Source organism: Hyla sarda, unplaced genomic scaffold (assembly GCF_029499605.1).
Source record: "Hyla sarda isolate aHylSar1 unplaced genomic scaffold, aHylSar1.hap1 scaffold_786, whole genome shotgun sequence".
In the NCBI taxonomy this organism is placed as follows: Eukaryota; Metazoa; Chordata; class Amphibia; order Anura; family Hylidae; genus Hyla; species Hyla sarda.
The window spans coordinates 1-138144 of record NW_026610810.1 but is presented as its reverse complement, the minus strand read 5'-3'; the positions used below and the strand labels follow the sequence as shown (position 1 = coordinate 138144).

General features: G+C 46.1%; 59 non-coding genes and 1 pseudogene across 59 annotated transcripts; all 60 read left to right on the top strand.

Annotated features, from left to right (window-relative positions):
• Positions 1-310: 310 nt before the first annotated feature.
• Positions 311-501, top strand: LOC130346477 (U2 spliceosomal RNA). Its single transcript, XR_008884693.1, has one exon. It is a non-coding gene; the product is annotated as a U2 spliceosomal RNA (small nuclear RNA).
• Positions 502-2583: 2082 nt separating this feature from the next.
• On the top strand, positions 2584-2774 carry LOC130346476 (U2 spliceosomal RNA). The gene has a single exon (XR_008884692.1). It is a non-coding gene; the product is annotated as a U2 spliceosomal RNA (small nuclear RNA).
• A 2083-nt stretch (positions 2775-4857) lies between these two features.
• On the top strand, positions 4858-5048 carry LOC130346474 (U2 spliceosomal RNA). Its single transcript, XR_008884691.1, has one exon. It is a non-coding gene; the product is annotated as a U2 spliceosomal RNA (small nuclear RNA).
• Positions 5049-7139: 2091 nt separating this feature from the next.
• LOC130346473 (U2 spliceosomal RNA) lies at positions 7140-7330 on the top strand. Its single transcript, XR_008884690.1, has one exon. It is a non-coding gene; the product is annotated as a U2 spliceosomal RNA (small nuclear RNA).
• Positions 7331-9431: 2101 nt separating this feature from the next.
• Positions 9432-9622, top strand: LOC130346472 (U2 spliceosomal RNA). Its single transcript, XR_008884689.1, has one exon. It is a non-coding gene; the product is annotated as a U2 spliceosomal RNA (small nuclear RNA).
• A 2078-nt stretch (positions 9623-11700) lies between these two features.
• LOC130346470 (U2 spliceosomal RNA) lies at positions 11701-11891 on the top strand. The gene has a single exon (XR_008884687.1). It is a non-coding gene; the product is annotated as a U2 spliceosomal RNA (small nuclear RNA).
• A 2098-nt stretch (positions 11892-13989) lies between these two features.
• Positions 13990-14180, top strand: LOC130346469 (U2 spliceosomal RNA). The gene has a single exon (XR_008884686.1). It is a non-coding gene; the product is annotated as a U2 spliceosomal RNA (small nuclear RNA).
• A 2092-nt stretch (positions 14181-16272) lies between these two features.
• Positions 16273-16463, top strand: LOC130346468 (U2 spliceosomal RNA). Its single transcript, XR_008884685.1, has one exon. It is a non-coding gene; the product is annotated as a U2 spliceosomal RNA (small nuclear RNA).
• Positions 16464-20096: 3633 nt separating this feature from the next.
• On the top strand, positions 20097-20288 carry LOC130346421 (U2 spliceosomal RNA). The gene has a single exon (XR_008884644.1). It is a non-coding gene; the product is annotated as a U2 spliceosomal RNA (small nuclear RNA).
• Positions 20289-22369: 2081 nt separating this feature from the next.
• Positions 22370-22560, top strand: LOC130346467 (U2 spliceosomal RNA). The gene has a single exon (XR_008884684.1). It is a non-coding gene; the product is annotated as a U2 spliceosomal RNA (small nuclear RNA).
• Positions 22561-24633: 2073 nt separating this feature from the next.
• LOC130346466 (U2 spliceosomal RNA) lies at positions 24634-24824 on the top strand. The gene has a single exon (XR_008884683.1). It is a non-coding gene; the product is annotated as a U2 spliceosomal RNA (small nuclear RNA).
• Positions 24825-26905: 2081 nt separating this feature from the next.
• LOC130346415 (U2 spliceosomal RNA) lies at positions 26906-27096 on the top strand. The gene has a single exon (XR_008884639.1). It is a non-coding gene; the product is annotated as a U2 spliceosomal RNA (small nuclear RNA).
• A 2100-nt stretch (positions 27097-29196) lies between these two features.
• On the top strand, positions 29197-29387 carry LOC130346465 (U2 spliceosomal RNA). The gene has a single exon (XR_008884682.1). It is a non-coding gene; the product is annotated as a U2 spliceosomal RNA (small nuclear RNA).
• Positions 29388-31480: 2093 nt separating this feature from the next.
• Positions 31481-31640, top strand: LOC130346424 (U2 spliceosomal RNA; annotated as a pseudogene).
• A 692-nt stretch (positions 31641-32332) lies between these two features.
• Positions 32333-32524, top strand: LOC130346422 (U2 spliceosomal RNA). The gene has a single exon (XR_008884645.1). It is a non-coding gene; the product is annotated as a U2 spliceosomal RNA (small nuclear RNA).
• A 2083-nt stretch (positions 32525-34607) lies between these two features.
• Positions 34608-34798, top strand: LOC130346463 (U2 spliceosomal RNA). The gene has a single exon (XR_008884681.1). It is a non-coding gene; the product is annotated as a U2 spliceosomal RNA (small nuclear RNA).
• A 2084-nt stretch (positions 34799-36882) lies between these two features.
• LOC130346462 (U2 spliceosomal RNA) lies at positions 36883-37073 on the top strand. The gene has a single exon (XR_008884680.1). It is a non-coding gene; the product is annotated as a U2 spliceosomal RNA (small nuclear RNA).
• Positions 37074-39172: 2099 nt separating this feature from the next.
• On the top strand, positions 39173-39363 carry LOC130346461 (U2 spliceosomal RNA). The gene has a single exon (XR_008884679.1). It is a non-coding gene; the product is annotated as a U2 spliceosomal RNA (small nuclear RNA).
• Positions 39364-41465: 2102 nt separating this feature from the next.
• Positions 41466-41656, top strand: LOC130346460 (U2 spliceosomal RNA). Its single transcript, XR_008884678.1, has one exon. It is a non-coding gene; the product is annotated as a U2 spliceosomal RNA (small nuclear RNA).
• Positions 41657-43748: 2092 nt separating this feature from the next.
• On the top strand, positions 43749-43939 carry LOC130346458 (U2 spliceosomal RNA). The gene has a single exon (XR_008884676.1). It is a non-coding gene; the product is annotated as a U2 spliceosomal RNA (small nuclear RNA).
• Positions 43940-46031: 2092 nt separating this feature from the next.
• On the top strand, positions 46032-46222 carry LOC130346457 (U2 spliceosomal RNA). Its single transcript, XR_008884675.1, has one exon. It is a non-coding gene; the product is annotated as a U2 spliceosomal RNA (small nuclear RNA).
• Positions 46223-48315: 2093 nt separating this feature from the next.
• On the top strand, positions 48316-48506 carry LOC130346411 (U2 spliceosomal RNA). The gene has a single exon (XR_008884635.1). It is a non-coding gene; the product is annotated as a U2 spliceosomal RNA (small nuclear RNA).
• Positions 48507-50591: 2085 nt separating this feature from the next.
• On the top strand, positions 50592-50782 carry LOC130346456 (U2 spliceosomal RNA). The gene has a single exon (XR_008884674.1). It is a non-coding gene; the product is annotated as a U2 spliceosomal RNA (small nuclear RNA).
• Positions 50783-52864: 2082 nt separating this feature from the next.
• Positions 52865-53055, top strand: LOC130346455 (U2 spliceosomal RNA). Its single transcript, XR_008884673.1, has one exon. It is a non-coding gene; the product is annotated as a U2 spliceosomal RNA (small nuclear RNA).
• A 2085-nt stretch (positions 53056-55140) lies between these two features.
• LOC130346454 (U2 spliceosomal RNA) lies at positions 55141-55331 on the top strand. The gene has a single exon (XR_008884672.1). It is a non-coding gene; the product is annotated as a U2 spliceosomal RNA (small nuclear RNA).
• Positions 55332-57411: 2080 nt separating this feature from the next.
• Positions 57412-57602, top strand: LOC130346452 (U2 spliceosomal RNA). Its single transcript, XR_008884671.1, has one exon. It is a non-coding gene; the product is annotated as a U2 spliceosomal RNA (small nuclear RNA).
• A 2093-nt stretch (positions 57603-59695) lies between these two features.
• Positions 59696-59886, top strand: LOC130346451 (U2 spliceosomal RNA). The gene has a single exon (XR_008884670.1). It is a non-coding gene; the product is annotated as a U2 spliceosomal RNA (small nuclear RNA).
• Positions 59887-61967: 2081 nt separating this feature from the next.
• Positions 61968-62158, top strand: LOC130346417 (U2 spliceosomal RNA). The gene has a single exon (XR_008884641.1). It is a non-coding gene; the product is annotated as a U2 spliceosomal RNA (small nuclear RNA).
• Positions 62159-64243: 2085 nt separating this feature from the next.
• LOC130346450 (U2 spliceosomal RNA) lies at positions 64244-64434 on the top strand. Its single transcript, XR_008884669.1, has one exon. It is a non-coding gene; the product is annotated as a U2 spliceosomal RNA (small nuclear RNA).
• Positions 64435-68077: 3643 nt separating this feature from the next.
• Positions 68078-68264, top strand: LOC130346419 (U2 spliceosomal RNA). The gene has a single exon (XR_008884643.1). It is a non-coding gene; the product is annotated as a U2 spliceosomal RNA (small nuclear RNA).
• A 2099-nt stretch (positions 68265-70363) lies between these two features.
• Positions 70364-70554, top strand: LOC130346449 (U2 spliceosomal RNA). Its single transcript, XR_008884668.1, has one exon. It is a non-coding gene; the product is annotated as a U2 spliceosomal RNA (small nuclear RNA).
• Positions 70555-72636: 2082 nt separating this feature from the next.
• On the top strand, positions 72637-72827 carry LOC130346448 (U2 spliceosomal RNA). Its single transcript, XR_008884667.1, has one exon. It is a non-coding gene; the product is annotated as a U2 spliceosomal RNA (small nuclear RNA).
• A 2089-nt stretch (positions 72828-74916) lies between these two features.
• LOC130346446 (U2 spliceosomal RNA) lies at positions 74917-75107 on the top strand. Its single transcript, XR_008884665.1, has one exon. It is a non-coding gene; the product is annotated as a U2 spliceosomal RNA (small nuclear RNA).
• A 2082-nt stretch (positions 75108-77189) lies between these two features.
• On the top strand, positions 77190-77380 carry LOC130346445 (U2 spliceosomal RNA). Its single transcript, XR_008884664.1, has one exon. It is a non-coding gene; the product is annotated as a U2 spliceosomal RNA (small nuclear RNA).
• Positions 77381-79460: 2080 nt separating this feature from the next.
• LOC130346444 (U2 spliceosomal RNA) lies at positions 79461-79651 on the top strand. The gene has a single exon (XR_008884663.1). It is a non-coding gene; the product is annotated as a U2 spliceosomal RNA (small nuclear RNA).
• Positions 79652-81736: 2085 nt separating this feature from the next.
• On the top strand, positions 81737-81927 carry LOC130346443 (U2 spliceosomal RNA). The gene has a single exon (XR_008884662.1). It is a non-coding gene; the product is annotated as a U2 spliceosomal RNA (small nuclear RNA).
• Positions 81928-84013: 2086 nt separating this feature from the next.
• On the top strand, positions 84014-84204 carry LOC130346441 (U2 spliceosomal RNA). Its single transcript, XR_008884661.1, has one exon. It is a non-coding gene; the product is annotated as a U2 spliceosomal RNA (small nuclear RNA).
• Positions 84205-86276: 2072 nt separating this feature from the next.
• On the top strand, positions 86277-86467 carry LOC130346440 (U2 spliceosomal RNA). Its single transcript, XR_008884660.1, has one exon. It is a non-coding gene; the product is annotated as a U2 spliceosomal RNA (small nuclear RNA).
• A 2087-nt stretch (positions 86468-88554) lies between these two features.
• On the top strand, positions 88555-88745 carry LOC130346439 (U2 spliceosomal RNA). Its single transcript, XR_008884659.1, has one exon. It is a non-coding gene; the product is annotated as a U2 spliceosomal RNA (small nuclear RNA).
• A 2085-nt stretch (positions 88746-90830) lies between these two features.
• On the top strand, positions 90831-91021 carry LOC130346438 (U2 spliceosomal RNA). Its single transcript, XR_008884658.1, has one exon. It is a non-coding gene; the product is annotated as a U2 spliceosomal RNA (small nuclear RNA).
• A 2078-nt stretch (positions 91022-93099) lies between these two features.
• Positions 93100-93290, top strand: LOC130346437 (U2 spliceosomal RNA). Its single transcript, XR_008884657.1, has one exon. It is a non-coding gene; the product is annotated as a U2 spliceosomal RNA (small nuclear RNA).
• A 2049-nt stretch (positions 93291-95339) lies between these two features.
• LOC130346436 (U2 spliceosomal RNA) lies at positions 95340-95530 on the top strand. Its single transcript, XR_008884656.1, has one exon. It is a non-coding gene; the product is annotated as a U2 spliceosomal RNA (small nuclear RNA).
• Positions 95531-97606: 2076 nt separating this feature from the next.
• LOC130346434 (U2 spliceosomal RNA) lies at positions 97607-97797 on the top strand. Its single transcript, XR_008884654.1, has one exon. It is a non-coding gene; the product is annotated as a U2 spliceosomal RNA (small nuclear RNA).
• A 2076-nt stretch (positions 97798-99873) lies between these two features.
• LOC130346433 (U2 spliceosomal RNA) lies at positions 99874-100064 on the top strand. The gene has a single exon (XR_008884653.1). It is a non-coding gene; the product is annotated as a U2 spliceosomal RNA (small nuclear RNA).
• Positions 100065-102148: 2084 nt separating this feature from the next.
• LOC130346432 (U2 spliceosomal RNA) lies at positions 102149-102339 on the top strand. The gene has a single exon (XR_008884652.1). It is a non-coding gene; the product is annotated as a U2 spliceosomal RNA (small nuclear RNA).
• A 2083-nt stretch (positions 102340-104422) lies between these two features.
• On the top strand, positions 104423-104613 carry LOC130346430 (U2 spliceosomal RNA). The gene has a single exon (XR_008884651.1). It is a non-coding gene; the product is annotated as a U2 spliceosomal RNA (small nuclear RNA).
• Positions 104614-106703: 2090 nt separating this feature from the next.
• LOC130346429 (U2 spliceosomal RNA) lies at positions 106704-106894 on the top strand. Its single transcript, XR_008884650.1, has one exon. It is a non-coding gene; the product is annotated as a U2 spliceosomal RNA (small nuclear RNA).
• Positions 106895-108978: 2084 nt separating this feature from the next.
• Positions 108979-109169, top strand: LOC130346428 (U2 spliceosomal RNA). Its single transcript, XR_008884649.1, has one exon. It is a non-coding gene; the product is annotated as a U2 spliceosomal RNA (small nuclear RNA).
• Positions 109170-111251: 2082 nt separating this feature from the next.
• Positions 111252-111442, top strand: LOC130346427 (U2 spliceosomal RNA). Its single transcript, XR_008884648.1, has one exon. It is a non-coding gene; the product is annotated as a U2 spliceosomal RNA (small nuclear RNA).
• A 2095-nt stretch (positions 111443-113537) lies between these two features.
• On the top strand, positions 113538-113728 carry LOC130346426 (U2 spliceosomal RNA). The gene has a single exon (XR_008884647.1). It is a non-coding gene; the product is annotated as a U2 spliceosomal RNA (small nuclear RNA).
• A 2088-nt stretch (positions 113729-115816) lies between these two features.
• Positions 115817-116007, top strand: LOC130346400 (U2 spliceosomal RNA). The gene has a single exon (XR_008884625.1). It is a non-coding gene; the product is annotated as a U2 spliceosomal RNA (small nuclear RNA).
• A 2084-nt stretch (positions 116008-118091) lies between these two features.
• Positions 118092-118282, top strand: LOC130346418 (U2 spliceosomal RNA). Its single transcript, XR_008884642.1, has one exon. It is a non-coding gene; the product is annotated as a U2 spliceosomal RNA (small nuclear RNA).
• A 2092-nt stretch (positions 118283-120374) lies between these two features.
• Positions 120375-120565, top strand: LOC130346412 (U2 spliceosomal RNA). Its single transcript, XR_008884636.1, has one exon. It is a non-coding gene; the product is annotated as a U2 spliceosomal RNA (small nuclear RNA).
• A 2087-nt stretch (positions 120566-122652) lies between these two features.
• On the top strand, positions 122653-122843 carry LOC130346414 (U2 spliceosomal RNA). The gene has a single exon (XR_008884638.1). It is a non-coding gene; the product is annotated as a U2 spliceosomal RNA (small nuclear RNA).
• A 2085-nt stretch (positions 122844-124928) lies between these two features.
• Positions 124929-125119, top strand: LOC130346413 (U2 spliceosomal RNA). The gene has a single exon (XR_008884637.1). It is a non-coding gene; the product is annotated as a U2 spliceosomal RNA (small nuclear RNA).
• A 2084-nt stretch (positions 125120-127203) lies between these two features.
• Positions 127204-127394, top strand: LOC130346406 (U2 spliceosomal RNA). Its single transcript, XR_008884631.1, has one exon. It is a non-coding gene; the product is annotated as a U2 spliceosomal RNA (small nuclear RNA).
• Positions 127395-129482: 2088 nt separating this feature from the next.
• On the top strand, positions 129483-129673 carry LOC130346471 (U2 spliceosomal RNA). The gene has a single exon (XR_008884688.1). It is a non-coding gene; the product is annotated as a U2 spliceosomal RNA (small nuclear RNA).
• A 2089-nt stretch (positions 129674-131762) lies between these two features.
• On the top strand, positions 131763-131953 carry LOC130346459 (U2 spliceosomal RNA). The gene has a single exon (XR_008884677.1). It is a non-coding gene; the product is annotated as a U2 spliceosomal RNA (small nuclear RNA).
• Positions 131954-134041: 2088 nt separating this feature from the next.
• Positions 134042-134232, top strand: LOC130346447 (U2 spliceosomal RNA). Its single transcript, XR_008884666.1, has one exon. It is a non-coding gene; the product is annotated as a U2 spliceosomal RNA (small nuclear RNA).
• Positions 134233-136322: 2090 nt separating this feature from the next.
• On the top strand, positions 136323-136513 carry LOC130346435 (U2 spliceosomal RNA). The gene has a single exon (XR_008884655.1). It is a non-coding gene; the product is annotated as a U2 spliceosomal RNA (small nuclear RNA).
• Positions 136514-138144: the final 1631 nt, after the last annotated feature.

Below are 138144 nucleotides of genomic sequence, written 5' to 3'. Positions count from 1 at the left end.
GGTGTGTGCTTGTGTGTGTGTTTCCTATGCAGATCCTAAGCCCAGTGTCACATGCAAGTAGGAGGAGTAAGAAGGGTTCCTGGCAAATCCGGGTTATGGATTGCATTTAAAAAGGCCCCGTGGGAGTGCAATGGGCCCCTGTCTTGCTGCTTAGCAATAATGGTATGGGTTTAGGTTCTGCTGTGTGTACTGGTGGTTGACTGCCCCCCAGCCCAGAGTGTGCATGGAAAATTGTCTGGCAGCCTCCCTGACAGCAAGCAGTGATAGTGCCCATGAAGGGGACCTTGTTGGGCCCGCCCCTTTCACGGTTATCGCTTCTCGGCCTTTTGGCTAAGATCAAGTGTAGTATCTGTTCTTATCAGTTTAATATCTGATACGTCCCCTATCTGGGGACCATATATTAAATGGATTTTTGAGAACGGGGGCCGATTTCGAAGCTTGCTTCCGTCGCCCTATGCATTGACCCGATATGGCAGTATCTTCGGGTACAGTGCACCACCCCCTTACAGGGTTAAAAAGAAAGATTCCTACTTTCATTGCTACCTGCTTGCTGGCTAGCCAGCTAGCCAGCCCTGTGGGCCTTGCTGCTGCTGCTGCTGCAGCCAAAAAACAAAAGGTGGTGCTGCTGCTGCTTCTGCTTCTGCTTGTGTCTGGCCGCTGTTGGAGCGTCCAGGCACAGGACTTCTGCTGCTGCTGACTAAATGGCCTCCTTAATTGGATCATTTGAGTAGCCAGCACACCTGTGCAGGTAGGGCATGACATGATAGGCAGCTGCCTTGATAGCGGGTGGGTGCTGAATGTTCCTAATTGACAAAATAAGATTAATGCTTATGAAGAAATATAAAATCTCATCCCTTCCCCAATATCGCGCCACACCCCTACCCCTTAATTCCCTGGTTGAACTTGATGGACATATGTCTTTTTTCGACCGTACTAACTATGTAACTATGTAACATAACATGGGGGGGGGGGGTCTCCTGGCTGTTCACACAGGTGTGTCATTGCTGTACATTGACCATGCATTGCTTCTGTGGTATTGCAAAGGCAAAGACAAATGCTTCCAGCCATCCATTGCACTAATGGATTGGTCATCAGCTGGCTGTCTATGTCCCGCATCAATATAGACCAAAGTACAGAGGGTTAGGCTATGCTATTGTGCACCTACCTGATGCATCAGAAGGTGCGAGGCCCTTGCTAAATTCTGTGCACAGACTTTGAGATCTATGCTTTAGACTGTATCTAAACCTGCTCCAACATGGACTGACATTCTGGCCTACTTTCAGCCGATGCGACTTGTCTGTCGCTGAACAGTCGCTTTTTATGTATTCAGCACCTATGTATAATGTTGTAAAAATGCTCTAGAAGCTAAAGTCGCAGAAATGTCACACATATTTGGCCTGCAACTTTCTGTGCGACAAATTCAGACAGGAAAAATCAGTATAAATCCTTAGAAAATTATCCCCCAGTGTCTCCATCTGCTGGCGGTATTGAATAAGCATTGCTGCACTGATGGGGTATGCATTAGACGAAAAAAAAGAAGAAAAAGAAGAATAATACGCCCAGAAAAGAGGCGAAAAGGAGAAAAACGTAAAAAAACGTGAAAAAAAAGTAAGAGGAAGAGAAGGGAAAAAAAGGTGGAAATGGGTTTAAAAGTGATTTCGGCGGAGAAATATATATATATATATATATATATATATATATATATATATACGCGCACACACACACATATATATAAACGTATTCTCCGTTGAGATATTGCAGCCGCTGCTGTGTCCAGGCCCAGGAGCCTTAGCACTGTGCTGTGATGTCACTCAATACCACTGACATCACTAGGTGTAAACAACATCTCTCCTTTGCTGTGTATGTGACTATGGAGCTGTTTGGTGATGTCGTCTATTATGGCCTTCATAGAAGCAACAGGAGATTGTTGCATCCATCTAGAACCCTCAGAACTACAGTGCTATGATGTCACTCACTTCCACAGGCCTTGCAGAGTGTAAACAACAACAACCCAGCTTTGTTGTGTATGTAACCATAGGGATTTGTGATGTCACCTAGAACCTTCACAGCAGCGACAGCTTTATGAGGAGCATCAGCACTGCTCTGCCTGAGCAGAACCATCACCGCCATAGGTTGTCAAATAACCCGGGTTTAACCCACACAGGTAAGTCCAATGGGGTGCAGGCATGTCCTCTATGCTTACAGCTTCCCGTGGGTGTTGGTTTGATACCGTTTGGGGACAGCCAAGGAGGCATCTGCAGGCAACAAAGGTAGGTGTGTGCTTGTGTGTGTGTTTCCTATGCAGATCCTAAGCCCAGTGTCACATGCAAGTAGGAGGAGTAAGAAGGGTTCCTGGCAAATCCGGGTTATGGATTGCATTTAAAAAGGCCCCGTGGGAGTGCAATGGGCCCCTGTCTTGCTGCTTAGCAATAATGGTATGGGTTTAGGTTCTGCTGTGTGTACTGGTGGTTGACTGCCCCCCAGCCCAGAGTGTGCATGGAAAATTGTCTGGCAGCCTCCCTGACAGCAAGCAGTGATAGTGCCCATGAAGGGGACCTTGTTGGGCCCGCCCCTTTCACGGTTATCGCTTCTCGGCCTTTTGGCTAAGATCAAGTGTAGTATCTGTTCTTATCAGTTTAATATCTGATACGTCCCCTATCTGGGGACCATATATTAAATGGATTTTTGAGAACGGGGGCCGATTTCGAAGCTTGCTTCCGTCGCCCTATGCATTGACCCGATATGGCAGTATCTTCGGGTACAGTGCACCACCCCCTTACAGGGTTAAAAAGAAAGATTCCTACTTTCATTGCTACCTGCTTGCTGGCTAGCCAGCTAGCCAGCCCTGTGGGCCTTGCTGCTGCTGCTGCTGCAGCCAAAAAACAAAAGGTGGTGCTGCTGCTGCTTCTGCTTCTGCTTGTGTCTGGCCGCTGTTGGAGCGTCCAGGCACAGGACTTCTGCTGCTGCTGACTAAATGGCCTCCTTAATTGGATCATTTGAGTAGCCAGCACACCTGTGCAGGTAGGGCATGACATGATAGGCAGCTGCCTTGATAGCGGGTGGGTGCTGAATGTTCCTAATTGACAAAATAAGATTAATGCTTATGAAGAAATATAAAATCTCATCCCTTCCCCAATATCGCGCCACACCCCTACCCCTTAATTCCCTGGTTGAACTTGATGGACATATGTCTTTTTTCGACCGTACTAACTATGTAACTATGTAACATAACATGGGGGGGGGGGTCTCCTGGCTGTTCACACAGGTGTGTCATTGCTGTACATTGACCATGCATTGCTTCTGTGGTATTGCAAAGGCAAAGACAAATGCTTCCAGCCATCCATTGCACTAATGGATTGGTCATCAGCTGGCTGTCTATGTCCCGCATCAATATAGACCAAAGTACAGAGGGTTAGGCTATGCTATTGTGCACCTACCTGATGCATCAGAAGGTGCGAGGCCCTTGCTAAATTCTGTGCACAGACTTTGAGATCTATGCTTTAGACTGTATCTAAACCTGCTCCAACATGGACTGACATTCTGGCCTACTTTCAGCCGATGCGACTTGTCTGTCGCTGAACAGTCGCTTTTTATGTATTCAGCACCTATGTATAATGTTGTAAAAATGCTCTAGAAGCTAAAGTCACAGAAATGTCACACATATTTGGCCTGCAACTTTCTGTGCGACAAATTCAGACAGGAAAAATCAGTATAAATCCTTAGAAAATTATCCCCCAGTGTCTCCATCTGCTGGCGGTATTGAATAAGCATTGCTGCACTGATGGGGTATGCATTAGACGAAAAAAAAGAAGAAAAAGAAGAATAATACGCCCAGAAAAGAGGCGAAAAGGAGAAAAACGTAAAAAAACGTGAAAAAAAAGTAAGAGGAAGAGAAGGGAAAAAAAGGTGGAAATGGGTTTAAAAGTGATTTCGGCGGAGAAATATATATATATATATATATATATATATATATATATATATATACGCGCACACACACACATATATATAAACGTATTCTCCGTTGAGATATTGCAGCCGCTGCTGTGTCCAGGCCCAGGAGCCTTAGCACTGTGCTGTGATGTCACTCAATACCACTGACATCACTAGGTGTAAACAACATCTCTCCTTTGCTGTGTATGTGACTATGGAGCTGTTTGGTGATGTCGTCTATTATGGCCTTCATAGAAGCAACAGGAGATTGTTGCATCCATCTAGAACCCTCAGAACTACAGTGCTATGATGTCACTCACTTCCACAGGCCTTGCAGAGTGTAAACAACAACAACCCAGCTTTGTTGTGTATGTAACCATAGGGATTTGTGATGTCACCTAGAACCTTCACAGCAGCGACAGCTTTATGAGGAGCATCAGCACTGCTCTGCCTGAGCAGAACCATCACCGCCATAGGTTGTCAAATAACCCGGGTTTAACCCACACAGGTAAGTCCAATGGGGTGCAGGCATGTCCTCTATGCTTACAGCTTCCCGTGGGTGTTGGTTTGATACCGTTTGGGGACAGCCAAGGAGGCATCTGCAGGCAACAAAGGTAGGTGTGTGCTTGTGTGTGTGTTTCCTATGCAGATCCTAAGCCCAGTGTCACATGCAAGTAGGAGGAGTAAGAAGGGTTCCTGGCAAATCCGGGTTATGGATTGCATTTAAAAAGGCCCCGTGGGAGTGCAATGGGCCCCTGTCTTGCTGCTTAGCAATAATGGTATGGGTTTAGGTTCTGCTGTGTGTACTGGTGGTTGACTGCCCCCCAGCCCAGAGTGTGCATGGAAAATTGTCTGGCAGCCTCCCTGACAGCAAGCAGTGATAGTGCCCATGAAGGGGACCTTGTTGGGCCCGCCCCTTTCACGGTTATCGCTTCTCGGCCTTTTGGCTAAGATCAAGTGTAGTATCTGTTCTTATCAGTTTAATATCTGATACGTCCCCTATCTGGGGACCATATATTAAATGGATTTTTGAGAACGGGGGCCGATTTCGAAGCTTGCTTCCGTCGCCCTATGCATTGACCCGATATGGCAGTATCTTCGGGTACAGTGCACCACCCCCTTACAGGGTTAAAAAGAAAGATTCCTACTTTCATTGCTACCTGCTTGCTGGCTAGCCAGCTAGCCAGCCCTGTGGGCCTTGCTGCTGCTGCTGCTGCAGCCAAAAAACAAAAGGTGGTGCTGCTGCTGCTTCTGCTTCTGCTTGTGTCTGGCCGCTGTTGGAGCGTCCAGGCACAGGACTTCTGCTGCTGCTGACTAAATGGCCTCCTTAATTGGATCATTTGAGTAGCCAGCACACCTGTGCAGGTAGGGCATGACATGATAGGCAGCTGCCTTGATAGCGGGTGGGTGCTGAATGTTCCTAATTGACAAAATAAGATTAATGCTTATGAAGAAATATAAAATCTCATCCCTTCCCCAATATCGCGCCACACCCCTACCCCTTAATTCCCTGGTTGAACTTGATGGACATATGTCTTTTTTCGACCGTACTAACTATGTAACTATGTAACATAACATGGGGGGGGGGGGGGGTCTCCTGGCTGTTCACACAGGTGTGTCATTGCTGTACATTGACCATGCATTGCTTCTGTGGTATTGCAAAGGCAAAGACAAATGCTTCCAGCCATCCATTGCACTAATGGATTGGTCATCAGCTGGCTGTCTATGTCCCGCATCAATATAGACCAAAGTACAGAGGGTTAGGCTATGCTATTGTGCACCTACCTGATGCATCAGAAGGTGCGAGGCCCTTGCTAAATTCTGTGCACAGACTTTGAGATCTATGCTTTAGACTGTATCTAAACCTGCTCCAACATGGACTGACATTCTGGCCTACTTTCAGCCGATGCGACTTGTCTGTCGCTGAACAGTCGCTTTTTATGTATTCAGCACCTATGTATAATGTTGTAAAAATGCTCTAGAAGCTAAAGTCGCAGAAATGTCACACATATTTGGCCTGCAACTTTCTGTGCGACAAATTCAGACAGGAAAAATCAGTATAAATCCTTAGAAAATTATCCCCCAGTGTCTCCATCTGCTGGCGGTATTGAATAAGCATTGCTGCACTGATGGGGTATGCATTAGACGAAAAAAAAGAAGAAAAAGAAGAATAATACGCCCAGAAAAGAGGCGAAAAGGAGAAAAACGTAAAAAAACGTGAAAAAAAAGTAAGAGGAAGAGAAGGGAAAAAAAGGTGGAAATGGGTTTAAAAGTGATTTCGGCGGAGAAATATATATATATATATATATATATATATATATATATATATATATATACGCGCACACACACACATATATATAAACGTATTCTCCGTTGAGATATTGCAGCCGCTGCTGTGTCCAGGCCCAGGAGCCTTAGCACTGTGCTGTGATGTCACTCAATACCACTGACATCACTAGGTGTAAACAACATCTCTCCTTTGCTGTGTATGTGACTATGGAGCTGTTTGGTGATGTCGTCTATTATGGCCTTCATAGAAGCAACAGGAGATTGTTGCATCCATCTAGAACCCTCAGAACTACAGTGCTATGATGTCACTCACTTCCACAGGCCTTGCAGAGTGTAAACAACAACAACCCAGCTTTGTTGTGTATGTAACCATAGGGATTTGTGATGTCACCTAGAACCTTCACAGCAGCGACAGCTTTATGAGGAGCATCAGCACTGCTCTGCCTGAGCAGAACCATCACCGCCATAGGTTGTCAAATAACCCGGGTTTAACCCACACAGGTAAGTCCAATGGGGTGCAGGCATGTCCTCTATGCTTACAGCTTCCCGTGGGTGTTGGTTTGATACCGTTTGGGGACAGCCAAGGAGGCATCTGCAGGCAACAAAGGTAGGTGTGTGCTTGTGTGTGTGTTTCCTATGCAGATCCTAAGCCCAGTGTCACATGCAAGTAGGAGGAGTAAGAAGGGTTCCTGGCAAATCCGGGTTATGGATTGCATTTAAAAAGGCCCCGTGGGAGTGCAATGGGCCCCTGTCTTGCTGCTTAGCAATAATGGTATGGGTTTAGGTTCTGCTGTGTGTACTGGTGGTTGACTGCCCCCCAGCCCAGAGTGTGCATGGAAAATTGTCTGGCAGCCTCCCTGACAGCAAGCAGTGATAGTGCCCATGAAGGGGACCTTGTTGGGCCCGCCCCTTTCACGGTTATCGCTTCTCGGCCTTTTGGCTAAGATCAAGTGTAGTATCTGTTCTTATCAGTTTAATATCTGATACGTCCCCTATCTGGGGACCATATATTAAATGGATTTTTGAGAACGGGGGCCGATTTCGAAGCTTGCTTCCGTCGCCCTATGCATTGACCCGATATGGCAGTATCTTCGGGTACAGTGCACCACCCCCTTACAGGGTTAAAAAGAAAGATTCCTACTTTCATTGCTACCTGCTTGCTGGCTAGCCAGCTAGCCAGCCCTGTGGGCCTTGCTGCTGCTGCTGCTGCAGCCAAAAAACAAAAGGTGGTGCTGCTGCTGCTTCTGCTTCTGCTTGTGTCTGGCCGCTGTTGGAGCGTCCAGGCACAGGACTTCTGCTGCTGCTGACTAAATGGCCTCCTTAATTGGATCATTTGAGTAGCCAGCACACCTGTGCAGGTAGGGCATGACATGATAGGCAGCTGCCTTGATAGCGGGTGGGTGCTGAATGTTCCTAATTGACAAAATAAGATTAATGCTTATGAAGAAATATAAAATCTCATCCCTTCCCCAATATCGCGCCACACCCCTACCCCTTAATTCCCTGGTTGAACTTGATGGACATATGTCTTTTTTCGACCGTACTAACTATGTAACTATGTAACATAACATGGGGGGGGGGGGGAGGGGGGGGGTCTCCTGGCTGTTCACACAGGTGTGTCATTGCTGTACATTGACCATGCATTGCTTCTGTGGTATTGCAAAGGCAAAGACAAATGCTTCCAGCCATCCATTGCACTAATGGATTGGTCATCAGCTGGCTGTCTATGTCCCGCATCAATATAGACCAAAGTACAGAGGGTTAGGCTATGCTATTGTGCACCTACCTGATGCATCAGAAGGTGCGAGGCCCTTGCTAAATTCTGTGCACAGACTTTGAGATCTATGCTTTAGACTGTATCTAAACCTGCTCCAACATGGACTGACATTCTGGCCTACTTTCAGCCGATGCGACTTGTCTGTCGCTGAACAGTCGCTTTTTATGTATTCAGCACCTATGTATAATGTTGTAAAAATGCTCTAGAAGCTAAAGTCGCAGAAATGTCACACATATTTGGCCTGCAACTTTCTGTGCGACAAATTCAGACAGGAAAAATCAGTATAAATCCTTAGAAAATTATCCCCCAGTGTCTCCATCTGCTGGCGGTATTGAATAAGCATTGCTGCACTGATGGGGTATGCATTAGACGAAAAAAAAGAAGAAAAAGAAGAATAATACGCCCAGAAAAGAGGCGAAAAGGAGAAAAACGTAAAAAAACGTGAAAAAAAAGTAAGAGGAAGAGAAGGGAAAAAAAGGTGGAAATGGGTTTAAAAGTGATTTCGGCGGAGAAATATATATATATATATATATATATATATATATATATATATATATATATACGCGCACACACACACATATATATAAACGTATTCTCCGTTGAGATATTGCAGCCGCTGCTGTGTCCAGGCCCAGGAGCCTTAGCACTGTGCTGTGATGTCACTCAATACCACTGACATCACTAGGTGTAAACAACATCTCTCCTTTGCTGTGTATGTGACTATGGAGCTGTTTGGTGATGTCGTCTATTATGGCCTTCATAGAAGCAACAGGAGATTGTTGCATCCATCTAGAACCCTCAGAACTACAGTGCTATGATGTCACTCACTTCCACAGGCCTTGCAGAGTGTAAACAACAACAACCCAGCTTTGTTGTGTATGTAACCATAGGGATTTGTGATGTCACCTAGAACCTTCACAGCAGCGACAGCTTTATGAGGAGCATCAGCACTGCTCTGCCTGAGCAGAACCATCACCGCCATAGGTTGTCAAATAACCCGGGTTTAACCCACACAGGTAAGTCCAATGGGGTGCAGGCATGTCCTCTATGCTTACAGCTTCCCGTGGGTGTTGGTTTGATACCGTTTGGGGACAGCCAAGGAGGCATCTGCAGGCAACAAAGGTAGGTGTGTGCTTGTGTGTGTGTTTCCTATGCAGATCCTAAGCCCAGTGTCACATGCAAGTAGGAGGAGTAAGAAGGGTTCCTGGCAAATCCGGGTTATGGATTGCATTTAAAAAGGCCCCGTGGGAGTGCAATGGGCCCCTGTCTTGCTGCTTAGCAATAATGGTATGGGTTTAGGTTCTGCTGTGTGTACTGGTGGTTGACTGCCCCCCAGCCCAGAGTGTGCATGGAAAATTGTCTGGCAGCCTCCCTGACAGCAAGCAGTGATAGTGCCCATGAAGGGGACCTTGTTGGGCCCGCCCCTTTCACGGTTATCGCTTCTCGGCCTTTTGGCTAAGATCAAGTGTAGTATCTGTTCTTATCAGTTTAATATCTGATACGTCCCCTATCTGGGGACCATATATTAAATGGATTTTTGAGAACGGGGGCCGATTTCGAAGCTTGCTTCCGTCGCCCTATGCATTGACCCGATATGGCAGTATCTTCGGGTACAGTGCACCACCCCCTTACAGGGTTAAAAAGAAAGATTCCTACTTTCATTGCTACCTGCTTGCTGGCTAGCCAGCTAGCCAGCCCTGTGGGCCTTGCTGCTGCTGCTGCTGCAGCCAAAAAACAAAAGGTGGTGCTGCTGCTGCTTCTGCTTCTGCTTGTGTCTGGCCGCTGTTGGAGCGTCCAGGCACAGGACTTCTGCTGCTGCTGACTAAATGGCCTCCTTAATTGGATCATTTGAGTAGCCAGCACACCTGTGCAGGTAGGGCATGACATGATAGGCAGCTGCCTTGATAGCGGGTGGGTGCTGAATGTTCCTAATTGACAAAATAAGATTAATGCTTATGAAGAAATATAAAATCTCATCCCTTCCCCAATATCGCGCCACACCCCTACCCCTTAATTCCCTGGTTGAACTTGATGGACATATGTCTTTTTTCGACCGTACTAACTATGTAACTATGTAACATAACATGGGGGGGGGGGGGGTCTCCTGGCTGTTCACACAGGTGTGTCATTGCTGTACATTGACCATGCATTGCTTCTGTGGTATTGCAAAGGCAAATACAAATGCTTCCAGCCATCCATTGCACTAATGGATTGGTCATCAGCTGGCTGTCTATGTCCCGCATCAATATAGACCAAAGTACAGAGGGTTAGGCTATGCTATTGTGCACCTACCTGATGCATCAGAAGGTGCGAGGCCCTTGCTAAATTCTGTGCACAGACTTTGAGATCTATGCTTTAGACTGTATCTAAACCTGCTCCAACATGGACTGACATTCTGGCCTACTTTCAGCCGATGCGACTTGTCTGTCGCTGAACAGTCGCTTTTTATGTATTCAGCACCTATGTATAATGTTGTAAAAATGCTCTAGAAGCTAAAGTCGCAGAAATGTCACACATATTTGGCCTGCAACTTTCTGTGCGACAAATTCAGACAGGAAAAATCAGTATAAATCCTTAGAAAATTATCCCCCAGTGTCTCCATCTGCTGGCGGTATTGAATAAGCATTGCTGCACTGATGGGGTATGCATTAGACGAAAAAAAAGAAGAAAAAGAAGAATAATACGCCCAGAAAAGAGGCGAAAAGGAGAAAAACGTAAAAAAACGTGAAAAAAAAGTAAGAGGAAGAGAAGGGAAAAAAAGGTGGAAATGGGTTTAAAAGTGATTTCGGCGGAGAAATATATATATATATATATATATATATATATATATACGCGCACACACACACATATATATAAACGTATTCTCCGTTGAGATATTGCAGCCGCTGCTGTGTCCAGGCCCAGGAGCCTTAGCACTGTGCTGTGATGTCACTCAATACCACTGACATCACTAGGTGTAAACAACATCTCTCCTTTGCTGTGTATGTGACTATGGAGCTGTTTGGTGATGTCGTCTATTATGGCCTTCATAGAAGCAACAGGAGATTGTTGCATCCATCTAGAACCCTCAGAACTACAGTGCTATGATGTCACTCACTTCCACAGGCCTTGCAGAGTGTAAACAACAACAACCCAGCTTTGTTGTGTATGTAACCATAGGGATTTGTGATGTCACCTAGAACCTTCACAGCAGCGACAGCTTTATGAGGAGCATCAGCACTGCTCTGCCTGAGCAGAACCATCACCGCCATAGGTTGTCAAATAACCCGGGTTTAACCCACACAGGTAAGTCCAATGGGGTGCAGGCATGTCCTCTATGCTTACAGCTTCCCGTGGGTGTTGGTTTGATACCGTTTGGGGACAGCCAAGGAGGCATCTGCAGGCAACAAAGGTAGGTGTGTGCTTGTGTGTGTGTTTCCTATGCAGATCCTAAGCCCAGTGTCACATGCAAGTAGGAGGAGTAAGAAGGGTTCCTGGCAAATCCGGGTTATGGATTGCATTTAAAAAGGCCCCGTGGGAGTGCAATGGGCCCCTGTCTTGCTGCTTAGCAATAATGGTATGGGTTTAGGTTCTGCTGTGTGTACTGGTGGTTGACTGCCCCCCAGCCCAGAGTGTGCATGGAAAATTGTCTGGCAGCCTCCCTGACAGCAAGCAGTGATAGTGCCCATGAAGGGGACCTTGTTGGGCCCGCCCCTTTCACGGTTATCGCTTCTCGGCCTTTTGGCTAAGATCAAGTGTAGTATCTGTTCTTATCAGTTTAATATCTGATACGTCCCCTATCTGGGGACCATATATTAAATGGATTTTTGAGAACGGGGGCCGATTTCGAAGCTTGCTTCCGTCGCCCTATGCATTGACCCGATATGGCAGTATCTTCGGGTACAGTGCACCACCCCCTTACAGGGTTAAAAAGAAAGATTCCTACTTTCATTGCTACCTGCTTGCTGGCTAGCCAGCTAGCCAGCCCTGTGGGCCTTGCTGCTGCTGCTGCTGCAGCCAAAAAACAAAAGGTGGTGCTGCTGCTGCTTCTGCTTCTGCTTGTGTCTGGCCGCTGTTGGAGCGTCCAGGCACAGGACTTCTGCTGCTGCTGACTAAATGGCCTCCTTAATTGGATCATTTGAGTAGCCAGCACACCTGTGCAGGTAGGGCATGACATGATAGGCAGCTGCCTTGATAGCGGGTGGGTGCTGAATGTTCCTAATTGACAAAATAAGATTAATGCTTATGAAGAAATATAAAATCTCATCCCTTCCCCAATATCGCGCCACACCCCTACCCCTTAATTCCCTGGTTGAACTTGATGGACATATGTCTTTTTTCGACCGTACTAACTATGTAACTATGTAACATAACATGGGGGGGGGGGGGGAGGGGGGGGGTCTCCTGGCTGTTCACACAGGTGTGTCATTGCTGTACATTGACCATGCATTGCTTCTGTGGTATTGCAAAGGCAAAGACAAATGCTTCCAGCCATCCATTGCACTAATGGATTGGTCATCAGCTGGCTGTCTATGTCCCGCATCAATATAGACCAAAGTACAGAGGGTTAGGCTATGCTATTGTGCACCTACCTGATGCATCAGAAGGTGCGAGGCCCTTGCTAAATTCTGTGCACAGACTTTGAGATCTATGCTTTAGACTGTATCTAAACCTGCTCCAACATGGACTGACATTCTGGCCTACTTTCAGCCGATGCGACTTGTCTGTCGCTGAACAGTCGCTTTTTATGTATTCAGCACCTATGTATAATGTTGTAAAAATGCTCTAGAAGCTAAAGTCGCAGAAATGTCACACATATTTGGCCTGCAACTTTCTGTGCGACAAATTCAGACAGGAAAAATCAGTATAAATCCTTAGAAAATTATCCCCCAGTGTCTCCATCTGCTGGCGGTATTGAATAAGCATTGCTGCACTGATGGGGTATGCATTAGACGAAAAAAAAGAAGAAAAAGAAGAATAATACGCCCAGAAAAGAGGCGAAAAGGAGAAAAACGTAAAAAAACGTGAAAAAAAAGTAAGAGGAAGAGAAGGGAAAAAAAGGTGGAAATGGGTTTAAAAGTGATTTCGGCGGAGAAATATATATATATATATATATATATATATATATATATATATATATACGCGCACACACACACATATATATAAACGTATTCTCCGTTGAGATATTGCAGCCGCTGCTGTGTCCAGGCCCAGGAGCCTTAGCACTGTGCTGTGATGTCACTCAATACCACTGACATCACTAGGTGTAAACAACATCTCTCCTTTGCTGTGTATGTGACTATGGAGCTGTTTGGTGATGTCGTCTATTATGGCCTTCATAGAAGCAACAGGAGATTGTTGCATCCATCTAGAACCCTCAGAACTACAGTGCTATGATGTCACTCACTTCCACAGGCCTTGCAGAGTGTAAACAACAACAACCCAGCTTTGTTGTGTATGTAACCATAGGGATTTGTGATGTCACCTAGAACCTTCACAGCAGCGACAGCTTTATGAGGAGCATCAGCACTGCTCTGCCTGAGCAGAACCATCACCGCCATAGGTTGTCAAATAACCCGGGTTTAACCCACACAGGTAAGTCCAATGGGGTGCAGGCATGTCCTCTATGCTTACAGCTTCCTGTGGGTGTTGGTTTGATACCGTTTGGGGACAGCCAAGGAGGCATCTGCAGGCAACAAAGGTAGGTGTGTGCTTGTGTGTGTGTTTCCTATGCAGATCCTAAGCCCAGTGTCACATGCAAGTAGGAGGAGTAAGAAGGGTTCCTGGCAAATCCGGGTTATGGATTGCATTTAAAAAGGCCCCGTGGGAGTGCAATGGGCCCCTGTCTTGCTGCTTAGCAATAATGGTATGGGTTTAGGTTCTGCTGTGTGTACTGGTGGTTGACTGCCCCCCAGCCCAGAGTGTGCATGGAAAATTGTCTGGCAGCCTCCCTGACAGCAAGCAGTGATAGTGCCCATGAAGGGGACCTTGTTGGGCCCGCCCCTTTCACGGTTATCGCTTCTCGGCCTTTTGGCTAAGATCAAGTGTAGTATCTGTTCTTATCAGTTTAATATCTGATACGTCCCCTATCTGGGGACCATATATTAAATGGATTTTTGAGAACGGGGGCCGATTTCGAAGCTTGCTTCCGTCGCCCTATGCATTGACCCGATATGGCAGTATCTTCGGGTACAGTGCACCACCCCCTTACAGGGTTAAAAAGAAAGATTCCTACTTTCATTGCTACCTGCTTGCTGGCTAGCCAGCTAGCCAGCCCTGTGGGCCTTGCTGCTGCTGCTGCTGCAGCCAAAAAACAAAAGGTGGTGCTGCTGCTGCTTCTGCTTCTGCTTGTGTCTGGCCGCTGTTGGAGCGTCCAGGCACAGGACTTCTGCTGCTGCTGACTAAATGGCCTCCTTAATTGGATCATTTGAGTAGCCAGCACACCTGTGCAGGTAGGGCATGACATGATAGGCAGCTGCCTTGATAGCGGGTGGGTGCTGAATGTTCCTAATTGACAAAATAAGATTAATGCTTATGAAGAAATATAAAATCTCATCCCTTCCCCAATATCGCGCCACACCCCTACCCCTTAATTCCCTGGTTGAACTTGATGGACATATGTCTTTTTTCGACCGTACTAACTATGTAACTATGTAACATAACATGGGGGGGGGGGGAGGGGGGGGGTCTCCTGGCTGTTCACACAGGTGTGTCATTGCTGTACATTGACCATGCATTGCTTCTGTGGTATTGCAAAGGCAAAGACAAATGCTTCCAGCCATCCATTGCACTAATGGATTGGTCATCAGCTGGCTGTCTATGTCCCGCATCAATATAGACCAAAGTACAGAGGGTTAGGCTATGCTATTGTGCACCTACCTGATGCATCAGAAGGTGCGAGGCCCTTGCTAAATTCTGTGCACAGACTTTGAGATCTATGCTTTAGACTGTATCTAAACCTGCTCCAACATGGACTGACATTCTGGCCTACTTTCAGCCGATGCGACTTGTCTGTCGCTGAACAGTCGCTTTTTATGTATTCAGCACCTATGTATAATGTTGTAAAAATGCTCTAGAAGCTAAAGTCGCAGAAATGTCACACATATTTGGCCTGCAACTTTCTGTGCGACAAATTCAGACAGGAAAAATCAGTATAAATCCTTAGAAAATTATCCCCCAGTGTCTCCATCTGCTGGCGGTATTGAATAAGCATTGCTGCACTGATGGGGTATGCATTAGACGAAAAAAAAGAAGAAAAAGAAGAATAATACGCCCAGAAAAGAGGCGAAAAGGAGAAAAACGTAAAAAAACGTGAAAAAAAAGTAAGAGGAAGAGAAGGGAAAAAAAGGTGGAAATGGGTTTAAAAGTGATTTCGGCGGAGAAATATATATATATATATATATATATATATATATATATATATACGCGCACACACACACATATATATAAACGTATTCTCCGTTGAGATATTGCAGCCGCTGCTGTGTCCAGGCCCAGGAGCCTTAGCACTGTGCTGTGATGTCACTCAATACCACTGACATCACTAGGTGTAAACAACATCTCTCCTTTGCTGTGTATGTGACTATGGAGCTGTTTGGTGATGTCGTCTATTATGGCCTTCATAGAAGCAACAGGAGATTGTTGCATCCATCTAGAACCCTCAGAACTACAGTGCTATGATGTCACTCACTTCCACAGGCCTTGCAGAGTGTAAACAACAACAACCCAGCTTTGTTGTGTATGTAACCATAGGGATTTGTGATGTCACCTAGAACCTTCACAGCAGCGACAGCTTTATGAGGAGCATCAGCACTGCTCTGCCTGAGCAGAACCATCACCGCCATAGGTTGTCAAATAACCCGGGTTTAACCCACACAGGTAAGTCCAATGGGGTGCAGGCATGTCCTCTATGCTTACAGCTTCCTGTGGGTGTTGGTTTGATACCGTTTGGGGACAGCCAAGGAGGCATCTGCAGGCAACAAAGGTAGGTGTGTGCTTGTGTGTGTGTTTCCTATGCAGATCCTAAGCCCAGTGTCACATGCAAGTAGGAGGAGTAAGAAGGGTTCCTGGCAAATCCGGGTTATGGATTGCATTTAAAAAGGCCCCGTGGGAGTGCAATGGGCCCCTGTCTTGCTGCTTAGCAATAATGGTATGGGTTTAGGTTCTGCTGTGTGTACTGGTGGTTGACTGCCCCCCAGCCCAGAGTGTGCATGGAAAATTGTCTGGCAGCCTCCCTGACAGCAAGCAGTGATAGTGCCCATGAAGGGGACCTTGTTGGGCCCGCCCCTTTCACGGTTATCGCTTCTCGGCCTTTTGGCTAAGATCAAGTGTAGTATCTGTTCTTATCAGTTTAATATCTGATACGTCCCCTATCTGGGGACCATATATTAAATGGATTTTTGAGAACGGGGGCCGATTTCGAAGCTTGCTTCCGTCGCCCTATGCATTGACCCGATATGGCAGTATCTTCGGGTACAGTGCACCACCCCCTTACAGGGTTAAAAAGAAAGATTCCTACTTTCATTGCTACCTGCTTGCTGGCTAGCCAGCTAGCCAGCCCTGTGGGCCTTGCTGCTGCTGCTGCAGCCAAAAAACAAAAGGTGGTGCTGCTGCTGCTTCTGCTTCTGCTTGTGTCTGGCCGCTGTTAGAGCGTCCAGACACAGGACTTCTGCTGCTGCTGACTAAATGGCCTCCTTAATTGGATCATTTGAGTAGCCAGCACACCTGTGCAGGTAGGGCATGACATGATAGGCAGCTGCCTTGATAGCGGGTGGGTGCTGAATGTTCCTAATTGACAAAATAAGATTAATGCTTATGAAGAAATATAAAATCTCATCCCTTCCCCAATATCGCGCCACACCCCTACCCCTTAATTCCCTGGTTGAACTTGATGGACATATGTCTTTTTTCGACCGTACTAACTATGTAACTATGTAACATAACATGGGGGGGGGGTCTCCTGGCTGTTCACACAGGTGTGTCATTGCTGTACATTGACCATGCATTGCTTCTGTGGTATTGCAAAGGCAAAGACAAATGCTTCCAGCCATCCATTGCACTAATGGATTGGTCATCAGCTGGCTGTCTATGTCCCGCATCAATATAGACCAAAGTACAGAGGGTTAGGCTATGCTATTGTGCACCTACCTGATGCATCAGAAGGTGCGAGGCCCTTGCTAAATTCTGTGCACAGACTTTGAGATCTATGCTTTAGACTGTATCTAAACCTGCTCCAACATGGACTGACATTCTGGCCTACTTTCAGCCGATGCGACTTGTCTGTCGCTGAACAGTCGCTTTTTATGTATTCAGCACCTATGTATAATGTTGTAAAAATGCTCTAGAAGCTAAAGTCGCAGAAATGTCACACATATTTGGCCTGCAACTTTCTGTGCGACAAATTCAGACAGGAAAAATCAGTATAAATCCTTAGAAAATTATCCCCCAGTGTCTCCATCTGCTGGCGGTATTGAATAAGCATTGCTGCACTGATGGGGTATGCATTAGACGAAAAAAAAGAAGAAAAAGAAGAATAATACGCCCAGAAAAGAGGCGAAAAGGAGAAAAACGTAAAAAAACGTGAAAAAAAAGTAAGAGGAAGAGAAGGGAAAAAAAGGTGGAAATGGGTTTAAAAGTGATTTCGGCGGAGAAATATATATATATATATATATATATATATATATATATATATATATACGCGCACACACACACATATATATAAACGTATTCTCCGTTGAGATATTGCAGCCGCTGCTGTGTCCAGGCCCAGGAGCCTTAGCACTGTGCTGTGATGTCACTCAATACCACTGACATCACTAGGTGTAAACAACATCTCTCCTTTGCTGTGTATGTGACTATGGAGCTGTTTGGTGATGTCGTCTATTATGGCCTTCATAGAAGCAACAGGAGATTGTTGCATCCATCTAGAACCCTCAGAACTACAGTGCTATGATGTCACTCACTTCCACAGGCCTTGCAGAGTGTAAACAACAACAACCCAGCTTTGTTGTGTATGTAACCATAGGGATTTGTGATGTCACCTAGAACCTTCACAGCAGCGACAGCTTTATGAGGAGCATCAGCACTGCTCTGCCTGAGCAGAACCATCACCGCCATAGGTTGTCAAATAACCCGGGTTTAACCCACACAGGTAAGTCCAATGGGGTGCAGGCATGTCCTCTATGCTTACAGCTTCCCGTGGGTGTTGGTTTGATACCGTTTGGGGACAGCCAAGGAGGCATCTGCAGGCAACAAAGGTAGGTGTGTGCTTGTGTGTGTGTTTCCTATGCAGATCCTAAGCCCAGTGTCACATGCAAGTAGGAGGAGTAAGAAGGGTTCCTGGCAAATCCGGGTTATGGATTGCATTTAAAAAGGCCCCGTGGGAGTGCAATGGGCCCCTGTCTTGCTGCTTAGCAATAATGGTATGGGTTTAGGTTCTGCTGTGTGTACTGGTGGTTGACTGCCCCCCAGCCCAGAGTGTGCATGGAAAATTGTCTGGCAGCCTCCCTGACAGCAAGCAGTGATAGTGCCCATGAAGGGGACCTTGTTGGGCCCGCCCCTTTCACGGTTATCGCTTCTCGGCCTTTTGGCTAAGATCAAGTGTAGTTCTGCTCACTTGGTCTGGCCAGAGGGTGTCTGGGGTACCCGGCTCCTTTGCCTGGGGGGATCGTCCTTCTTAACGGAGGGACTTCACCCCCCTGCTGCTATCAGGGAGCCGGCTTAGTCCCCAGACAACGGGAGGCGATCCCCACCTACCTACTTCGGTGGGGGAGGTGTCTGGACATCATGGACATGGAGGAAGATTGCGGTTTTTCTTCGGAAGGCGTGCCGCCTTTTGCGAGACTTCGGAATGGAGTTCGTATTTCCCTGCTCGATGTCCGGAAGAAGGAAAGAGGCCTTGTCTTTGTCGTGGAAGAAGTGCTGTTTAAGTTGCTGGAAGTCAAGAGGGAGCAAATCCTATCCATGCTTGAGTTTCCCAGAAGTGGATACTACGACGTGGTGCTGGCTTCTGAAGAGGACTATGAGTCATTTTGGAACATATTGCAGCAAAAGAAGGTATGTCCGGTTTTGGAAGGGGTGGAGATAGTTCCACATTTCCCACGTAGAGAACGATTGGTGACTATAAGGATGTATAGCCCATATACTTCGGAGGAGGATATCGTTACCTTTTTGTCTCGATTCTGTGACAGTGTTCTGCCTAAAGGCAAGGTATTTAATCAATATGGACTATGGACCACCAAGTGGAGGTTCGATGTGAAATTTAAAATGGCAGATGGCAAGTTAGTGATCCCCCCAGGACGGTTTAAAATTGGTTCTGTGAACGGGGATCTGTATTTTTCTGGCATGCAAGATTTTTGCCGCAAATGTAAACAGTACGGTCACAGAAAGGAGGATTGCACGTTTTTGTGGTGTTTCAAGTGTCAAGAGGAGGGTCACGACGTGGAAAATTGTCAAAAGAAAAGGAAATGCCATCTGTGTGGTGAGGAGGGCCATCTGCTTGGCTCGTGTCCTAAGAAAAAGTCTGAGAAAAATTCAGAGAAAAAGGAAGCTGTAAAAAGAAGTAGAGAGGAACCAGCTGAAGTGAAAGAACCAGAAGTGGAGCAGGTTCCAACTAGAAGACCTACAGAGCAGAAGAAGAAGAGAGAGGAGGAAGTGTATGTGCCAGTGCAGTATTTTGGTGTGCTTGGTGGTTTGTTGGAAAATTTGTCGGAAGCAGAAAGAAAAACGTTTGACAAAGATATGATGGATCTAAAGATAGGCTTGAAGAACCGGGAGGAAGAAGCTCGGGATAAAGTCTATTTTTCTTTCAAGGCAGACATGAACCGTTTTGTTGAAACGTATAAAATTCCAGGCTGGTTAGCGTCTCAAGTTAAGAAAGATATAGCAAATGGCAATATCAGTCGAGGACTGATAGACTTTCTAATGGTGTTTGCATGGAGGAAGGGGATGACCTTCTAATTTGGTTTTGCTTAATTAGAAAGTAATGTTTGGTTTTGCTATTTTATGTTGTTTCTTATTTTGTTTTTAAATGTTCTATTTTGTTCCATTAGTGTTTAAGAAAAGAAATAAAAACATGTTACCTGATGATGAACACAAAATTGAGTTCCAAATAAGATCTTGGAACTCTGAGTGAGTTCTGAGGGCTAACTTAAAAAAAAAATCTGTTCTTATCAGTTTAATATCTGATACGTCCCCTATCTGGGGACCATATATTAAATGGATTTTTGAGAACGGGGGCCGATTTCGAAGCTTGCTTCCGTCGCCCTATGCATTGACCCGATATGGCAGTATCTTCGGGTACAGTGTACCACCCCCTTACAGGGTTAAAAAGAAAGATTCCTACTTTCATTGCTACCTGCTTGCTGGCTAGCCAGCTAGCCAGCCCTGTGGGCCTTGCTGCTGCTGCTGCTGCAGCCAAAAAACAAAAGGTGGTGCTGCTGCTGCTTCTGCTTCTGCTTGTGTCTGGCCGCTGTTGGAGCGTCCAGACACAGGACTTCTGCTGCTGCTGACTAAATGGCCTCCTTAATTGGATCATTTGAGTAGCCAGCACACCTGTGCAGGTAGGGCATGACATGATAGGCAGCTGCCTTGATAGCGGGTGGGTGCTGAATGTTCCTAATTGACAAAATAAGATTAATGCTTATGAAGAAATATAAAATCTCATCCCTTCCCCAATATCGCGCCACACCCCTACCCCTTAATTCCCTGGTTGAACTTGATGGACATATGTCTTTTTTCGACCGTACTAACTATGTAACTATGTAACATAACATGGGGGGGGGGGTCTCCTGGCTGTTCACACAGGTGTGTCATTGCTGTACATTGACCATGCATTGCTTCTGTGGTATTGCAAAGGCAAAGACAAATGCTTCCAGCCATCCATTGCACTAATGGATTGGTCATCAGCTGGCTGTCTATGTCCCGCATCAATATAGACCAAAGTACAGAGGGTTAGGCTATGCTATTGTGCACCTACCTGATGCATCAGAAGGTGCGAGGCCCTTGCTAAATTCTGTGCACAGACTTTGAGATCTATGCTTTAGACTGTATCTAAACCTGCTCCAACATGGACTGACATTCTGGCCTACTTTCAGCCGATGCGACTTGTCTGTCGCTGAACAGTCGCTTTTTATGTATTCAGCACCTATGTATAATGTTGTAAAAATGCTCTAGAAGCTAAAGTCGCAGAAATGTCACACATATTTGGCCTGCAACTTTCTGTGCGACAAATTCAGACAGGAAAAATCAGTATAAATCCTTAGAAAATTATCCCCCAGTGTCTCCATCTGCTGGCGGTATTGAATAAGCATTGCTGCACTGATGGGGTATGCATTAGACGAAAAAAAAGAAGAAAAAGAAGAATAATACGCCCAGAAAAGAGGCGAAAAGGAGAAAAACGTAAAAAAACGTGAAAAAAAAGTAAGAGGAAGAGAAGGGAAAAAAAGGTGGAAATGGGTTTAAAAGTGATTTCGGCGGAGAAATATATATATATATATATATATATATATATATATATATATACGCGCACACACACACATATATATAAACGTATTCTCCGTTGAGATATTGCAGCCGCTGCTGTGTCCAGGCCCAGGAGCCTTAGCACTGTGCTGTGATGTCACTCAATACCACTGACATCACTAGGTGTAAACAACATCTCTCCTTTGCTGTGTATGTGACTATGGAGCTGTTTGGTGATGTCGTCTATTATGGCCTTCATAGAAGCAACAGGAGATTGTTGCATCCATCTAGAACCCTCAGAACTACAGTGCTATGATGTCACTCACTTCCACAGGCCTTGCAGAGTGTAAACAACAACAACCCAGCTTTGTTGTGTATGTAACCATAGGGATTTGTGATGTCACCTAGAACCTTCACAGCAGCGACAGCTTTATGAGGAGCATCAGCACTGCTCTGCCTGAGCAGAACCATCACCGCCATAGGTTGTCAAATAACCCGGGTTTAACCCACACAGGTAAGTCCAATGGGGTGCAGGCATGTCCTCTATGCTTACAGCTTCCCGTGGGTGTTGGTTTGATACCGTTTGGGGACAGCCAAGGAGGCATCTGCAGGCAACAAAGGTAGGTGTGTGCTTGTGTGTGTGTTTCCTATGCAGATCCTAAGCCCAGTGTCACATGCAAGTAGGAGGAGTAAGAAGGGTTCCTGGCAAATCCGGGTTATGGATTGCATTTAAAAAGGCCCCGTGGGAGTGCAATGGGCCCCTGTCTTGCTGCTTAGCAATAATGGTATGGGTTTAGGTTCTGCTGTGTGTACTGGTGGTTGACTGCCCCCCAGCCCAGAGTGTGCATGGAAAATTGTCTGGCAGCCTCCCTGACAGCAAGCAGTGATAGTGCCCATGAAGGGGACCTTGTTGGGCCCGCCCCTTTCACGGTTATCGCTTCTCGGCCTTTTGGCTAAGATCAAGTGTAGTATCTGTTCTTATCAGTTTAATATCTGATACGTCCCCTATCTGGGGACCATATATTAAATGGATTTTTGAGAACGGGGGCCGATTTCGAAGCTTGCTTCCGTCGCCCTATGCATTGACCCGATATGGCAGTATCTTCGGGTACAGTGCACCACCCCCTTACAGGGTTAAAAAGAAAGATTCCTACTTTCATTGCTACCTTCTTGCTGGCTAGCCAGCTAGCCAGCCCTGTGGGCCTTGCTGCTGCTGCTGCTGCAGCCAAAAAACAAAAGGTGGTGCTGCTGCTGCTTCTGCTTCTGCTTGTGTCTGGCCGCTGTTGGAGCGTCCAGGCACAGGACTTCTGCTGCTGCTGACTAAATGGCCTCCTTAATTGGATCATTTGAGTAGCCAGCACACCTGTGCAGGTAGGGCATGACATGATAGGCAGCTGCCTTGATAGCGGGTGGGTGCTGAATGTTCCTAATTGACAAAATAAGATTAATGCTTATGAAGAAATATAAAATCTCATCCCTTCCCCAATATCGCGCCACACCCCTACCCCTTAATTCCCTGGTTGAACTTGATGGACATATGTCTTTTTTCGACCGTACTAACTATGTAACTATGTAACATAACATGGGGGGGGGTCTCCTGGCTGTTCACACAGGTGTGTCATTGCTGTACATTGACCATGCATTGCTTCTGTGGTATTGCAAAGGCAAAGACAAATGCTTCCAGCCATCCATTGCACTAATGGATTGGTCATCAGCTGGCTGTCTATGTCCCGCATCAATATAGACCAAAGTACAGAGGGTTAGGCTATGCTATTGTGCACCTACCTGATGCATCAGAAGGTGCGAGGCCCTTGCTAAATTCTGTGCACAGACTTTGAGATCTATGCTTTAGACTGTATCTAAACCTGCTCCAACATGGACTGACATTCTGGCCTACTTTCAGCCGATGCGACTTGTCTGTCGCTGAACAGTCGCTTTTTATGTATTCAGCACCTATGTATAATGTTGTAAAAATGCTCTAGAAGCTAAAGTCGCAGAAATGTCACACATATTTGGCCTGCAACTTTCTGTGCGACAAATTCAGACAGGAAAAATCAGTATAAATCCTTAGAAAATTATCCCCCAGTGTCTCCATCTGCTGGCGGTATTGAATAAGCATTGCTGCACTGATGGGGTATGCATTAGACGAAAAAAAAGAAGAAAAAGAAGAATAATACGCCCAGAAAAGAGGCGAAAAGGAGAAAAACGTAAAAAAACGTGAAAAAAAAGTAAGAGGAAGAGAAGGGAAAAAAAGGTGGAAATGGGTTTAAAAGTGATTTCGGCGGAGAAATATATATATATATATATATATATATATATATATACGCGCACACACACACATATATATAAACGTATTCTCCGTTGAGATATTGCAGCCGCTGCTGTGTCCAGGCCCAGGAGCCTTAGCACTGTGCTGTGATGTCACTCAATACCACTGACATCACTAGGTGTAAACAACATCTCTCCTTTGCTGTGTATGTGACTATGGAGCTGTTTGGTGATGTCGTCTATTATGGCCTTCATAGAAGCAACAGGAGATTGTTGCATCCATCTAGAACCCTCAGAACTACAGTGCTATGATGTCACTCACTTCCACAGGCCTTGCAGAGTGTAAACAACAACAACCCAGCTTTGTTGTGTATGTAACCATAGGGATTTGTGATGTCACCTAGAACCTTCACAGCAGCGACAGCTTTATGAGGAGCATCAGCACTGCTCTGCCTGAGCAGAACCATCACCGCCATAGGTTGTCAAATAACCCGGGTTTAACCCACACAGGTAAGTCCAATGGGGTGCAGGCATGTCCTCTATGCTTACAGCTTCCCGTGGGTGTTGGTTTGATACCGTTTGGGGACAGCCAAGGAGGCATCTGCAGGCAACAAAGGTAGGTGTGTGCTTGTGTGTGTGTTTCCTATGCAGATCCTAAGCCCAGTGTCACATGCAAGTAGGAGGAGTAAGAAGGGTTCCTGGCAAATCCGGGTTATGGATTGCATTTAAAAAGGCCCCGTGGGAGTGCAATGGGCCCCTGTCTTGCTGCTTAGCAATAATGGTATGGGTTTAGGTTCTGCTGTGTGTACTGGTGGTTGACTGCCCCCCAGCCCAGAGTGTGCATGGAAAATTGTCTGGCAGCCTCCCTGACAGCAAGCAGTGATAGTGCCCATGAAGGGGACCTTGTTGGGCCCGCCCCTTTCACGGTTATCGCTTCTCGGCCTTTTGGCTAAGATCAAGTGTAGTATCTGTTCTTATCAGTTTAATATCTGATACGTCCCCTATCTGGGGACCATATATTAAATGGATTTTTGAGAACGGGGGCCGATTTCGAAGCTTGCTTCCGTCGCCCTATGCATTGACCCGATATGGCAGTATCTTCGGGTACAGTGCACCACCCCCTTACAGGGTTAAAAAGAAAGATTCCTACTTTCATTGCTACCTGCTTGCTGGCTAGCCAGCTAGCCAGCCCTGTGGGCCTTGCTGCTGCTGCTGCTGCAGCCAAAAAACAAAAGGTGGTGCTGCTGCTGCTTCTGCTTCTGCTTGTGTCTGGCCGCTGTTGGAGCGTCCAGGCACAGGACTTCTGCTGCTGCTGACTAAATGGCCTCCTTAATTGGATCATTTGAGTAGCCAGCACACCTGTGCAGGTAGGGCATGACATGATAGGCAGCTGCCTTGATAGCGGGTGGGTGCTGAATGTTCCTAATTGACAAAATAAGATTAATGCTTATGAAGAAATATAAAATCTCATCCCTTCCCCAATATCGCGCCACACCCCTACCCCTTAATTCCCTGGTTGAACTTGATGGACATATGTCTTTTTTCGACCGTACTAACTATGTAACTATGTAACATAACATGGGGGGGGGGGGGGGTCTCCTGGCTGTTCACACAGGTGTGTCATTGCTGTACATTGACCATGCATTGCTTCTGTGGTATTGCAAAGGCAAAGACAAATGCTTCCAGCCATCCATTGCACTAATGGATTGGTCATCAGCTGGCTGTCTATGTCCCGCATCAATATAGACCAAAGTACAGAGGGTTAGGCTATGCTATTGTGCACCTACCTGATGCATCAGAAGGTGCGAGGCCCTTGCTAAATTCTGTGCACAGACTTTGAGATCTATGCTTTAGACTGTATCTAAACCTGCTCCAACATGGACTGACATTCTGGCCTACTTTCAGCCGATGCGACTTGTCTGTCGCTGAACAGTCGCTTTTTATGTATTCAGCACCTATGTATAATGTTGTAAAAATGCTCTAGAAGCTAAAGTCGCAGAAATGTCACACATATTTGGCCTGCAACTTTCTGTGCGACAAATTCAGACAGGAAAAATCAGTATAAATCCTTAGAAAATTATCCCCCAGTGTCTCCATCTGCTGGCGGTATTGAATAAGCATTGCTGCACTGATGGGGTATGCATTAGACGAAAAAAAAGAAGAAAAAGAAGAATAATACGCCCAGAAAAGAGGCGAAAAGGAGAAAAACGTAAAAAAACGTGAAAAAAAAGTAAGAGGAAAAGAAGGGAAAAAAAGGTGGAAATGGGTTTAAAAGTGATTTCGGCGGAGAAATATATATATATATATATATATATATATATATATATACGCGCACACACACACATATATATAAACGTATTCTCCGTTGAGATATTGCAGCCGCTGCTGTGTCCAGGCCCAGGAGCCTTAGCACTGTGCTGTGATGTCACTCAATACCACTGACATCACTAGGTGTAAACAACATCTCTCCTTTGCTGTGTATGTGACTATGGAGCTGTTTGGTGATGTCGTCTATTATGGCCTTCATAGAAGCAACAGGAGATTGTTGCATCCATCTAGAACCCTCAGAACTACAGTGCTATGATGTCACTCACTTCCACAGGCCTTGCAGAGTGTAAACAACAACAACCCAGCTTTGTTGTGTATGTAACCATAGGGATTTGTGATGTCACCTAGAACCTTCACAGCAGCGACAGCTTTATGAGGAGCATCAGCACTGCTCTGCCTGAGCAGAACCATCACCGCCATAGGTTGTCAAATAACCCGGGTTTAACCCACACAGGTAAGTCCAATGGGGTGCAGGCATGTCCTCTATGCTTACAGCTTCCCGTGGGTGTTGGTTTGATACCGTTTGGGGACAGCCAAGGAGGCATCTGCAGGCAACAAAGGTAGGTGTGTGCTTGTGTGTGTGTTTCCTATGCAGATCCTAAGCCCAGTGTCACATGCAAGTAGGAGGAGTAAGAAGGGTTCCTGGCAAATCCGGGTTATGGATTGCATTTAAAAAGGCCCCGTGGGAGTGCAATGGGCCCCTGTCTTGCTGCTTAGCAATAATGGTATGGGTTTAGGTTCTGCTGTGTGTACTGGTGGTTGACTGCCCCCCAGCCCAGAGTGTGCATGGAAAATTGTCTGGCAGCCTCCCTGACAGCAAGCAGTGATAGTGCCCATGAAGGGGACCTTGTTGGGCCCGCCCCTTTCACGGTTATCGCTTCTCGGCCTTTTGGCTAAGATCAAGTGTAGTATCTGTTCTTATCAGTTTAATATCTGATACGTCCCCTATCTGGGGACCATATATTAAATGGACTTTTGAGAACGGGGGCCGATTTCGAAGCTTGCTTCCGTCGCCCTATGCATTGACCCGATATGGCAGTATCTTCGGGTACAGTGCACCACCCCCTTACAGGGTTAAAAAGAAAGATTCCTACTTTCATTGCTACCTGCTTGCTGGCTAGCCAGCTAGCCAGCCCTGTGGGCCTTGCTGCTGCTGCTGCTGCAGCCAAAAAACAAAAGGTGGTGCTGCTGCTGCTTCTGCTTCTGCTTGTGTCTGGCCGCTGTTGGAGCGTCCAGGCACAGGACTTCTGCTGCTGCTGACTAAATGGCCTCCTTAATTGGATCATTTGAGTAGCCAGCACACCTGTGCAGGTAGGGCATGACATGATAGGCAGCTGCCTTGATAGCGGGTGGGTGCTGAATGTTCCTAATTGACAAAATAAGATTAATGCTTATGAAGAAATATAAAATCTCATCCCTTCCCCAATATCGCGCCACACCCCTACCCCTTAATTCCCTGGTTGAACTTGATGGACATATGTCTTTTTTCGACCGTACTAACTATGTAACTATGTAACATAACATGGGGGGGGGGGGGGGGGGCTCTCCTGGCTGTTCACACAGGTGTGTCATTGCTGTACATTGACCATGCATTGCTTCTGTGGTATTGCAAAGGCAAAGACAAATGCTTCCAGCCATCCATTGCACTAATGGATTGGTCATCAGCTGGCTGTCTATGTCCCGCATCAATATAGACCAAAGTACAGAGGGTTAGGCTATGCTATTGTGCACCTACCTGATGCATCAGAAGGTGCGAGGCCCTTGCTAAATTCTGTGCACAGACTTTGAGATCTATGCTTTAGACTGTATCTAAACCTGCTCCAACATGGACTGACATTCTGGCCTACTTTCAGCCGATGCGACTTGTCTGTCGCTGAACAGTCGCTTTTTATGTATTCAGCACCTATGTATAATGTTGTAAAAATGCTCTAGAAGCTAAAGTCGCAGAAATGTCACACATATTTGGCCTGCAACTTTCTGTGCGACAAATTCAGACAGGAAAAATCAGTATAAATCCTTAGAAAATTATCCCCAGTGTCTCCATCTGCTGGCGGTATTGAATAAGCATTGCTGCACTGATGGGGTATGCATTAGACGAAAAAAAAGAAGAAAAAGAAGAATAATACGCCCAGAAAAGAGGCGAAAAGGAGAAAAACGTAAAAAAACGTGAAAAAAAAGTAAGAGGAAAAGAAGGGAAAAAAAGGTGGAAATGGGTTTAAAAGTGATTTCGGCGGAGAAATATATATATATATATATATATATATATATATATATATATATATATATATATACGCGCACACACACACATATATATAAACGTATTCTCCGTTGAGATATTGCAGCCGCTGCTGTGTCCAGGCCCAGGAGCCTTAGCACTGTGCTGTGATGTCACTCAATACCACTGACATCACTAGGTGTAAACAACATCTCTCCTTTGCTGTGTATGTGACTATGGAGCTGTTTGGTGATGTCGTCTATTATGGCCTTCATAGAAGCAACAGGAGATTGTTGCATCCATCTAGAACCCTCAGAACTACAGTGCTATGATGTCACTCACTTCCACAGGCCTTGCAGAGTGTAAACAACAACAACCCAGCTTTGTTGTGTATGTAACCATAGGGATTTGTGATGTCACCTAGAACCTTCACAGCAGCGACAGCTTTATGAGGAGCATCAGCACTGCTCTGCCTGAGCAGAACCATCACCGCCATAGGTTGTCAAATAACCCGGGTTTAACCCACACAGGTAAGTCCAATGGGGTGCAGGCATGTCCTCTATGCTTACAGCTTCCCGTGGGTGTTGGTTTGATACCGTTTGGGGACAGCCAAGGAGGCATCTGCAGGCAACAAAGGTAGGTGTGTGCTTGTGTGTGTGTTTCCTATGCAGATCCTAAGCCCAGTGTCACATGCAAGTAGGAGGAGTAAGAAGGGTTCCTGGCAAATCCGGGTTATGGATTGCATTTAAAAAGGCCCCGTGGGAGTGCAATGGGCCCCTGTCTTGCTGCTTAGCAATAATGGTATGGGTTTAGGTTCTGCTGTGTGTACTGGTGGTTGACTGCCCCCCAGCCCAGAGTGTGCATGGAAAATTGTCTGGCAGCCTCCCTGACAGCAAGCAGTGATAGTGCCCATGAAGGGGACCTTGTTGGGCCCGCCCCTTTCACGGTTATCGCTTCTCGGCCTTTTGGCTAAGATCAAGTGTAGTATCTGTTCTTATCAGTTTAATATCTGATACGTCCCCTATCTGGGGACCATATATTAAATGGATTTTTGAGAACGGGGGCCGATTTCGAAGCTTGCTTCCGTCGCCCTATGCATTGACCCGATATGGCAGTATCTTCGGGTACAGTGCACCACCCCCTTACAGGGTTAAAAAGAAAGATTCCTACTTTCATTGCTACCTGCTTGCTGGCTAGCCAGCTAGCCAGCCCTGTGGGCCTTGCTGCTGCTGCTGCTGCAGCCAAAAAACAAAAGGTGGTGCTGCTGCTGCTTCTGCTTCTGCTTGTGTCTGGCCGCTGTTGGAGCGTCCAGGCACAGGACTTCTGCTGCTGCTGACTAAATGGCCTCCTTAATTGGATCATTTGAGTAGCCAGCACACCTGTGCAGGTAGGGCATGACATGATAGGCAGCTGCCTTGATAGCGGGTGGGTGCTGAATGTTCCTAATTGACAAAATAAGATTAATGCTTATGAAGAAATATCAAATCTCATCCCTTCCCCAATATCGCGCCACACCCCTACCCCTTAATTCCCTGGTTGAACTTGATGGACATATGTCTTTTTTCGACCGTACTAACTATGTAACTATGTAACATAACATGGGGGGGGGGGGGGGTCTCCTGGCTGTTCACACAGGTGTGTCATTGCTGTACATTGACCATGCATTGCTTCTGTGGTATTGCAAAGGCAAAGACAAATGCTTCCAGCCATCCATTGCACTAATGGATTGGTCATCAGCTGGCTGTCTATGTCCCGCATCAATATAGACCAAAGTACAGAGGGTTAGGCTATGCTATTGTGCACCTACCTGATGCATCAGAAGGTGCGAGGCCCTTGCTAAATTCTGTGCACAGACTTTGAGATCTATGCTTTAGACTGTATCTAAACCTGCTCCAACATGGACTGACATTCTGGCCTACTTTCAGCCGATGCGACTTGTCTGTCGCTGAACAGTCGCTTTTTATGTATTCAGCACCTATGTATAATGTTGTAAAAATGCTCTAGAAGCTAAAGTCGCAGAAATGTCACACATATTTGGCCTGCAACTTTCTGTGCGACAAATTCAGACAGGAAAAATCAGTATAAATCCTTAGAAAATTATCCCCCAGTGTCTCCATCTGCTGGCGGTATTGAATAAGCATTGCTGCACTGATGGGGTATGCATTAGACGAAAAAAAAGAAGAAAAAGAAGAATAATACGCCCAGAAAAGAGGCGAAAAGGAGAAAAACGTAAAAAAACGTGAAAAAAAAGTAAGAGGAAGAGAAGGGAAAAAAAGGTGGAAATGGGTTTAAAAGTGATTTCGGCGGAGAAATATATATATATATATATATATATATATATATATATATATATATATATACGCGCACACACACACATATATATAAACGTATTCTCCGTTGAGATATTGCAGCCGCTGCTGTGTCCAGGCCCAGGAGCCTTAGCACTGTGCTGTGATGTCACTCAATACCACTGACATCACTAGGTGTAAACAACATCTCTCCTTTGCTGTGTATGTGACTATGGAGCTGTTTGGTGATGTCGTCTATTATGGCCTTCATAGAAGCAACAGGAGATTGTTGCATCCATCTAGAACCCTCAGAACTACAGTGCTATGATGTCACTCACTTCCACAGGCCTTGCAGAGTGTAAACAACAACAACCCAGCTTTGTTGTGTATGTAACCATAGGGATTTGTGATGTCACCTAGAACCTTCACAGCAGCGACAGCTTTATGAGGAGCATCAGCACTGCTCTGCCTGAGCAGAACCATCACCGCCATAGGTTGTCAAATAACCCGGGTTTAACCCACACAGGTAAGTCCAATGGGGTGCAGGCATGTCCTCTATGCTTACAGCTTCCCGTGGGTGTTGGTTTGATACCGTTTGGGGACAGCCAAGGAGGCATCTGCAGGCAACAAAGGTAGGTGTGTGCTTGTGTGTGTGTTTCCTATGCAGATCCTAAGCCCAGTGTCACATGCAAGTAGGAGGAGTAAGAAGGGTTCCTGGCAAATCCGGGTTATGGATTGCATTTAAAAAGGCCCCGTGGGAGTGCAATGGGCCCCTGTCTTGCTGCTTAGCAATAATGGTATGGGTTTAGGTTCTGCTGTGTGTACTGGTGGTTGACTGCCCCCCAGCCCAGAGTGTGCATGGAAAATTGTCTGGCAGCCTCCCTGACAGCAAGCAGTGATAGTGCCCATGAAGGGGACCTTGTTGGGCCCGCCCCTTTCACGGTTATCGCTTCTCGGCCTTTTGGCTAAGATCAAGTGTAGTATCTGTTCTTATCAGTTTTCATGCTGGTGGGGATGGGTGCTGCATGGAGGATGCAGGTGTACCAGGGCTTTCCGGGGCTGGTTCTGAGGAATCAGCTCGACGGCTGCCCCGATGTGACCTGTTCCCTCCGGGTCTCGCCATGAGGCTGAGAGGGTCTAGAGCCGAGGTACTTTTGTGCCTCGGGGAGTGGTGACCCCGAGGTGCCGAAACTCACTGGGAGAATAGGCTCACTGAGTTGAAGCACGGGCACCATAATCTCTTCACCTTGTGGCACTCACCTCTTGATTCCCGGCCTTCTGGCTAGGATCAGAGAAATTTTTATAGATCCGGCCGGATGTCCGGGCAGTATATCTGCACACATTCACTTATTTATTTATTTTTTGTCTCACTGTGTCACTTTTTGCGTGTTGTGTGTTCACAGGATTTGTCAGGATGCGGTAGCCCTTCTGGGTGTCCCTCCTGGCGGTCTAGGGGAGGTGTGTGTGGCCATTAGGTTCCGCACCTCCCTGCAAACACCCCGGGTACTCCTGCTTCGCAGGGTACCTACCGTAATCGGCTCTGCGGGCAGATACCTTGGCTAACGCCAAGGGGGATGCCGGGAGCATTTGTGGTCTCCTAGTAGCTTCGGCGAAAAGGGACATCGAACCTGGAACCTCGCAGGTACCTCTTGGTCCGGAGGCGAAGGGTAAGGTTTGTTGGGGGGCCTCTCTCCTATCGGAGAAGGGCTTGCGATAGACCGCATCCTTTGTGCACGTTTTTTTAGTGTAACACGTTTGCACTTTTTCTTGCACTTTGGGTGAATCGAAAGCACGTTCCTCGGCTTTAGATAAAAAAAAAAAAAAAAAAAAAAAAAATCTGTTCTTATCAGTTTAATATCTGATACGTCCCCTATCTGGGGACCATATATTAAATGGATTTTTGAGAACGGGGGCCGATTTCGAAGCTTGCTTCCGTCGCCCTATGCATTGACCCGATATGGCAGTATCTTCGGGTACAGTGCACCACCCCCTTACAGGGTTAAAAAGAAAGATTCCTACTTTCATTGCTACCTGCTTGCTGGCTAGCCAGCTAGCCAGCCCTGTGGGCCTTGCTGCTGCTGCTGCTGCAGCCAAAAAGCAAAAGGTGGTGCTGCTGCTGCTTCTGCTTCTGCTTGTGTCTGGCCGCTGTTGGAGCGTCCAGGCACAGGACTTCTGCTGCTGCTGACTAAATGGCCTCCTTAATTGGATCATTTGAGTAGCCAGCACACCTGTGCAGGTAGGGCATGACATGATAGGCAGCTGCCTTGATAGCGGGTGGGTGCTGAATGTTCCTAATTGACAAAATAAGATTAATGCTTATGAAGAAATATAAAATCTCATCCCTTCCCCAATATCGCGCCACACCCCTACCCCTTAATTCCCTGGTTGAACTTGATGGACATATGTCTTTTTTCGACCGTACTAACTATGTAACTATGTAACATAACATGGGGGGGGGTCTCCTGGCTGTTCACACAGGTGTGTCATTGCTGTACATTGACCATGCATTGCTTCTGTGGTATTGCAAAGGCAAAGACAAATGCTTCCAGCCATCCATTGCACTAATGGATTGGTCATCAGCTGGCTGTCTATGTCCCGCATCAATATAGACCAAAGTACAGAGGGTTAGGCTATGCTATTGTGCACCTACCTGATGCATCAGAAGGTGCGAGGCCCTTGCTAAATTCTGTGCACAGACTTTGAGATCTATGCTTTAGACTGTATCTAAACCTGCTCCAACATGGACTGACATTCTGGCCTACTTTCAGCCGATGCGACTTGTCTGTCGCTGAACAGTCGCTTTTTATGTATTCAGCACCTATGTATAATGTTGTAAAAATGCTCTAGAAGCTAAAGTCGCAGAAATGTCACACATATTTGGCCTGCAACTTTCTGTGCGACAAATTCAGACAGGAAAAATCAGTATAAATCCTTAGAAAATTATCCCCCAGTGTCTCCATCTGCTGGCGGTATTGAATAAGCATTGCTGCACTGATGGGGTATGCATTAGACGAAAAAAAAGAAGAAAAAGAAGAATAATACGCCCAGAAAAGAGGCGAAAAGGAGAAAAACGTAAAAAAACGTGAAAAAAAAGTAAGAGGAAGAGAAGGGAAAAAAAGGTGGAAATGGGTTTAAAAGTGATTTCGGCGGAGAAATATATATATATATATATATATATATATATATATATATATATATACGCGCACACACACACATATATATAAACGTATTCTCCGTTGAGATATTGCAGCCGCTGCTGTGTCCAGGCCCAGGAGCCTTAGCACTGTGCTGTGATGTCACTCAATACCACTGACATCACTAGGTGTAAACAACATCTCTCCTTTGCTGTGTATGTGACTATGGAGCTGTTTGGTGATGTCGTCTATTATGGCCTTCATAGAAGCAACAGGAGATTGTTGCATCCATCTAGAACCCTCAGAACTACAGTGCTATGATGTCACTCACTTCCACAGGCCTTGCAGAGTGTAAACAACAACAACCCAGCTTTGTTGTGTATGTAACCATAGGGATTTGTGATGTCACCTAGAACCTTCACAGCAGCGACAGCTTTATGAGGAGCATCAGCACTGCTCTGCCTGAGCAGAACCATCACCGCCATAGGTTGTCAAATAACCCGGGTTTAACCCACACAGGTAAGTCCAATGGGGTGCAGGCATGTCCTCTATGCTTACAGCTTCCCGTGGGTGTTGGTTTGATACCGTTTGGGGACAGCCAAGGAGGCATCTGCAGGCAACAAAGGTAGGTGTGTGCTTGTGTGTGTGTTTCCTATGCAGATCCTAAGCCCAGTGTCACATGCAAGTAGGAGGAGTAAGAAGGGTTCCTGGCAAATCCGGGTTATGGATTGCATTTAAAAAGGCCCCGTGGGAGTGCAATGGGCCCCTGTCTTGCTGCTTAGCAATAATGGTATGGGTTTAGGTTCTGCTGTGTGTACTGGTGGTTGACTGCCCCCCAGCCCAGAGTGTGCATGGAAAATTGTCTGGCAGCCTCCCTGACAGCAAGCAGTGATAGTGCCCATGAAGGGGACCTTGTTGGGCCCGCCCCTTTCACGGTTATCGCTTCTCGGCCTTTTGGCTAAGATCAAGTGTAGTATCTGTTCTTATCAGTTTAATATCTGATACGTCCCCTATCTGGGGACCATATATTAAATGGATTTTTGAGAACGGGGGCCGATTTCGAAGCTTGCTTCCGTCGCCCTATGCATTGACCCGATATGGCAGTATCTTCGGGTACAGTGCACCACCCCCTTACAGGGTTAAAAAGAAAGATTCCTACTTTCATTGCTACCTGCTTGCTGGCTAGCCAGCTAGCCAGCCCTGTGGGCCTTGCTGCTGCTGCTGCTGCAGCCAAAAAACAAAAGGTGGTGCTGCTGCTGCTTCTGCTTCTGCTTGTGTCTGGCCGCTGTTGGAGCGTCCAGGCACAGGACTTCTGCTGCTGCTGACTAAATGGCCTCCTTAATTGGATCATTTGAGTAGCCAGCACACCTGTGCAGGTAGGGCATGACATGATAGGCAGCTGCCTTGATAGCGGGTGGGTGCTGAATGTTCCTAATTGACAAAATAAGATTAATGCTTATGAAGAAATATAAAATCTCATCCCTTCCCCAATATCGCGCCACACCCCTACCCCTTAATTCCCTGGTTGAACTTGATGGACATATGTCTTTTTTCGACCGTACTAACTATGTAACTATGTAACATAACATGGGGGGGGGGGGGGGGGGGGGGTCTCCTGGCTGTTCACACAGGTGTGTCATTGCTGTACATTGACCATGCATTGCTTCTGTGGTATTGCAAAGGCAAAGACAAATGCTTCCAGCCATCCATTGCACTAATGGATTGGTCATCAGCTGGCTGTCTATGTCCCGCATCAATATAGACCAAAGTACAGAGGGTTAGGCTATGCTATTGTGCACCTACCTGATGCATCAGAAGGTGCGAGGCCCTTGCTAAATTCTGTGCACAGACTTTGAGATCTATGCTTTAGACTGTATCTAAACCTGCTCCAACATGGACTGACATTCTGGCCTACTTTCAGCCGATGCGACTTGTCTGTCGCTGAACAGTCGCTTTTTATGTATTCAGCACCTATGTATAATGTTGTAAAAATGCTCTAGAAGCTAAAGTCGCAGAAATGTCACACATATTTGGCCTGCAACTTTCTGTGCGACAAATTCAGACAGGAAAAATCAGTATAAATCCTTAGAAAATTATCCCCCAGTGTCTCCATCTGCTGGCGGTATTGAATAAGCATTGCTGCACTGATGGGGTATGCATTAGACGAAAAAAAAGAAGAAAAAGAAGAATAATACGCCCAGAAAAGAGGCGAAAAGGAGAAAAACGTAAAAAAACGTGAAAAAAAAGTAAGAGGAAGAGAAGGGAAAAAAAGGTGGAAATGGGTTTAAAAGTGATTTCGGCGGAGAAATATATATATATATATATATATATATATATATACGCGCACACACACACATATATATAAACGTATTCTCCGTTGAGATATTGCAGCCGCTGCTGTGTCCAGGCCCAGGAGCCTTAGCACTGTGCTGTGATGTCACTCAATACCACTGACATCACTAGGTGTAAACAACATCTCTCCTTTGCTGTGTATGTGACTATGGAGCTGTTTGGTGATGTCGTCTATTATGGCCTTCATAGAAGCAACAGGAGATTGTTGCATCCATCTAGAACCCTCAGAACTACAGTGCTATGATGTCACTCACTTCCACAGGCCTTGCAGAGTGTAAACAACAACAACCCAGCTTTGTTGTGTATGTAACCATAGGGATTTGTGATGTCACCTAGAACCTTCACAGCAGCGACAGCTTTATGAGGAGCATCAGCACTGCTCTGCCTGAGCAGAACCATCACCGCCATAGGTTGTCAAATAACCCGGGTTTAACCCACACAGGTAAGTCCAATGGGGTGCAGGCATGTCCTCTATGCTTACAGCTTCCCGTGGGTGTTGGTTTGATACCGTTTGGGGACAGCCAAGGAGGCATCTGCAGGCAACAAAGGTAGGTGTGTGCTTGTGTGTGTGTTTCCTATGCAGATCCTAAGCCCAGTGTCACATGCAAGTAGGAGGAGTAAGAAGGGTTCCTGGCAAATCCGGGTTATGGATTGCATTTAAAAAGGCCCCGTGGGAGTGCAATGGGCCCCTGTCTTGCTGCTTAGCAATAATGGTATGGGTTTAGGTTCTGCTGTGTGTACTGGTGGTTGACTGCCCCCCAGCCCAGAGTGTGCATGGAAAATTGTCTGGCAGCCTCCCTGACAGCAAGCAGTGATAGTGCCCATGAAGGGGACCTTGTTGGGCCCGCCCCTTTCACGGTTATCGCTTCTCGGCCTTTTGGCTAAGATCAAGTGTAGTATCTGTTCTTATCAGTTTAATATCTGATACGTCCCCTATCTGGGGACCATATATTAAATGGATTTTTGAGAACGGGGGCCGATTTCGAAGCTTGCTTCCGTCGCCCTATGCATTGACCCGATATGGCAGTATCTTCGGGTACAGTGCACCACCCCCTTACAGGGTTAAAAAGAAAGATTCCTACTTTCATTGCTACCTGCTTGCTGGCTAGCCAGCTAGCCAGCCCTGTGGGCCTTGCTGCTGCTGCTGCTGCTGCAGCCAAAAAACAAAAGGTGGTGCTGCTGCTGCTTCTGCTTCTGCTTGTGTCTGGCCGCTGTTGGAGCGTCCAGGCACAGGACTTCTGCTGCTGCTGACTAAATGGCCTCCTTAATTGGATCATTTGAGTAGCCAGCACACCTGTGCAGGTAGGGCATGACATGATAGGCAGCTGCCTTGATAGCGGGTGGGTGCTGAATGTTCCTAATTGACAAAATAAGATTAATGCTTATGAAGAAATATAAAATCTCATCCCTTCCCCAATATCGCGCCACACCCCTACCCCTTAATTCCCTGGTTGAACTTGATGGACATATGTCTTTTTTCGACCGTACTAACTATGTAACTATGTAACATAACATGGGGGGGGGGGGGGGGGGTCTCCTGGCTGTTCACACAGGTGTGTCATTGCTGTACATTGACCATGCATTGCTTCTGTGGTATTGCAAAGGCAAAGACAAATGCTTCCAGCCATCCATTGCACTAATGGATTGGTCATCAGCTGGCTGTCTATGTCCCGCATCAATATAGACCAAAGTACAGAGGGTTAGGCTATGCTATTGTGCACCTACCTGATGCATCAGAAGGTGCGAGGCCCTTGCTAAATTCTGTGCACAGACTTTGAGATCTATGCTTTAGACTGTATCTAAACCTGCTCCAACATGGACTGACATTCTGGCCTACTTTCAGCCGATGCGACTTGTCTGTCGCTGAACAGTCGCTTTTTATGTATTCAGCACCTATGTATAATGTTGTAAAAATGCTCTAGAAGCTAAAGTCGCAGAAATGTCACACATATTTGGCCTGCAACTTTCTGTGCGACAAATTCAGACAGGAAAAATCAGTATAAATCCTTAGAAAATTATCCCCCAGTGTCTCCATCTGCTGGCGGTATTGAATAAGCATTGCTGCACTGATGGGGTATGCATTAGACGAAAAAAAAGAAGAAAAAGAAGAATAATACGCCCAGAAAAGAGGCGAAAAGGAGAAAAACGTAAAAAAACGTGAAAAAAAAGTAAGAGGAAGAGAAGGGAAAAAAAGGTGGAAATGGGTTTAAAAGTGATTTCGGCGGAGAAATATATATATATATATATATATATATATATATATATATATATATATATACGCGCACACACACACATATATATAAACGTATTCTCCGTTGAGATATTGCAGCCGCTGCTGTGTCCAGGCCCAGGAGCCTTAGCACTGTGCTGTGATGTCACTCAATACCACTGACATCACTAGGTGTAAACAACATCTCTCCTTTGCTGTGTATGTGACTATGGAGCTGTTTGGTGATGTCGTCTATTATGGCCTTCATAGAAGCAACAGGAGATTGTTGCATCCATCTAGAACCCTCAGAACTACAGTGCTATGATGTCACTCACTTCCACAGGCCTTGCAGAGTGTAAACAACAACAACCCAGCTTTGTTGTGTATGTAACCATAGGGATTTGTGATGTCACCTAGAACCTTCACAGCAGCGACAGCTTTATGAGGAGCATCAGCACTGCTCTGCCTGAGCAGAACCATCACCGCCATAGGTTGTCAAATAACCCGGGTTTAACCCACACAGGTAAGTCCAATGGGGTGCAGGCATGTCCTCTATGCTTACAGCTTCCCGTGGGTGTTGGTTTGATACCGTTTGGGGACAGCCAAGGAGGCATCTGCAGGCAACAAAGGTAGGTGTGTGCTTGTGTGTGTGTTTCCTATGCAGATCCTAAGCCCAGTGTCACATGCAAGTAGGAGGAGTAAGAAGGGTTCCTGGCAAATCCGGGTTATGGATTGCATTTAAAAAGGCCCCGTGGGAGTGCAATGGGCCCCTGTCTTGCTGCTTAGCAATAATGGTATGGGTTTAGGTTCTGCTGTGTGTACTGGTGGTTGACTGCCCCCCAGCCCAGAGTGTGCATGGAAAATTGTCTGGCAGCCTCCCTGACAGCAAGCAGTGATAGTGCCCATGAAGGGGACCTTGTTGGGCCCGCCCCTTTCACGGTTATCGCTTCTCGGCCTTTTGGCTAAGATCAAGTGTAGTATCTGTTCTTATCAGTTTAATATCTGATACGTCCCCTATCTGGGGACCATATATTAAATGGATTTTTGAGAACGGGGGCCGATTTCGAAGCTTGCTTCCGTCGCCCTATGCATTGACCCGATATGGCAGTATCTTCGGGTACAGTGCACCACCCCCTTACAGGGTTAAAAAGAAAGATTCCTACTTTCATTGCTACCTGCTTGCTGGCTAGCCAGCTAGCCAGCCCTGTGGGCCTTGCTGCTGCTGCTGCTGCTGCAGCCAAAAAACAAAAGGTGGTGCTGCTGCTGCTTCTGCTTCTGCTTGTGTCTGGCCGCTGTTGGAGCGTCCAGGCACAGGACTTCTGCTGCTGCTGACTAAATGGCCTCCTTAATTGGATCATTTGAGTAGCCAGCACACCTGTGCAGGTAGGGCATGACATGATAGGCAGCTGCCTTGATAGCGGGTGGGTGCTGAATGTTCCTAATTGACAAAATAAGATTAATGCTTATGAAGAAATATAAAATCTCATCCCTTCCCCAATATCGCGCCACACCCCTACCCCTTAATTCCCTGGTTGAACTTGATGGACATTTGTCTTTTTTCGACCGTACTAACTATGTAACTATGTAACATAACATGGGGGGGGGGGGGGCGGGGGGTCTCCTGGCTGTTCACACAGGTGTGTCATTGCTGTACATTGACCATGCATTGCTTCTGTGGTATTGCAAAGGCAAAGACAAATGCTTCCAGCCATCCATTGCACTAATGGATTGGTCATCAGCTGGCTGTCTATGTCCCGCATCAATATAGACCAAAGTACAGAGGGTTAGGCTATGCTATTGTGCACCTACCTGATGCATCAGAAGGTGCGAGGCCCTTGCTAAATTCTGTGCACAGACTTTGAGATCTATGCTTTAGACTGTATCTAAACCTGCTCCAACATGGACTGACATTCTGGCCTACTTTCAGCCGATGCGACTTGTCTGTCGCTGAACAGTCGCTTTTTATGTATTCAGCACCTATGTATAATGTTGTAAAAATGCTCTAGAAGCTAAAGTCGCAGAAATGTCACACATATTTGGCCTGCAACTTTCTGTGCGACAAATTCAGACAGGAAAAATCAGTATAAATCCTTAGAAAATTATCCCCCAGTGTCTCCATCTGCTGGCGGTATTGAATAAGCATTGCTGCACTGATGGGGTATGCATTAGACGAAAAAAAAGAAGAAAAAGAAGAATAATACGCCCAGAAAAGAGGCGAAAAGGAGAAAAACGTAAAAAAACGTGAAAAAAAAGTAAGAGGAAGAGAAGGGAAAAAAAGGTGGAAATGGGTTTAAAAGTGATTTCGGCGGAGAAATGTATATATATATATATATATATATATATATATATATATATATATATACGCGCACACACACACATATATATAAACGTATTCTCCGTTGAGATATTGCAGCCGCTGCCGTGTCCAGGCCCAGGAGCCTTAGCACTGTGCTGTGATGTCACTCAATACCACTGACATCACTAGGTGTAAACAACATCTCTCCTTTGCTGTGTATGTGACTATGGAGCTGTTTGGTGATGTCGTCTATTATGGCCTTCATAGAAGCAACAGGAGATTGTTGCATCCATCTAGAACCCTCAGAACTACAGTGCTATGATGTCACTCACTTCCACAGGCCTTGCAGAGTGTAAACAACAACAACCCAGCTTTGTTGTGTATGTAACCATAGGGATTTGTGATGTCACCTAGAACCTTCACAGCAGCGACAGCTTTATGAGGAGCATCAGCACTGCTCTGCCTGAGCAGAACCATCACCGCCATAGGTTGTCAAATAACCCGGGTTTAACCCACACAGGTAAGTCCAATGGGGTGCAGGCATGTCCTCTATGCTTACAGCTTCCCGTGGGTGTTGGTTTGATACCGTTTGGGGACAGCCAAGGAGGCATCTGCAGGCAACAAAGGTAGGTGTGTGCTTGTGTGTGTGTTTCCTATGCAGATCCTAAGCCCAGTGTCACATGCAAGTAGGAGGAGTAAGAAGGGTTCCTGGCAAATCCGGGTTATGGATTGCATTTAAAAAGGCCCCGTGGGAGTGCAATGGGCCCCTGTCTTGCTGCTTAGCAATAATGGTATGGGTTTAGGTTCTGCTGTGTGTACTGGTGGTTGACTGCCCCCCAGCCCAGAGTGTGCATGGAAAATTGTCTGGCAGCCTCCCTGACAGCAAGCAGTGATAGTGCCCATGAAGGGGACCTTGTTGGGCCCGCCCCTTTCACGGTTATCGCTTCTCGGCCTTTTGGCTAAGATCAAGTGTAGTATCTGTTCTTATCAGTTTAATATCTGATACGTCCCCTATCTGGGGACCATATATTAAATGGATTTTTGAGAACGGGGGCCGATTTCGAAGCTTGCTTCCGTCGCCCTATGCATTGACCCGATATGGCAGTATCTTCGGGTACAGTGCACCACCCCCTTACAGGGTTAAAAAGAAAGATTCCTACTTTCATTGCTACCTGCTTGCTGGCTAGCCAGCTAGCCAGCCCTGTGGGCCTTGCTGCTGCTGCTGCTGCAGCCAAAAAACAAAAGGTGGTGCTGCTGCTGCTTCTGCTTCTGCTTGTGTCTGGCCGCTGTTGGAGCGTCCAGGCACAGGACTTCTGCTGCTGCTGACTAAATGGCCTCCTTAATTGGATCATTTGAGTAGCCAGCACACCTGTGCAGGTAGGGCATGACATGATAGGCAGCTGCCTTGATAGCGGGTGGGTGCTGAATGTTCCTAATTGACAAAATAAGATTAATGCTTATGAAGAAATATAAAATCTCATCCCTTCCCCAATATCGCGCCACACCCCTACCCCTTAATTCCCTGGTTGAACTTGATGGACATATGTCTTTTTTCGACCGTACTAACTATGTAACTATGTAACATAACATGGGGGGGGGGGGGTCTCCTGGCTGTTCACACAGGTGTGTCATTGCTGTACATTGACCATGCATTGCTTCTGTGGTATTGCAAAGGCAAAGACAAATGCTTCCAGCCATCCATTGCACTAATGGATTGGTCATCAGCTGGCTGTCTATGTCCCGCATCAATATAGACCAAAGTACAGAGGGTTAGGCTATGCTATTGTGCACCTACCTGATGCATCAGAAGGTGCGAGGCCCTTGCTAAATTCTGTGCACAGACTTTGAGATCTATGCTTTAGACTGTATCTAAACCTGCTCCAACATGGACTGACATTCTGGCCTACTTTCAGCCGATGCGACTTGTCTGTCGCTGAACAGTCGCTTTTTATGTATTCAGCACCTATGTATAATGTTGTAAAAATGCTCTAGAAGCTAAAGTCGCAGAAATGTCACACATATTTGGCCTGCAACTTTCTGTGCGACAAATTCAGACAGGAAAAATCAGTATAAATCCTTAGAAAATTATCCCCCAGTGTCTCCATCTGCTGGCGGTATTGAATAAGCATTGCTGCACTGATGGGGTATGCATTAGACGAAAAAAAAGAAGAAAAAGAAGAATAATACGCCCAGAAAAGAGGCGAAAAGGAGAAAAACGTAAAAAAACGTGAAAAAAAAGTAAGAGGAAGAGAAGGGAAAAAAAGGTGGAAATGGGTTTAAAAGTGATTTCGGCGGAGAATATATATATATATATATATATATATATATATATATATATATATATATATACGCGCACACACACACATATATATAAACGTATTCTCCGTTGAGATATTGCAGCCGCTGCTGTGTCCAGGCCCAGGAGCCTTAGCACTGTGCTGTGATGTCACTCAATACCACTGACATCACTAGGTGTAAACAACATCTCTCCTTTGCTGTGTATGTGACTATGGAGCTGTTTGGTGATGTCGTCTATTATGGCCTTCATAGAAGCAACAGGAGATTGTTGCATCCATCTAGAACCCTCAGAACTACAGTGCTATGATGTCACTCACTTCCACAGGCCTTGCAGAGTGTAAACAACAACAACCCAGCTTTGTTGTGTATGTAACCATAGGGATTTGTGATGTCACCTAGAACCTTCACAGCAGCGACAGCTTTATGAGGAGCATCAGCACTGCTCTGCCTGAGCAGAACCATCACCGCCATAGGTTGTCAAATAACCCGGGTTTAACCCACACAGGTAAGTCCAATGGGGTGCAGGCATGTCCTGTATGCTTACAGCTTCCCGTGGGTGTTGGTTTGATACCGTTTGGGGACAGCCAAGGAGGCATCTGCAGGCAACAAAGGTAGGTGTGTGCTTGTGTGTGTGTTTCCTATGCAGATCCTAAGCCCAGTGTCACATGCAAGTAGGAGGAGTAAGAAGGGTTCCTGGCAAATCCGGGTTATGGATTGCATTTAAAAAGGCCCCGTGGGAGTGCAATGGGCCCCTGTCTTGCTGCTTAGCAATAATGGTATGGGTTTAGGTTCTGCTGTGTGTACTGGTGGTTGACTGCCCCCCAGCCCAGAGTGTGCATGGAAAATTGTCTGGCAGCCTCCCTGACAGCAAGCAGTGATAGTGCCCATGAAGGGGACCTTGTTGGGCCCGCCCCTTTCACGGTTATCGCTTCTCGGCCTTTTGGCTAAGATCAAGTGTAGTATCTGTTCTTATCAGTTTAATATCTGATACGTCCCCTATCTGGGGACCATATATTAAATGGATTTTTGAGAACGGGGGCCGATTTCGAAGCTTGCTTCCGTCGCCCTATGCATTGACCCGATATGGCAGTATCTTCGGGTACAGTGCACCACCCCCTTACAGGGTTAAAAAGAAAGATTCCTACTTTCATTGCTACCTGCTTGCTGGCTAGCCAGCTAGCCAGCCCTGTGGGCCTTGCTGCTGCTGCTGCTGCAGCCAAAAAACAAAAGGTGGTGCTGCTGCTGCTTCTGCTTCTGCTTGTGTCTGGCCGCTGTTGGAGCGTCCAGGCACAGGACTTCTGCTGCTGCTGACTAAATGGCCTCCTTAATTGGATCATTTGAGTAGCCAGCACACCTGTGCAGGTAGGGCATGACATGATAGGCAGCTGCCTTGATAGCGGGTGGGTGCTGAATGTTCCTAATTGACAAAATAAGATTAATGCTTATGAAGAAATATAAAATCTCATCCCTTCCCCAATATCGCGCCACACCCCTACCCCTTAATTCCCTGGTTGAACTTGATGGACATATGTCTTTTTTCGACCGTACTAACTATGTAACTATGTAACATAACATGGGGGGGGGGGGGGGGGGGGGGTCTCCTGGCTGTTCACACAGGTGTGTCATTGCTGTACATTGACCATGCATTGCTTCTGTGGTATTGCAAAGGCAAAGACAAATGCTTCCAGCCATCCATTGCACTAATGGATTGGTCATCAGCTGGCTGTCTATGTCCCGCATCAATATAGACCAAAGTACAGAGGGTTAGGCTATGCTATTGTGCACCTACCTGATGCATCAGAAGGTGCGAGGCCCTTGCTAAATTCTGTGCACAGACTTTGAGATCTATGCTTTAGACTGTATCTAAACCTGCTCCAACATGGACTGACATTCTGGCCTACTTTCAGCCGATGCGACTTGTCTGTCGCTGAACAGTCGCTTTTTATGTATTCAGCACCTATGTATAATGTTGTAAAAATGCTCTAGAAGCTAAAGTCGCAGAAATGTCACACATATTTGGCCTGCAACTTTCTGTGCGACAAATTCAGACAGGAAAAATCAGTATAAATCCTTAGAAAATTATCCCCCAGTGTCTCCATCTGCTGGCGGTATTGAATAAGCATTGCTGCACTGATGGGGTATGCATTAGACGAAAAAAAAGAAGAAAAAGAAGAATAATACGCCCAGAAAAGAGGCGAAAAGGAGAAAAACGTAAAAAAACGTGAAAAAAAAGTAAGAGGAAGAGAAGGGAAAAAAAGGTGGAAATGGGTTTAAAAGTGATTTCGGCGGAGAAATATATATATATATATATATATATATATATATATATATATACGCGCACACACACACATATATATAAACGTATTCTCCGTTGAGATATTGCAGCCGCTGCTGTGTCCAGGCCCAGGAGCCTTAGCACTGTGCTGTGATGTCACTCAATACCACTGACATCACTAGGTGTAAACAACATCTCTCCTTTGCTGTGTATGTGACTATGGAGCTGTTTGGTGATGTCGTCTATTATGGCCTTCATAGAAGCAACAGGAGATTGTTGCATCCATCTAGAACCCTCAGAACTACAGTGCTATGATGTCACTCACTTCCACAGGCCTTGCAGAGTGTAAACAACAACAACCCAGCTTTGTTGTGTATGTAACCATAGGGATTTGTGATGTCACCTAGAACCTTCACAGCAGCGACAGCTTTATGAGGAGCATCAGCACTGCTCTGCCTGAGCAGAACCATCACCGCCATAGGTTGTCAAATAACCCGGGTTTAACCCACACAGGTAAGTCCAATGGGGTGCAGGCATGTCCTCTATGCTTACAGCTTCCCGTGGGTGTTGGTTTGATACCGTTTGGGGACAGCCAAGGAGGCATCTGCAGGCAACAAAGGTAGGTGTGTGCTTGTGTGTGTGTTTCCTATGCAGATCCTAAGCCCAGTGTCACATGCAAGTAGGAGGAGTAAGAAGGGTTCCTGGCAAATCCGGGTTATGGATTGCATTTAAAAAGGCCCCGTGGGAGTGCAATGGGCCCCTGTCTTGCTGCTTAGCAATAATGGTATGGGTTTAGGTTCTGCTGTGTGTACTGGTGGTTGACTGCCCCCCAGCCCAGAGTGTGCATGGAAAATTGTCTGGCAGCCTCCCTGACAGCAAGCAGTGATAGTGCCCATGAAGGGGACCTTGTTGGGCCCGCCCCTTTCACGGTTATCGCTTCTCGGCCTTTTGGCTAAGATCAAGTGTAGTATCTGTTCTTATCAGTTTAATATCTGATACGTCCCCTATCTGGGGACCATATATTAAATGGATTTTTGAGAACGGGGGCCGATTTCGAAGCTTGCTTCCGTCGCCCTATGCATTGACCCGATATGGCAGTATCTTCGGGTACAGTGCACCACCCCCTTACAGGGTTAAAAAGAAAGATTCCTACTTTCATTGCTACCTGCTTGCTGGCTAGCCAGCTAGCCAGCCCTGTGGGCCTTGCTGCTGCTGCTGCTGCTGCAGCCAAAAAACAAAAGGTGGTGCTGCTGCTGCTTCTGCTTCTGCTTGTGTCTGGCCGCTGTTGGAGCGTCCAGGCACAGGACTTCTGCTGCTGCTGACTAAATGGCCTCCTTAATTGGATCATTTGAGTAGCCAGCACACCTGTGCAGGTAGGGCATGACATGATAGGCAGCTGCCTTGATAGCGGGTGGGTGCTGAATGTTCCTAATTGACAAAATAAGATTAATGCTTATGAAGAAATATAAAATCTCATCCCTTCCCCAATATCGCGCCACACCCCTACCCCTTAATTCCCTGGTTGAACTTGATGGACATATGTCTTTTTTCGACCGTACTAACTATGTAACTATGTAACATAACATGGGGGGGGGGGGGGGGGTCTCCTGGCTGTTCACACAGGTGTGTCATTGCTGTACATTGACCATGCATTGCTTCTGTGGTATTGCAAAGGCAAAGACAAATGCTTCCAGCCATCCATTGCACTAATGGATTGGTCATCAGCTGGCTGTCTATGTCCCGCATCAATATAGACCAAAGTACAGAGGGTTAGGCTATGCTATTGTGCACCTACCTGATGCATCAGAAGGTGCGAGGCCCTTGCTAAATTCTGTGCACAGACTTTGAGATCTATGCTTTAGACTGTATCTAAACCTGCTCCAACATGGACTGACATTCTGGCCTACTTTCAGCCGATGCGACTTGTCTGTCGCTGAACAGTCGCTTTTTATGTATTCAGCACCTATGTATAATGTTGTAAAAATGCTCTAGAAGCTAAAGTCGCAGAAATGTCACACATATTTGGCCTGCAACTTTCTGTGCGACAAATTCAGACAGGAAAAATCAGTATAAATCCTTAGAAAATTATCCCCCAGTGTCTCCATCTGCTGGCGGTATTGAATAAGCATTGCTGCACTGATGGGGTATGCATTAGACGAAAAAAAAGAAGAAAAAGAAGAATAATACGCCCAGAAAAGAGGCGAAAAGGAGAAAAACGTAAAAAAACGTGAAAAAAAAGTAAGAGGAAGAGAAGGGAAAAAAAGGTGGAAATGGGTTTAAAAGTGATTTCGGCGGAGAAATATATATATATATATATATATATATATATATATATATATATATATATACGCGCACACACACACATATATATAAACGTATTCTCCGTTGAGATATTGCAGCCGCTGCTGTGTCCAGGCCCAGGAGCCTTAGCACTGTGCTGTGATGTCACTCAATACCACTGACATCACTAGGTGTAAACAACATCTCTCCTTTGCTGTGTATGTGACTATGGAGCTGTTTGGTGATGTCGTCTATTATGGCCTTCATAGAAGCAACAGGAGATTGTTGCATCCATCTAGAACCCTCAGAACTACAGTGCTATGATGTCACTCACTTCCACAGGCCTTGCAGAGTGTAAACAACAACAACCCAGCTTTGTTGTGTATGTAACCATAGGGATTTGTGATGTCACCTAGAACCTTCAGCGACAGCTTTATGAGGAGCATCAGCACTGCTCTGCCTGAGCAGAACCATCACCGCCATAGGTTGTCAAATAACCCGGGTTTAACCCACACAGGTAAGTCCAATGGGGTGCAGGCATGTCCTCTATGCTTACAGCTTCCCGTGGGTGTTGGTTTGATACCGTTTGGGGACAGCCAAGGAGGCATCTGCAGGCAACAAAGGTAGGTGTGTGCTTGTGTGTGTGTTTCCTATGCAGATCCTAAGCCCAGTGTCACATGCAAGTAGGAGGAGTAAGAAGGGTTCCTGGCAAATCCGGGTTATGGATTGCATTTAAAAAGGCCCCGTGGGAGTGCAATGGGCCCCTGTCTTGCTGCTTAGCAATAATGGTATGGGTTTAGGTTCTGCTGTGTGTACTGGTGGTTGACTGCCCCCCAGCCCAGAGTGTGCATGGAAAATTGTCTGGCAGCCTCCCTGACAGCAAGCAGTGATAGTGCCCATGAAGGGGACCTTGTTGGGCCCGCCCCTTTCACGGTTATCGCTTCTCAGCCTTTTGGCTAAGATCAAGTGTAGTATCTGTTCTTATCAGTTTAATATCTGATACGTCCCCTATCTGGGGACCATATATTAAATGGATTTTTGAGAACGGGGGCCGATTTCGAAGCTTGCTTCCGTCGCCCTATGCATTGACCCGATATGGCAGTATCTTCGGGTACAGTGCACCACCCCCTTACAGGGTTAAAAAGAAAGATTCCTACTTTCATTGCTACCTGCTTGCTGGCTAGCCAGCTAGCCAGCCCTGTGGGCCTTGCTGCTGCTGCTGCTGCAGCCAAAAAACAAAAGGTGGTGCTGCTGCTGCTTCTGCTTCTGCTTGTGTCTGGCCGCTGTTGGAGCGTCCAGGCACAGGACTTCTGCTGCTGCTGACTAAATGGCCTCCTTAATTGGATCATTTGAGTAGCCAGCACACCTGTGCAGGTAGGGCATGACATGATAGGCAGCTGCCTTGATAGCGGGTGGGTGCTGAATGTTCCTAATTGACAAAATAAGATTAATGCTTATGAAGAAATATAAAATCTCATCCCTTCCCCAATATCGCGCCACACCCCTACCCCTTAATTCCCTGGTTGAACTTGATGGACATATGTCTTTTTCGACCGTACTAACTATGTAACTATGTAACATAACATGGGGGGGGGGGGTCTCCTGGCTGTTCACACAGGTGTGTCATTGCTGTACATTGACCATGCATTGCTTCTGTGGTATTGCAAAGGCAAAGACAAATGCTTCCAGCCATCCATTGCACTAATGGATTGGTCATCAGCTGGCTGTCTATGTCCCGCATCAATATAGACCAAAGTACAGAGGGTTAGGCTATGCTATTGTGCACCTACCTGATGCATCAGAAGGTGCGAGGCCCTTGCTAAATTCTGTGCACAGACTTTGAGATCTATGCTTTAGACTGTATCTAAACCTGCTCCAACATGGACTGACATTCTGGCCTACTTTCAGCCGATGCGACTTGTCTGTCGCTGAACAGTCGCTTTTTATGTATTCAGCACCTATGTATAATGTTGTAAAAATGCTCTAGAAGCTAAAGTCGCAGAAATGTCACACATATTTGGCCTGCAACTTTCTGTGCGACAAATTCAGACAGGAAAAATCAGTATAAATCCTTAGAAAATTATCCCCCAGTGTCTCCATCTGCTGGCGGTATTGAATAAGCATTGCTGCACTGATGGGGTATGCATTAGACGAAAAAAAAGAAGAAAAAGAAGAATAATACGCCCAGAAAAGAGGCGAAAAGGAGAAAAACGTAAAAAAACGTGAAAAAAAAGTAAGAGGAAGAGAAGGGAAAAAAAGGTGGAAATGGGTTTAAAAGTGATTTCGGCAGAGAAATATATATATATATATATATATATATATATATATATATATATATACGCGCACACACACACATATATATAAACGTATTCTCCGTTGAGATATTGCAGCCGCTGCTGTGTCCAGGCCCAGGAGCCTTAGCACTGTGCTGTGATGTCACTCAATACCACTGACATCACTAGGTGTAAACAACATCTCTCCTTTGCTGTGTATGTGACTATGGAGCTGTTTGGTGATGTCGTCTATTATGGCCTTCATAGAAGCAACAGGAGATTGTTGCATCCATCTAGAACCCTCAGAACTACAGTGCTATGATGTCACTCACTTCCACAGGCCTTGCAGAGTGTAAACAACAACAACCCAGCTTTGTTGTGTATGTAACCATAGGGATTTGTGATGTCACCTAGAACCTTCACAGCAGCGACAGCTTTATGAGGAGCATCAGCACTGCTCTGCCTGAGCAGAACCATCACCGCCATAGGTTGTCAAATAACCCGGGTTTAACCCACACAGGTAAGTCCAATGGGGTGCAGGCATGTCCTCTATGCTTACAGCTTCCCGTGGGTGTTGGTTTGATACCGTTTGGGGACAGCCAAGGAGGCATCTGCAGGCAACAAAGGTAGGTGTGTGCTTGTGTGTGTGTTTCCTATGCAGATCCTAAGCCCAGTGTCACATGCAAGTAGGAGGAGTAAGAAGGGTTCCTGGCAAATCCGGGTTATGGATTGCATTTAAAAAGGCCCCGTGGGAGTGCAATGGGCCCCTGTCTTGCTGCTTAGCAATAATGGTATGGGTTTAGGTTCTGCTGTGTGTACTGGTGGTTGACTGCCCCCCAGCCCAGAGTGTGCATGGAAAATTGTCTGGCAGCCTCCCTGACAGCAAGCAGTGATAGTGCCCATGAAGGGGACCTTGTTGGGCCCGCCCCTTTCACGGTTATCGCTTCTCGGCCTTTTGGCTAAGATCAAGTGTAGTATCTGTTCTTATCAGTTTAATATCTGATACGTCCCCTATCTGGGGACCATATATTAAATGGATTTTTGAGAACGGGGGCCGATTTCGAAGCTTGCTTCCGTCGCCCTATGCATTGACCCGATATGGCAGTATCTTCGGGTACAGTGCACCACCCCCTTACAGGGTTAAAAAGAAAGATTCCTACTTTCATTGCTACCTGCTTGCTGGCTAGCCAGCTAGCCAGCCCTGTGGGCCTTGCTGCTGCTGCTGCTGCAGCCAAAAAACAAAAGGTGGTGCTGCTGCTGCTTCTGCTTCTGCTTGTGTCTGGCCGCTGTTGGAGCGTCCAGGCACAGGACTTCTGCTGCTGCTGTGGCCTCCTTAATTGGATCATTTGAGTAGCCAGCACACCTGTGCAGGTAGGGCATGACATGATAGGCAGCTGCCTTGATAGCGGGTGGGTGCTGAATGTTCCTAATTGACAAAATAAGATTAATGCTTATGAAGAAATATAAAATCTCATCCCTTCCCCAATATCGCGCCACACCCCTACCCCTTAATTCCCTGGTTGAACTTGATGGACATATGTCTTTTTTCGACCGTACTAACTATGTAACTATGTAACATAACATGGGGGGGGGGGGTCTCCTGGCTGTTCACACAGGTGTGTCATTGCTGTACATTGACCATGCATTGCTTCTGTGGTATTGCAAAGGCAAAGACAAATGCTTCCAGCCATCCATTGCACTAATGGATTGGTCATCAGCTGGCTGTCTATGTCCCGCATCAATAATAGACCAAAGTACAGAGGGTTAGGCTATGCTATTGTGCACCTACCTGATGCATCAGAAGGTGCGAGGCCCTTGCTAAATTCTGTGCACAGACTTTGAGATCTATGCTTTAGACTGTATCTAAACCTGCTCCAACATGGACTGACATTCTGGCCTACTTTCAGCCGATGCGACTTGTCTGTCGCTGAACAGTCGCTTTTTATGTATTCAGCACCTATGTATAATGTTGTAAAAATGCTCTAGAAGCTAAAGTCGCAGAAATGTCACACATATTTGGCCTGCAACTTTCTGTGCGACAAATTCAGACAGGAAAAATCAGTATAAATCCTTAGAAAATTATCCCCCAGTGTCTCCATCTGCTGGCGGTATTGAATAAGCATTGCTGCACTGATGGGGTATGCATTAGACGAAAAAAAAGAAGAAAAAGAAGAATAATACGCCCAGAAAAGAGGCGAAAAGGAGAAAAACGTAAAAAAACGTGAAAAAAAAGTAAGAGGAAGAGAAGGGAAAAAAAGGTGGAAATGGGTTTAAAAGTGATTTCGGCGGAGAATATATATATATATATATATATATATATATATATATATATATATATACGCGCACACACACACATATATATAAACGTATTCTCCGTTGAGATATTGCAGCCGCTGCTGTGTCCAGGCCCAGGAGCCTTAGCACTGTGCTGTGATGTCACTCAATACCACTGACATCACTAGGTGTAAACAACATCTCTCCTTTGCTGTGTATGTGACTATGGAGCTGTTTGGTGATGTCGTCTATTATGGCCTTCATAGAAGCAACAGGAGATTGTTGCATCCATCTAGAACCCTCAGAACTACAGTGCTATGATGTCACTCACTTCCACAGGCCTTGCAGAGTGTAAACAACAACAACCCAGCTTTGTTGTGTATGTAACCATAGGGATTTGTGATGTCACCTAGAACCTTCACAGCAGCGACAGCTTTATGAGGAGCATCAGCACTGCTCTGCCTGAGCAGAACCATCACCGCCATAGGTTGTCAAATAACCCGGGTTTAACCCACACAGGTAAGTCCAATGGGGTGCAGGCATGTCCTCTATGCTTACAGCTTCCCGTGGGTGTTGGTTTGATACCGTTTGGGGACAGCCAAGGAGGCATCTGCAGGCAACAAAGGTAGGTGTGTGCTTGTGTGTGTGTTTCCTATGCAGATCCTAAGCCCAGTGTCACATGCAAGTAGGAGGAGTAAGAAGGGTTCCTGGCAAATCCGGGTTATGGATTGCATTTAAAAAGGCCCCGTGGGAGTGCAATGGGCCCCTGTCTTGCTGCTTAGCAATAATGGTATGGGTTTAGGTTCTGCTGTGTGTACTGGTGGTTGACTGCCCCCCAGCCCAGAGTGTGCATGGAAAATTGTCTGGCAGCCTCCCTGACAGCAAGCAGTGATAGTGCCCATGAAGGGGACCTTGTTGGGCCCGCCCCTTTCACGGTTATCGCTTCTCGGCCTTTTGGCTAAGATCAAGTGTAGTATCTGTTCTTATCAGTTTAATATCTGATACGTCCCCTATCTGGGGACCATATATTAAATGGATTTTTGAGAACGGGGGCCGATTTCGAAGCTTGCTTCCGTCGCCCTATGCATTGACCCGATATGGCAGTATCTTCGGGTACAGTGCACCACCCCCTTACAGGGTTAAAAAGAAAGATTCCTACTTTCATTGCTACCTGCTTGCTGGCTAGCCAGCTAGCCAGCCCTGTGGGCCTTGCTGCTGCTGCTGCTGCAGCCAAAAAACAAAAGGTGGTGCTGCTGCTGCTTCTGCTTCTGCTTGTGTCTGGCCGCTGTTGGAGCGTCCAGGCACAGGACTTCTGCTGCTGCTGACTAAATGGCCTCCTTAATTGGATCATTTGAGTAGCCAGCACACCTGTGCAGGTAGGGCATGACATGATAGGCAGCTGCCTTGATAGCGGGTGGGTGCTGAATGTTCCTAATTGACAAAATAAGATTAATGCTTATGAAGAAATATAAAATCTCATCCCTTCCCCAATATCGCGCCACACCCCTACCCCTTAATTCCCTGGTTGAACTTGATGGACATATGTCTTTTTTCGACCGTACTAACTATGTAACTATGTAACATAACATGGGGGGGGGGGGTCTCCTGGCTGTTCACACAGGTGTGTCATTGCTGTACATTGACCATGCATTGCTTCTGTGGTATTGCAAAGGCAAAGACAAATGCTTCCAGCCATCCATTGCACTAATGGATTGGTCATCAGCTGGCTGTCTATGTCCCGCATCAATATAGACCAAAGTACAGAGGGTTAGGCTATGCTATTGTGCACCTACCTGATGCATCAGAAGGTGCGAGGCCCTTGCTAAATTCTGTGCACAGACTTTGAGATCTATGCTTTAGACTGTATCTAAACCTGCTCCAACATGGACTGACATTCTGGCCTACTTTCAGCCGATGCGACTTGTCTGTCGCTGAACAGTCGCTTTTTATGTATTCAGCACCTATGTATAATGTTGTAAAAATGCTCTAGAAGCTAAAGTCGCAGAAATGTCACACATATTTGGCCTGCAACTTTCTGTGCGACAAATTCAGACAGGAAAAATCAGTATAAATCCTTAGAAAATTATCCCCCAGTGTCTCCATCTGCTGGCGGTATTGAATAAGCATTGCTGCACTGATGGGGTATGCATTAGACGAAAAAAAAGAAGAAAAAGAAGAATAATACGCCCAGAAAAGAGGCGAAAAGGAGAAAAACGTAAAAAAACGTGAAAAAAAAGTAAGAGGAAGAGAAGGGAAAAAAAGGTGGAAATGGGTTTAAAAGTGATTTCGGCGGAGAATATATATATATATATATATATATATATATATATATATATATATACGCGCACACACACACATATATATAAACGTATTCTCCGTTGAGATATTGCAGCCGCTGCTGTGTCCAGGCCCAGGAGCCTTAGCACTGTGCTGTGATGTCACTCAATACCACTGACATCACTAGGTGTAAACAACATCTCTCCTTTGCTGTGTATGTGACTATGGAGCTGTTTGGTGATGTCGTCTATTATGGCCTTCATAGAAGCAACAGGAGATTGTTGCATCCATCTAGAACCCTCAGAACTACAGTGCTATGATGTCACTCACTTCCACAGGCCTTGCAGAGTGTAAACAACAACAACCCAGCTTTGTTGTGTATGTAACCATAGGGATTTGTGATGTCACCTAGAACCTTCACAGCAGCGACAGCTTTATGAGGAGCATCAGCACTGCTCTGCCTGAGCAGAACCATCACCGCCATAGGTTGTCAAATAACCCGGGTTTAACCCACACAGGTAAGTCCAATGGGGTGCAGGCATGTCCTCTATGCTTACAGCTTCCCGTGGGTGTTGGTTTGATACCGTTTGGGGACAGCCAAGGAGGCATCTGCAGGCAACAAAGGTAGGTGTGTGCTTGTGTGTGTGTTTCCTATGCAGATCCTAAGCCCAGTGTCACATGCAAGTAGGAGGAGTAAGAAGGGTTCCTGGCAAATCCGGGTTATGGATTGCATTTAAAAAGGCCCCGTGGGAGTGCAATGGGCCCCTGTCTTGCTGCTTAGCAATAATGGTATGGGTTTAGGTTCTGCTGTGTGTACTGGTGGTTGACTGCCCCCCAGCCCAGAGTGTGCATGGAAAATTGTCTGGCAGCCTCCCTGACAGCAAGCAGTGATAGTGCCCATGAAGGGGACCTTGTTGGGCCCGCCCCTTTCACGGTTATCGCTTCTCGGCCTTTTGGCTAAGATCAAGTGTAGTATCTGTTCTTATCAGTTTAATATCTGATACGTCCCCTATCTGGGGACCATATATTAAATGGATTTTTGAGAACGGGGGCCGATTTCGAAGCTTGCTTCCGTCGCCCTATGCATTGACCCGATATGGCAGTATCTTCGGGTACAGTGCACCACCCCCTTACAGGGTTAAAAAGAAAGATTCCTACTTTCATTGCTACCTGCTTGCTGGCTAGCCAGCTAGCCAGCCCTGTGGGCCTTGCTGCTGCTGCTGCTGCAGCCAAAAAACAAAAGGTGGTGCTGCTGCTGCTTCTGCTTGTGTCTGGCCGCTGTTGGAGCGTCCAGGCACAGGACTTCTGCTGCTGCTGACTAAATGGCCTCCTTAATTGGATCATTTGAGTAGCCAGCACACCTGTGCAGGTAGGGCATGACATGATAGGCAGCTGCCTTGATAGCGGGTGGGTGCTGAATGTTCCTAATTGACAAAATAAGATTAATGCTTATGAAGAAATATAAAATCTCATCCCTTCCCCAATATCGCGCCACACCCCTACCCCTTAATTCCCTGGTTGAACTTGATGGACATATGTCTTTTTTCGACCGTACTAACTATGTAACTATGTAACATAACATGGGGGGGGGGGGTCTCCTGGCTGTTCACACAGGTGTGTCATTGCTGTACATTGACCATGCATTGCTTCTGTGGTATTGCAAAGGCAAAGACAAATGCTTCCAGCCATCCATTGCACTAATGGATTGGTCATCAGCTGGCTGTCTATGTCCCGCATCAATATAGACCAAAGTACAGAGGGTTAGGCTATGCTATTGTGCACCTACCTGATGCATCAGAAGGTGCGAGGCCCTTGCTAAATTCTGTGCACAGACTTTGAGATCTATGCTTTAGACTGTATCTAAACCTGCTCCAACATGGACTGACATTCTGGCCTACTTTCAGCCGATGCGACTTGTCTGTCGCTGAACAGTCGCTTTTTATGTATTCAGCACCTATGTATAATGTTGTAAAAATGCTCTAGAAGCTAAAGTCGCAGAAATGTCACACATATTTGGCCTGCAACTTTCTGTGCGACAAATTCAGACAGGAAAAATCAGTATAAATCCTTAGAAAATTATCCCCCAGTGTCTCCATCTGCTGGCGGTATTGAATAAGCATTGCTGCACTGATGGGGTATGCATTAGACGAAAAAAAAGAAGAAAAAGAAGAATAATACGCCCAGAAAAGAGGCGAAAAGGAGAAAAACGTAAAAAAACGTGAAAAAAAAGTAAGAGGAAGAGAAGGGAAAAAAAGGTGGAAATGGGTTTAAAAGTGATTTCGGCGGAGAAATATATATATATATATATATATATATATATATATATATATATATACGCGCACACACACACATATATATAAACGTATTCTCCGTTGAGATATTGCAGCCGCTGCTGTGTCCAGGCCCAGGAGCCTTAGCACTGTGCTGTGATGTCACTCAATACCACTGACATCACTAGGTGTAAACAACATCTCTCCTTTGCTGTGTATGTGACTATGGAGCTGTTTGGTGATGTCGTCTATTATGGCCTTCATAGAAGCAACAGGAGATTGTTGCATCCATCTAGAACCCTCAGAACTACAGTGCTATGATGTCACTCACTTCCACAGGCCTTGCAGAGTGTAAACAACAACAACCCAGCTTTGTTGTGTATGTAACCATAGGGATTTGTGATGTCACCTAGAACCTTCACAGCAGCGACAGCTTTATGAGGAGCATCAGCACTGCTCTGCCTGAGCAGAACCATCACCGCCATAGGTTGTCAAATAACCCGGGTTTAACCCACACAGGTAAGTCCAATGGGGTGCAGGCATGTCCTCTATGCTTACAGCTTCCCGTGGGTGTTGGTTTGATACCGTTTGGGGACAGCCAAGGAGGCATCTGCAGGCAACAAAGGTAGGTGTGTGCTTGTGTGTGTGTTTCCTATGCAGATCCTAAGCCCAGTGTCACATGCAAGTAGGAGGAGTAAGAAGGGTTCCTGGCAAATCCGGGTTATGGATTGCATTTAAAAAGGCCCCGTGGGAGTGCAATGGGCCCCTGTCTTGCTGCTTAGCAATAATGGTATGGGTTTAGGTTCTGCTGTGTGTACTGGTGGTTGACTGCCCCCCAGCCCAGAGTGTGCATGGAAAATTGTCTGGCAGCCTCCCTGACAGCAAGCAGTGATAGTGCCCATGAAGGGGACCTTGTTGGGCCCGCCCCTTTCACGGTTATCGCTTCTCGGCCTTTTGGCTAAGATCAAGTGTAGTATCTGTTCTTATCAGTTTAATATCTGATACGTCCCCTATCTGGGGACCATATATTAAATGGATTTTTGAGAACGGGGGCCGATTTCGAAGCTTGCTTCCGTCGCCCTATGCATTGACCCGATATGGCAGTATCTTCGGGTACAGTGCACCACCCCCTTACAGGGTTAAAAAGAAAGATTCCTACTTTCATTGCTACCTGCTTGCTGGCTAGCCAGCTAGCCAGCCCTGTGGGCCTTGCTGCTGCTGCTGCTGCTGCAGCCAAAAAACAAAAGGTGGTGCTGCTGCTGCTTCTGCTTCTGCTTGTGTCTGGCCGCTGTTGGAGCGTCCAGGCACAGGACTTCTGCTGCTGCTGACTAAATGGCCTCCTTAATTGGATCATTTGAGTAGCCAGCACACCTGTGCAGGTAGGGCATGACATGATAGGCAGCTGCCTTGATAGCGGGTGGGTGGTGAATGTTCCTAATTGACAAAATAAGATTAATGCTTATGAAGAAATATAAAATCTCATCCCTTCCCCAATATCGCGCCACACCCCTACCCCTTAATTCCCTGGTTGAACTTGATGGACATATGTCTTTTTTCGACCGTACTAACTATGTAACTATGTAACATAACATGGGGGGGGGGGTCTCCTGGCTGTTCACACAGGTGTGTCATTGCTGTACATTGACCATGCATTGCTTCTGTGGTATTGCAAAGGCAAAGACAAATGCTTCCAGCCATCCATTGCACTAATGGATTGGTCATCAGCTGGCTGTCTATGTCCCGCATCAATATAGACCAAAGTACAGAGGGTTAGGCTATGCTATTGTGCACCTACCTGATGCATCAGAAGGTGCGAGGCCCTTGCTAAATTCTGTGCACAGACTTTGAGATCTATGCTTTAGACTGTATCTAAACCTGCTCCAACATGGACTGACATTCTGGCCTACTTTCAGCCGATGCGACTTGTCTGTCGCTGAACAGTCGCTTTTTATGTATTCAGCACCTATGTATAATGTTGTAAAAATGCTCTAGAAGCTAAAGTCGCAGAAATGTCACACATATTTGGCCTGCAACTTTCTGTGCGACAAATTCAGACAGGAAAAATCAGTATAAATCCTTAGAAAATTATCCCCCAGTGTCTCCATCTGCTGGCGGTATTGAATAAGCATTGCTGCACTGATGGGGTATGCATTAGACGGAAAAAAAAGAAGAAAAAGAAGAATAATACGCCCAGAAAAGAGGCGAAAAGGAGAAAAACGTAAAAAAACGTGAAAAAAAAGTAAGAGGAAGAGAAGGGAAAAAAAGGTGGAAATGGGTTTAAAAGTGATTTCGGCGGAGAAATATATATATATATATATATATATATATATATATATATATATATATATACGCGCACACACACACATATATATAAACGTATTCTCCGTTGAGATATTGCAGCCGCTGCTGTGTCCAGGCCCAGGAGCCTTAGCACTGTGCTGTGATGTCACTCAATACCACTGACATCACTAGGTGTAAACAACATCTCTCCTTTGCTGTGTATGTGACTATGGAGCTGTTTGGTGATGTCGTCTATTATGGCCTTCATAGAAGCAACAGGAGATTGTTGCATCCATCTAGAACCCTCAGAACTACAGTGCTATGATGTCACTCACTTCCACAGGCCTTGCAGAGTGTAAACAACAACAACCCAGCTTTGTTGTGTATGTAACCATAGGGATTTGTGATGTCACCTAGAACCTTCACAGCAGCGACAGCTTTATGAGGAGCATCAGCACTGCTCTGCCTGAGCAGAACCATCACCGCCATAGGTTGTCAAATAACCCGGGTTTAACCCACACAGGTAAGTCCAATGGGGTGCAGGCATGTCCTCTATGCTTACAGCTTCCCGTGGGTGTTGGTTTGATACCGTTTGGGGACAGCCAAGGAGGCATCTGCAGGCAACAAAGGTAGGTGTGTGCTTGTGTGTGTGTTTCCTATGCAGATCCTAAGCCCAGTGTCACATGCAAGTAGGAGGAGTAAGAAGGGTTCCTGGCAAATCCGGGTTATGGATTGCATTTAAAAAGGCCCCGTGGGAGTGCAATGGGCCCCTGTCTTGCTGCTTAGCAATAATGGTATGGGTTTAGGTTCTGCTGTGTGTACTGGTGGTTGACTGCCCCCCAGCCCAGAGTGTGCATGGAAAATTGTCTGGCAGCCTCCCTGACAGCAAGCAGTGATAGTGCCCATGAAGGGGACCTTGTTGGGCCCGCCCCTTTCACGGTTATCGCTTCTCGGCCTTTTGGCTAAGATCAAGTGTAGTATCTGTTCTTATCAGTTTAATATCTGATACGTCCCCTATCTGGGGACCATATATTAAATGGATTTTTGAGAACGGGGGCCGATTTCGAAGCTTGCTTCCGTCGCCCTATGCATTGACCCGATATGGCAGTATCTTCGGGTACAGTGCACCACCCCCTTACAGGGTTAAAAAGAAAGATTCCTACTTTCATTGCTACCTGCTTGCTGGCTAGCCAGCTAGCCAGCCCTGTGGGCCTTGCTGCTGCTGCTGCTGCAGCCAAAAAACAAAAGGTGGTGCTGCTGCTGCTTCTGCTTCTGCTTGTGTCTGGCCGCTGTTGGAGCGTCCAGGCACAGGACTTCTGCTGCTGCTGACTAAATGGCCTCCTTAATTGGATCATTTGAGTAGCCAGCACACCTGTGCAGGTAGGGCATGACATGATAGGCAGCTGCCTTGATAGCGGGTGGGTGCTGAATGTTCCTAATTGACAAAATAAGATTAATGCTTATGAAGAAATATAAAATCTCATCCCTTCCCCAATATCGCGCCACACCCCTACCCCTTAATTCCCTGGTTGAACTTGATGGACATATGTCTTTTTTCGACCGTACTAACTATGTAACTATGTAACATAACATGGGGGGGGGGGTCTCCTGGCTGTTCACACAGGTGTGTCATTGCTGTACATTGACCATGCATTGCTTCTGTGGTATTGCAAAGGCAAAGACAAATGCTTCCAGCCATCCATTGCACTAATGGATTGGTCATCAGCTGGCTGTCTATGTCCCGCATCAATATAGACCAAAGTACAGAGGGTTAGGCTATGCTATTGTGCACCTACCTGATGCATCAGAAGGTGCGAGGCCCTTGCTAAATTCTGTGCACAGACTTTGAGATCTATGCTTTAGACTGTATCTAAACCTGCTCCAACATGGACTGACATTCTGGCCTACTTTCAGCCGATGCGACTTGTCTGTCGCTGAACAGTCGCTTTTTATGTATTCAGCACCTATGTATAATGTTGTAAAAATGCTCTAGAAGCTAAAGTCGCAGAAATGTCACACATATTTGGCCTGCAACTTTCTGTGCGACAAATTCAGACAGGAAAAATCAGTATAAATCCTTAGAAAATTATCCCCCAGTGTCTCCATCTGCTGGCGGTATTGAATAAGCATTGCTGCACTGATGGGGTATGCATTAGACGAAAAAAAAGAAGAAAAAGAAGAATAATACGCCCAGAAAAGAGGCGAAAAGGAGAAAAACGTAAAAAAACGTGAAAAAAAAGTAAGAGGAAGAGAAGGGAAAAAAAGGTGGAAATGGGTTTAAAAGTGATTTCGGCGGAGAAATATATATATATATATATATATATATATATATATATATATACGCGCACACACACACATATATATAAACGTATTCTCCGTTGAGATATTGCAGCCGCTGCTGTGTCCAGGCCCAGGAGCCTTAGCACTGTGCTGTGATGTCACTCAATACCACTGACATCACTAGGTGTAAACAACATCTCTCCTTTGCTGTGTATGTGACTATGGAGCTGTTTGGTGATGTCGTCTATTATGGCCTTCATAGAAGCAACAGGAGATTGTTGCATCCATCTAGAACCCTCAGAACTACAGTGCTATGATGTCACTCACTTCCACAGGCCTTGCAGAGTGTAAACAACAACAACCCAGCTTTGTTGTGTATGTAACCATAGGGATTTGTGATGTCACCTAGAACCTTCACAGCAGCGACAGCTTTATGAGGAGCATCAGCACTGCTCTGCCTGAGCAGAACCATCACCGCCATAGGTTGTCAAATAACCCGGGTTTAACCCACACAGGTAAGTCCAATGGGGTGCAGGCATGTCCTCTATGCTTACAGCTTCCCGTGGGTGTTGGTTTGATACCGTTTGGGGACAGCCAAGGAGGCATCTGCAGGCAACAAAGGTAGGTGTGTGCTTGTGTGTGTGTTTCCTATGCAGATCCTAAGCCCAGTGTCACATGCAAGTAGGAGGAGTAAGAAGGGTTCCTGGCAAATCCGGGTTATGGATTGCATTTAAAAAGGCCCCGTGGGAGTGCAATGGGCCCCTGTCTTGCTGCTTAGCAATAATGGTATGGGTTTAGGTTCTGCTGTGTGTACTGGTGGTTGACTGCCCCCCAGCCCAGAGTGTGCATGGAAAATTGTCTGGCAGCCTCCCTGACAGCAAGCAGTGATAGTGCCCATGAAGGGGACCTTGTTGGGCCCGCCCCTTTCACGGTTATCGCTTCTCGGCCTTTTGGTTAAGATCAAGTGTAGTATCTGTTCTTATCAGTTTAATATCTGATACGTCCCCTATCTGGGGACCATATATTAAATGGATTTTTGAGAACGGGGGCCGATTTCGAAGCTTGCTTCCGTCGCCCTATGCATTGACCCGATATGGCAGTATCTTCGGGTACAGTGCACCACCCCCTTACAGGGTTAAAAAGAAAGATTCCTACTTTCATTGCTACCTGCTTGCTGGCTAGCCAGCTAGCCAGCCCTGTGGGCCTTGCTGCTGCTGCTGCTGCAGCCAAAAAACAAAAGGTGGTGCTGCTGCTGCTTCTGCTTCTGCTTGTGTCTGGCCGCTGTTGGAGCGTCCAGGCACAGGACTTCTGCTGCTGCTGACTAAATGGCCTCCTTAATTGGATCATTTGAGTAGCCAGCACACCTGTGCAGGTAGGGCATGACATGATAGGCAGCTGCCTTGATAGCGGGTGGGTGCTGAATGTTCCTAATTGACAAAATAAGATTAATGCTTATGAAGAAATATAAAATCTCATCCCTTCCCCAATATCGCGCCACACCCCTACCCCTTAATTCCCTGGTTGAACTTGATGGACATATGTCTTTTTTCGACCGTACTAACTATGTAACTATGTAACATAACATGGGGGGGGGGGTCTCCTGGCTGTTCACACAGGTGTGTCATTGCTGTACATTGACCATGCATTGCTTCTGTGGTATTGCAAAGGCAAAGACAAATGCTTCCAGCCATCCATTGCACTAATGGATTGGTCATCAGCTGGCTGTCTATGTCCCGCATCAATATAGACCAAAGTACAGAGGGTTAGGCTATGCTATTGTGCACCTACCTGATGCATCAGAAGGTGCGAGGCCCTTGCTAAATTCTGTGCACAGACTTTGAGATCTATGCTTTAGACTGTATCTAAACCTGCTCCAACATGGACTGACATTCTGGCCTACTTTCAGCCGATGCGACTTGTCTGTCGCTGAACAGTCGCTTTTTATGTATTCAGCACCTATGTATAATGTTGTAAAAATGCTCTAGAAGCTAAAGTCGCAGAAATGTCACACATATTTGGCCTGCAACTTTCTGTGCGACAAATTCAGACAGGAAAAATCAGTATAAATCCTTAGAAAATTATCCCCCAGTGTCTCCATCTGCTGGCGGTATTGAATAAGCATTGCTGCACTGATGGGGTATGCATTAGACGAAAAAAAAGAAGAAAAAGAAGAATAATACGCCCAGAAAAGAGGCGAAAAGGAGAAAAACGTAAAAAAACGTGAAAAAAAAGTAAGAGGAAGAGAAGGGAAAAAAAGGTGGAAATGGGTTTAAAAGTGATTTCGGCGGAGAAATATATATATATATATATATATATATATATATATATATATATATACGCGCACACACACACATATATATAAACGTATTCTCCGTTGAGATATTGCAGCCGCTGCTGTGTCCAGGCCCAGGAGCCTTAGCACTGTGCTGTGATGTCACTCAATACCACTGACATCACTAGGTGTAAACAACATCTCTCCTTTGCTGTGTATGTGACTATGGAGCTGTTTGGTGATGTCGTCTATTATGGCCTTCATAGAAGCAACAGGAGATTGTTGCATCCATCTAGAACCCTCAGAACTACAGTGCTATGATGTCACTCACTTCCACAGGCCTTGCAGAGTGTAAACAACAACAACCCAGCTTTGTTGTGTATGTAACCATAGGGATTTGTGATGTCACCTAGAACCTTCACAGCAGCGACAGCTTTATGAGGAGCATCAGCACTGCTCTGCCTGAGCAGAACCATCACCGCCATAGGTTGTCAAATAACCCGGGTTTAACCCACACAGGTAAGTCCAATGGGGTGCAGGCATGTCCTCTATGCTTACAGCTTCCCGTGGGTGTTGGTTTGATACCGTTTGGGGACAGCCAAGGAGGCATCTGCAGGCAACAAAGGTAGGTGTGTGCTTGTGTGTGTGTTTCCTATGCAGATCCTAAGCCCAGTGTCACATGCAAGTAGGAGGAGTAAGAAGGGTTCCTGGCAAATCCGGGTTATGGATTGCATTTAAAAAGGCCCCGTGGGAGTGCAATGGGCCCCTGTCTTGCTGCTTAGCAATAATGGTATGGGTTTAGGTTCTGCTGTGTGTACTGGTGGTTGACTGCCCCCCAGCCCAGAGTGTGCATGGAAAATTGTCTGGCAGCCTCCCTGACAGCAAGCAGTGATAGTGCCCATGAAGGGGACCTTGTTGGGCCCGCCCCTTTCACGGTTATCGCTTCTCGGCCTTTTGGCTAAGATCAAGTGTAGTATCTGTTCTTATCAGTTTAATATCTGATACGTCCCCTATCTGGGGACCATATATTAAATGGATTTTTGAGAACGGGGGCCGATTTCGAAGCTTGCTTCCGTCGCCCTATGCATTGACCCGATATGGCAGTATCTTCGGGTACAGTGCACCACCCCCTTACAGGGTTAAAAAGAAAGATTCCTACTTTCATTGCTACCTGCTTGCTGGCTAGCCAGCTAGCCAGCCCTGTGGGCCTTGCTGCTGCTGCTGCTGCAGCCAAAAAACAAAAGGTGGTGCTGCTGCTGCTTCTGCTTCTGCTTGTGTCTGGCCGCTGTTGGAGCGTCCAGGCACAGGACTTCTGCTGCTGCTGACTAAATGGCCTCCTTAATTGGATCATTTGAGTAGCCAGCACACCTGTGCAGGTAGGGCATGACATGATAGGCAGCTGCCTTGATAGCGGGTGGGTGCTGAATGTTCCTAATTGACAAAATAAGATTAATGCTTATGAAGAAATATAAAATCTCATCCCTTCCCCAATATCGCGCCACACCCCTACCCCTTAATTCCCTGGTTGAACTTGATGGACATATGTCTTTTTTCGACCGTACTAACTATGTAACTATGTAACATAACATGGGGGGGGGGGTCTCCTGGCTGTTCACACAGGTGTGTCATTGCTGTACATTGACCATGCATTGCTTCTGTGGTATTGCAAAGGCAAAGACAAATGCTTCCAGCCATCCATTGCACTAATGGATTGGTCATCAGCTGGCTGTCTATGTCCCGCATCAATATAGACCAAAGTACAGAGGGTTAGGCTATGCTATTGTGCACCTACCTGATGCATCAGAAGGTGCGAGGCCCTTGCTAAATTCTGTGCACAGACTTTGAGATCTATGCTTTAGACTGTATCTAAACCTGCTCCAACATGGACTGACATTCTGGCCTACTTTCAGCCGATGCGACTTGTCTGTCGCTGAACAGTCGCTTTTTATGTATTCAGCACCTATGTATAATGTTGTAAAAATGCTCTAGAAGCTAAAGTCGCAGAAATGTCACACATATTTGGCCTGCAACTTTCTGTGCGACAAATTCAGACAGGAAAAATCAGTATAAATCCTTAGAAAATTATCCCCCAGTGTCTCCATCTGCTGGCGGTATTGAATAAGCATTGCTGCACTGATGGGGTATGCATTAGACGAAAAAAAAGAAGAAAAAGAAGAATAATACGCCCAGAAAAGAGGCGAAAAGGAGAAAAACGTAAAAAAACGTGAAAAAAAAGTAAGAGGAAGAGAAGGGAAAAAAAGGTGGAAATGGGTTTAAAAGTGATTTCGGCGGAGAAATATATATATATATATATATATATATATATATATATATATATATATACGCGCACACACACACATATATATAAACGTATTCTCCGTTGAGATATTGCAGCCGCTGCTGTGTCCAGGCCCAGGAGCCTTAGCACTGTGCTGTGATGTCACTCAATACCACTGACATCACTAGGTGTAAACAACATCTCTCCTTTGCTGTGTATGTGACTATGGAGCTGTTTGGTGATGTCGTCTATTATGGCCTTCATAGAAGCAACAGGAGATTGTTGCATCCATCTAGAACCCTCAGAACTACAGTGCTATGATGTCACTCACTTCCACAGGCCTTGCAGAGTGTAAACAACAACAACCCAGCTTTGTTGTGTATGTAACCATAGGGATTTGTGATGTCACCTAGAACCTTCACAGCAGCGACAGCTTTATGAGGAGCATCAGCACTGCTCTGCCTGAGCAGAACCATCACCGCCATAGGTTGTCAAATAACCCGGGTTTAACCCACACAGGTAAGTCCAATGGGGTGCAGGCATGTCCTCTATGCTTACAGCTTCCCGTGGGTGTTGGTTTGATACCGTTTGGGGACAGCCAAGGAGGCATCTGCAGGCAACAAAGGTAGGTGTGTGCTTGTGTGTGTGTTTCCTATGCAGATCCTAAGCCCAGTGTCACATGCAAGTAGGAGGAGTAAGAAGGGTTCCTGGCAAATCCGGGTTATGGATTGCATTTAAAAAGGCCCCGTGGGAGTGCAATGGGCCCCTGTCTTGCTGCTTAGCAATAATGGTATGGGTTTAGGTTCTGCTGTGTGTACTGGTGGTTGACTGCCCCCCAGCCCAGAGTGTGCATGGAAAATTGTCTGGCAGCCTCCCTGACAGCAAGCAGTGATAGTGCCCATGAAGGGGACCTTGTTGGGCCCGCCCCTTTCACGGTTATCGCTTCTCGGCCTTTTGGCTAAGATCAAGTGTAGTTCTGCTCACTTGGTCTGGCCAGAGGGTGTCTGGGGTACCCGGCTCCTTTGCCTGGGGGGATCGTCCTTCTTAACGGAGGGACTTCACCCCCCTGCTGCTATTAGGGAGCTGGCTTAGTCCCCAGACAACGGGGAGCGATCACCACCACCTACCTGCTTACAGTGGGGGAGGTGTTTATCCTGATGGACATGGCTGGATCAAGTGGAGCATCATCAGAAGGCATCCCTGAGTATGCTAAGCTCAGAAATGGAGTTCGGATTTCCTTATTGGATACCTGCAAGAGAGGAAAAGGATTATGTTTCGTGGTCGAGGAGATCTTATTCAAGTTGCTGGAAATTAAGAAGGAACAAATCCTGTCTATGCTTGAATTCCCAAGAAATGGACACTACGATGTTATATTGGCTTCTGAAGAGGACTTTAATTTTTTTTGCAGCAAGTACCAGCAAAAGAAGGCCAATCCAGTTTTGGAGGGTGTGGAGGTGACCCCGCATTTTCCGAACCAGGAGAAAATATTGACGGTACGGATGTATAGCCCATATATACTGGAAAAAGACATTGAGACTTTTCTTTCTAGATTCTGTGACAATATTCTGTCAAAGGGAAAAGTCCTGAACCAATATGGCCTATGGACTACAAAATGGAAATTTAAAGTTAAATTTAAAAAGGAACCTGATGGTAAAGTGATTTATCCACCTGGGCGATTCAAAATTGGATCGGTCAATGGTGACTTGTTCTATTCAGGGATGGAGGAATTTTGCCGTAAATGTAAACAATATGGGCACGGGAAAGACCTATGTACTCACTCATGGTGCTATAAGTGCCAGGAGGGAGGTCATGAAGCAGACACCTGCAACAACAACAAAAAAAAGAAGTGTCATCTGTGCGGTGAGGAAGATCACCTGGTAAATGTATGTCCCAAGAAACAAACAACGAAAAAGGAAACAGCTAAAAGGAGTAGGGAAGAAGAAGAAATTGTAGAACCTGAGTTGGAGGAAGTTCCAGCCAGAAAAGTGGCTGAAGAAAAGAAAAAGAAAGAAGAGGTTTATGTACCAATGGAATTTGGAGGTGTTTTGGATGGCATGTTGGAAAATATGCCAAAAAAGGAAAGAAGACCATTTGATATGGATTTAATGGAACTAAGGTCGAAATATGAAAATCGGTACGAGGAAGCTAGAGACAAAGTGTATTTTTCATTTCAAGCTGATATGGACAGATTTTTGGACACTTATAAAGTTCCATCTTGGTTGGGACTTCCGGTAAAAAGACAGATGATAAGAGGAACGATAAACCGTGGAATGATAGATTTCCTAATGGTATATGCCTGGAGAAATGGAATGTCTCTCTGATTAATTACTGGTGAAAGCAATGTTTGTTTGTTATTGTAAATGTGTATGTTTTTTTGTCTGGTTAAATCTTTTTTATTGATTTTATTTTGTGGTCATTAGTGTTAAGAAGAAATAAAAAATGGGTTACCTGATGATGAGCAACAATCGAGTTCAAATAAGATCTTGGAACTCTGATTGAGTTTCTGAGGGCTAACTTAAAAAAAAAAATCTGTTCTTATCAGTTTAATATCTGATACGTCCCCTATCTGGGGACCATATATTAAATGGATTTTTGAGAACGGGGGCCGATTTCGAAGCTTGCTTCCGTCGCCCTATGCATTGACCCGATATGGCAGTATCTTCGGGTACAGTGCACCACCCCCTTACAGGGTTAAAAAGAAAGATTCCTACTTTCATTGCTACCTGCTTGCTGGCTAGCCAGCTAGCCAGCCCTGTGGGCCTTGCTGCTGCTGCTGCTGCAGCCAAAAAACAAAAGGTGGTGCTGCTGCTGCTTCTGCTTCTGCTTGTGTCTGGCCGCTGTTGGAGCGTCCAGGCACAGGACTTCTGCTGCTGCTGACTAAATGGCCTCCTTAATTGGATCATTTGAGTAGCCAGCACACCTGTGCAGGTAGGGCATGACATGATAGGCAGCTGCCTTGATAGCGGGTGGGTGCTGAATGTTCCTAATTGACAAAATAAGATTAATGCTTATGAAGAAATATAAAATCTCATCCCTTCCCCAATATCGCGCCACACCCCTACCCCTTAATTCCCTGGTTGAACTTGATGGACATATGTCTTTTTTCGACCGTACTAACTATGTAACTATGTAACATAACATGGGGGGGGGGGTCTCCTGGCTGTTCACACAGGTGTGTCATTGCTGTACATTGACCATGCATTGCTTCTGTGGTATTGCAAAGGCAAAGACAAATGCTTCCAGCCATCCATTGCACTAATGGATTGGTCATCAGCTGGCTGTCTATGTCCCGCATCAATATAGACCAAAGTACAGAGGGTTAGGCTATGCTATTGTGCACCTACCTGATGCATCAGAAGGTGCGAGGCCCTTGCTAAATTCTGTGCACAGACTTTGAGATCTATGCTTTAGACTGTATCTAAACCTGCTCCAACATGGACTGACATTCTGGCCTACTTTCAGCCGATGCGACTTGTCTGTCGCTGAACAGTCGCTTTTTATGTATTCAGCACCTATGTATAATGTTGTAAAAATGCTCTAGAAGCTAAAGTCGCAGAAATGTCACACATATTTGGCCTGCAACTTTCTGTGCGACAAATTCAGACAGGAAAAATCAGTATAAATCCTTAGAAAATTATCCCCCAGTGTCTCCATCTGCTGGCGGTATTGAATAAGCATTGCTGCACTGATGGGGTATGCATTAGACGAAAAAAAAGAAGAAAAAGAAGAATAATACGCCCAGAAAAGAGGCGAAAAGGAGAAAAACGTAAAAAAACGTGAAAAAAAAGTAAGAGGAAGAGAAGGGAAAAAAAGGTGGAAATGGGTTTAAAAGTGATTTCGGCGGAGAAATATATATATATATATATATATATATATATATATATATATATATATATATATATATATACGCGCACACACACACATATATATAAACGTATTCTCCGTTGAGATATTGCAGCCGCTGCTGTGTCCAGGCCCAGGAGCCTTAGCACTGTGCTGTGATGTCACTCAATACCACTGACATCACTAGGTGTAAACAACATCTCTCCTTTGCTGTGTATGTGACTATGGAGCTGTTTGGTGATGTCGTCTATTATGGCCTTCATAGAAGCAACAGGAGATTGTTGCATCCATCTAGAACCCTCAGAACTACAGTGCTATGATGTCACTCACTTCCACAGGCCTTGCAGAGTGTAAACAACAACAACCCAGCTTTGTTGTGTATGTAACCATAGGGATTTGTGATGTCACCTAGAACCTTCACAGCAGCGACAGCTTTATGAGGAGCATCAGCACTGCTCTGCCTGAGCAGAACCATCACCGCCATAGGTTGTCAAATAACCCGGGTTTAACCCACACAGGTAAGTCCAATGGGGTGCAGGCATGTCCTCTATGCTTACAGCTTCCCGTGGGTGTTGGTTTGATACCGTTTGGGGACAGCCAAGGAGGCATCTGCAGGCAACAAAGGTAGGTGTGTGCTTGTGTGTGTGTTTCCTATGCAGATCCTAAGCCCAGTGTCACATGCAAGTAGGAGGAGTAAGAAGGGTTCCTGGCAAATCCGGGTTATGGATTGCATTTAAAAAGGCCCCGTGGGAGTGCAATGGGCCCCTGTCTTGCTGCTTAGCAATAATGGTATGGGTTTAGGTTCTGCTGTGTGTACTGGTGGTTGACTGCCCCCCAGCCCAGAGTGTGCATGGAAAATTGTCTGGCAGCCTCCCTGACAGCAAGCAGTGATAGTGCCCATGAAGGGGACCTTGTTGGGCCCGCCCCTTTCACGGTTATCGCTTCTCGGCCTTTTGGCTAAGATCAAGTGTAGTATCTGTTCTTATCAGTTTAATATCTGATACGTCCCCTATCTGGGGACCATATATTAAATGGATTTTTGAGAACGGGGGCCGATTTCGAAGCTTGCTTCCGTCGCCCTATGCATTGACCCGATATGGCAGTATCTTCGGGTACAGTGCACCACCCCCTTACAGGGTTAAAAAGAAAGATTCCTACTTTCATTGCTACCTGCTTGCTGGCTAGCCAGCTAGCCAGCCCTGTGGGCCTTGCTGCTGCTGCTGCTGCAGCCAAAAAACAAAAGGTGGTGCTGCTGCTGCTTCTGCTTCTGCTTGTGTCTGGCCGCTGTTGGAGCGTCCAGGCACAGGACTTCTGCTGCTGCTGACTAAATGGCCTCCTTAATTGGATCATTTGAGTAGCCAGCACACCTGTGCAGGTAGGGCATGACATGATAGGCAGCTGCCTTGATAGCGGGTGGGTGCTGAATGTTCCTAATTGACAAAATAAGATTAATGCTTATGAAGAAATATAAAATCTCATCCCTTCCCCAATATCGCGCCACACCCCTACCCCTTAATTCCCTGGTTGAACTTGATGGACATATGTCTTTTTTCGACCGTACTAACTATGTAACTATGTAACATAACATGGGGGGGGGGGGTCTCCTGGCTGTTCACACAGGTGTGTCATTGCTGTACATTGACCATGCATTGCTTCTGTGGTATTGCAAAGGCAAAGACAAATGCTTCCAGCCATCCATTGCACTAATGGATTGGTCATCAGCTGGCTGTCTATGTCCCGCATCAATATAGACCAAAGTACAGAGGGTTAGGCTATGCTATTGTGCACCTACCTGATGCATCAGAAGGTGCGAGGCCCTTGCTAAATTCTGTGCACAGACTTTGAGATCTATGCTTTAGACTGTATCTAAACCTGCTCCAACATGGACTGACATTCTGGCCTACTTTCAGCTGATGCGACTTGTCTGTCGCTGAACAGTCGCTTTTTATGTATTCAGCACCTATGTATAATGTTGTAAAAATGCTCTAGAAGCTAAAGTCGCAGAAATGTCACACATATTTGGCCTGCAACTTTCTGTGCGACAAATTCAGACAGGAAAAATCAGTATAAATCCTTAGAAAATTATCCCCCAGTGTCTCCATCTGCTGGCGGTATTGAATAAGCATTGCTGCACTGATGGGGTATGCATTAGACGAAAAAAAAGAAGAAAAAGAAGAATAATACGCCCAGAAAAGAGGCGAAAAGGAGAAAAACGTAAAAAAACGTGAAAAAAAAGTAAGAGGAAGAGAAGGGAAAAAAAGGTGGAAATGGGTTTAAAAGTGATTTCGGCGGAGAAATATATATATATATATATATATATATATATATATATATATACGCGCACACACACACATATATATAAACGTATTCTCCGTTGAGATATTGCAGCCGCTGCTGTGTCCAGGCCCAGGAGCCTTAGCACTGTGCTGTGATGTCACTCAATACCACTGACATCACTAGGTGTAAACAACATCTCTCCTTTGCTGTGTATGTGACTATGGAGCTGTTTGGTGATGTCGTCTATTATGGCCTTCATAGAAGCAACAGGAGATTGTTGCATCCATCTAGAACCCTCAGAACTACAGTGCTATGATGTCACTCACTTCCACAGGCCTTGCAGAGTGTAAACAACAACAACCCAGCTTTGTTGTGTATGTAACCATAGGGATTTGTGATGTCACCTAGAACCTTCACAGCAGCGACAGCTTTATGAGGAGCATCAGCACTGCTCTGCCTGAGCAGAACCATCACCGCCATAGGTTGTCAAATAACCCGGGTTTAACCCACACAGGTAAGTCCAATGGGGTGCAGGCATGTCCTCTATGCTTACAGCTTCCCGTGGGTGTTGGTTTGATACCGTTTGGGGACAGCCAAGGAGGCATCTGCAGGCAACAAAGGTAGGTGTGTGCTTGTGTGTGTGTTTCCTATGCAGATCCTAAGCCCAGTGTCACATGCAAGTAGGAGGAGTAAGAAGGGTTCCTGGCAAATCCGGGTTATGGATTGCATTTAAAAAGGCCCCGTGGGAGTGCAATGGGCCCCTGTCTTGCTGCTTAGCAATAATGGTATGGGTTTAGGTTCTGCTGTGTGTACTGGTGGTTGACTGCCCCCCAGCCCAGAGTGTGCATGGAAAATTGTCTGGCAGCCTCCCTGACAGCAAGCAGTGATAGTGCCCATGAAGGGGACCTTGTTGGGCCCGCCCCTTTCACGGTTATCGCTTCTCGGCCTTTTGGCTAAGATCAAGTGTAGTATCTGTTCTTATCAGTTTAATATCTGATACGTCCCCTATCTGGGGACCATATATTAAATGGATTTTTGAGAACGGGGGCCGATTTCGAAGCTTGCTTCCGTCGCCCTATGCATTGACCCGATATGGCAGTATCTTCGGGTACAGTGCACCACCCCCTTACAGGGTTAAAAAGAAAGATTCCTACTTTCATTGCTACCTGCTTGCTGGCTAGCCAGCTAGCCAGCCCTGTGGGCCTTGCTGCTGCTGCTGCTGCAGCCAAAAAACAAAAGGTGGTGCTGCTGCTGCTTCTGCTTCTGCTTGTGTCTGGCCGCTGTTGGAGCGTCCAGGCACAGGACTTCTGCTGCTGCTGACTAAATGGCCTCCTTAATTGGATCATTTGAGTAGCCAGCACACCTGTGCAGGTAGGGCATGACATGATAGGCAGCTGCCTTGATAGCGGGTGGGTGCTGAATGTTCCTAATTGACAAAATAAGATTAATGCTTATGAAGAAATATAAAATCTCATCCCTTCCCCAATATCGCGCCACACCCCTACCCCTTAATTCCCTGGTTGAACTTGATGGACATATGTCTTTTTTCGACCGTACTAACTATGTAACTATGTAACATAACATGGGGGGGGGGGGGGGGGTCTCCTGGCTGTTCACACAGGTGTGTCATTGCTGTACATTGACCATGCATTGCTTCTGTGGTATTGCAAAGGCAAAGACAAATGCTTCCAGCCATCCATTGCACTAATGGATTGGTCATCAGCTGGCTGTCTATGTCCCGCATCAATATAGACCAAAGTACAGAGGGTTAGGCTATGCTATTGTGCACCTACCTGATGCATCAGAAGGTGCGAGGCCCTTGCTAAATTCTGTGCACAGACTTTGAGATCTATGCTTTAGACTGTATCTAAACCTGCTCCAACATGGACTGACATTCTGGCCTACTTTCAGCCGATGCGACTTGTCTGTCGCTGAACAGTCGCTTTTTATGTATTCAGCACCTATGTATAATGTTGTAAAAATGCTCTAGAAGCTAAAGTCGCAGAAATGTCACACATATTTGGCCTGCAACTTTCTGTGCGACAAATTCAGACAGGAAAAATCAGTATAAATCCTTAGAAAATTATCCCCCAGTGTCTCCATCTGCTGGCGGTATTGAATAAGCATTGCTGCACTGATGGGGTATGCATTAGACGAAAAAAAAGAAGAAAAAGAAGAATAATACGCCCAGAAAAGAGGCGAAAAGGAGAAAAACGTAAAAAAACGTGAAAAAAAAGTAAGAGGAAGAGAAGGGAAAAAAAGGTGGAAATGGGTTTAAAAGTGATTTCGGCGGAGAAATATATATATATATATATATATATATATATATATATATATATACGCGCACACACACACATATATATAAACGTATTCTCCGTTGAGATATTGCAGCCGCTGCTGTGTCCAGGCCCAGGAGCCTTAGCACTGTGCTGTGATGTCACTCAATACCACTGACATCACTAGGTGTAAACAACATCTCTCCTTTGCTGTGTATGTGACTATGGAGCTGTTTGGTGATGTCGTCTATTACGGCCTTCATAGAAGCAACAGGAGATTGTTGCATCCATCTAGAACCCTCAGAACTACAGTGCTATGATGTCACTCACTTCCACAGGCCTTGCAGAGTGTAAACAACAACAACCCAGCTTTGTTGTGTATGTAACCATAGGGATTTGTGATGTCACCTAGAACCTTCACAGCAGCGACAGCTTTATGAGGAGCATCAGCACTGCTCTGCCTGAGCAGAACCATCACCGCCATAGGTTGTCAAATAACCCGGGTTTAACCCACACAGGTAAGTCCAATGGGGTGCAGGCATGTCCTCTATGCTTACAGCTTCCCGTGGGTGTTGGTTTGATACCGTTTGGGGACAGCCAAGGAGGCATCTGCAGGCAACAAAGGTAGGTGTGTGCTTGTGTGTGTGTTTCCTATGCAGATCCTAAGCCCAGTGTCACATGCAAGTAGGAGGAGTAAGAAGGGTTCCTGGCAAATCCGGGTTATGGATTGCATTTAAAAAGGCCCCGTGGGAGTGCAATGGGCCCCTGTCTTGCTGCTTAGCAATAATGGTATGGGTTTAGGTTCTGCTGTGTGTACTGGTGGTTGACTGCCCCCCAGCCCAGAGTGTGCATGGAAAATTGTCTGGCAGCCTCCCTGACAGCAAGCAGTGATAGTGCCCATGAAGGGGACCTTGTTGGGCCCGCCCCTTTCACGGTTATCGCTTCTCGGCCTTTTGGCTAAGATCAAGTGTAGTATCTGTTCTTATCAGTTTAATATCTGATACGTCCCCTATCTGGGGACCATATATTAAATGGATTTTTGAGAACGGGGGCCGATTTCGAAGCTTGCTTCCGTCGCCCTATGCATTGACCCGATATGGCAGTATCTTCGGGTACAGTGCACCACCCCCTTACAGGGTTAAAAAGAAAGATTCCTACTTTCATTGCTACCTGCTTGCTGGCTAGCCAGCTAGCCAGCCCTGTGGGCCTTGCTGCTGCTGCTGCTGCAGCCAAAAAACAAAAGGTGGTGCTGCTGCTGCTTCTGCTTCTGCTTGTGTCTGGCCGCTGTTGGAGCGTCCAGGCACAGGACTTCTGCTGCTGCTGACTAAATGGCCTCCTTAATTGGATCATTTGAGTAGCCAGCACACCTGTGCAGGTAGGGCATGACATGATAGGCAGCTGCCTTGATAGCGGGTGGGTGCTGAATGTTCCTAATTGACAAAATAAGATTAATGCTTATGAAGAAATATAAAATCTCATCCCTTCCCCAATATCGCGCCACACCCCTACCCCTTAATTCCCTGGTTGAACTTGATGGACATATGTCTTTTTTCGACCGTACTAACTATGTAACTATGTAACATAACATGGGGGGGGGGGGGGTCTCCTGGCTGTTCACACAGGTGTGTCATTGCTGTACATTGACCATGCATTGCTTCTGTGGTATTGCAAAGGCAAAGACAAATGCTTCCAGCCATCCATTGCACTAATGGATTGGTCATCAGCTGGCTGTCTATGTCCCGCATCAATATAGACCAAAGTACAGAGGGTTAGGCTATGCTATTGTGCACCTACCTGATGCATCAGAAGGTGCGAGGCCCTTGCTAAATTCTGTGCACAGACTTTGAGATCTATGCTTTAGACTGTATCTAAACCTGCTCCAACATGGACTGACATTCTGGCCTACTTTCAGCCGATGCGACTTGTCTGTCGCTGAACAGTCGCTTTTTATGTATTCAGCACCTATGTATAATGTTGTAAAAATGCTCTAGAAGCTAAAGTCGCAGAAATGTCACACATATTTGGCCTGCAACTTTCTGTGCGACAAATTCAGACAGGAAAAATCAGTATAAATCCTTAGAAAATTATCCCCCAGTGTCTCCATCTGCTGTCGGTATTGAATAAGCATTGCTGCACTGATGGGGTATGCATTAGACGAAAAAAAAGAAGAAAAAGAAGAATAATACGCCCAGAAAAGAGGCGAAAAGGAGAAAAACGTAAAAAAACGTGAAAAAAAAGTAAGAGGAAGAGAAGGGAAAAAAAGGTGGAAATGGGTTTAAAAGTGATTTCGGCGGAGAAATATATATATATATATATATATATATATATATATATATACGCGTACACACACACATATATATAAACGTATTCTCCGTTGAGATATTGCAGCCGCTGCTGTGTCCAGGCCCAGGAGCCTTAGCACTGTGCTGTGATGTCACTCAATACCACTGACATCACTAGGTGTAAACAACATCTCTCCTTTGCTGTGTATGTGACTATGGAGCTGTTTGGTGATGTCGTCTATTATGGCCTTCATAGAAGCAACAGGAGATTGTTGCATCCATCTAGAACCCTCAGAACTACAGTGCTATGATGTCACTCACTTCCACAGGCCTTGCAGAGTGTAAACAACAACAACCCAGCTTTGTTGTGTATGTAACCATAGGGATTTGTGATGTCACCTAGAACCTTCACAGCAGCGACAGCTTTATGAGGAGCATCAGCACTGCTCTGCCTGAGCAGAACCATCACCGCCATAGGTTGTCAAATAACCCGGGTTTAACCCACACAGGTAAGTCCAATGGGGTGCAGGCATGTCCTCTATGCTTACAGCTTCCCGTGGGTGTTGGTTTGATACCGTTTGGGGACAGCCAAGGAGGCATCTGCAGGCAACAAAGGTAGGTGTGTGCTTGTGTGTGTGTTTCCTATGCAGATCCTAAGCCCAGTGTCACATGCAAGTAGGAGGAGTAAGAAGGGTTCCTGGCAAATCCGGGTTATGGATTGCATTTAAAAAGGCCCCGTGGGAGTGCAATGGGCCCCTGTCTTGCTGCTTAGCAATAATGGTATGGGTTTAGGTTCTGCTGTGTGTACTGGTGGTTGACTGCCCCCCAGCCCAGAGTGTGCATGGAAAATTGTCTGGCAGCCTCCCTGACAGCAAGCAGTGATAGTGCCCATGAAGGGGACCTTGTTGGGCCCGCCCCTTTCACGGTTATCGCTTCTCGGCCTTTTGGCTAAGATCAAGTGTAGTATCTGTTCTTATCAGTTTAATATCTGATACGTCCCCTATCTGGGGACCATATATTAAATGGATTTTTGAGAACGGGGGCCGATTTCGAAGCTTGCTTCCGTCGCCCTATGCATTGACCCGATATGGCAGTATCTTCGGGTACAGTGCACCACCCCCTTACAGGGTTAAAAAGAAAGATTCCTACTTTCATTGCTACCTGCTTGCTGGCTAGCCAGCTAGCCAGCCCTGTGGGCCTTGCTGCTGCTGCTGCTGCAGCCAAAAAACAAAAGGTGGTGCTGCTGCTGCTTCTGCTTCTGCTTGTGTCTGGCCGCTGTTGGAGCGTCCAGGCACAGGACTTCTGCTGCTGCTGACTAAATGGCCTCCTTAATTGGATCATTTGAGTAGCCAGCACACCTGTGCAGGTAGGGCATGACATGATAGGCAGCTGCCTTGATAGCGGGTGGGTGCTGAATGTTCCTAATTGACAAAATAAGATTAATGCTTATGAAGAAATATAAAATCTCATCCCTTCCCCAATATCGCGCCACACCCCTACCCCTTAATTCCCTGGTTGAACTTGATGGACATATGTCTTTTTTCGACCGTACTAACTATGTAACTATGTAACATAACATGGGGGGGGGGTCTCCTGGCTGTTCACACAGGTGTGTCATTGCTGTACATTGACCATGCATTGCTTCTGTGGTATTGCAAAGGCAAAGACAAATGCTTCCAGCCATCCATTGCACTAATGGATTGGTCATCAGCTGGCTGTCTATGTCCCGCATCAATATAGACCAAAGTACAGAGGGTTAGGCTATGCTATTGTGCACCTACCTGATGCATCAGAAGGTGCGAGGCCCTTGCTAAATTCTGTGCACAGACTTTGAGATCTATGCTTTAGACTGTATCTAAACCTGCTCCAACATGGACTGACATTCTGGCCTACTTTCAGCCGATGCGACTTGTCTGTCGCTGAACAGTCGCTTTTTATGTATTCAGCACCTATGTATAATGTTGTAAAAATGCTCTAGAAGCTAAAGTCGCAGAAATGTCACACATATTTGGCCTGCAACTTTCTGTGCGACAAATTCAGACAGGAAAAATCAGTATAAATCCTTAGAAAATTATCCCCCAGTGTCTCCATCTGCTGGCGGTATTGAATAAGCATTGCTGCACTGATGGGGTATGCATTAGACGAAAAAAAAGAAGAAAAAGAAGAATAATACGCCCAGAAAAGAGGCGAAAAGGAGAAAAACGTAAAAAAACGTGAAAAAAAAGTAAGAGGAAGAGAAGGGAAAAAAAGGTGGAAATGGGTTTAAAAGTGATTTCGGCGGAGAAATATATATATTTATATATATATATATATATATATATATATACGCGCACACACACACATATATATAAACGTATTCTCCGTTGAGATATTGCAGCCGCTGCTGTGTCCAGGCCCAGGAGCCTTAGCACTGTGCTGTGATGTCACTCAATACCACTGACATCACTAGGTGTAAACAACATCTCTCCTTTGCTGTGTATGTGACTATGGAGCTGTTTGGTGATGTCGTCTATTATGGCCTTCATAGAAGCAACAGGAGATTGTTGCATCCATCTAGAACCCTCAGAACTACAGTGCTATGATGTCACTCACTTCCACAGGCCTTGCAGAGTGTAAACAACAACAACCCAGCTTTGTTGTGTATGTAACCATAGGGATTTGTGATGTCACCTAGAACCTTCACAGCAGCGACAGCTTTATGAGGAGCATCAGCACTGCTCTGCCTGAGCAGAACCATCACCGCCATAGGTTGTCAAATAACCCGGGTTTAACCCACACAGGTAAGTCCAATGGGGTGCAGGCATGTCCTCTATGCTTACAGCTTCCCGTGGGTGTTGGTTTGATACCGTTTGGGGACAGCCAAGGAGGCATCTGCAGGCAACAAAGGTAGGTGTGTGCTTGTGTGTGTGTTTCCTATGCAGATCCTAAGCCCAGTGTCACATGCAAGTAGGAGGAGTAAGAAGGGTTCCTGGCAAATCCGGGTTATGGATTGCATTTAAAAAGGCCCCGTGGGAGTGCAATGGGCCCCTGTCTTGCTGCTTAGCAATAATGGTATGGGTTTAGGTTCTGCTGTGTGTACTGGTGGTTGACTGCCCCCCAGCCCAGAGTGTGCATGGAAAATTGTCTGGCAGCCTCCCTGACAGCAAGCAGTGATAGTGCCCATGAAGGGGACCTTGTTGGGCCCGCCCCTTTCACGGTTATCGCTTCTCGGCCTTTTGGCTAAGATCAAGTGTAGTATCTGTTCTTATCAGTTTAATATCTGATACGTCCCCTATCTGGGGACCATATATTAAATGGATTTTTGAGAACGGGGGCCGATTTCGAAGCTTGCTTCCGTCGCCCTATGCATTGACCCGATATGGCAGTATCTTCGGGTACAGTGCACCACCCCCTTACAGGGTTAAAAAGAAAGATTCCTACTTTCATTGCTACCTGCTTGCTGGCTAGCCAGCTAGCCAGCCCTGTGGGCCTTGCTGCTGCTGCTGCTGCAGCCAAAAAACAAAAGGTGGTGCTGCTGCTGCTTCTGCTTCTGCTTGTGTCTGGCCGCTGTTGGAGCGTCCAGGCACAGGACTTCTGCTGCTGCTGACTAAATGGCCTCCTTAATTGGATCATTTGAGTAGCCAGCACACCTGTGCAGGTAGGGCATGACATGATAGGCAGCTGCCTTGATAGCGGGTGGGTGCTGAATGTTCCTAATTGACAAAATAAGATTAATGCTTATGAAGAAATATAAAATCTCATCCCTTCCCCAATATCGCGCCACACCCCTACCCCTTAATTCCCTGGTTGAACTTGATGGACATATGTCTTTTTTCGACCGTACTAACTATGTAACTATGTAACATAACATGGGGGGGGGGGTCTCCTGGCTGTTCACACAGGTGTGTCATTGCTGTACATTGACCATGCATTGCTTCTGTGGTATTGCAAAGGCAAAGACAAATGCTTCCAGCCATCCATTGCACTAATGGATTGGTCATCAGCTGGCTGTCTATGTCCCGCATCAATATAGACCAAAGTACAGAGGGTTAGGCTATGCTATTGTGCACCTACCTGATGCATCAGAAGGTGCGAGGCCCTTGCTAAATTCTGTGCACAGACTTTGAGATCTATGCTTTAGACTGTATCTAAACCTGCTCCAACATGGACTGACATTCTGGCCTACTTTCAGCCGATGCGACTTGTCTGTCGCTGAACAGTCGCTTTTTATGTATTCAGCACCTATGTATAATGTTGTAAAAATGCTCTAGAAGCTAAAGTCGCAGAAATGTCACACATATTTGGCCTGCAACTTTCTGTGCGACAAATTCAGACAGGAAAAATCAGTATAAATCCTTAGAAAATTATCCCCCAGTGTCTCCATCTGCTGGCGGTATTGAATAAGCATTGCTGCACTGATGGGGTATGCATTAGACGAAAAAAAAGAAGAAAAAGAAGAATAATACGCCCAGAAAAGAGGCGAAAAGGAGAAAAACGTAAAAAAACGTGAAAAAAAAGTAAGAGGAAGAGAAGGGAAAAAAAGGTGGAAATGGGTTTAAAAGTGATTTCGGCGGAGAAATATATATATATATATATATATATATATATATATATATATATATACGCGCACACACACACATATATATAAACGTATTCTCCGTTGAGATATTGCAGCCGCTGCTGTGTCCAGGCCCAGGAGCCTTAGCACTGTGCTGTGATGTCACTCAATACCACTGACATCACTAGGTGTAAACAACATCTCTCCTTTGCTGTGTATGTGACTATGGAGCTGTTTGGTGATGTCGTCTATTATGGCCTTCATAGAAGCAACAGGAGATTGTTGCATCCATCTAGAACCCTCAGAACTACAGTGCTATGATGTCACTCACTTCCACAGGCCTTGCAGAGTGTAAACAACAACAACCCAGCTTTGTTGTGTATGTAACCATAGGGATTTGTGATGTCACCTAGAACCTTCACAGCAGCGACAGCTTTATGAGGAGCATCAGCACTGCTCTGCCTGAGCAGAACCATCACCGCCATAGGTTGTCAAATAACCCGGGTTTAACCCACACAGGTAAGTCCAATGGGGTGCAGGCATGTCCTCTATGCTTACAGCTTCCCGTGGGTGTTGGTTTGATACCGTTTGGGGACAGCCAAGGAGGCATCTGCAGGCAACAAAGGTAGGTGTGTGCTTGTGTGTGTGTTTCCTATGCAGATCCTAAGCCCAGTGTCACATGCAAGTAGGAGGAGTAAGAAGGGTTCCTGGCAAATCCGGGTTATGGATTGCATTTAAAAAGGCCCCGTGGGAGTGCAATGGGCCCCTGTCTTGCTGCTTAGCAATAATGGTATGGGTTTAGGTTCTGCTGTGTGTACTGGTGGTTGACTGCCCCCCAGCCCAGAGTGTGCATGGAAAATTGTCTGGCAGCCTCCCTGACAGCAAGCAGTGATAGTGCCCATGAAGGGGACCTTGTTGGGCCCGCCCCTTTCACGGTTATCGCTTCTCGGCCTTTTGGCTAAGATCAAGTGTAGTATCTGTTCTTATCAGTTTAATATCTGATACGTCCCCTATCTGGGGACCATATATTAAATGGATTTTTGAGAACGGGGGCCGATTTCGAAGCTTGCTTCCGTCGCCCTATGCATTGACCCGATATGGCAGTATCTTCGGGTACAGTGCACCACCCCCTTACAGGGTTAAAAAGAAAGATTCCTACTTTCATTGCTACCTGCTTGCTGGCTAGCCAGCTAGCCAGCCCTGTGGGCCTTGCTGCTGCTGCTGCTGCAGCCAAAAAACAAAAGGTGGTGCTGCTGCTGCTTCTGCTTCTGCTTGTGTCTGGCCGCTGTTGGAGCGTCCAGGCACAGGACTTCTGCTGCTGCTGACTAAATGGCCTCCTTAATTGGATCATTTGAGTAGCCAGCACACCTGTGCAGGTAGGGCATGACATGATAGGCAGCTGCCTTGATAGCGGGTGGGTGCTGAATGTTCCTAATTGACAAAATAAGATTAATGCTTATGAAGAAATATAAAATCTCATCCCTTCCCCAATATCGCGCCACACCCCTACCCCTTAATTCCCTGGTTGAACTTGATGGACATATGTCTTTTTTCGACCGTACTAACTATGTAACTATGTAACATAACATGGGGGGGGGGGGTCTCCTGGCTGTTCACACAGGTGTGTCATTGCTGTACATTGACCATGCATTGCTTCTGTGGTATTGCAAAGGCAAAGACAAATGCTTCCAGCCATCCATTGCACTAATGGATTGGTCATCAGCTGGCTGTCTATGTCCCGCATCAATATAGACCAAAGTACAGAGGGTTAGGCTATGCTATTGTGCACCTACCTGATGCATCAGAAGGTGCGAGGCCCTTGCTAAATTCTGTGCACAGACTTTGAGATCTATGCTTTAGACTGTATCTAAACCTGCTCCAACATGGACTGACATTCTGGCCTACTTTCAGCCGATGCGACTTGTCTGTCGCTGAACAGTCGCTTTTTATGTATTCAGCACCTATGTATAATGTTGTAAAAATGCTCTAGAAGCTAAAGTCGCAGAAATGTCACACATATTTGGCCTGCAACTTTCTGTGCGACAAATTCAGACAGGAAAAATCAGTATAAATCCTTAGAAAATTATCCCCCAGTGTCTCCATCTGCTGGCGGTATTGAATAAGCATTGCTGCACTGATGGGGTATGCATTAGACGAAAAAAAAGAAGAAAAAGAAGAATAATACGCCCAGAAAAGAGGCGAAAAGGAGAAAAACGTAAAAAAACGTGAAAAAAAAGTAAGAGGAAGAGAAGGGAAAAAAAGGTGGAAATGGGTTTAAAAGTGATTTCGGCGGAGAAATATATATATATATATATATATATATATATATATATATATATATACGCGCACACACACACATATATATAAACGTATTCTCCGTTGAGATATTGCAGCCGCTGCTGTGTCCAGGCCCAGGAGCCTTAGCACTGTGCTGTGATGTCACTCAATACCACTGACATCACTAGGTGTAAACAACATCTCTCCTTTGCTGTGTATGTGACTATGGAGCTGTTTGGTGATGTCGTCTATTATGGCCTTCATAGAAGCAACAGGAGATTGTTGCATCCATCTAGAACCCTCAGAACTACAGTGCTATGATGTCACTCACTTCCACAGGCCTTGCAGAGTGTAAACAACAACAACCCAGCTTTGTTGTGTATGTAACCATAGGGATTTGTGATGTCACTTAGAACCTTCACAGCAGCGACAGCTTTATGAGGAGCATCAGCACTGCTCTGCCTGAGCAGAACCATCACCGCCATAGGTTGTCAAATAACCCGGGTTTAACCCACACAGGTAAGTCCAATGGGGTGCAGGCATGTCCTCTATGCTTACAGCTTCCCGTGGGTGTTGGTTTGATACCGTTTGGGGACAGCCAAGGAGGCATCTGCAGGCAACAAAGGTAGGTGTGTGCTTGTGTGTGTGTTTCCTATGCAGATCCTAAGCCCAGTGTCACATGCAAGTAGGAGGAGTAAGAAGGGTTCCTGGCAAATCCGGGTTATGGATTGCATTTAAAAAGGCCCCGTGGGAGTGCAATGGGCCCCTGTCTTGCTGCTTAGCAATAATGGTATGGGTTTAGGTTCTGCTGTGTGTACTGGTGGTTGACTGCCCCCCAGCCCAGAGTGTGCATGGAAAATTGTCTGGCAGCCTCCCTGACAGCAAGCAGTGATAGTGCCCATGAAGGGGACCTTGTTGGGCCCGCCCCTTTCACGGTTATCGCTTCTCGGCCTTTTGGCTAAGATCAAGTGTAGTATCTGTTCTTATCAGTTTAATATCTGATACGTCCCCTATCTGGGGACCATATATTAAATGGATTTTTGAGAACGGGGGCCGATTTCGAAGCTTGCTTCCGTCGCCCTATGCATTGACCCGATATGGCAGTATCTTCGGGTACAGTGCACCACCCCCTTACAGGGTTAAAAAGAAAGATTCCTACTTTCATTGCTACCTGCTTGCTGGCTAGCCAGCTAGCCAGCCCTGTGGGCCTTGCTGCTGCTGCTGCTGCAGCCAAAAAACAAAAGGTGGTGCTGCTGCTGCTTCTGCTTCTGCTTGTGTCTGGCCGCTGTTGGAGCGTCCAGGCACAGGACTTCTGCTGCTGCTGACTAAATGGCCTCCTTAATTGGATCATTTGAGTAGCCAGCACACCTGTGCAGGTAGGGCATGACATGATAGGCAGCTGCCTTGATAGCGGGTGGGTGCTGAATGTTCCTAATTGACAAAATAAGATTAATGCTTATGAAGAAATATAAAATCTCATCCCTTCCCCAATATCGCGCCACACCCCTACCCCTTAATTCCCTGGTTGAACTTGATGGACATATGTCTTTTTTCGACCGTACTAACTATGTAACTATGTAACATAACATGGGGGGGGGGTCTCCTGGCTGTTCACACAGGTGTGTCATTGCTGTACATTGACCATGCATTGCTTCTGTGGTATTGCAAAGGCAAAGACAAATGCTTCCAGCCATCCATTGCACTAATGGATTGGTCATCAGCTGGCTGTCTATGTCCCGCATCAATATAGACCAAAGTACAGAGGGTTAGGCTATGCTATTGTGCACCTACCTGATGCATCAGAAGGTGCGAGGCCCTTGCTAAATTCTGTGCACAGACTTTGAGATCTATGCTTTAGACTGTATCTAAACCTGCTCCAACATGGACTGACATTCTGGCCTACTTTCAGCCGATGCGACTTGTCTGTCGCTGAACAGTCGCTTTTTATGTATTCAGCACCTATGTATAATGTTGTAAAAATGCTCTAGAAGCTAAAGTCGCAGAAATGTCACACATATTTGGCCTGCAACTTTCTGTGCGACAAATTCAGACAGGAAAAATCAGTATAAATCCTTAGAAAATTATCCCCCAGTGTCTCCATCTGCTGGCGGTATTGAATAAGCATTGCTGCACTGATGGGGTATGCATTAGACGAAAAAAAAGAAGAAAAAGAAAAATAATACGCCCAGAAAAGAGGCGAAAAGGAGAAAAACGTAAAAAAACGTGAAAAAAAAGTAAGAGGAAGAGAAGGGAAAAAAAGGTGGAAATGGGTTTAAAAGTGATTTCGGCGGAGAAATATATATATATATATATATATATATATATATACGCGCACACACACACATATATATAAACGTATTCTCCGTTGAGATATTGCAGCCGCTGCTGTGTCCAGGCCCAGGAGCCTTAGCACTGTGCTGTGATGTCACTCAATACCACTGACATCACTAGGTGTAAACAACATCTCTCCTTTGCTGTGTATGTGACTATGGAGCTGTTTGGTGATGTCGTCTATTATGGCCTTCATAGAAGCAACAGGAGATTGTTGCATCCATCTAGAACCCTCAGAACTACAGTGCTATGATGTCACTCACTTCCACAGGCCTTGCAGAGTGTAAACAACAACAACCCAGCTTTGTTGTGTATGTAACCATAGGGATTTGTGATGTCACCTAGAACCTTCACAGCAGCGACAGCTTTATGAGGAGCATCAGCACTGCTCTGCCTGAGCAGAACCATCACCGCCATAGGTTGTCAAATAACCCGGGTTTAACCCACACAGGTAAGTCCAATGGGGTGCAGGCATGTCCTCTATGCTTACAGCTTCCCGTGGGTGTTGGTTTGATACCGTTTGGGGACAGCCAAGGAGGCATCTGCAGGCAACAAAGGTAGGTGTGTGCTTGTGTGTGTGTTTCCTATGCAGATCCTAAGCCCAGTGTCACATGCAAGTAGGAGGAGTAAGAAGGGTTCCTGGCAAATCCGGGTTATGGATTGCATTTAAAAAGGCCCCGTGGGAGTGCAATGGGCCCCTGTCTTGCTGCTTAGCAATAATGGTATGGGTTTAGGTTCTGCTGTGTGTACTGGTGGTTGACTGCCCCCCAGCCCAGAGTGTGCATGGAAAATTGTCTGGCAGCCTCCCTGACAGCAAGCAGTGATAGTGCCCATGAAGGGGACCTTGTTGGGCCCGCCCCTTTCACGGTTATCGCTTCTCGGCCTTTTGGCTAAGATCAAGTGTAGTATCTGTTCTTATCAGTTTAATATCTGATACGTCCCCTATCTGGGGACCATATATTAAATGGATTTTTGAGAACGGGGGCCGATTTCGAAGCTTGCTTCCGTCGCCCTATGCATTGACCCGATATGGCAGTATCTTCGGGTACAGTGCACCACCCCCTTACAGGGTTAAAAAGAAAGATTCCTACTTTCATTGCTACCTGCTTGCTGGCTAGCCAGCTAGCCAGCCCTGTGGGCCTTGCTGCTGCTGCTGCTGCAGCCAAAAAACAAAAGGTGGTGCTGCTGCTGCTTCTGCTTCTGCTTGTGTCTGGCCGCTGTTGGAGCGTCCAGGCACAGGACTTCTGCTGCTGCTGACTAAATGGCCTCCTTAATTGGATCATTTGAGTAGCCAGCACACCTGTGCAGGTAGGGCATGACATGATAGGCAGCTGCCTTGATAGCGGGTGGGTGCTGAATGTTCCTAATTGACAAAATAAGATTAATGCTTATGAAGAAATATAAAATCTCATCCCTTCCCCAATATCGCGCCACACCCCTACCCCTTAATTCCCTGGTTGAACTTGATGGACATATGTCTTTTTTCGACCGTACTAACTATGTAACTATGTAACATAACATGGGGGGGGGGGTCTCCTGGCTGTTCACACAGGTGTGTCATTGCTGTACATTGACCATGCATTGCTTCTGTGGTATTGCAAAGGCAAAGACAAATGCTTCCAGCCATCCATTGCACTAATGGATTGGTCATCAGCTGGCTGTCTATGTCCCGCATCAATATAGACCAAAGTACAGAGGGTTAGGCTATGCTATTGTGCACCTACCTGATGCATCAGAAGGTGCGAGGCCCTTGCTAAATTCTGTGCACAGACTTTGAGATCTATGCTTTAGACTGTATCTAAACCTGCTCCAACATGGACTGACATTCTGGCCTACTTTCAGCCGATGCGACTTGTCTGTCGCTGAACAGTCGCTTTTTATGTATTCAGCACCTATGTATAATGTTGTAAAAATGCTCTAGAAGCTAAAGTCGCAGAAATGTCACACATATTTGGCCTGCAACTTTCTGTGCGACAAATTCAGACAGGAAAAATCAGTATAAATCCTTAGAAAATTATCCCCCAGTGTCTCCATCTGCTGGCGGTATTGAATAAGCATTGCTGCACTGATGGGGTATGCATTAGACGAAAAAAAAGAAGAAAAAGAAGAATAATACGCCCAGAAAAGAGGCGAAAAGGAGAAAAACGTAAAAAAACGTGAAAAAAAAGTAAGAGGAAGAGAAGGGAAAAAAAGGTGGAAATGGGTTTAAAAGTGATTTCGGCGGAGAAATATATATATATATATATATATATATATATATATATATATATATATACGCGCACACACACACATATATATAAACGTATTCTCCGTTGAGATATTGCAGCCGCTGCTGTGTCCAGGCCCAGGAGCCTTAGCACTGTGCTGTGATGTCACTCAATACCACTGACATCACTAGGTGTAAACAACATCTCTCCTTTGCTGTGTATGTGACTATGGAGCTGTTTGGTGATGTCGTCTATTATGGCCTTCATAGAAGCAACAGGAGATTGTTGCATCCATCTAGAACCCTCAGAACTACAGTGCTATGATGTCACTCACTTCCACAGGCCTTGCAGAGTGTAAACAACAACAACCCAGCTTTGTTGTGTATGTAACCATAGGGATTTGTGATGTCACCTAGAACCTTCACAGCAGCGACAGCTTTATGAGGAGCATCAGCACTGCTCTGCCTGAGCAGAACCATCACCGCCATAGGTTGTCAAATAACCCGGGTTTAACCCACACAGGTAAGTCCAATGGGGTGCAGGCATGTCCTCTATGCTTACAGCTTCCCGTGGGTGTTGGTTTGATACCGTTTGGGGACAGCCAAGGAGGCATCTGCAGGCAACAAAGGTAGGTGTGTGCTTGTGTGTGTGTTTCCTATGCAGATCCTAAGCCCAGTGTCACATGCAAGTAGGAGGAGTAAGAAGGGTTCCTGGCAAATCCGGGTTATGGATTGCATTTAAAAAGGCCCCGTGGGAGTGCAATGGGCCCCTGTCTTGCTGCTTAGCAATAATGGTATGGGTTTAGGTTCTGCTGTGTGTACTGGTGGTTGACTGCCCCCCAGCCCAGAGTGTGCATGGAAAATTGTCTGGCAGCCTCCCTGACAGCAAGCAGTGATAGTGCCCATGAAGGGGACCTTGTTGGGCCCGCCCCTTTCACGGTTATCGCTTCTCGGCCTTTTGGCTAAGATCAAGTGTAGTATCTGTTCTTATCAGTTTAATATCTGATACGTCCCCTATCTGGGGACCATATATTAAATGGATTTTTGAGAACGGGGGCCGATTTCGAAGCTTGCTTCCGTCGCCCTATGCATTGACCCGATATGGCAGTATCTTCGGGTACAGTGCACCACCCCCTTACAGGGTTAAAAAGAAAGATTCCTACTTTCATTGCTACCTGCTTGCTGGCTAGCCAGCTAGCCAGCCCTGTGGGCCTTGCTGCTGCTGCTGCTGCAGCCAAAAAACAAAAGGTGGTGCTGCTGCTGCTTCTGCTTCTGCTTGTGTCTGGCCGCTGTTGGAGCGTCCAGGCACAGGACTTCTGCTGCTGCTGACTAAATGGCCTCCTTAATTGGATCATTTGAGTAGCCAGCACACCTGTGCAGGTAGGGCATGACATGATAGGCAGCTGCCTTGATAGCGGGTGGGTGCTGAATGTTCCTAATTGACAAAATAAGATTAATGCTTATGAAGAAATATAAAATCTCATCCCTTCCCCAATATCGCGCCACACCCCTACCCCTTAATTCCCTGGTTGAACTTGATGGACATATGTCTTTTTTCGACCGTACTAACTATGTAACTATGTAACATAACATGGGGGGGGGGGTCTCCTGGCTGTTCACACAGGTGTGTCATTGCTGTACATTGACCATGCATTGCTTCTGTGGTATTGCAAAGGCAAAGACAAATGCTTCCAGCCATCCATTGCACTAATGGATTGGTCATCAGCTGGCTGTCTATGTCCCGCATCAATATAGACCAAAGTACAGAGGGTTAGGCTATGCTATTGTGCACCTACCTGATGCATCAGAAGGTGCGAGGCCCTTGCTAAATTCTGTGCACAGACTTTGAGATCTATGCTTTAGACTGTATCTAAACCTGCTCCAACATGGACTGACATTCTGGCCTACTTTCAGCCGATGCGACTTGTCTGTCGCTGAACAGTCGCTTTTTATGTATTCAGCACCTATGTATAATGTTGTAAAAATGCTCTAGAAGCTAAAGTCGCAGAAATGTCACACATATTTGGCCTGCAACTTTCTGTGCGACAAATTCAGACAGGAAAAATCAGTATAAATCCTTAGAAAATTATCCCCCAGTGTCTCCATCTGCTGGCGGTATTGAATAAGCATTGCTGCACTGATGGGGTATGCATTAGACGAAAAAAAAGAAGAAAAAGAAGAATAATACGCCCAGAAAAGAGGCGAAAAGGAGAAAAACGTAAAAAAACGTGAAAAAAAAGTAAGAGGAAGAGAAGGGAAAAAAAGGTGGAAATGGGTTTAAAAGTGATTTCGGCGGAGAAATATATATATATATATATATATATATATATATATATATATATATACGCGCACACACACACATATATATAAACGTATTCTCCGTTGAGATATTGCAGCCGCTGCTGTGTCCAGGCCCAGGAGCCTTAGCACTGTGCTGTGATGTCACTCAATACCACTGACATCACTAGGTGTAAACAACATCTCTCCTTTGCTGTGTATGTGACTATGGAGCTGTTTGGTGATGTCGTCTATTATGGCCTTCATAGAAGCAACAGGAGATTGTTGCATCCATCTAGAACCCTCAGAACTACAGTGCTATGATGTCACTCACTTCCACAGGCCTTGCAGAGTGTAAACAACAACAACCCAGCTTTGTTGTGTATGTAACCATAGGGATTTGTGATGTCACCTAGAACCTTCACAGCAGCGACAGCTTTATGAGGAGCATCAGCACTGCTCTGCCTGAGCAGAACCATCACCGCCATAGGTTGTCAAATAACCCGGGTTTAACCCACACAGGTAAGTCCAATGGGGTGCAGGCATGTCCTCTATGCTTACAGCTTCCCGTGGGTGTTGGTTTGATACCGTTTGGGGACAGCCAAGGAGGCATCTGCAGGCAACAAAGGTAGGTGTGTGCTTGTGTGTGTGTTTCCTATGCAGATCCTAAGCCCAGTGTCACATGCAAGTAGGAGGAGTAAGAAGGGTTCCTGGCAAATCCGGGTTATGGATTGCATTTAAAAAGGCCCCGTGGGAGTGCAATGGGCCCCTGTCTTGCTGCTTAGCAATAATGGTATGGGTTTAGGTTCTGCTGTGTGTACTGGTGGTTGACTGCCCCCCAGCCCAGAGTGTGCATGGAAAATTGTCTGGCAGCCTCCCTGACAGCAAGCAGTGATAGTGCCCATGAAGGGGACCTTGTTGGGCCCGCCCCTTTCACGGTTATCGCTTCTCGGCCTTTTGGCTAAGATCAAGTGTAGTATCTGTTCTTATCAGTTTAATATCTGATACGTCCCCTATCTGGGGACCATATATTAAATGGATTTTTGAGAACGGGGGCCGATTTCGAAGCTTGCTTCCGTCGCCCTATGCATTGACCCGATATGGCAGTATCTTCGGGTACAGTGCACCACCCCCTTACAGGGTTAAAAAGAAAGATTCCTACTTTCATTGCTACCTGCTTGCTGGCTAGCCAGCTAGCCAGCCCTGTGGGCCTTGCTGCTGCTGCTGCTGCAGCCAAAAAACAAAAGGTGGTGCTGCTGCTGCTTCTGCTTCTGCTTGTGTCTGGCCGCTGTTGGAGCGTCCAGGCACAGGACTTCTGCTGCTGCTGACTAAATGGCCTCCTTAATTGGATCATTTGAGTAGCCAGCACACCTGTGCAGGTAGGGCATGACATGATAGGCAGCTGCCTTGATAGCGGGTGGGTGCTGAATGTTCCTAATTGACAAAATAAGATTAATGCTTATGAAGAAATATAAAATCTCATCCCTTCCCCAATATCGCGCCACACCCCTACCCCTTAATTCCCTGGTTGAACTTGATGGACATATGTCTTTTTTCGACCGTACTAACTATGTAACTATGTAACATAACATGGGGGGGGGGGGGTCTCCTGGCTGTTCACACAGGTGTGTCATTGCTGTACATTGACCATGCATTGCTTCTGTGGTATTGCAAAGGCAAAGACAAATGCTTCCAGCCATCCATTGCACTAATGGATTGGTCATCAGCTGGCTGTCTATGTCCCGCATCAATATAGACCAAAGTACAGAGGGTTAGGCTATGCTATTGTGCACCTACCTGATGCATCAGAAGGTGCGAGGCCCTTGCTAAATTCTGTGCACAGACTTTGAGATCTATGCTTTAGACTGTATCTAAACCTGCTCCAACATGGACTGACATTCTGGCCTACTTTCAGCCGATGCGACTTGTCTGTCGCTGAACAGTCGCTTTTTATGTATTCAGCACCTATGTATAATGTTGTAAAAATGCTCTAGAAGCTAAAGTCGCAGAAATGTCACACATATTTGGCCTGCAACTTTCTGTGCGACAAATTCAGACAGGAAAAATCAGTATAAATCCTTAGAAAATTATCCCCCAGTGTCTCCATCTGCTGGCGGTATTGAATAAGCATTGCTGCACTGATGGGGTATGCATTAGACGAAAAAAAAGAAGAAAAAGAAGAATAATACGCCCAGAAAAGAGGCGAAAAGGAGAAAAACGTAAAAAAAGTGAAAAAAAAGTAAGAGGAAGAGAAGGGAAAAAAAGGTGGAAATGGGTTTAAAAGTGATTTCGGCGGAGAAATATATATATATATATATATATATATATATATATATACGCGCACACACACACATATATATAAACGTATTCTCCGTTGAGATATTGCAGCCGCTGCTGTGTCCAGGCCCAGGAGCCTTAGCACTGTGCTGTGATGTCACTCAATACCACTGACATCACTAGGTGTAAACAACATCTCTCCTTTGCTGTGTATGTGACTATGGAGCTGTTTGGTGATGTCGTCTATTATGGCCTTCATAGAAGCAACAGGAGATTGTTGCATCCATCTAGAACCCTCAGAACTACAGTGCTATGATGTCACTCACTTCCACAGGCCTTGCAGAGTGTAAACAACAACAACCCAGCTTTGTTGTGTATGTAACCATAGGGATTTGTGATGTCACCTAGAACCTTCACAGCAGCGACAGCTTTATGAGGAGCATCAGCACTGCTCTGCCTGAGCAGAACCATCACCGCCATAGGTTGTCAAATAACCCGGGTTTAACCCACACAGGTAAGTCCAATGGGGTGCAGGCATGTCCTCTATGCTTACAGCTTCCCGTGGGTGTTGGTTTGATACCGTTTGGGGACAGCCAAGGAGGCATCTGCAGGCAACAAAGGTAGGTGTGTGCTTGTGTGTGTGTTTCCTATGCAGATCCTAAGCCCAGTGTCACATGCAAGTAGGAGGAGTAAGAAGGGTTCCTGGCAAATCCGGGTTATGGATTGCATTTAAAAAGGCCCCGTGGGAGTGCAATGGGCCCCTGTCTTGCTGCTTAGCAATAATGGTATGGGTTTAGGTTCTGCTGTGTGTACTGGTGGTTGACTGCCCCCCAGCCCAGAGTGTGCATGGAAAATTGTCTGGCAGCCTCCCTGACAGCAAGCAGTGATAGTGCCCATGAAGGGGACCTTGTTGGGCCCGCCCCTTTCACGGTTATCGCTTCTCGGCCTTTTGGCTAAGATCAAGTGTAGTATCTGTTCTTATCAGTTTAATATCTGATACGTCCCCTATCTGGGGACCATATATTAAATGGATTTTTGAGAACGGGGGCCGATTTCGAAGCTTGCTTCCGTCGCCCTATGCATTGACCCGATATGGCAGTATCTTCGGGTACAGTGCACCACCCCCTTACAGGGTTAAAAAGAAAGATTCCTACTTTCATTGCTACCTGCTTGCTGGCTAGCCAGCTAGCCAGCCCTGTGGGCCTTGCTGCTGCTGCTGCTGCTGCTGCTTCTGCTTCTGCTTGTGTCTGGCCGCTGTTGGAGCGTCCAGGCACAGGACTTCTGCTGCTGCTGACTAAATGGCCTCCTTAATTGGATCATTTGAGTAGCCAGCACACCTGTGCAGGTAGGGCATGACATGATAGGCAGCTGCCTTGATAGCGGGTGGGTGCTGAATGTTCCTAATTGACAAAATAAGATTAATGCTTATGAAGAAATATAAAATCTCATCCCTTCCCCAATATCGCGCCACACCCCTACCCCTTAATTCCCTGGTTGAACTTGATGGACATATGTCTTTTTTCGACCGTACTAACTATGTAACTATGTAACATAACATGGGGGGGGGGGTCTCCTGGCTGTTCACACAGGTGTGTCATTGCTGTACATTGACCATGCATTGCTTCTGTGGTATTGCAAAGGCAAAGACAAATGCTTCCAGCCATCCATTGCACTAATGGATTGGTCATCAGCTGGCTGTCTATGTCCCGCATCAATATAGACCAAAGTACAGAGGGTTAGGCTATGCTATTGTGCACCTACCTGATGCATCAGAAGGTGCGAGGCCCTTGCTAAATTCTGTGCACAGACTTTGAGATCTATGCTTTAGACTGTATCTAAACCTGCTCCAACATGGACTGACATTCTGGCCTACTTTCAGCCGATGCGACTTGTCTGTCGCTGAACAGTCGCTTTTTATGTATTCAGCACCTATGTATAATGTTGTAAAAATGCTCTAGAAGCTAAAGTCGCAGAAATGTCACACATATTTGGCCTGCAACTTTCTGTGCGACAAATTCAGACAGGAAAAATCAGTATAAATCCTTAGAAAATTATCCCCCAGTGTCTCCATCTGCTGGCGGTATTGAATAAGCATTGCTGCACTGATGGGGTATGCATTAGACGAAAAAAAAGAAGAAAAAGAAGAATAATACGCCCAGAAAAGAGGCGAAAAGGAGAAAAACGTAAAAAAACGTGAAAAAAAAGTAAGAGGAAGAGAAGGGAAAAAAAGGTGGAAATGGGTTTAAAAGTGATTTCGGCGGAGAAATATATATATATATATATATATATATATATATATACGCGCACACACACACATATATATAAACGTATTCTCCGTTGAGATATTGCAGCCGCTGCTGTGTCCAGGCCCAGGAGCCTTAGCACTGTGCTGTGATGTCACTCAATACCACTGACATCACTAGGTGTAAACAACATCTCTCCTTTGCTGTGTATGTGACTATGGAGCTGTTTGGTGATGTCGTCTATTATGGCCTTCATAGAAGCAACAGGAGATTGTTGCATCCATCTAGAACCCTCAGAACTACAGTGCTATGATGTCACTCACTTCCACAGGCCTTGCAGAGTGTAAACAACAACAACCCAGCTTTGTTGTGTATGTAACCATAGGGATTTGTGATGTCACCTAGAACCTTCACAGCAGCGACAGCTTTATGAGGAGCATCAGCACTGCTCTGCCTGAGCAGAACCATCACCGCCATAGGTTGTCAAATAACCCGGGTTTAACCCACACAGGTAAGTCCAATGGGGTGCAGGCATGTCCTCTATGCTTACAGCTTCCCGTGGGTGTTGGTTTGATACCGTTTGGGGACAGCCAAGGAGGCATCTGCAGGCAACAAAGGTAGGTGTGTGCTTGTGTGTGTGTTTCCTATGCAGATCCTAAGCCCAGTGTCACATGCAAGTAGGAGGAGTAAGAAGGGTTCCTGGCAAATCCGGGTTATGGATTGCATTTAAAAAGGCCCCGTGGGAGTGCAATGGGCCCCTGTCTTGCTGCTTAGCAATAATGGTATGGGTTTAGGTTCTGCTGTGTGTACTGGTGGTTGACTGCCCCCCAGCCCAGAGTGTGCATGGAAAATTGTCTGGCAGCCTCCCTGACAGCAAGCAGTGATAGTGCCCATGAAGGGGACCTTGTTGGGCCCGCCCCTTTCACGGTTATCGCTTCTCGGCCTTTTGGCTAAGATCAAGTGTAGTATCTGTTCTTATCAGTTTAATATCTGATACGTCCCCTATCTGGGGACCATATATTAAATGGATTTTTGAGAACGGGGGCCGATTTCGAAGCTTGCTTCCGTCGCCCTATGCATTGACCCGATATGGCAGTATCTTCGGGTACAGTGCACCACCCCCTTACAGGGTTAAAAAGAAAGATTCCTACTTTCATTGCTACCTGCTTGCTGGCTAGCCAGCTAGCCAGCCCTGTGGGCCTTGCTGCTGCTGCTGCTGCAGCCAAAAAACAAAAGGTGGTGCTGCTGCTGCTTCTGCTTCTGCTTGTGTCTGGCCGCTGTTGGAGCGTCCAGGCACAGGACTTCTGCTGCTGCTGACTAAATGGCCTCCTTAATTGGATCATTTGAGTAGCCAGCACACCTGTGCAGGTAGGGCATGACATGATAGGCAGCTGCCTTGATAGCGGGTGGGTGCTGAATGTTCCTAATTGACAAAATAAGATTAATGCTTATGAAGAAATATAAAATCTCATCCCTTCCCCAATATCGCGCCACACCCCTACCCCTTAATTCCCTGGTTGAACTTGATGGACATATGTCTTTTTTCGACCGTACTAACTATGTAACTATGTAACATAACATGGGGGGGGGGGGGGTCTCCTGGCTGTTCACACAGGTGTGTCATTGCTGTACATTGACCATGCATTGCTTCTGTGGTATTGCAAAGGCAAAGACAAATGCTTCCAGCCATCCATTGCACTAATGGATTGGTCATCAGCTGGCTGTCTATGTCCCGCATCAATATAGACCAAAGTACAGAGGGTTAGGCTATGCTATTGTGCACCTACCTGATGCATCAGAAGGTGCGAGGCCCTTGCTAAATTCTGTGCACAGACTTTGAGATCTATGCTTTAGACTGTATCTAAACCTGCTCCAACATGGACTGACATTCTGGCCTACTTTCAGCCGATGCGACCTGTCTGTCGCTGAACAGTCGCTTTTTATGTATTCAGCACCTATGTATAATGTTGTAAAAATGCTCTAGAAGCTAAAGTCGCAGAAATGTCACACATATTTGGCCTGCAACTTTCTGTGCGACAAATTCAGACAGGAAAAATCAGTATAAATCCTTAGAAAATTATCCCCCAGTGTCTCCATCTGCTGGCGGTATTGAATAAGCATTGCTGCACTGATGGGGTATGCATTAGACGAAAAAAAAGAAGAAAAAGAAGAATAATACGCCCAGAAAAGAGGCGAAAAGGAGAAAAACGTAAAAAAACGTGAAAAAAAAGTAAGAGGAAGAGAAGGGAAAAAAAGGTGGAAATGGGTTTAAAAGTGATTTCGGCGGAGAAATATATATATATATATATATATATATATATATACGCGCACACACACACATATATATAAACGTATTCTCCGTTGAGATATTGCAGCCGCTGCTGTGTCCAGGCCCAGGAGCCTTAGCACTGTGCTGTGATGTCACTCAATACCACTGACATCACTAGGTGTAAACAACATCTCTCCTTTGCTGTGTATGTGACTATGGAGCTGTTTGGTGATGTCGTCTATTATGGCCTTCATAGAAGCAACAGGAGATTGTTGCATCCATCTAGAACCCTCAGAACTACAGTGCTATGATGTCACTCACTTCCACAGGCCTTGCAGAGTGTAAACAACAACAACCCAGCTTTGTTGTGTATGTAACCATAGGGATTTGTGATGTCACCTAGAACCTTCACAGCAGCGACAGCTTTATGAGGAGCATCAGCACTGCTCTGCCTGAGCAGAACCATCACCGCCATAGGTTGTCAAATAACCCGGGTTTAACCCACACAGGTAAGTCCAATGGGGTGCAGGCATGTCCTCTATGCTTACAGCTTCCCGTGGGTGTTGGTTTGATACCGTTTGGGGACAGCCAAGGAGGCATCTGCAGGCAACAAAGGTAGGTGTGTGCTTGTGTGTGTGTTTCCTATGCAGATCCTAAGCCCAGTGTCACATGCAAGTAGGAGGAGTAAGAAGGGTTCCTGGCAAATCCGGGTTATGGATTGCATTTAAAAAGGCCCCGTGGGAGTGCAATGGGCCCCTGTCTTGCTGCTTAGCAATAATGGTATGGGTTTAGGTTCTGCTGTGTGTACTGGTGGTTGACTGCCCCCCAGCCCAGAGTGTGCATGGAAAATTGTCTGGCAGCCTCCCTGACAGCAAGCAGTGATAGTGCCCATGAAGGGGACCTTGTTGGGCCCGCCCCTTTCACGGTTATCGCTTCTCGGCCTTTTGGCTAAGATCAAGTGTAGTATCTGTTCTTATCAGTTTAATATCTGATACGTCCCCTATCTGGGGACCATATATTAAATGGATTTTTGAGAACGGGGGCCGATTTCGAAGCTTGCTTCCGTCGCCCTATGCATTGACCCGATATGGCAGTATCTTCGGGTACAGTGCACCACCCCCTTACAGGGTTAAAAAGAAAGATTCGCTACCTGCTTGCTGGCTAGCCAGCTAGCCAGCCCTGTGGGCCTTGCTGCTGCTGCTGCTGCAGCCAAAAAACAAAAGGTGGTGCTGCTGCTGCTTCTGCTTCTGCTTGTGTCTGGCCGCTGTTGGAGCGTCCAGGCACAGGACTTCTGCTGCTGCTGACTAAATGGCCTCCTTAATTGGATCATTTGAGTAGCCAGCACACCTGTGCAGGTAGGGCATGACATGATAGGCAGCTGCCTTGATAGCGGGTGGGTGCTGAATGTTCCTAATTGACAAAATAAGATTAATGCTTATGAAGAAATATAAAATCTCATCCCTTCCCCAATATCGCGCCACACCCCTACCCCTTAATTCCCTGGTTGAACTTGATGGACATATGTCTTTTTTCGACCGTACTAACTATGTAACTATGTAACATAACATGGGGGGGGGGGTCTCCTGGCTGTTCACACAGGTGTGTCATTGCTGTACATTGACCATGCATTGCTTCTGTGGTATTGCAAAGGCAAAGACAAATGCTTCCAGCCATCCATTGCACTAATGGATTGGTCATCAGCTGGCTGTCTATGTCCCGCATCAATATAGACCAAAGTACAGAGGGTTAGGCTATGCTATTGTGCACCTACCTGATGCATCAGAAGGTGCGAGGCCCTTGCTAAATTCTGTGCACAGACTTTGAGATCTATGCTTTAGACTGTATCTAAACCTGCTCCAACATGGACTGACATTCTGGCCTACTTTCAGCCGATGCGACTTGTCTGTCGCTGAACAGTCGCTTTTTATGTATTCAGCACCTATGTATAATGTTGTAAAAATGCTCTAGAAGCTAAAGTCGCAGAAATGTCACACATATTTGGCCTGCAACTTTCTGTGCGACAAATTCAGACAGGAAAAATCAGTATAAATCCTTAGAAAATTATCCCCCAGTGTCTCCATCTGCTGGCGGTATTGAATAAGCATTGCTGCACTGATGGGGTATGCATTAGACGAAAAAAAAGAAGAAAAAGAAGAATAATACGCCCAGAAAAGAGGCGAAAAGGAGAAAAACGTAAAAAAACGTGAAAAAAAAGTAAGAGGAAGAGAAGGGAAAAAAAGGTGGAAATGGGTTTAAAAGTGATTTCGGCGGAGAAATATATATATATATATATATATATATATATATATATATATATATATACGCGCACACACACACATATATATAAACGTATTCTCCGTTGAGATATTGCAGCCGCTGCTGTGTCCAGGCCCAGGAGCCTTAGCACTGTGCTGTGATGTCACTCAATACCACTGACATCACTAGGTGTAAACAACATCTCTCCTTTGCTGTGTATGTGACTATGGAGCTGTTTGGTGATGTCGTCTATTATGGCCTTCATAGAAGCAACAGGAGATTGTTGCATCCATCTAGAACCCTCAGAACTACAGTGCTATGATGTCACTCACTTCCACAGGCCTTGCAGAGTGTAAACAACAACAACCCAGCTTTGTTGTGTATGTAACCATAGGGATTTGTGATGTCACCTAGAACCTTCACAGCAGCGACAGCTTTATGAGGAGCATCAGCACTGCTCTGCCTGAGCAGAACCATCACCGCCATAGGTTGTCAAATAACCCGGGTTTAACCCACACAGGTAAGTCCAATGGGGTGCAGGCATGTCCTCTATGCTTACAGCTTCCCGTGGGTGTTGGTTTGATACCGTTTGGGGACAGCCAAGGAGGCATCTGCAGGCAACAAAGGTAGGTGTGTGCTTGTGTGTGTGTTTCCTATGCAGATCCTAAGCCCAGTGTCACATGCAAGTAGGAGGAGTAAGAAGGGTTCCTGGCAAATCCGGGTTATGGATTGCATTTAAAAAGGCCCCGTGGGAGTGCAATGGGCCCCTGTCTTGCTGCTTAGCAATAATGGTATGGGTTTAGGTTCTGCTGTGTGTACTGGTGGTTGACTGCCCCCCAGCCCAGAGTGTGCATGGAAAATTGTCTGGCAGCCTCCCTGACAGCAAGCAGTGATAGTGCCCATGAAGGGGACCTTGTTGGGCCCGCCCCTTTCACGGTTATCGCTTCTCGGCCTTTTGGCTAAGATCAAGTGTAGTATCTGTTCTTATCAGTTTAATATCTGATACGTCCCCTATCTGGGGACCATATATTAAATGGATTTTTGAGAACGGGGGCCGATTTCGAAGCTTGCTTCCGTCGCCCTATGCATTGACCCGATATGGCAGTATCTTCGGGTACAGTGCACCACCCCCTTACAGGGTTAAAAAGAAAGATTCCTACTTTCATTGCTACCTGCTTGCTGGCTAGCCAGCTAGCCAGCCCTGTGGGCCTTGCTGCTGCTGCTGCTGCAGCCAAAAAACAAAAGGTGGTGCTGCTGCTGCTTCTGCTTCTGCTTGTGTCTGGCCGCTGTTGGAGCGTCCAGGCACAGGACTTCTGCTGCTGCTGACTAAATGGCCTCCTTAATTGGATCATTTGAGTAGCCAGCACACCTGTGCAGGTAGGGCATGACATGATAGGCAGCTGCCTTGATAGCGGGTGGGTGCTGAATGTTCCTAATTGACAAAATAAGATTAATGCTTATGAAGAAATATAAAATCTCATCCCTTCCCCAATATCGCGCCACACCCCTACCCCTTAATTCCCTGGTTGAACTTGATGGACATATGTCTTTTTTCGACCGTACTAACTATGTAACTATGTAACATAACATGGGGGGGGGGGTCTCCTGGCTGTTCACACAGGTGTGTCATTGCTGTACATTGACCATGCATTGCTTCTGTGGTATTGCAAAGGCAAAGACAAATGCTTCCAGCCATCCATTGCACTAATGGATTGGTCATCAGCTGGCTGTCTATGTCCCGCATCAATATAGACCAAAGTACAGAGGGTTAGGCTATGCTATTGTGCACCTACCTGATGCATCAGAAGGTGCGAGGCCCTTGCTAAATTCTGTGCACAGACTTTGAGATCTATGCTTTAGACTGTATCTAAACCTGCTCCAACATGGACTGACATTCTGGCCTACTTTCAGCCGATGCGACTTGTCTGTCGCTGAACAGTCGCTTTTTATGTATTCAGCACCTATGTATAATGTTGTAAAAATGCTCTAGAAGCTAAAGTCGCAGAAATGTCACACATATTTGGCCTGCAACTTTCTGTGCGACAAATTCAGACAGGAAAAATCAGTATAAATCCTTAGAAAATTATCCCCCAGTGTCTCCATCTGCTGGCGGTATTGAATAAGCATTGCTGCACTGATGGGGTATGCATTAGACGAAAAAAAAGAAGAAAAAGAAGAATAATACGCCCAGAAAAGAGGCGAAAAGGAGAAAAACGTAAAAAAACGTGAAAAAAAAGTAAGAGGAAGAGAAGGGAAAAAAAGGTGGAAATGGGTTTAAAAGTGATTTCGGCGGAGAAATATATATATATATATATATATATATATATATATATATATACGCGCACACACACACATATATATAAACGTATTCTCCGTTGAGATATTGCAGCCGCTGCTGTGTCCAGGCCCAGGAGCCTTAGCACTGTGCTGTGATGTCACTCAATACCACTGACATCACTAGGTGTAAACAACATCTCTCCTTTGCTGTGTATGTGACTATGGAGCTGTTTGGTGATGTCGTCTATTATGGCCTTCATAGAAGCAACAGCAGGAGATTGTTGCATCCATCTAGAACCCTCAGAACTACAGTGCTATGATGTCACTCACTTCCACAGGCCTTGCAGAGTGTAAACAACAACAACCCAGCTTTGTTGTGTATGTAACCATAGGGATTTGTGATGTCACCTAGAACCTTCACAGCAGCGACAGCTTTATGAGGAGCATCAGCACTGCTCTGCCTGAGCAGAACCATCACCGCCATAGGTTGTCAAATAACCCGGGTTTAACCCACACAGGTAAGTCCAATGGGGTGCAGGCATGTCCTCTATGCTTACAGCTTCCCGTGGGTGTTGGTTTGATACCGTTTGGGGACAGCCAAGGAGGCATCTGCAGGCAACAAAGGTAGGTGTGTGCTTGTGTGTGTGTTTCCTATGCAGATCCTAAGCCCAGTGTCACATGCAAGTAGGAGGAGTAAGAAGGGTTCCTGGCAAATCCGGGTTATGGATTGCATTTAAAAAGGCCCCGTGGGAGTGCAATGGGCCCCTGTCTTGCTGCTTAGCAATAATGGTATGGGTTTAGGTTCTGCTGTGTGTACTGGTGGTTGACTGCCCCCCAGCCCAGAGTGTGCATGGAAAATTGTCTGGCAGCCTCCCTGACAGCAAGCAGTGATAGTGCCCATGAAGGGGACCTTGTTGGGCCCGCCCCTTTCACGGTTATCGCTTCTCGGCCTTTTGGCTAAGATCAAGTGTAGTATCTGTTCTTATCAGTTTAATATCTGATACGTCCCCTATCTGGGGACCATATATTAAATGGATTTTTGAGAACGGGGGCCGATTTCGAAGCTTGCTTCCGTCGCCCTATGCATTGACCCGATATGGCAGTATCTTCGGGTACAGTGCACCACCCCCTTACAGGGTTAAAAAGAAAGATTCCTACTTTCATTGCTACCTGCTTGCTGGCTAGCCAGCTAGCCAGCCCTGTGGGCCTTGCTGCTGCTGCTGCTGCAGCCAAAAAACAAAAGGTGGTGCTGCTGCTGCTTCTGCTTCTGCTTGTGTCTGGCCGCTGTTGGAGCGTCCAGGCACAGGACTTCTGCTGCTGCTGACTAAATGGCCTCCTTAATTGGATCATTTGAGTAGCCAGCACACCTGTGCAGGTAGGGCATGACATGATAGGCAGCTGCCTTGATAGCGGGTGGGTGCTGAATGTTCCTAATTGACAAAATAAGATTAATGCTTATGAAGAAATATAAAATCTCATCCCTTCCCCAATATCGCGCCACACCCCTACCCCTTAATTCCCTGGTTGAACTTGATGGACATATGTCTTTTTTCGACCGTACTAACTATGTAACTATGTAACATAACATGGGGGGGGGGGGGGTCTCCTGGCTGTTCACACAGGTGTGTCATTGCTGTACATTGACCATGCATTGCTTCTGTGGTATTGCAAAGGCAAAGACAAATGCTTCCAGCCATCCATTGCACTAATGGATTGGTCATCAGCTGGCTGTCTATGTCCCGCATCAATATAGACCAAAGTACAGAGGGTTAGGCTATGCTATTGTGCACCTACCTGATGCATCAGAAGGTGCGAGGCCCTTGCTAAATTCTGTGCACAGACTTTGAGATCTATGCTTTAGACTGTATCTAAACCTGCTCCAACATGGACTGACATTCTGGCCTACTTTCAGCCGATGCGACTTGTCTGTCGCTGAACAGTCGCTTTTTATGTATTCAGCACCTATGTATAATGTTGTAAAAATGCTCTAGAAGCTAAAGTCGCAGAAATGTCACACATATTTGGCCTGCAACTTTCTGTGCGACAAATTCAGACAGGAAAAATCAGTATAAATCCTTAGAAAATTATCCCCCAGTGTCTCCATCTGCTGGCGGTATTGAATAAGCATTGCTGCACTGATGGGGTATGCATTAGACGAAAAAAAAGAAGAAAAAGAAGAATAATACGCCCAGAAAAGAGGCGAAAAGGAGAAAAACGTAAAAAAACGTGAAAAAAAAGTAAGAGGAAGAGAAGGGAAAAAAAGGTGGAAATGGGTTTAAAAGTGATTTCGGCGGAGAATATATATATATATATATATATATATATATATATATATATACGCGCACACACACACATATATATAAACGTATTCTCCGTTGAGATATTGCAGCCGCTGCTGTGTCCAGGCCCAGGAGCCTTAGCACTGTGCTGTGATGTCACTCAATACCACTGACATCACTAGGTGTAAACAACATCTCTCCTTTGCTGTGTATGTGACTATGGAGCTGTTTGGTGATGTCGTCTATTATGGCCTTCATAGAAGCAACAGGAGATTGTTGCATCCATCTAGAACCCTCAGAACTACAGTGCTATGATGTCACTCACTTCCACAGGCCTTGCAGAGTGTAAACAACAACAACCCAGCTTTGTTGTGTATGTAACCATAGGGATTTGTGATGTCACCTAGAACCTTCACAGCAGCGACAGCTTTATGAGGAGCATCAGCACTGCTCTGCCTGAGCAGAACCATCACCGCCATAGGTTGTCAAATAACCCGGGTTTAACCCACACAGGTAAGTCCAATGGGGTGCAGGCATGTCCTCTATGCTTACAGCTTCCCGTGGGTGTTGGTTTGATACCGTTTGGGGACAGCCAAGGAGGCATCTGCAGGCAACAAAGGTAGGTGTGTGCTTGTGTGTGTGTTTCCTATGCAGATCCTAAGCCCAGTGTCACATGCAAGTAGGAGGAGTAAGAAGGGTTCCTGGCAAATCCGGGTTATGGATTACATTTAAAAAGGCCCCGTGGGAGTGCAATGGGCCCCTGTCTTGCTGCTTAGCAATAATGGTATGGGTTTAGGTTCTGCTGTGTGTACTGGTGGTTGACTGCCCCCCAGCCCAGAGTGTGCATGGAAAATTGTCTGGCAGCCTCCCTGACAGCAAGCAGTGATAGTGCCCATGAAGGGGACCTTGTTGGGCCCGCCCCTTTCACGGTTATCGCTTCTCGGCCTTTTGGCTAAGATCAAGTGTAGTATCTGTTCTTATCAGTTTAATATCTGATACGTCCCCTATCTGGGGACCATATATTAAATGGATTTTTGAGAACGGGGGCCGATTTCGAAGCTTGCTTCCGTCGCCCTATGCATTGACCCGATATGGCAGTATCTTCGGGTACAGTGCACCACCCCCTTACAGGGTTAAAAAGAAAGATTCCTACTTTCATTGCTACCTGCTTGCTGGCTAGCCAGCTAGCCAGCCCTGTGGGCCTTGCTGCTGCTGCTGCTGCAGCCAAAAAACAAAAGGTGGTGCTGCTGCTGCTTCTGCTTCTGCTTCTGCTTGTGTCTGGCCGCTGTTGGAGCGTCCAGGCACAGGACTTCTGCTGCTGCTGACTAAATGGCCTCCTTAATTGGATCATTTGAGTAGCCAGCACACCTGTGCAGGTAGGGCATGACATGATAGGCAGCTGCCTTGATAGCGGGTGGGTGCTGAATGTTCCTAATTGACAAAATAAGATTAATGCTTATGAAGAAATATAAAATCTCATCCCTTCCCCAATATCGCGCCACACCCCTACCCCTTAATTCCCTGGTTGAACTTGATGGACATATGTCTTTTTTCGACCGTACTAACTATGTAACTATGTAACATAACATGGGGGGGGGGGGTCTCCTGGCTGTTCACACAGGTGTGTCATTGCTGTACATTGACCATGCATTGCTTCTGTGGTATTGCAAAGGCAAAGACAAATGCTTCCAGCCATCCATTGCACTAATGGATTGGTCATCAGCTGGCTGTCTATGTCCCGCATCAATATAGACCAAAGTACAGAGGGTTAGGCTATGCTATTGTGCACCTACCTGATGCATCAGAAGGTGCGAGGCCCTTGCTAAATTCTGTGCACAGACTTTGAGATCTATGCTTTAGACTGTATCTAAACCTGCTCCAACATGGACTGACATTCTGGCCTACTTTCAGCCGATGCGACTTGTCTGTCGCTGAACAGTCGCTTTTTATGTATTCAGCACCTATGTATAATGTTGTAAAAATGCTCTAGAAGCTAAAGTCGCAGAAATGTCACACATATTTGGCCTGCAACTTTCTGTGCGACAAATTCAGACAGGAAAAATCAGTATAAATCCTTAGAAAATTATCCCCCAGTGTCTCCATCTGCTGGCGGTATTGAATAAGCATTGCTGCACTGATGGGGTATGCATTAGACGAAAAAAAAGAAGAAAAAGAAGAATAATACGCCCAGAAAAGAGGCGAAAAGGAGAAAAACGTAAAAAAACGTGAAAAAAAAGTAAGAGGAAGAGAAGGGAAAAAAAGGTGGAAATGGGTTTAAAAGTGATTTCGGCGGAGATATATATATATATATATATATATATATATATATATATATATATACGCGCACACACACACATATATATAAACGTATTCTCCGTTGAGATATTGCAGCCGCTGCTGTGTCCAGGCCCAGGAGCCTTAGCACTGTGCTGTGATGTCACTCAATACCACTGACATCACTAGGTGTAAACAACATCTCTCCTTTGCTGTGTATGTGACTATGGAGCTGTTTGGTGATGTCGTCTATTATGGCCTTCATAGAAGCAACAGGAGATTGTTGCATCCATCTAGAACCCTCAGAACTACAGTGCTATGATGTCACTCACTTCCACAGGCCTTGCAGAGTGTAAACAACAACAACCCAGCTTTGTTGTGTATGTAACCATAGGGATTTGTGATGTCACCTAGAACCTTCACAGCAGCGACAGCTTTATGAGGAGCATCAGCACTGCTCTGCCTGAGCAGAACCATCACCGCCATAGGTTGTCAAATAACCCGGGTTTAACCCACACAGGTAAGTCCAATGGGGTGCAGGCATGTCCTCTATGCTTACAGCTTCCCGTGGGTGTTGGTTTGATACCGTTTGGGGACAGCCAAGGAGGCATCTGCAGGCAACAAAGGTAGGTGTGTGCTTGTGTGTGTGTTTCCTATGCAGATCCTAAGCCCAGTGTCACATGCAAGTAGGAGGAGTAAGAAGGGTTCCTGGCAAATCCGGGTTATGGATTGCATTTAAAAAGGCCCCGTGGGAGTGCAATGGGCCCCTGTCTTGCTGCTTAGCAATAATGGTATGGGTTTAGGTTCTGCTGTGTGTACTGGTGGTTGACTGCCCCCCAGCCCAGAGTGTGCATGGAAAATTGTCTGGCAGCCTCCCTGACAGCAAGCAGTGATAGTGCCCATGAAGGGGACCTTGTTGGGCCCGCCCCTTTCACGGTTATCGCTTCTCGGCCTTTTGGCTAAGATCAAGTGTAGTATCTGTTCTTATCAGTTTAATATCTGATACGTCCCCTATCTGGGGACCATATATTAAATGGATTTTTGAGAACGGGGGCCGATTTCGAAGCTTGCTTCCGTCGCCCTATGCATTGACCCGATATGGCAGTATCTTCGGGTACAGTGCACCACCCCCTTACAGGGTTAAAAAGAAAGATTCCTACTTTCATTGCTACCTGCTTGCTGGCTAGCCAGCTAGCCAGCCCTGTGGGCCTTGCTGCTGCTGCTGCTGCAGCCAAAAAACAAAAGGTGGTGCTGCTGCTGCTTCTGCTTCTGCTTGTGTCTGGCCGCTGTTGGAGCGTCCAGGCACAGGACTTCTGCTGCTGCTGACTAAATGGCCTCCTTAATTGGATCATTTGAGTAGCCAGCACACCTGTGCAGGTAGGGCATGACATGATAGGCAGCTGCCTTGATAGCGGGTGGGTGCTGAATGTTCCTAATTGACAAAATAAGATTAATGCTTATGAAGAAATATAAAATCTCATCCCTTCCCCAATATCGCGCCACACCCCTACCCCTTAATTCCCTGGTTGAACTTGATGGACATATGTCTTTTTTCGACCGTACTAACTATGTAACTATGTAACATAACATGGGGGGGGGGGGGTCTCCTGGCTGTTCACACAGGTGTGTCATTGCTGTACATTGACCATGCATTGCTTCTGTGGTATTGCAAAGGCAAAGACAAATGCTTCCAGCCATCCATTGCACTAATGGATTGGTCATCAGCTGGCTGTCTATGTCCCGCATCAATATAGACCAAAGTACAGAGGGTTAGGCTATGCTATTGTGCACCTACCTGATGCATCAGAAGGTGCGAGGCCCTTGCTAAATTCTGTGCACAGACTTTGAGATCTATGCTTTAGACTGTATCTAAACCTGCTCCAACATGGACTGACATTCTGGCCTACTTTCAGCCGATGCGACTTGTCTGTCGCTGAACAGTCGCTTTTTATGTATTCAGCACCTATGTATAATGTTGTAAAAATGCTCTAGAAGCTAAAGTCGCAGAAATGTCACACATATTTGGCCTGCAACTTTCTGTGCGACAAATTCAGACAGGAAAAATCAGTATAAATCCTTAGAAAATTATCCCCCAGTGTCTCCATCTGCTGGCGGTATTGAATAAGCATTGCTGCACTGATGGGGTATGCATTAGACGAAAAAAAAGAAGAAAAAGAAGAATAATACGCCCAGAAAAGAGGCGAAAAGGAGAAAAACGTAAAAAAACGTGAAAAAAAAGTAAGAGGAAGAGAAGGGAAAAAAAGGTGGAAATGGGTTTAAAAGTGATTTCGGCGGAGAAATATATATATATATATATATATATATATATATATATATATATACGCGCACACACACACATATATATAAACGTATTCTCCGTTGAGATATTGCAGCCGCTGCTGTGTCCAGGCCCAGGAGCCTTAGCACTGTGCTGTGATGTCACTCAATACCACTGACATCACTAGGTGTAAACAACATCTCTCCTTTGCTGTGTATGTGACTATGGAGCTGTTTGGTGATGTCGTCTATTATGGCCTTCATAGAAGCAACAGGAGATTGTTGCATCCATCTAGAACCCTCAGAACTACAGTGCTATGATGTCACTCACTTCCACAGGCCTTGCAGAGTGTAAACAACAACAACCCAGCTTTGTTGTGTATGTAACCATAGGGATTTGTGATGTCACCTAAACCTTCACAGCAGCGACAGCTTTATGAGGAGCATCAGCACTGCTCTGCCTGAGCAGAACCATCACCGCCATAGGTTGTCAAATAACCCGGGTTTAACCCACACAGGTAAGTCCAATGGGGTGCAGGCATGTCCTCTATGCTTACAGCTTCCCGTGGGTGTTGGTTTGATACCGTTTGGGGACAGCCAAGGAGGCATCTGCAGGCAACAAAGGTAGGTGTGTGCTTGTGTGTGTGTTTCCTATGCAGATCCTAAGCCCAGTGTCACATGCAAGTAGGAGGAGTAAGAAGGGTTCCTGGCAAATCCGGGTTATGGATTGCATTTAAAAAGGCCCTGTGGGAGTGCAATGGGCCCCTGTCTTGCTGCTTAGCAATAATGGTATGGGTTTAGGTTCTGCTGTGTGTACTGGTGGTTGACTGCCCCCCAGCCCAGAGTGTGCATGGAAAATTGTCTGGCAGCCTCCCTGACAGCAAGCAGTGATAGTGCCCATGAAGGGGACCTTGTTGGGCCCGCCCCTTTCACGGTTATCGCTTCTCGGCCTTTTGGCTAAGATCAAGTGTAGTATCTGTTCTTATCAGTTTAATATCTGATACGTCCCCTATCTGGGGACCATATATTAAATGGATTTTTGAGAACGGGGGCCGATTTCGAAGCTTGCTTCCGTCGCCCTATGCATTGACCCGATATGGCAGTATCTTCGGGTACAGTGCACCACCCCCTTACAGGGTTAAAAAGAAAGATTCCTACTTTCATTGCTACCTGCTTGCTGGCTAGCCAGCTAGCCAGCCCTGTGGGCCTTGCTGCTGCTGCTGCTGCAGCCAAAAAACAAAAGGTGGTGCTGCTGCTGCTTCTGCTTCTGCTTGTGTCTGGCCGCTGTTGGAGCGTCCAGGCACAGGACTTCTGCTGCTGCTGACTAAATGGCCTCCTTAATTGGATCATTTGAGTAGCCAGCACACCTGTGCAGGTAGGGCATGACATGATAGGCAGCTGCCTTGATAGCGGGTGGGTGCTGAATGTTCCTAATTGACAAAATAAGATTAATGCTTATGAAGAAATATAAAATCTCATCCCTTCCCCAATATCGCGCCACACCCCTACCCCTTAATTCCCTGGTTGAACTTGATGGACATATGTCTTTTTTCGACCGTACTAACTATGTAACTATGTAACATAACATGGGGGGGGGGGGTCTCCTGGCTGTTCACACAGGTGTGTCATTGCTGTACATTGACCATGCATTGCTTCTGTGGTATTGCAAAGGCAAAGACAAATGCTTCCAGCCATCCATTGCACTAATGGATTGGTCATCAGCTGGCTGTCTATGTCCCGCATCAATATAGACCAAAGTACAGAGGGTTAGGCTATGCTATTGTGCACCTACCTGATGCATCAGAAGGTGCGAGGCCCTTGCTAAATTCTGTGCACAGACTTTGAGATCTATGCTTTAGACTGTATCTAAACCTGCTCCAACATGGACTGACATTCTGGCCTACTTTCAGCCGATGCGACTTGTCTGTCGCTGAACAGTCGCTTTTTATGTATTCAGCACCTATGTATAATGTTGTAAAAATGCTCTAGAAGCTAAAGTCGCAGAAATGTCACACATATTTGGCCTGCAACTTTCTGTGCGACAAATTCAGACAGGAAAAATCAGTATAAATCCTTAGAAAATTATCCCCCAGTGTCTCCATCTGCTGGCGGTATTGAATAAGCATTGCTGCACTGATGGGGTATGCATTAGACGAAAAAAAAGAAGAAAAAGAAGAATAATACGCCCAGAAAAGAGGCGAAAAGGAGAAAAACGTAAAAAAACGTGAAAAAAAAGTAAGAGGAAGAGAAGGGAAAAAAAGGTGGAAATGGGTTTAAAAGTGATTTCGGCGGAGAAATATATATATATATATATATATATATATATATATATATATACGCGCACACACACACATATATATAAACGTATTCTCCGTTGAGATATTGCAGCCGCTGCTGTGTCCAGGCCCAGGAGCCTTAGCACTGTGCTGTGATGTCACTCAATACCACTGACATCACTAGGTGTAAACAACATCTCTCCTTTGCTGTGTATGTGACTATGGAGCTGTTTGGTGATGTCGTCTATTATGGCCTTCATAGAAGCAACAGGAGATTGTTGCATCCATCTAGAACCCTCAGAACTACAGTGCTATGATGTCACTCACTTCCACAGGCCTTGCAGAGTGTAAACAACAACAACCCAGCTTTGTTGTGTATGTAACCATAGGGATTTGTGATGTCACCTAGAACCTTCACAGCAGCGACAGCTTTATGAGGAGCATCAGCACTGCTCTGCCTGAGCAGAACCATCACCGCCATAGGTTGTCAAATAACCCGGGTTTAACCCACACAGGTAAGTCCAATGGGGTGCAGGCATGTCCTCTATGCTTACAGCTTCCCGTGGGTGTTGGTTTGATACCGTTTGGGGACAGCCAAGGAGGCATCTGCAGGCAACAAAGGTAGGTGTGTGCTTGTGTGTGTGTTTCCTATGCAGATCCTAAGCCCAGTGTCACATGCAAGTAGGAGGAGTAAGAAGGGTTCCTGGCAAATCCGGGTTATGGATTGCATTTAAAAAGGCCCCGTGGGAGTGCAATGGGCCCCTGTCTTGCTGCTTAGCAATAATGGTATGGGTTTAGGTTCTGCTGTGTGTACTGGTGGTTGACTGCCCCCCAGCCCAGAGTGTGCATGGAAAATTGTCTGGCAGCCTCCCTGACAGCAAGCAGTGATAGTGCCCATGAAGGGGACCTTGTTGGGCCCGCCCCTTTCACGGTTATCGCTTCTCGGCCTTTTGGCTAAGATCAAGTGTAGTATCTGTTCTTATCAGTTTAATATCTGATACGTCCCCTATCTGGGGACCATATATTAAATGGATTTTTGAGAACGGGGGCCGATTTCGAAGCTTGCTTCCGTCGCCCTATGCATTGACCCGATATGGCAGTATCTTCGGGTACAGTGCACCACCCCCTTACAGGGTTAAAAAGAAAGATTCCTACTTTCATTGCTACCTGCTTGCTGGCTAGCCAGCTAGCCAGCCCTGTGGGCCTTGCTGCTGCTGCTGCTGCAGCCAAAAAACAAAAGGTGGTGCTGCTGCTGCTTCTGCTTCTGCTTGTGTCTGGCCGCTGTTGGAGCGTCCAGGCACAGGACTTCTGCTGCTGCTGACTAAATGGCCTCCTTAATTGGATCATTTGAGTAGCCAGTACACCTGTGCAGGTAGGGCATGACATGATAGGCAGCTGCCTTGATAGCGGGTGGGTGCTGAATGTTCCTAATTGACAAAATAAGATTAATGCTTATGAAGAAATATAAAATTTCATCCCTTCCCCAATATCGCGCCACACCCCTACCCCTTAATTCCCTGGTTGAACTTGATGGACATATGTCTTTTTTCGACCGTACTAACTATGTAACTATGTAACATAACATGGGGGGGGGGGGGTCTCCTGGCTGTTCACACAGGTGTGTCATTGCTGTACATTGACCATGCATTGCTTCTGTGGTATTGCAAAGGCAAAGACAAATGCTTCCAGCCATCCATTGCACTAATGGATTGGTCATCAGCTGGCTGTCTATGTCCCGCATCAATATAGACCAAAGTACAGAGGGTTAGGCTATGCTATTGTGCACCTACCTGATGCATCAGAAGGTGCGAGGCCCTTGCTAAATTCTGTGCACAGACTTTGAGATCTATGCTTTAGACTGTATCTAAACCTGCTCCAACATGGACTGACATTCTGGCCTACTTTCAGCCGATGCGACTTGTCTGTCGCTGAACAGTCGCTTTTTATGTATTCAGCACCTATGTATAATGTTGTAAAAATGCTCTAGAAGCTAAAGTCGCAGAAATGTCACACATATTTGGCCTGCAACTTTCTGTGCGACAAATTCAGACAGGAAAAATCAGTATAAATCCTTAGAAAATTATCCCCCAGTGTCTCCATCTGCTGGCGGTATTGAATAAGCATTGCTGCACTGATGGGGTATGCATTAGACGAAAAAAAAGAAGAAAAAGAAGAATAATACGCCCAGAAAAGAGGCGAAAAGGAGAAAAACGTAAAAAAACGTGAAAAAAAAGTAAGAGGAAGAGAAGGGAAAAAAAGGTGGAAATGGGTTTAAAAGTGATTTCGGCGGAGAAATATATATATATATATATATATATATATATATATATATATATATATATATACGCGCACACACACACATATATATAAACGTATTCTCCGTTGAGATATTGCAGCCGCTGCTGTGTCCAGGCCCAGGAGCCTTAGCACTGTGCTGTGATGTCACTCAATACCACTGACATCACTAGGTGTAAACAACATCTCTCCTTTGCTGTGTATGTGACTATGGAGCTGTTTGGTGATGTCGTCTATTATGGCCTTCATAGAAGCAACAGGAGATTGTTGCATCCATCTAGAACCCTCAGAACTACAGTGCTATGATGTCACTCACTTCCACAGGCCTTGCAGAGTGTAAACAACAACAACCCAGCTTTGTTGTGTATGTAACCATAGGGATTTGTGATGTCACCTAGAACCTTCACAGCAGCGACAGCTTTATGAGGAGCATCAGCACTGCTCTGCCTGAGCAGAACCATCACCGCCATAGGTTGTCAAATAACCCGGGTTTAACCCACACAGGTAAGTCCAATGGGGTGCAGGCATGTCCTCTATGCTTACAGCTTCCCGTGGGTGTTGGTTTGATACCGTTTGGGGACAGCCAAGGAGGCATCTGCAGGCAACAAAGGTAGGTGTGTGCTTGTGTGTGTGTTTCCTATGCAGATCCTAAGCCCAGTGTCACATGCAAGTAGGAGGAGTAAGAAGGGTTCCTGGCAAATCCGGGTTATGGATTGCATTTAAAAAGGCCCCGTGGGAGTGCAATGGGCCCCTGTCTTGCTGCTTAGCAATAATGGTATGGGTTTAGGTTCTGCTGTGTGTACTGGTGGTTGACTGCCCCCCAGCCCAAAGTGTGTGCATGGAAAATTGTCTGGCAGCCTCCCTGACAGCAAGCAGTGATAGTGCCCATGAAGGGGACCTTGTTGGGCCCGCCCCTTTCACGGTTATCGCTTCTCGGCCTTTTGGCTAAGATCAAGTGTAGTATCTGTTCTTATCAGTTTAATATCTGATACGTCCCCTATCTGGGGACCATATATTAAATGGATTTTTGAGAACGGGGGCCGATTTCGAAGCTTGCTTCCGTCGCCCTATGCATTGACCCGATATGGCAGTATCTTCGGGTACAGTGCACCACCCCCTTACAGGGTTAAAAAGAAAGATTCCTACTTTCATTGCTACCTGCTTGCTGGCTAGCCAGCTAGCCAGCCCTGTGGGCCTTGCTGCTGCTGCTGCTGCAGCCAAAAAACAAAAGGTGGTGCTGCTGCTGCTTCTGCTTCTGCTTGTGTCTGGCCGCTGTTGGAGCGTCCAGGCACAGGACTTCTGCTGCTGCTGACTAAATGGCCTCCTTAATTGGATCATTTGAGTAGCCAGCACACCTGTGCAGGTAGGGCATGACATGATAGGCAGCTGCCTTGATAGCGGGTGGGTGCTGAATGTTCCTAATTGACAAAATAAGATTAATGCTTATGAAGAAATATAAAATCTCATCCCTTCCCCAATATCGCGCCACACCCCTACCCCTTAATTCCCTGGTTGAACTTGATGGACATATGTCTTTTTTCGACCGTACTAACTATGTAACTATGTAACATAACATGGGGGGGGGGGGGGTCTCCTGGCTGTTCACACAGGTGTGTCATTGCTGTACATTGACCATGCATTGCTTCTGTGGTATTGCAAAGGCAAAGACAAATGCTTCCAGCCATCCATTGCACTAATGGATTGGTCATCAGCTGGCTGTCTATGTCCCGCATCAATATAGACCAAAGTACAGAGGGTTAGGCTATGCTATTGTGCACCTACCTGATGCATCAGAAGGTGCGAGGCCCTTGCTAAATTCTGTGCACAGACTTTGAGATCTATGCTTTAGACTGTATCTAAACCTGCTCCAACATGGACTGACATTCTGGCCTACTTTCAGCCGATGCGACTTGTCTGTCGCTGAACAGTCGCTTTTTATGTATTCAGCACCTATGTATAATGTTGTAAAAATGCTCTAGAAGCTAAAGTCGCAGAAATGTCACACATATTTGGCCTGCAACTTTCTGTGCGACAAATTCAGACAGGAAAAATCAGTATAAATCCTTAGAAAATTATCCCCCAGTGTCTCCATCTGCTGGCGGTATTGAATAAGCATTGCTGCACTGATGGGGTATGCATTAGACGAAAAAAAAGAAGAAAAAGAAGAATAATACGCCCAGAAAAGAGGCGAAAAGGAGAAAAACGTAAAAAAACGTGAAAAAAAAGTAAGAGGAAGAGAAGGGAAAAAAAGGTGGAAATGGGTTTAAAAGTGATTTCGGCGGAGAAATATATATATATATATATATATATATATATATATATATATATATACGCGCACACACACACATATATATAAACGTATTCTCCGTTGAGATATTGCAGCCGCTGCTGTGTCCAGGCCCAGGAGCCTTAGCACTGTGCTGTGATGTCACTCAATACCACTGACATCACTAGGTGTAAACAACATCTCTCCTTTGCTGTGTATGTGACTATGGAGCTGTTTGGTGATGTCGTCTATTATGGCCTTCATAGAAGCAACAGGAGATTGTTGCATCCATCTAGAACCCTCAGAACTACAGTGCTATGATGTCACTCACTTCCACAGGCCTTGCAGAGTGTAAACAACAACAACCCAGCTTTGTTGTGTATGTAACCATAGGGATTTGTGATGTCACCTAGAACCTTCACAGCAGCGACAGCTTTATGAGGAGCATCAGCACTGCTCTGCCTGAGCAGAACCATCACCGCCATAGGTTGTCAAATAACCCGGGTTTAACCCACACAGGTAAGTCCAATGGGGTGCAGGCATGTCCTCTATGCTTACAGCTTCCCGTGGGTGTTGGTTTGATACCGTTTGGGGACAGCCAAGGAGGCATCTGCAGGCAACAAAGGTAGGTGTGTGCTTGTGTGTGTGTTTCCTATGCAGATCCTAAGCCCAGTGTCACATGCAAGTAGGAGGAGTAAGAAGGGTTCCTGGCAAATCCGGGTTATGGATTGCATTTAAAAAGGCCCCGTGGGAGTGCAATGGGCCCCTGTCTTGCTGCTTAGCAATAATGGTATGGGTTTAGGTTCTGCTGTGTGTACTGGTGGTTGACTGCCCCCCAGCCCAGAGTGTGCATGGAAAATTGTCTGGCAGCCTCCCTGACAGCAAGCAGTGATAGTGCCCATGAAGGGGACCTTGTTGGGCCCGCCCCTTTCACGGTTATCGCTTCTCGGCCTTTTGGCTAAGATCAAGTGTAGTATCTGTTCTTATCAGTTTAATATCTGATATGTCCCCTATCTGGGGACCATATATTAAATGGATTTTTGAGAACGGGGGCCGATTTCGAAGCTTGCTTCCGTCGCCCTATGCATTGACCCGATATGGCAGTATCTTCGGGTACAGTGCACCACCCCCTTACAGGGTTAAAAAGAAAGATTCCTACTTTCATTGCTACCTGCTTGCTGGCTAGCCAGCTAGCCAGCCCTGTGGGCCTTGCTGCTGCTGCTGCTGCAGCCAAAAAACAAAAGGTGGTGCTGCTGCTGCTTCTGCTTCTGCTTGTGTCTGGCCGCTGTTGGAGCGTCCAGGCACAGGACTTCTGCTGCTGCTGACTAAATGGCCTCCTTAATTGGATCATTTGAGTAGCCAGCACACCTGTGCAGGTAGGGCATGACATGATAGGCAGCTGCCTTGATAGCGGGTGGGTGCTGAATGTTCCTAATTGACAAAATAAGATTAATGCTTATGAAGAAATATAAAATCTCATCCCTTCCCCAATATCGCGCCACACCCCTACCCCTTAATTCCCTGGTTGAACTTGATGGACATATGTCTTTTTTCGACCGTACTAACTATGTAACTATGTAACATAACATGGGGGGGGGGGGTCTCCTGGCTGTTCACACAGGTGTGTCATTGCTGTACATTGACCATGCATTGCTTCTGTGGTATTGCAAAGGCAAAGACAAATGCTTCCAGCCATCCATTGCACTAATGGATTGGTCATCAGCTGGCTGTCTATGTCCCGCATCAATATAGACCAAAGTACAGAGGGTTAGGCTATGCTATTGTGCACCTACCTGATGCATCAGAAGGTGCGAGGCCCTTGCTAAATTCTGTGCACAGACTTTGAGATCTATGCTTTAGACTGTATCTAAACCTGCTCCAACATGGACTGACATTCTGGCCTACTTTCAGCCGATGCGACTTGTCTGTCGCTGAACAGTCGCTTTTTATGTATTCAGCACCTATGTATAATGTTGTAAAAATGCTCTAGAAGCTAAAGTCGCAGAAATGTCACACATATTTGGCCTGCAACTTTCTGTGCGACAAATTCAGACAGGAAAAATCAGTATAAATCCTTAGAAAATTATCCCCCAGTGTCTCCATCTGCTGGCGGTATTGAATAAGCATTGCTGCACTGATGGGGTATGCATTAGACGAAAAAAAAGAAGAAAAAGAAGAATAATACGCCCAGAAAAGAGGCGAAAAGGAGAAAAACGTAAAAAAACGTGAAAAAAAAGTAAGAGGAAGAGAAGGGAAAAAAAGGTGGAAATGGGTTTAAAAGTGATTTCGGCGGAGAAATATATATATATATATATATATATATATATATATATATATATACGCGCACACACACACATATATATAAACGTATTCTCCGTTGAGATATTGCAGCCGCTGCTGTGTCCAGGCCCAGGAGCCTTAGCACTGTGCTGTGATGTCACTCAATACCACTGACATCACTAGGTGTAAACAACATCTCTCCTTTGCTGTGTATGTGACTATGGAGCTGTTTGGTGATGTCGTCTATTATGGCCTTCATAGAAGCAACAGGAGATTGTTGCATCCATCTAGAACCCTCAGAACTACAGTGCTATGATGTCACTCACTTCCACAGGCCTTGCAGAGTGTAAACAACAACAACCCAGCTTTGTTGTGTATGTAACCATAGGGATTTGTGATGTCACCTAGAACCTTCACAGCAGCGACAGCTTTATGAGGAGCATCAGCACTGCTCTGCCTGAGCAGAACCATCACCGCCATAGGTTGTCAAATAACCCGGGTTTAACCCACACAGGTAAGTCCAATGGGGTGCAGGCATGTCCTCTATGCTTACAGCTTCCCGTGGGTGTTGGTTTGATACCGTTTGGGGACAGCCAAGGAGGCATCTGCAGGCAACAAAGGTAGGTGTGTGCTTGTGTGTGTGTTTCCTATGCAGATCCTAAGCCCAGTGTCACATGCAAGTAGGAGGAGTAAGAAGGGTTCCTGGCAAATCCGGGTTATGGATTGCATTTAAAAAGGCCCCGTGGGAGTGCAATGGGCCCCTGTCTTGCTGCTTAGCAATAATGGTATGGGTTTAGGTTCTGCTGTGTGTACTGGTGGTTGACTGCCCCCCAGCCCAGAGTGTGCATGGAAAATTGTCTGGCAGCCTCCCTGACAGCAAGCAGTGATAGTGCCCATGAAGGGGACCTTGTTGGGCCCGCCCCTTTCACGGTTATCGCTTCTCGGCCTTTTGGCTAAGATCAAGTGTAGTATCTGTTCTTATCAGTTTAATATCTGATACGTCCCCTATCTGGGGACCATATATTAAATGGATTTTTGAGAACGGGGGCCGATTTCGAAGCTTGCTTCCGTCGCCCTATGCATTGACCCGATATGGCAGTATCTTCGGGTACAGTGCACCACCCCCTTACAGGGTTAAAAAGAAAGATTCCTACTTTCATTGCTACCTGCTTGCTGGCTAGCCAGCTAGCCAGCCCTGTGGGCCCTGCTGCTGCTGCTGCTGCAGCCAAAAAACAAAAGGTGGTGCTGCTGCTGCTTCTGCTTCTGCTTGTGTCTGGCCGCTGTTGGAGCGTCCAGGCACAGGACTTCTGCTGCTGCTGACTAAATGGCCTCCTTAATTGGATCATTTGAGTAGCCAGCACACCTGTGCAGGTAGGGCATGACATGATAGGCAGCTGCCTTGATAGCGGGTGGGTGCTGAATGTTCCTAATTGACAAAATAAGATTAATGCTTATGAAGAAATATAAAATCTCATCCCTTCCCCAATATCGCGCCACACCCCTACCCCTTAATTCCCTGGTTGAACTTGATGGACATATGTCTTTTTTCGACCGTACTAACTATGTAACTATGTAACATAACATGGGGGGGGGGGGTCTCCTGGCTGTTCACACAGGTGTGTCATTGCTGTACATTGACCATGCATTGCTTCTGTGGTATTGCAAAGGCAAAGACAAATGCTTCCAGCCATCCATTGCACTAATGGATTGGTCATCAGCTGGCTGTCTATGTCCCGCATCAATATAGACCAAAGTACAGAAGGTTAGGCTATGCTATTGTGCACCTACCTGATGCATCAGAAGGTGCGAGGCCCTTGCTAAATTCTGTGCACAGACTTTGAGATCTATGCTTTAGACTGTATCTAAACCTGCTCCAACATGGACTGACATTCTGGCCTACTTTCAGCCGATGCGACTTGTCTGTCGCTGAACAGTCGCTTTTTATGTATTCAGCACCTATGTATAATGTTGTAAAAATGCTCTAGAAGCTAAAGTCGCAGAAATGTCACACATATTTGGCCTGCAACTTTCTGTGCGACAAATTCAGACAGGAAAAATCAGTATAAATCCTTAGAAAATTATCCCCCAGTGTCTCCATCTGCTGGCGGTATTGAATAAGCATTGCTGCACTGATGGGGTATGCATTAGACGAAAAAAAAGAAGAAAAAGAAGAATAATACGCCCAGAAAAGAGGCGAAAAGGAGAAAAACGTAAAAAAACGTGAAAAAAAAGTAAGAGGAAGAGAAGGGAAAAAAAGGTGGAAATGGGTTTAAAAGTGATTTCGGCGGAGAAATATATATATATATATATATATATATATATATATATATATATATATATACGCGCACACACACACATATATATATAAACGTATTCTCCGTTGAGATATTGCAGCCGCTGCTGTGTCCAGGCCCAGGAGCCTTAGCACTGTGCTGTGATGTCACTCAATACCACTGACATCACTAGGTGTAAACAACATCTCTCCTTTGCTGTGTATGTGACTATGGAGCTGTTTGGTGATGTCGTCTATTATGGCCTTCATAGAAGCAACAGGAGATTGTTGCATCCATCTAGAACCCTCAGAACTACAGTGCTATGATGTCACTCACTTCCACAGGCCTTGCAGAGTGTAAACAACAACAACCCAGCTTTGTTGTGTATGTAACCATAGGGATTTGTGATGTCACCTAGAACCTTCACAGCAGCGACAGCTTTATGAGGAGCATCAGCACTGCTCTGCCTGAGCAGAACCATCACCGCCATAGGTTGTCAAATAACCCGGGTTTAACCCACACAGGTAAGTCCAATGGGGTGCAGGCATGTCCTCTATGCTTACAGCTTCCCGTGGGTGTTGGTTTGATACCGTTTGGGGACAGCCAAGGAGGCATCTGCAGGCAACAAAGGTAGGTGTGTGCTTGTGTGTGTGTTTCCTATGCAGATCCTAAGCCCAGTGTCACATGCAAGTAGGAGGAGTAAGAAGGGTTCCTGGCAAATCCGGGTTATGGATTGCATTTAAAAAGGCCCCGTGGGAGTGCAATGGGCCCCTGTCTTGCTGCTTAGCAATAATGGTATGGGTTTAGGTTCTGCTGTGTGTACTGGTGGTTGACTGCCCCCCAGCCCAGAGTGTGCATGGAAAATTGTCTGGCAGCCTCCCTGACAGCAAGCAGTGATAGTGCCCATGAAGGGGACCTTGTTGGGCCCGCCCCTTTCACGGTTATCGCTTCTCGGCCTTTTGGCTAAGATCAAGTGTAGTATCTGTTCTTATCAGTTTAATATCTGATACGTCCCCTATCTGGGGACCATATATTAAATGGATTTTTGAGAACGGGGGCCGATTTCGAAGCTTGCTTCCGTCGCCCTATGCATTGACCCGATATGGCAGTATCTTCGGGTACAGTGTACCACCCCCTTACAGGGTTAAAAAGAAAGATTCCTACTTTCATTGCTACCTGCTTGCTGGCTAGCCAGCTAGCCAGCCCTGTGGGCCTTGCTGCTGCTGCTGCTGCAGCCAAAAAACAAAAGGTGGTGCTGCTGCTGCTTCTGCTTCTGCTTGTGTCTGGCCGCTGTTGGAGCGTCCAGGCACAGGACTTCTGCTGCTGCTGACTAAATGGCCTCCTTAATTGGATCATTTGAGTAGCCAGCACACCTGTGCAGGTAGGGCATGACATGATAGGCAGCTGCCTTGATAGCGGGTGGGTGCTGAATGTTCCTAATTGACAAAATAAGATTAATGCTTATGAAGAAATATAAAATCTCATCCCTTCCCCAATATCGCGCCACACCCCTACCCCTTAATTCCCTGGTTGAACTTGATGGACATATGTCTTTTTTCGACCGTACTAACTATGTAACTATGTAACATAACATGGGGGGGGGGGGGTCTCCTGGCTGTTCACACAGGTGTGTCATTGCTGTACATTGACCATGCATTGCTTCTGTGGTATTGCAAAGGCAAAGACAAATGCTTCCAGCCATCCATTGCACTAATGGATTGGTCATCAGCTGGCTGTCTATGTCCCGCATCAATATAGACCAAAGTACAGAGGGTTAGGCTATGCTATTGTGCACCTACCTGATGCATCAGAAGGTGCGAGGCCCTTGCTAAATTCTGTGCACAGACTTTGAGATCTATGCTTTAGACTGTATCTAAACCTGCTCCAACATGGACTGACATTCTGGCCTACTTTCAGCCGATGCGACTTGTCTGTCGCTGAACAGTCGCTTTTTATGTATTCAGCACCTATGTATAATGTTGTAAAAATGCTCTAGAAGCTAAAGTCGCAGAAATGTCACACATATTTGGCCTGCAACTTTCTGTGCGACAAATTCAGACAGGAAAAATCAGTATAAATCCTTAGAAAATTATCCCCCAGTGTCTCCATCTGCTGGCGGTATTGAATAAGCATTGCTGCACTGATGGGGTATGCATTAGACGAAAAAAAAGAAGAAAAAGAAGAATAATACGCCCAGAAAAGAGGCGAAAAGGAGAAAAACGTAAAAAAACGTGAAAAAAAAGTAAGAGGAAGAGAAGGGAAAAAAAGGTGGAAATGGGTTTAAAAGTGATTTCGGCGGAGAAATATATATATATATATATATATATATATATATATATATATATATACGCGCACACACACACATATATATAAACGTATTCTCCGTTGAGATATTGCAGCCGCTGCTGTGTCCAGGCCCAGGAGCCTTAGCACTGTGCTGTGATGTCACTCAATACCACTGACATCACTAGGTGTAAACAACATCTCTCCTTTGCTGTGTATGTGACTATGGAGCTGTTTGGTGATGTCGTCTATTATGGCCTTCATAGAAGCAACAGGAGATTGTTGCATCCATCTAGAACCCTCAGAACTACAGTGCTATGATGTCACTCACTTCCACAGGCCTTGCAGAGTGTAAACAACAACAACCCAGCTTTGTTGTGTATGTAACCATAGGGATTTGTGATGTCACCTAGAACCTTCACAGCAGCGACAGCTTTATGAGGAGCATCAGCACTGCTCTGCCTGAGCAGAACCATCACCGCCATAGGTTGTCAAATAACCCGGGTTTAACCCACACAGGTAAGTCCAATGGGGTGCAGGCATGTCCTCTATGCTTACAGCTTCCCGTGGGTGTTGGTTTGATACCGTTTGGGGACAGCCAAGGAGGCATCTGCAGGCAACAAAGGTAGGTGTGTGCTTGTGTGTGTGTTTCCTATGCAGATCCTAAGCCCAGTGTCACATGCAAGTAGGAGGAGTAAGAAGGGTTCCTGGCAAATCCGGGTTATGGATTGCATTTAAAAAGGCCCCGTGGGAGTGCAATGGGCCCCTGTCTTGCTGCTTAGCAATAATGGTATGGGTTTAGGTTCTGCTGTGTGTACTGGTGGTTGACTGCCCCCCAGCCCAGAGTGTGCATGGAAAATTGTCTGGCAGCCTCCCTGACAGCAAGCAGTGATAGTGCCCATGAAGGGGACCTTGTTGGGCCCGCCCCTTTCACGGTTATCGCTTCTCGGCCTTTTGGCTAAGATCAAGTGTAGTATCTGTTCTTATCAGTTTAATATCTGATACGTCCCCTATCTGGGGACCATATATTAAATGGATTTTTGAGAACGGGGGCCGATTTCGAAGCTTGCTTCCGTCGCTCTATGCATTGACCCGATATGGCAGTATCTTCGGGTACAGTGCACCACCCCCTTACAGGGTTAAAAAGAAAGATTCCTACTTTCATTGCTACCTGCTTGCTGGCTAGCCAGCTAGCCAGCCCTGTGGGCCTTGCTGCTGCTGCTGCTGCAGCCAAAAAACAAAAGGTGGTGCTGCTGCTGCTTCTGCTTCTGCTTGTGTCTGGCCGCTGTTGGAGCGTCCAGGCACAGGACTTCTGCTGCTGCTGACTAAATGGCCTCCTTAATTGGATCATTTGAGTAGCCAGCACACCTGTGCAGGTAGGGCATGACATGATAGGCAGCTGCCTTGATAGCGGGTGGGTGCTGAATGTTCCTAATTGACAAAATAAGATTAATGCTTATGAAGAAATATAAAATCTCATCCCTTCCCCAATATCGCGCCACACCCCTACCCCTTAATTCCCTGGTTGAACTTGATGGACATATGTCTTTTTTCGACCGTACTAACTATGTAACTATGTAACATAACATGGGGGGGGGGGTCTCCTGGCTGTTCACACAGGTGTGTCATTGCTGTACATTGACCATGCATTGCTTCTGTGGTATTGCAAAGGCAAAGACAAATGCTTCCAGCCATCCATTGCACTAATGGATTGGTCATCAGCTGGCTGTCTATGTCCCGCATCAATATAGACCAAAGTACAGAGGGTTAGGCTATGCTATTGTGCACCTACCTGATGCATCAGAAGGTGCGAGGCCCTTGCTAAATTCTGTGCACAGACTTTGAGATCTATGCTTTAGACTGTATCTAAACCTGCTCCAACATGGACTGACATTCTGGCCTACTTTCAGCCGATGCGACTTGTCTGTCGCTGAACAGTCGCTTTTTATGTATTCAGCACCTATGTATAATGTTGTAAAAATGCTCTAGAAGCTAAAGTCGCAGAAATGTCACACATATTTGGCCTGCAACTTTCTGTGCGACAAATTCAGACAGGAAAAATCAGTATAAATCCTTAGAAAATTATCCCCCAGTGTCTCCATCTGCTGGCGGTATTGAATAAGCATTGCTGCACTGATGGGGTATGCATTAGACGAAAAAAAAGAAGAAAAAGAAGAATAATACGCCCAGAAAAGAGGCGAAAAGGAGAAAAACGTAAAAAAACGTGAAAAAAAAGTAAGAGGAAGAGAAGGGAAAAAAAGGTGGAAATGGGTTTAAAAGTGATTTCGGCGGAGAAATATATATATATATATATATATATATATATATATATATATATATACGCGCACACACACACATATATATAAACGTATTCTCCGTTGAGATATTGCAGCCGCTGCTGTGTCCAGGCCCAGGAGCCTTAGCACTGTGCTGTGATGTCACTCAATACCACTGACATCACTAGGTGTAAACAACATCTCTCCTTTGCTGTGTATGTGACTATGGAGCTGTTTGGTGATGTCGTCTATTATGGCCTTCATAGAAGCAACAGGAGATTGTTGCATCCATCTAGAACCCTCAGAACTACAGTGCTATGATGTCACTCACTTCCACAGGCCTTGCAGAGTGTAAACAACAACAACCCAGCTTTGTTGTGTATGTAACCATAGGGATTTGTGATGTCACCTAGAACCTTCACAGCAGCGACAGCTTTATGAGGAGCATCAGCACTGCTCTGCCTGAGCAGAACCATCACCGCCATAGGTTGTCAAATAACCCGGGTTTAACCCACACAGGTAAGTCCAATGGGGTGCAGGCATGTCCTCTATGCTTACAGCTTCCCGTGGGTGTTGGTTTGATACCGTTTGGGGACAGCCAAGGAGGCATCTGCAGGCAACAAAGGTAGGTGTGTGCTTGTGTGTGTGTTTCCTATGCAGATCCTAAGCCCAGTGTCACATGCAAGTAGGAGGAGTAAGAAGGGTTCCTGGCAAATCCGGGTTATGGATTGCATTTAAAAAGGCCCCGTGGGAGTGCAATGGGCCCCTGTCTTGCTGCTTAGCAATAATGGTATGGGTTTAGGTTCTGCTGTGTGTACTGGTGGTTGACTGCCCCCCAGCCCAGAGTGTGCATGGAAAATTGTCTGGCAGCCTCCCTGACAGCAAGCAGTGATAGTGCCCATGAAGGGGACCTTGTTGGGCCCGCCCCTTTCACGGTTATCGCTTCTCGGCCTTTTGGCTAAGATCAAGTGTAGTATCTGTTCTTATCAGTTTAATATCTGATACGTCCCCTATCTGGGGACCATATATTAAATGGATTTTTGAGAACGGGGGCCGATTTCGAAGCTTGCTTCCGTCGCTCTATGCATTGACCCGATATGGCAGTATCTTCGGGTACAGTGCACCACCCCCTTACAGGGTTAAAAAGAAAGATTCCTACTTTCATTGCTACCTGCTTGCTGGCTAGCCAGCTAGCCAGCCCTGTGGGCCTTGCTGCTGCTGCTGCTGCAGCCAAAAAACAAAAGGTGGTGCTGCTGCTGCTTCTGCTTCTGCTTGTGTCTGGCCGCTGTTGGAGCGTCCAGGCACAGGACTTCTGCTGCTGCTGACTAAATGGCCTCCTTAATTGGATCATTTGAGTAGCCAGCACACCTGTGCAGGTAGGGCATGACATGATAGGCAGCTGCCTTGATAGCGGGTGGGTGCTGAATGTTCCTAATTGACAAAATAAGATTAATGCTTATGAAGAAATATAAAATCTCATCCCTTCCCCAATATCGCGCCACACCCCTACCCCTTAATTCCCTGGTTGAACTTGATGGACATATGTCTTTTTTCGACCGTACTAACTATGTAACTATGTAACATAACATGGGGGGGGGGGTCTCCTGGCTGTTCACACAGGTGTGTCATTGCTGTACATTGACCATGCATTGCTTCTGTGGTATTGCAAAGGCAAAGACAAATGCTTCCAGCCATCCATTGCACTAATGGATTGGTCATCAGCTGGCTGTCTATGTCCCGCATCAATATAGACCAAAGTACAGAGGGTTAGGCTATGCTATTGTGCACCTACCTGATGCATCAGAAGGTGCGAGGCCCTTGCTAAATTCTGTGCACAGACTTTGAGATCTATGCTTTAGACTGTATCTAAACCTGCTCCAACATGGACTGACATTCTGGCCTACTTTCAGCCGATGCGACTTGTCTGTCGCTGAACAGTCGCTTTTTATGTATTCAGCACCTATGTATAATGTTGTAAAAATGCTCTAGAAGCTAAAGTCGCAGAAATGTCACACATATTTGGCCTGCAACTTTCTGTGCGACAAATTCAGACAGGAAAAATCAGTATAAATCCTTAGAAAATTATCCCCCAGTGTCTCCATCTGCTGGCGGTATTGAATAAGCATTGCTGCACTGATGGGGTATGCATTAGACGAAAAAAAAGAAGAAAAAGAAGAATAATACGCCCAGAAAAGAGGCGAAAAGGAGAAAAACGTAAAAAAACGTGAAAAAAAAGTAAGAGGAAGAGAAGGGAAAAAAAGGTGGAAATGGGTTTAAAAGTGATTTCGGCGGAGAATATATATATATATATATATATATATATATATATATATATATATACGCGCACACACACACATATATATAAACGTATTCTCCGTTGAGATATTGCAGCCGCTGCTGTGTCCAGGCCCAGGAGCCTTAGCACTGTGCTGTGATGTCACTCAATACCACTGACATCACTAGGTGTAAACAACATCTCTCCTTTGCTGTGTATGTGACTATGGAGCTGTTTGGTGATGTCGTCTATTATGGCCTTCATAGAAGCAACAGGAGATTGTTGCATCCATCTAGAACCCTCAGAACTACAGTGCTATGATGTCACTCACTTCCACAGGCCTTGCAGAGTGTAAACAACAACAACCCAGCTTTGTTGTGTATGTAACCATAGGGATTTGTGATGTCACCTAGAACCTTCACAGCAGCGACAGCTTTATGAGGAGCATCAGCACTGCTCTGCCTGAGCAGAACCATCACCGCCATAGGTTGTCAAATAACCCGGGTTTAACCCACACAGGTAAGTCCAATGGGGTGCAGGCATGTCCTCTATGCTTACAGCTTCCCGTGGGTGTTGGTTTGATACCGTTTGGGGACAGCCAAGGAGGCATCTGCAGGCAACAAAGGTAGGTGTGTGCTTGTGTGTGTGTTTCCTATGCAGATCCTAAGCCCAGTGTCACATGCAAGTAGGAGGAGTAAGAAGGGTTCCTGGCAAATCCGGGTTATGGATTGCATTTAAAAAGGCCCCGTGGGAGTGCAATGGGCCCCTGTCTTGCTGCTTAGCAATAATGGTATGGGTTTAGGTTCTGCTGTGTGTACTGGTGGTTGACTGCCCCCCAGCCCAGAGTGTGCATGGAAAATTGTCTGGCAGCCTCCCTGACAGCAAGCAGTGATAGTGCCCATGAAGGGGACCTTGTTGGGCCCGCCCCTTTCACGGTTATCGCTTCTCGGCCTTTTGGCTAAGATCAAGTGTAGTATCTGTTCTTATCAGTTTAATATCTGATACGTCCCCTATCTGGGGACCATATATTAAATGGATTTTTGAGAACGGGGGCCGATTTCGAAGCTTGCTTCCGTCGCCCTATGCATTGACCCGATATGGCAGTATCTTCGGGTACAGTGCACCACCCCCTTACAGGGTTAAAAAGAAAGATTCCTACTTTCATTGCTACCTGCTTGCTGGCTAGCCAGCTAGCCAGCCCTGTGGGCCTTGCTGCTGCTGCTGCTGCAGCCAAAAAACAAAAGGTGGTGCTGCTGCTGCTTCTGCTTCTGCTTGTGTCTGGCCGCTGTTGGAGCGTCCAGGCACAGGACTTCTGCTGCTGCTGACTAAATGGCCTCCTTAATTGGATCATTTGAGTAGCCAGCACACCTGTGCAGGTAGGGCATGACATGATAGGCAGCTGCCTTGATAGCGGGTGGGTGCTGAATGTTCCTAATTGACAAAATAAGATTAATGCTTATGAAGAAATATAAAATCTCATCCCTTCCCCAATATCGCGCCACACCCCTACCCCTTAATTCCCTGGTTGAACTTGATGGACATATGTCTTTTTTCGACCGTACTAACTATGTAACTATGTAACATAACATGGGGGGGGGGGGTCTCCTGGCTGTTCACACAGGTGTGTCATTGCTGTACATTGACCATGCATTGCTTCTGTGGTATTGCAAAGGCAAAGACAAATGCTTCCAGCCATCCATTGCACTAATGGATTGGTCATCAGCTGGCTGTCTATGTCCCGCATCAATATAGACCAAAGTACAGAGGGTTAGGCTATGCTATTGTGCACCTACCTGATGCATCAGAAGGTGCGAGGCCCTTGCTAAATTCTGTGCACAGACTTTGAGATCTATGCTTTAGACTGTATCTAAACCTGCTCCAACATGGACTGACATTCTGGCCTACTTTCAGCCGATGCGACTTGTCTGTCGCTGAACAGTCGCTTTTTATGTATTCAGCACCTATGTATAATGTTGTAAAAATGCTCTAGAAGCTAAAGTCGCAGAAATGTCACACATATTTGGCCTGCAACTTTCTGTGCGACAAATTCAGACAGGAAAAATCAGTATAAATCCTTAGAAAATTATCCCCCAGTGTCTCCATCTGCTGGCGGTATTGAATAAGCATTGCTGCACTGATGGGGTATGCATTAGACGAAAAAAAAGAAGAAAAAGAAGAATAATACGCCCAGAAAAGAGGCGAAAAGGAGAAAAACGTAAAAAAACGTGAAAAAAAAGTAAGAGGAAGAGAAGGGAAAAAAAGGTGGAAATGGGTTTAAAAGTGATTTCCGCGGAGAAATATATATATATATATATATATATATATATATATATATATATATATACGCGCACACACACACATATATATAAACGTATTCTCCGTTGAGATATTGCAGCCGCTGCTGTGTCCAGGCCCAGGAGCCTTAGCACTGTGCTGTGATGTCACTCAATACCACTGACATCACTAGGTGTAAACAACATCTCTCCTTTGCTGTGTATGTGACTATGGAGCTGTTTGGTGATGTCGTCTATTATGGCCTTCATAGAAGCAACAGGAGATTGTTGCATCCATCTAGAACCCTCAGAACTACAGTGCTATGATGTCACTCACTTCCACAGGCCTTGCAGAGTGTAAACAACAACAACCCAGCTTTGTTGTGTATGTAACCATAGGGATTTGTGATGTCACCTAGAACCTTCACAGCAGCGACAGCTTTATGAGGAGCATCAGCACTGCTCTGCCTGAGCAGAACCATCACCGCCATAGGTTGTCAAATAACCCGGGTTTAACCCACACAGGTAAGTCCAATGGGGTGCAGGCATGTCCTCTATGCTTACAGCTTCCCGTGGGTGTTGGTTTGATACCGTTTGGGGACAGCCAAGGAGGCATCTGCAGGCAAAAAAGGTAGGTGTGTGCTTGTGTGTGTGTTTCCTATGCAGATCCTAAGCCCAGTGTCACATGCAAGTAGGAGGAGTAAGAAGGGTTCCTGGCAAATCCGGGTTATGGATTGCATTTAAAAAGGCCCCGTGGGAGTGCAATGGGCCCCTGTCTTGCTGCTTAGCAATAATGGTATGGGTTTAGGTTCTGCTGTGTGTACTGGTGGTTGACTGCCCCCCAGCCCAGAGTGTGCATGGAAAATTGTCTGGCAGCCTCCCTGACAGCAAGCAGTGATAGTGCCCATGAAGGGGACCTTGTTGGGCCCGCCCCTTTCACGGTTATCGCTTCTCGGCCTTTTGGCTAAGATCAAGTGTAGTATCTGTTCTTATCAGTTTAATATCTGATACGTCCCCTATCTGGGGACCATATATTAAATGGATTTTTGAGAACGGGGGCCGATTTCGAAGCTTGCTTCCGTCGCCCTATGCATTGACCCGATATGGCAGTATCTTCGGGTACAGTGCACCACCCCCTTACAGGGTTAAAAAGAAAGATTCCTACTTTCATTGCTACCTGCTTGCTGGCTAGCCAGCTAGCCAGCCCTGTGGGCCTTGCTGCTGCTGCTGCTGCAGCCAAAAAACAAAAGGTGGTGCTGCTGCTGCTTCTGCTTCTGCTTGTGTCTGGCCGCTGTTGGAGCGTCCAGGCACAGGACTTCTGCTGCTGCTGACTAAATGGCCTCCTTAATTGGATCATTTGAGTAGCCAGCACACCTGTGCAGGTAGGGCATGACATGATAGGCAGCTGCCTTGATAGCGGGTGGGTGCTGAATGTTCCTAATTGACAAAATAAGATTAATGCTTATGAAGAAATATAAAATCTCATCCCTTCCCCAATATCGCGCCACACCCCTACCCCTTAATTCCCTGGTTGAACTTGATGGACATATGTCTTTTTTCGACCGTACTAACTATGTAACTATGTAACATAACATGGGGGGGGGGGGGTCTCCTGGCTGTTCACACAGGTGTGTCATTGCTGTACATTGACCATGCATTGCTTCTGTGGTATTGCAAAGGCAAAGACAAATGCTTCCAGCCATCCATTGCACTAATGGATTGGTCATCAGCTGGCTGTCTATGTCCCGCATCAATATAGACCAAAGTACAGAGGGTTAGGCTATGCTATTGTGCACCTACCTGATGCATCAGAAGGTGCGAGGCCCTTGCTAAATTCTGTGCACAGACTTTGAGATCTATGCTTTAGACTGTATCTAAACCTGCTCCAACATGGACTGACATTCTGGCCTACTTTCAGCCGATGCGACTTGTCTGTCGCTGAACAGTCGCTTTTTATGTATTCAGCACCTATGTATAATGTTGTAAAAATGCTCTAGAAGCTAAAGTCGCAGAAATGTCACACATATTTGGCCTGCAACTTTCTGTGCGACAAATTCAGACAGGAAAAATCAGTATAAATCCTTAGAAAATTATCCCCCAGTGTCTCCATCTGCTGGCGGTATTGAATAAGCATTGCTGCACTGATGGGGTATGCATTAGACGAAAAAAAAGAAGAAAAAGAAGAATAATACGCCCAGAAAAGAGGCGAAAAGGAGAAAAACGTAAAAAAACGTGAAAAAAAAGTAAGAGGAAGAGAAGGGAAAAAAAGGTGGAAATGGGTTTAAAAGTGATTTCGGCGGAGAAATATATATATATATATATATATATATATATATATATATATATATATACGCGCACACACACACATATATATAAACGTATTCTCCGTTGAGATATTGCAGCCGCTGCTGTGTCCAGGCCCAGGAGCCTTAGCACTGTGCTGTGATGTCACTCAATACCACTGACATCACTAGGTGTAAACAACATCTCTCCTTTGCTGTGTATGTGACTATGGAGCTGTTTGGTGATGTCGTCTATTATGGCCTTCATAGAAGCAACAGGAGATTGTTGCATCCATCTAGAACCCTCAGAACTACAGTGCTATGATGTCACTCACTTCCACAGGCCTTGCAGAGTGTAAACAACAACAACCCAGCTTTGTTGTGTATGTAACCATAGGGATTTGTGATGTCACCTAGAACCTTCACAGCAGCGACAGCTTTATGAGGAGCATCAGCACTGCTCTGCCTGAGCAGAACCATCACCGCCATAGGTTGTCAAATAACCCGGGTTTAACCCACACAGGTAAGTCCAATGGGGTGCAGGCATGTCCTCTATGCTTACAGCTTCCCGTGGGTGTTGGTTTGATACCGTTTGGGGACAGCCAAGGAGGCATCTGCAGGCAACAAAGGTAGGTGTGTGCTTGTGTGTGTGTTTCCTATGCAGATCCTAAGCCCAGTGTCACATGCAAGTAGGAGGAGTAAGAAGGGTTCCTGGCAAATCCGGGTTATGGATTGCATTTAAAAAGGCCCCGTGGGAGTGCAATGGGCCCCTGTCTTGCTGCTTAGCAATAATGGTATGGGTTTAGGTTCTGCTGTGTGTACTGGTGGTTGACTGCCCCCCAGCCCAGAGTGTGCATGGAAAATTGTCTGGCAGCCTCCCTGACAGCAAGCAGTGATAGTGCCCATGAAGGGGACCTTGTTGGGCCCGCCCCTTTCACGGTTATCGCTTCTCGGCCTTTTGGCTAAGATCAAGTGTAGTATCTGTTCTTATCAGTTTAATATCTGATACGTCCCCTATCTGGGGACCATATATTAAATGGATTTTTGAGAACGGGGGCCGATTTCGAAGCTTGCTTCCGTCGCCCTATGCATTGACCCGATATGGCAGTATCTTCGGGTACAGTGCACCACCCCCTTACAGGGTTAAAAAGAAAGATTCCTACTTTCATTGCTACCTGCTTGCTGGCTAGCCAGCTAGCCAGCCCTGTGGGCCTTGCTGCTGCTGCTGCTGCAGCCAAAAAACAAAAGGTGGTGCTGCTGCTGCTTCTGCTTCTGCTTGTGTCTGGCCGCTGTTGGAGCGTCCAGGCACAGGACTTCTGCTGCTGCTGACTAAATGGCCTCCTTAATTGGATCATTTGAGTAGCCAGCACACCTGTGCAGGTAGGGCATGACATGATAGGCAGCTGCCTTGATAGCGGGTGGGTGCTGAATGTTCCTAATTGACAAAATAAGATTAATGCTTATGAAGAAATATAAAATCTCATCCCTTCCCCAATATCGCGCCACACCCCTACCCCTTAATTCCCTGGTTGAACTTGATGGACATATGTCTTTTTTCGACCGTACTAACTATGTAACTATGTAACATAACATGGGGGGGGGGGGTCTCCTGGCTGTTCACACAGGTGTGTCATTGCTGTACATTGACCATGCATTGCTTCTGTGGTATTGCAAAGGCAAAGACAAATGCTTCCAGCCATCCATTGCACTAATGGATTGGTCATCAGCTGGCTGTCTATGTCCCGCATCAATATAGACCAAAGTACAGAGGGTTAGGCTATGCTATTGTGCACCTACCTGATGCATCAGAAGGTGCGAGGCCCTTGCTAAATTCTGTGCACAGACTTTGAGATCTATGCTTTAGACTGTATCTAAACCTGCTCCAACATGGACTGACATTCTGGCCTACTTTCAGCCGATGCGACTTGTCTGTCGCTGAACAGTCGCTTTTTATGTATTCAGCACCTATGTATAATGTTGTAAAAATGCTCTAGAAGCTAAAGTCGCAGAAATGTCACACATATTTGGCCTGCAACTTTCTGTGCGACAAATTCAGACAGGAAAAATCAGTATAAATCCTTAGAAAATTATCCCCCAGTGTCTCCATCTGCTGGCGGTATTGAATAAGCATTGCTGCACTGATGGGGTATGCATTAGACGAAAAAAAAGAAGAAAAAGAAGAATAATACGCCCAGAAAAGAGGCGAAAAGGAGAAAAACGTAAAAAAACGTGAAAAAAAAGTAAGAGGAAGAGAAGGGAAAAAAAGGTGGAAATGGGTTTAAAAGTGATTTCGGCGGAGAAATATATATATATATATATATATATATATATATATATATATATATATACGCGCACACACACACATATATATAAACGTATTCTCCGTTGAGATATTGCAGCCGCTGCTGTGTCCAGGCCCAGGAGCCTTAGCACTGTGCTGTGATGTCACTCAATACCACTGACATCACTAGGTGTAAACAACATCTCTCCTTTGCTGTGTATGTGACTATGGAGCTGTTTGGTGATGTCGTCTATTATGGCCTTCATAGAAGCAACAGGAGATTGTTGCATCCATCTAGAACCCTCAGAACTACAGTGCTATGATGTCACTCACTTCCACAGGCCTTGCAGAGTGTAAACAACAACAACCCAGCTTTGTTGTGTATGTAACCATAGGGATTTGTGATGTCACCTAGAACCTTCACAGCAGCGACAGCTTTATGAGGAGCATCAGCACTGCTCTGCCTGAGCAGAACCATCACCGCCATAGGTTGTCAAATAACCCGGGTTTAACCCACACAGGTAAGTCCAATGGGGTGCAGGCATGTCCTCTATGCTTACAGCTTCCCGTGGGTGTTGGTTTGATACCGTTTGGGGACAGCCAAGGAGGCATCTGCAGGCAACAAAGGTAGGTGTGTGCTTGTGTGTGTGTTTCCTATGCAGATCCTAAGCCCAGTGTCACATGCAAGTAGGAGGAGTAAGAAGGGTTCCTGGCAAATCCGGGTTATGGATTGCATTTAAAAAGGCCCCGTGGGAGTGCAATGGGCCCCTGTCTTGCTGCTTAGCAATAATGGTATGGGTTTAGGTTCTGCTGTGTGTACTGGTGGTTGACTGCCCCCCAGCCCAGAGTGTGCATGGAAAATTGTCTGGCAGCCTCCCTGACAGCAAGCAGTGATAGTGCCCATGAAGGGGACCTTGTTGGGCCCGCCCCTTTCACGGTTATCGCTTCTCGGCCTTTTGGCTAAGATCAAGTGTAGTATCTGTTCTTATCAGTTTAATATCTGATACGTCCCCTATCTGGGGACCATATATTAAATGGATTTTTGAGAACGGGGGCCGATTTCGAAGCTTGCTTCCGTCGCCCTATGCATTGACCCGATATGGCAGTATCTTCGGGTACAGTGCACCACCCCCTTACAGGGTTAAAAAGAAAGATTCCTACTTTCATTGCTACCTGCTTGCTGGCTAGCCAGCTAGCCAGCCCTGTGGGCCTTGCTGCTGCTGCTGCTGCAGCCAAAAAACAAAAGGTGGTGCTGCTGCTGCTTCTGCTTCTGCTTGTGTCTGGCCGCTGTTGGAGCGTCCAGGCACAGGACTTCTGCTGCTGCTGACTAAATGGCCTCCTTAATTGGATCATTTGAGTAGCCAGCACACCTGTGCAGGTAGGGCATGACATGATAGGCAGCTGCCTTGATAGCGGGTGGGTGCTGAATGTTCCTAATTGACAAAATAAGATTAATGCTTATGAAGAAATATAAAATCTCATCCCTTCCCCAATATCGCGCCACACCCCTACCCCTTAATTCCCTGGTTGAACTTGATGGACATATGTCTTTTTTCGACCGTACTAACTATGTAACTATGTAACATAACATGGGGGGGGGGGGTCTCCTGGCTGTTCACACAGGTGTGTCATTGCTGTACATTGACCATGCATTGCTTCTGTGGTATTGCAAAGGCAAAGACAAATGCTTCCAGCCATCCATTGCACTAATGGATTGGTCATCAGCTGGCTGTCTATGTCCCGCATCAATATAGACCAAAGTACAGAGGGTTAGGCTATGCTATTGTGCACCTACCTGATGCATCAGAAGGTGCGAGGCCCTTGCTAAATTCTGTGCACAGACTTTGAGATCTATGCTTTAGACTGTATCTAAACCTGCTCCAACATGGACTGACATTCTGGCCTACTTTCAGCCGATGCGACTTGTCTGTCGCTGAACAGTCGCTTTTTATGTATTCAGCACCTATGTATAATGTTGTAAAAATGCTCTAGAAGCTAAAGTCGCAGAAATGTCACACATATTTGGCCTGCAACTTTCTGTGCGACAAATTCAGACAGGAAAAATCAGTATAAATCCTTAGAAAATTATCCCCCAGTGTCTCCATCTGCTGGCGGTATTGAATAAGCATTGCTGCACTGATGGGGTATGCATTAGACGAAAAAAAAGAAGAAAAAGAAGAATAATACGCCCAGAAAAGAGGCGAAAAGGAGAAAAACGTAAAAAAACGTGAAAAAAAAGTAAGAGGAAGAGAAGGGAAAAAAAGGTGGAAATGGGTTTAAAAGTGATTTCGGCGGAGAAATATATATATATATATATATATATATATATATATATATATATATATATACGCGCACACACACACATATATATAAACGTATTCTCCGTTGAGATATTGCAGCCGCTGCTGTGTCCAGGCCCAGGAGCCTTAGCACTGTGCTGTGATGTCACTCAATACCACTGACATCACTAGGTGTAAACAACATCTCTCCTTTGCTGTGTATGTGACTATGGAGCTGTTTGGTGATGTCGTCTATTATGGCCTTCATAGAAGCAACAGGAGATTGTTGCATCCATCTAGAACCCTCAGAACTACAGTGCTATGATGTCACTCACTTCCACAGGCCTTGCAGAGTGTAAACAACAACAACCCAGCTTTGTTGTGTATGTAACCATAGGGATTTGTGATGTCACCTAGAACCTTCACAGCAGCGACAGCTTTATGAGGAGCATCAGCACTGCTCTGCCTGAGCAGAACCATCACCGCCATAGGTTGTCAAATAACCCGGGTTTAACCCACACAGGTAAGTCCAATGGGGTGCAGGCATGTCCTCTATGCTTACAGCTTCCCGTGGGTGTTGGTTTGATACCGTTTGGGGACAGCCAAGGAGGCATCTGCAGGCAACAAAGGTAGGTGTGTGCTTGTGTGTGTGTTTCCTATGCAGATCCTAAGCCCAGTGTCACATGCAAGTAGGAGGAGTAAGAAGGGTTCCTGGCAAATCCGGGTTATGGATTGCATTTAAAAAGGCCCCGTGGGAGTGCAATGGGCCCCTGTCTTGCTGCTTAGCAATAATGGTATGGGTTTAGGTTCTGCTGTGTGTACTGGTGGTTGACTGCCCCCCAGCCCAGAGTGTGCATGGAAAATTGTCTGGCAGCCTCCCTGACAGCAAGCAGTGATAGTGCCCATGAAGGGGACCTTGTTGGGCCCGCCCCTTTCACGGTTATCGCTTCTCGGCCTTTTGGCTAAGATCAAGTGTAGTATCTGTTCTTATCAGTTTAATATCTGATACGTCCCCTATCTGGGGACCATATATTAAATGGATTTTTGAGAACGGGGGCCGATTTCGAAGCTTGCTTCCGTCGCCCTATGCATTGACCCGATATGGCAGTATCTTCGGGTACAGTGCACCACCCCCTTACAGGGTTAAAAAGAAAGATTCCTACTTTCATTGCTACCTGCTTGCTGGCTAGCCAGCTAGCCAGCCCTGTGGGCCTTGCTGCTGCTGCTGCTGCAGCCAAAAAACAAAAGGTGGTGCTGCTGCTGCTTCTGCTTCTGCTTGTGTCTGGCCGCTGTTGGAGCGTCCAGGCACAGGACTTCTGCTGCTGCTGACTAAATGGCCTCCTTAATTGGATCATTTGAGTAGCCAGCACACCTGTGCAGGTAGGGCATGACATGATAGGCAGCTGCCTTGATAGCGGGTGGGTGCTGAATGTTCCTAATTGACAAAATAAGATTAATGCTTATGAAGAAATATAAAATCTCATCCCTTCCCCAATATCGCGCCACACCCCTACCCCTTAATTCCCTGGTTGAACTTGATGGACATATGTCTTTTTTCGACCGTACTAACTATGTAACTATGTAACATAACATGGGGGGGGGGGGTCTCCTGGCTGTTCACACAGGTGTGTCATTGCTGTACATTGACCATGCATTGCTTCTGTGGTATTGCAAAGGCAAAGACAAATGCTTCCAGCCATCCATTGCACTAATGGATTGGTCATCAGCTGGCTGTCTATGTCCCGCATCAATATAGACCAAAGTACAGAGGGTTAGGCTATGCTATTGTGCACCTACCTGATGCATCAGAAGGTGCGAGGCCCTTGCTAAATTCTGTGCACAGACTTTGAGATCTATGCTTTAGACTGTATCTAAACCTGCTCCAACATGGACTGACATTCTGGCCTACTTTCAGCCGATGCGACTTGTCTGTCGCTGAACAGTCGCTTTTTATGTATTCAGCACCTATGTATAATGTTGTAAAAATGCTCTAGAAGCTAAAGTCGCAGAAATGTCACACATATTTGGCCTGCAACTTTCTGTGCGACAAATTCAGACAGGAAAAATCAGTATAAATCCTTAGAAAATTATCCCCCAGTGTCTCCATCTGCTGGCGGTATTGAATAAGCATTGCTGCACTGATGGGGTATGCATTAGACGAAAAAAAAGAAGAAAAAGAAGAATAATACGCCCAGAAAAGAGGCGAAAAGGAGAAAAACGTAAAAAAACGTGAAAAAAAAGTAAGAGGAAGAGAAGGGAAAAAAAGGTGGAAATGGGTTTAAAAGTGATTTCGGCGGAGAAATATATATATATATATATATATATATATATATATATATATATATACGCGCACACACACACATATATATAAACGTATTCTCCGTTGAGATATTGCAGCCGCTGCTGTGTCCAGGCCCAGGAGCCTTAGCACTGTGCTGTGATGTCACTCAATACCACTGACATCACTAGGTGTAAACAACATCTCTCCTTTGCTGTGTATGTGACTATGGAGCTGTTTGGTGATGTCGTCTATTATGGCCTTCATAGAAGCAACAGGAGATTGTTGCATCCATCTAGAACCCTCAGAACTACAGTGCTATGATGTCACTCACTTCCACAGGCCTTGCAGAGTGTAAACAACAACAACCCAGCTTTGTTGTGTATGTAACCATAGGGATTTGTGATGTCACCTAGAACCTTCACAGCAGCGACAGCTTTATGAGGAGCATCAGCACTGCTCTGCCTGAGCAGAACCATCACCGCC